General features: G+C 41.0%; 3 protein-coding genes and 2 long non-coding RNA genes across 5 annotated transcripts in view; all 5 read left to right on the forward strand.

Annotated features, from left to right (window-relative positions):
• The first annotated feature begins 8,706 nt into the window (after positions 1–8,706).
• Positions 8,707–60,458, forward strand: LOC133474124 (collagen and calcium-binding EGF domain-containing protein 1-like). The gene is made up of 11 exons (XM_061765474.1): positions 8,707–9,022; positions 12,048–12,125; positions 49,395–49,447; positions 51,909–52,043; positions 53,039–53,176; positions 54,672–54,793; positions 54,867–54,981; positions 55,374–55,513; positions 55,658–55,693; positions 56,231–56,266; positions 59,710–60,458. The coding sequence occupies exons 1-11, from the start codon at positions 8,907–8,909 to the stop codon at positions 59,893–59,895; spliced, it is 1,155 nt and encodes a 384-aa protein (XP_061621458.1). The 5' UTR covers positions 8,707–8,906; the 3' UTR covers positions 59,896–60,458.
• Positions 60,459–65,434: 4,976 nt separating this feature from the next.
• LOC133466087 (uncharacterized) lies at positions 65,435–72,195 on the forward strand. The gene is made up of 3 exons (XR_009784842.1): positions 65,435–65,604; positions 66,018–66,095; positions 70,041–72,195. It is a non-coding gene; the product is annotated as an uncharacterized LOC133466087 (long non-coding RNA).
• An 8,491-nt stretch (positions 72,196–80,686) lies between these two features.
• LOC133466093 (uncharacterized) lies at positions 80,687–82,045 on the forward strand. The gene is made up of 2 exons (XR_009784843.1): positions 80,687–81,026; positions 81,588–82,045. It is a non-coding gene; the product is annotated as an uncharacterized LOC133466093 (long non-coding RNA).
• A 22,611-nt stretch (positions 82,046–104,656) lies between these two features.
• Positions 104,657–109,315, forward strand: LOC133474125 (cytochrome P450 1A1). Its single transcript, XM_061765476.1, has 7 exons — positions 104,657–104,815; positions 105,069–105,938; positions 106,563–106,689; positions 107,212–107,301; positions 107,373–107,496; positions 107,580–107,666; positions 107,747–109,315. The coding sequence occupies exons 2-7, from the start codon at positions 105,099–105,101 to the stop codon at positions 108,042–108,044; spliced, it is 1,566 nt and encodes a 521-aa protein (XP_061621460.1). The 5' UTR covers positions 104,657–104,815; positions 105,069–105,098; the 3' UTR covers positions 108,045–109,315.
• Positions 109,316–142,751: 33,436 nt separating this feature from the next.
• Positions 142,752–144,179, forward strand: part of LOC133474127 (tyrosine-protein kinase CSK) — an 89,996-nt gene continuing 88,568 nt past the window's right edge. Inside the window, exon 1 of the mRNA XM_061765478.1 lies at positions 142,752–142,999. The gene's annotated coding sequence lies outside the window, so the exon portion shown is untranslated. The remainder of the gene's footprint in view (positions 143,000–144,179) is intronic.

Here is a 144,179-nt window from a genome sequence, read left to right on the forward strand (position 1 = left end):
GCGACCATGGGAACAATGCAGGCCTGTCTCGTACATAACGTTTTAATGTGTATTCTTTGAACAAAGTTAGTAAGTTTGTCATAAAAACAACAGGTAGTCCGAAAGCAAAGGACCCCAATTGGTGCGAGACGTGTTCGGATTATTCCTGGTGAATGCAGCTGCTTTTTAAAGAGAACTCTTGCGGCAAGCAGGAAATTGTTTTTGATTTCACCGTGTCTTGTTAAACTCATTTTAGAAATTTCGGTGTAGGTAACAGGCTTTTTGTCAACGTCGGCTTCACGGTTCACAAAGCCATTACTTAAAATCACAAAAATAACCTAGAGGCTTGCTATCGGCCAAAAAAGATCTCTATTTTTTAGCAATTAATTTTTGTGTCACATTCATTGTTAGCTTATACTTTTATTTCTGCGGAAACATTTTTTCTCCATAAAATTATGTTTTCTCGTAATATTCTGTTTACATTCTTGTAAAATATATATAGTATTCTAAATTTTTGTTTGGTAAAGTTCAAACTATTTCCTCATTAAGTAAAATTTTGTCTAAAATTAAGAGTGTCGAACAAAAATGTGATTAATTTCTTTTAAGATAAATTTTTTTTCTCATGAAATTTGAAATTATTTTGCAAAAATTATAGCTATTTTCTTGCAATATTCTGTCTTCATTCTTGTAAAACTATCACTTTATCATTATGTCATTAATATTCCTTTTCTAGAAAAAGTACAACCATACATTAAGAAGATTTATGACTTTTTTTGGAATTCAAATGTTTCATCTCATAAAATTTAGCGTTTTATTTTATTTTCTTAACCATTTATTTCCCATACTATTTAAATTGTATTCCGGTAAAATTAAAAGATTATATATACATACAACCTTATTCTCGTAAGATTGTGACTTTTTTTCTGACTTTTCTTGTACAATGACAACCTTTTCTAGGGATATTACAATATTGCATATTGTTCTTTTTCTTATTCTTCTTTTTCTGCAAACTGATGATTTTTTTCTCTCCTAATATTTGGACTTTTCCCTGTAAAAACAGAAAAAGGAAAAGTCGGAAGCCACTTTCTTATGTCGGAGATGATTGAGCAACATTTGTGTTGTGTAATGAACCATTCAAAACCGGTAACCCAACATGACTTGTTGGGGGTGTGCACTGTTAGAAAGCCCTCCACTACCACTTTGTATAATCCCAGTGTTTTAGGTGAGAGGGTCTCCCTTCTCCCACATCCTTGTAATCTCTCGTGTCCGAGGTCAAGCAGCATTCCTGACTGTTAGCACACTTTCTTGCTCATTATATGTATCGGTGAGCACGTACGCACACGCACATATGCGCGCACACATGCACACATGCACACACACACACATTCATACAGCTGGATGAAGACCTGCAGGAAGAAGAGTAGGAAGAGCCAGAAATCCCAAGCAAGAGAAGGGAAGTGGGGAAGACATAAAGGAAGACACACATACAGGTGAATTTAAGGGCCTACTTACTTTTTGACCAAACAAACAACCGTTCGCACCCATGGGCAATTTAGAGTCTTCAATTAACCTACCATGCATGTTTTTGGGATGGGGGAGGAAACCGGAGTGCCCGGAGAAAATCCAGGCAGGCACGGGGAGAACATGCAAACGCCGCACAGGAGAGGCCGATTTGAACCCGGGTCCTCAGAGCTGTGAGGCAGACGTGCTAACCAGTCGTGCACCGTGCTGCCCACCACTGTACATGTTTTGATAAATTCAAAGACAATTTTTATTCATTGAACCTTAACTACTGAACTAAAAACTGTGCTACCTAAACTACTGTACATGTATTTGTTAACATTCAAGGTTATAAAATTTTTTTTCATAAACATCTTCATTGATCCGAAAGAATGTTTTTGTCAATATTGAAAACAATTAACAAACTCGTCATCTTTAAGATTAAAGACAATATTCCTTATTGAACTGGTCGCCAGCCAATCGCAGGGCACATAGAAATAAACAACCATTCGGACACACAATCATACCTATGGACAATTTAGAGTCTTCAATCAACCTACCATGCATGTTTTTGGGATGTGGGAGGAAACCCACGCAGGCACGGGGAGAACATGCAAACTTCACACCGGCGAGGCCTGATTTGAACCCCGGTCCTCAGAACTGTGAGGCAGATGTGCTAACCAGTCCTTCACCATGCTGCCACAATTTTCTTCATTGAACATATTGTGTTTTGTTCACATTGAAGACAATTTAGACCTGTGAACTAACAACTTGTCAATTTGTTTTTGTAAACATAGAATACAAGTCTGAGTCTTCGGTGACTCAAACAAATGTGTTTTTTGTAAGCATGGAACACAATTTAGAATCTTCATTACATTGTGGTGCCTCACAGCTGACACACATTTGAGCACAAGGGGAGGGTTTGGCTGGGAACGGCTGACATGTTTTTAGGTCAATGTTTCCAGCTGCGTAAATGCTCCCTGCACCTGTAACTTGAAATAGAGTAAATCACTACAACTTGTGGCCTATATAAACCATACAAAAGACAATTTTCAGTTGACTAAAAAGTGATATTTCGAGTAATACTTGTTCCTCCTGGCTGACCTCCATCTACAGTATTTTTTCCCCTCCTCCCTGGGGTTTAACATTTCATGGAACAGTAAGTAGTGATGCTCTTATGTTTTTACAAATCCTTACCTTGTTCGCCTGGAGCAAACGAAGGCCCCCCTTGTGTGTGAAAGTAAGGCCAAGGAAGGAGCTGAGCCTACCCTGTCAAAACCATAACAATGGGAGCCGATTATAGAGACATTTATAATTAGTGGTTAAAGAGCAACGTCTGCTCAATCCATTGCCATCACAGTCTAAACATTCCAGGGGTCACTTTCAGTTTATGAACTCTGTATCTAAGAATACAAGCATCACCACAAAGACACGGATTGTATTTTCTCTGGTGGAGGAAGCACTTCGTCACCAAGCCACCAGATTACATTTGTTGTGTGCGGATCCATGCATGTGGTGCATGCAATGGACATATTGCAAAACATTAATATCCCCCTGCCTCCACGTCGACTGCCAAATGATTCGAGGATGTGCTAATGGTGAAAACGCTGTTAGCTAATCTAATGCATCCAACAACAATGCAGCTCTGCTTAGCCTTTGGCTTGAATGGGATAGAGTTGTATAGGGAGTAGTCCATCCGCGGTTTGTAACTGGTGAATTGCCGGTTTGTCATGGGCGGAGAAACTCAGTGCGGGTTTATGTGAATGAGCCCCAATATTATGTGGAGTTCCCATAGACTTGAACTATGTAAATAATATAGATGTCCCACTAGAAGTGAAGCCAATAACGCTGTCTTAGCCTGAAATTTCTGCCCCAACAGTGAACCTCTTCCAAAGCCACTTCTTCACAAGTCCTGATGAATTGAGGCTGTCACTCCACATGCCACAGAGCTGGACTGACCTCTTTATACTCCCTTTAATTTGTCATTATAAGAATATTCATGATGGCAAAAGGTGAGACGCGCTCAATTTTCAAAAAGCCTGCGGCTCCTTTTGGGAAAGGTTCTGGAGGAATTCTTAGCATTTCTAATTGGGGAGGTTTGATCTTGGTGAATGACGAGAAGTCAAATGAAATGGAAAGCAGATAAATGGGAAACACACAGGGAAAAGTGAACCCGTGTGGTGGGAATAATGAAGACCAGTCTGCCAGTTCAGCAGCAGCTGTGCTCCTCAAACAAGCGGCTTTTTTCCTCTTCTTTATACATTATAAATGTATTTCATTCTGTGCGGAGCGTGAAGCCAAAATATAATTGGTCGCATTAGAGCTGGGTTAGTCTTCATTTGAGTCCGAATAAAAATCATGTGTTAGTGTTGAGCGCTGGCCAAGATCCCCCTTGAGTGGCAAGGAGGCAGAATCCGCTCAGCACGCAGAGGCGACTTCTAAAACATCAGAATAACCCCATCATGGTCACACAAGGCAAAAGCTTTTACCTTTGTTATTTAACAACATTTTATGGCGTCTTTCTGGTTTATTTGAGAGAAAAATAAACGTTGAACCAGTAGCTCCTCCCGTCCCCAGAAGGCTGCTGTCTACATGTCTTCTGGAAAATAACGCGTCAGATTCGAGGATTGAATACCAAACCCACCTCGCCTGTGTGGAGTTTGCATGTTCTCCCCATGCCTGTGTGGGTTTTTTTCCGGGTACACCGGTTTTCCTTTGTCTATATGTGCCGTGCGATTGGCTGGCGACCAGTTCTGGGTGTACCTCGCGTCTTGCCCAGAGTTAGCTGGGATAGGCACAGAGATAGTATATGGCTATCGTTACACTCACCATCGTAATTTGCCAGAATGTCTCCTCCACTACCAGCAGTCATCGATCAGTATCCATGTCAATCATTACACAAGGCATAGTAATTGGTCGGAATGCCTCTTCCACTTACTGGAGTCATTGTCCAGTCAACATGTCATTCACAACACATAGCATAGTAATTGGCCAGAATGTCTCTTTGATTTTCTGAAGTCATTGGCACAGACTAGTTCTATTTGCATTGTTAACTATGAGAAAACAAACACACAAACTCATCTTTTTGCTAACTCAAACAGCAGCACCTGGCAAATGGTGTAAACAGCCAATATCAATGAATTGAAGTATCGAGTCTTTTTTAAAGCCTCTGCTACCACCCAACAAGAACAGTGCCTTTTGTTTCTCACCTTTTATTAAAAAAAAACAAAAAAACATGAACGCCAACTTTTCTGGTCATAAAAAAAATTGTTGGAGGCTGTACAGAGTTAATAACTTGCAGCTTGTTTCCAGCAACAAAGGAAACCTTGAAGAAGGATCCAATAATTCCTTCTCGTTTTTGGTGTTGTTGAGGGGCTCACAAGCCATCTGTCTGCAGAAAAGCTCCAATGCGTTACCGCAGCTATATTTCACCACGATGTACAACATGTATGTATGAGTGTGCGTGTGTGTGTGTGTGTGCATGTGTGTGTGTGTCTGTGTGTCAGTGTGTTTGTGTGTGCGTGTGTCCATATGTGTTCCTTTAAGGGTTTCTTTTGAATACCAAATATCTTTTTTCATTCATTCTTCTGGTTTGTTTTAATCACGACGTCAGCATTGTTTATAGTTATTTGCCCCGGCTGAACTGCTAAAAATATTTTTAAAAAAGATGAAAATTAAAGCGCTTTAAACTGTTTGTCCCTGTGGTTATTTGTAATATTTACAGCTATATTTTATTTGATGTCAGACTTTTAATGCTGGAAATGTTGAGCAGGACATTGTGTTTTTTGGCTCCCATTCTGTTCCCATTTTAGATGACTTGTGATAGGTTGACATGCCTCTCCCACTTCATGCAGTTATTGATCTGTCTACATATCAATTATTACACAGAGCACAGTGATTGGTCATCATGTATCTTCCACTACATCCTGTCATTGGTCAGTCTACATGACAATTGCATTCAGTGCTTCCGTCATTGGTCAATTTATACGCCATTATATGTCAGATGTCATTGTCATGTCATTATATATCATTACGCTCAGCAGACTAATTGGATTTATGTCTCTTCCACATATCTAGTCATTGGTCAGTCTACATGTCAATGGTTACATGCATCACTCAGTGCATGCAGTCATTGGTCAGTGTACATGTCGATCAGTACAAGGCAGCATGTATCTTCAACTTGATGCAGTTTATGTTCAATCTACATGTCAATCATTACGACAGCCCAGTGATTGGACAGAATTTCTCTGGCTGTCATTTAGTCATCAGTCAGTCTATACAGTACATCAATCATGCATGGAAAAGTGACTGGTCAGCACATTTCTTCCTCTTCATATGGTCATTTTGTGCTGTATGTAACAATCATTACTCTTTGCCCCAGGGCTTGACATTAACATCCGGCAACCCGCCATTTGCGGGTCAGTTGCCACTGTGGTGCGTAACACAGCTATTCCCACTAGCTACTTTGGCGGGTTGATTCATTTTCTTTTTTTTTTTTTTTTTTACTGCATGCAGTGCTTATTGTTTTAAAATTGTGTAAGGTGCGTCTTTGTGACATAACGATAATATATATGCAACTATTAACTGTTAAAGCTACAAGACACAAATGACTGCAGGAGTTGCTGTTTCACATCTGCTTTATTTCTATAGCCAAAACATTTCTGTACGGCCTTTCAAAGGGCTATAATTAACTTTGCCTGGGTTGGGGTTCGACTCGTGTATTCGATTCAAGAAACACACAAGAAAATCAGAGAATCAATGATGCCTTCAGTTACAATCAGTAACATCATTATTAGACAATAGAACATGAAACCTAGTAAAAATAAAGTATTCGGGGTGTCTGTGAACAAATAGTAATACAGTAAAAACTCATTTTATAAACAATACGACCACAATAATTCCTGAACGGTCATGGTCCTCACATAACGCTCATGTCCACATTGATATACGATTACTATACAGCATCCCACTTTACTTCATACTACCGTGTAGGCTTTAACAGGGCCTTAAGTTAACTTAAGTTATTGCCTTCATTAAAAAAATGAAAAGATGATTCCAACTAGCAGCACGGAGGCCGACTGGTTAGAGCGTCAGCCTCACAGTTCTGAGGACCCGGGTTCAATCCCCAGCCCCGCCTGTGTGGAGTTTGCATGTTCTCCCCATGCCTGCGTGGGTTTTCTCCGGGCACTCCGGTTTCCTCCCACATCCCAAAAAACATGCATTAATTGGAGACTCTAAATTGCCCGTAGGGGTGACTGTGAGTGTGAATGGTTGTTTGTTTGTATGTGCCCTACGATTGACTGGCAACCTGTTCAGGCTGTACCCCGCCTCCTGCCCGATGACAGCTGGGATAGGCTCCAGCACGCCCGCGACCCTAGTGAGGAGAAGCGGCTCAGAAAATGGATGGATGGATGATTCTCACTAATGTATTGTTATTAGATTTAATGTATTTAGTTCTAATTTGATATATTGCAAATTTTGAAAGCATTGTTACCTCAAATCTAGATTAGTCCTTTGCATTATGTCAAATAAATGGAATGCATGTCTGGATTATTTTAAAAAAAAATAATTTTTGGTAACCCTTTTTTTTCACTTTTTAAAGTGGCTACAAATAGAACTTACAAACAACTGGCAAATATTTCTTTAATCTGTCTTCAATCATATTAAACATAAGTATCCCCCAAAAAATTGTGGCTTGTTAGAATGCTGAGTGGCAAGTAACTCTGGGAAACCAGTATAGCCACAATGGCTGGTGAGCAAAAAAAAAATGTCAAGCCCTGCTTGTTTCTTCCACATCGTGCAGTCATTGGTCAGTAGACATGTCAGGCATTCCACACAGCATAGTAATTCATAGGTTGGAGAATAGCGAGGTCTCAAACTTTGTCCAGTGGTTTACTTTTAGTCTTCACCTCATATTTTGTATTTTATTTTCCTGTGAGATCTTCATGCTGGATGAATGGATGTTGACCAATACATTGTATTGTACTTTGGCTTAGGTTCCATTAAGTTACTCATTTTAGATGACTGATTTCATCCTGATCTCACAACTTTTTGGCATTTATTCCATATGAGGTGTCCACAAGAGGATGAAGAAATATGAAGTGTCATCTGTAGGCAAAAACAGTCAATTCTTTATTTTCAGTTAATTTCTCATAAATTTAATCTGACTGCTTCCAGTAAATCATCCTCCCTCGCACAGATGGACTATATCTTGGAATGTGTTCCTGTGTTGCTATGGCCATGATGGCTTTGTGAAGATTATATTTAATACAGCAATACAATACAATATAATACTATCAAAAAAAGATAAGAATGCCCCCCCCCCCAAATCTGCTCTTTGTGTTGTCATTTCCTTAGTGACTAACCAAGGTCATTGGTCAGTCCAAATGCAAATCAATACAAGCAATTGGGCGGCATGCCTCGCCCACTTCATGGGACCATTGGACAGGATAGATGTCAATCATTACGTTTGGCACACTGATTAGTCGGCATGTCTCCCCTGGTTCATTTAGACATTGGTCAGTGTCGATTGATTGACGTGCCCATCATATTCAATGCAGTCATTTGCCAGTCTAGATGCCAATAAGTACAGGTAGCACCCTAATTGGTTGGCACGTCTTTCCAACGTCATGCAGTCATTAGTCAGTCTACATATTCATCATTATGTGTAGAATAATGATTGGTCCGCATGCCTCCCCCACTTCATGCCGTCATTTGTCTACGTCAGTCTGTAATTGGGTCAGAGTGTCTCACCCACTTCATGCCGTCATTGGTCAGTCTCCATCTTAATCACCCTGCACCAGTTTACACTAGTTCATGAAGTGCAGTTCATGCTTATAGGACCTAATGTTGATTAGAAATGATATTTGTCAGAGTCAGCATCAGAATCAGAATCATCTTTATTTGCCAAGTATGTCCAAAAAACACACAAGGAATTTGTCTCCGGGAATTGGAGCCGCTCTAGTACGACAACAGACAACAGAGGCATTTGTGGGGTAAATGGCTCTGGAAAAACCTCACAAGGACTTAAATTAAATTGAGTTAGTAATTTAATTACTAATTACTATTAATTTAATGCATTATCTGTCATGAGCCAAGTTAGTTAGTTGTCTTTTGTGGTGAAAAGCAACAGGAACGTGCCTCTGCAACAAGTCTCCTCTTTTAAGGAGGCATGGGGGCGGGCTGGGGGCAGGAATGTAAATCTAAGGGGGAGATTAGAGGCAGCACACTGTGATGTAAAGTCCTCCTTCTCCGCCTCAGTTGGTCGAGTCGGGGTGGACTGCACAGCGCAGGAGGGACTGCTGCTCACATGCGCGTCACCTCGGTGCGGTACTGCAAGAGGACGATACCTTCTTCTTCTTCTTGTTTTTGGAGGTGGCACGCTCATGTGAAGAGGTGACGGAGCTTCAGGAGCATCGGTCACGGACATGGGTCACATTGATGGTGCCACTCTACTAGCGTTTGGCGCCGCCGTGTGTGCGGCTCTGCTGTGCAACTCTGGTGCCAGCTTCATCAGGACCGCACACGGGATGGACGCATCACAGTAGGTTCTTCTTAGCTTACCCACTTGGTTGGTATTCAAATAATGTGCATTATTGATAGGTGGGTAGACAGACTGTTGGATGGATAGGTACTGTAGATAGCTAGACTGATAAGTAGATGAATAGATAACTGGATAGACACTGTGGGTAGATGCATAATAGATTGAGAGGTAAATAGATAGATGGCAGATCGATAGGTGGATAGATAGATGATAGATAGGTAAATTGATAGTTACAGTCGGTGGATGGTGTGGATAAGTGGATCAGTCGATGGATAGACTGATAGAGTGATGAATAAGTAGATGGTGTGGATAGGTGCATAAATGGATAGATATCCTGATATATAGGTGGATGAATGGATGGATGATGTATAGATGGATGGATGAATGGACGGACGACGGATGGATGACTGGACAGATGGATGATGGATGGATTGATTGATAGGTTGGAAGGTAGGTGATAGGTAGCGTCTGTCTAATGATTGATAGATGGATAGGTAGGTACACAGGTAGCTAGGTAAGTGTTGATAAGTGGATACATGGATGATAGATACTGCAAGTGACTAGACACATTGATTGATTGATTGATTGATTGATTGATTGATTGATTGGAGTATGTATAGCTGGACAGTTAGGTGGATAGGTAGATGAATAGGTAGGTAGATACAGTAAATAGATAAATGGCCAGGTAGATATGTAGATTGGTAGAAAGACTGATAAATATACTATATTGCCAAAAGTATTTGCTCACTTGCCTTGACTCACATACGATCTGAAGTGACATCCCCTTCTTCATAGATAGGGTTTAATATGACATCGGTCCACCTTTTACAGCTATAAATGCTTTTGCTCTTGTGAAAAGGCTTTCCACAAAGTTCACGAATGTGTGTAGGGAATGTTTGACCATTCTTCCAGTAGCGCATTTATGAGGTCACACAGTGATGTTGGACGACGAGAAGGCCTGGCTTTCAGTCTCTGCTCTAATACCTCCAAAAGTGTTCTGTAGGGTTGAGGTGGGGACTCTGTGCAGGACAGTCAAGTTTATCCGGACCATAGTCTCTCATCCATGTCTATGGAACTTGTTTTGTGGATTGGTGCACAGTCATGTTGGAAGAGTAAGGGACTATCCCCAAACTGTTCCCACAAAGTTGGGAGCAATGAATTGTCCAAAAGCTCTTGGTAAGTTGAATGCTTCAGAGTTCCTTTCCCTGGAACTAAGGAGCCAATATTTTGGACAATTCCAAAATATTCTTTGTAATATTCTTTGACAACCAGTTCAGGGTGTACCCTGCCTCCTGCCCAATGACAGCTGGGATAGGCTCCAGCAGGCCCGCGACCCTAGTGAGGAGAAGCGGCTCAGAAAATGGATGGATGGATATTTTTTGTGGAACAGTTCTTCCATTTCTAATATGGCTGTGCACCAGTGCACAAAGCGAGGCCTATAACGACATGGATGAAAGAGTTTTGTGGGGATGAACTTGACTGGCCTGCACAGAGTCCTGAAATGAAATGAAAAGCCCCACCTTTGAAATAAATTAGAGCGGAGACTGAAAGCCAGGCTTTCTCGTCCAACATCAGTTTGTGACCTCACAAATGTGCTTCTGAATGGTAAAAAAATTCCCATAAATTGTATTGATTATATGTAGCCAATAGTTGGGGCATTACATGCTTTTTTGTCCTGTTCGGCTGTTAGGTCAAGTAGAATGGAGGATCTGTATCCCTTTTATGCCGGAACAGTTTTACTGCGTCACAGTGGAGTTGTTAAGCTTCCGCTGTGGTGTATTAGTATTATAATTGAAGTTTATTGAGAATCAGTCGGCGGCACGGTGGCCGACTGGTTAGAGCGTCAGCCTCACAGTTCAATCCCCGGCCCCGCCTGTGTGGAGTTTGCATGTTCTCCCCGTGCCTGCGTGGGTTTTCTCCGGGCACTCCGGTTTCCTCCCACATCCCAAAAACATGCATTAATTGGGGACTCTAAATTGCCTGTATGTGTGAATGTGAGTGCGGATGTTTTTTTGTTTGTATGTGCCCTGCGATTGGCTGGCAACCAGTTCAGGGTGTACCCCGTCTCCTGCCCGATGACAGCTGGGATAGGCTCCAGCACGCCCGCGACCCTAGTGAGGAGAAGTGGCTCAGAAAATGGATGGATGGATGGATGAGAATCAGTCAAACAAAACAAAGTTTCTAGAGGGGAGAGAGAAACAAAGACAAAAGACAAGGCACTAATTGTAAACAGGATGAGAAAATTAAATCATTACATTATCTACAACATTGAAACATTAAATATGAGTGTTGCATGGGGCTGTAGTGCTACAGCCTATGAGGGAAGGACAGGACAAGATAGAACAGGACAAGGACAGGAGAAGAAGCATGCAGGACAAGGGTCGTGAACCCGGCTGTACCACTGAAGTGTGGTGGGCTTGACTATGTAAATTATAAAAGTCTATAGGAAGAGAGTATGAATGAGGTGATACACCATCAATTTGCATATTCATGAGTTATTTGTCACAATAAGTGAGTGGCCAGTGAAAGAGTCCCAGAGGTGTGTGCCTGCGGACACACGCAAGTGAATTGACACCGTTTTACATGCAAAAAGACTGAGAGAAGTGTCCTGTAATTGCTGTGCTCGCACCGCGGAGGCTGAGAACCCCACCCAATCAATCGAGGGGCGGGATCGGCCCAGGGGTCCAGCCGAGACCGGCCCGGTGGATGGGACGGGACACCCAGGGCGGTCCGAGGCGCCCCGACAACTGGCCACCCGTTGGGGTCTGCAGGGACCCAATGCCAACCCCCCCCGGCCAACCACTCCCCAGGCCCAGACGCCCCACCCCCCCAACATGCAGGGCCCGCCTGTTCAATTAAACAGAATAGACTTTTTAGTATGTATCAATAAAAGAGTTTAGTTTATCTTGACAGGCTTTCAAGTTGCTTTGAACAGCGCATGATGCAAGCCATTTAAATCATGAACAGATCATACAGTGTGTTCAGGAACATCATGTAAATGATCTAAATGTTTTTGTTTCCTCAGCGAGTGTCCCGACAACAAAATCCTAACCGTGGAGTATCCCTGCGTCCGAGCTGGAGGGAAGAGCAGTAAATGCTTCAGGTAAGATATCCTAGTGATATTCCTTTAAAGCACCCTGGCCAAGAATTTTTAGGTTCGCCGTACCCCCACCCCCAAATAGTGCATTCCCACAAAGGCTAAAAAAAGAACAAAAAGAAATCATCTTTAAAAGCATAGCGGCTTTGAAGAAGTCCACTTACGAGACATTAACATGATCATAATTCATGCTTCTGCGTTCCAGGATGCATTATGTAACCTCACTATCATGTCCATTTGATATTTGACAGCAGAGGATGTGATTTGTTGCTTTTATTGCTCTCGTCTCACACAGGAAGAAGTGGGAAAATTAAACCAACTCGTCGTTTTGAGGGCATATCCACCCGCACTTTACATTAGTAGATATCAAAGGACTCACTTTAGCTTCTTCTGTTAGCTGTGTGCTAATGAATTAGAGCTACATTAGTTGTGTGAAAGCCACTGTTAGCTGTGTTTATTTTCTTTTAGCTCTACAAACATTTTAGCTGTGTGCTAGGCTTTGTTAGCTTTCTGCTAATGATTTAGCTCTCTATTAGTGTTGTGAAAGCCTCAACTAATTGTGTGTTAGACACCAATAGACATTTTAGATTTTCTTCTAGCTGTTGGCTAACTATGTAGCTGTGTGATAGGCTGTTTTAGTTGTGTGCTAAGGATTTAGCCTTGCTTTAGCTGAGTGACTGTTCTGTTTCCTGTGTGTTAGCTACTAAAATGAAACTAAAAATGTCATATTTTTTAGTTGTTTTTTTTTTAGCAGGTTTCCAACTCTCTAGCTCTGTGACAGCGCTGTTGTAATGATTTAGCTGCTAACCAAGTAGCTGTGTGATAGCCTCTGGTAGCTAAGCGCTAATAATTTAGCACTATGATCAGAAAATGGATGGATGGATGGATGGATGGATGGATAACTTTATCTCAAAAGTGAGTAAAGATAATGTACAAGTAATTGACATTTGACAGTATAAGTTCCATTAACTGCTCTGTGGTTATCATCACACCTCCTCCTGGTTGTTGAATTCAATGCAGATTTATGTCGGAATGACAAGCGCACGGAGCTTCCCACACGCCAGGGGAACACGTCAGTGAGTCCTTTTATTGTTTAGATAAGTTCCCCTTGAAAGCAAAACTGGCTGGCGTTTAGTCAGGATGCTCTCACAGTCGCGGTCGGACTGCATCTTGTTTGCTTTCTTGGCCTGTTGAAAGACGTATGACTCCGCGGGAGGCGCTTTTACATGAAGATGAATGTCATCTTGTTATTTTTTTCCCTCTTGGATCAAATTGTTCATTTTTTTTTTCAAATAATAGCTCACGTCTGATGGGTTGAGATGGGTTTATTTGGGGCCTGGTTGAACTGGCTGAAACCAGGAGCATACAGCTGGTAGACCAATGATGCAAAAGCAGGAGAAACATCTGTTTTATAATATAAAATATTACACTTTTTACCGTGATTTTGTTGGCACTTGCCACTTAAATCAGTTATCTTATCAATCTAGTATTATTCCATTTTCTAGCTCATGATATTCAAATCTTGTTCCATGAAAAGACAGGTTGTCGAGGGCATTCTGAAGCAGCAGGTGGCGCTGTAACCCATAGCCATTAGGCTGTTTGAGCCAAGTCATTGACTAAAAAGTTGCTATAACAACAAGAGAAACATGAAAAAATATGTGTCAGTCGGCTTATTTCTTTCACTTCATGCAGACATTTGTGTCAATAATAATAATAATAATCTAGTCTAGTCTACACACCAATCTTTACGCTCAACTCCCTGATTGCTTGGCATGTCTCTAAATGCATACACTCATTGGTCAGTCTACATGTCAATCAATATGATCCAACAGCAGTGTTGCCACAGTTACCTTGAAAAAGTAACTTTGTTACTTTACTGATTACTTGGTTTTAATGTAGCCAAATTGGATTACAAGTTGTACTTTCTTAGTTACATTCAACAGCTGCAGACAACACCGCCTCAACATAACAATGAGAACCGCGTTTGCCAATACGTAATTGGTTCATAATTGTATATTTAGCCTTCAACTAAAGAGGGCTATTGATTGTGAGGAGCTGATTATTAGTCAACAATAGCCAGTCTCAGAATATGAGAAAATGGTTTATTTCTATTGTTTCTATTATAGTCAATATCTTGTTTCTAGTCATTACCTCTTTTATTATGTTTTTCATTTGTTAATTTCTGCTCATTCCTTTTTTTTGACCAGGGAAAAAAGGTTGTATTTAATTTTCTATTTAATTAAGTATTTAAATTCAAATAACTACTATTTTTTTGTGGCTTAAGTGCATGTATTCTTGATTTTTTTTTTTACTATGGTAGAGTTTATTGCACTTGCAGCAACGCATAATACTGTAGTTGTAGTGTAGCTGTCACCTGCTTCACTGTCTCTGTGTGACAGAGCTCTTTAAAACAGAGCATAATGATAGTATTCACGCATTAAACGGACTGTCTGAGTGCATAAAGGGAAAATGCAATGAGTAGTGACAAACAGCAGCAGAGGCTAAGGTTAGCTGCTTCACACACACCCAAATGCCAAATTTTCATGAAACTTGAGAGGTTTGATTCAAACCATGGTATTTTGTCAATCATTCAGAAAAGCTTAGTAATCATTTGGCTGCCTAAATTTAGTTTTCTTTTCCTGTCCTGTCGCTCCTTTCTCTTCTGACAGACCTATGTTCCTCCAAGACTGTGGAGCTACAAATGAGTCGCTGAGTTAGTTAGTTTGTGAATACTACCAGGTGAACTGAACCATTTTGTAATTTAGCAAGGTGGGTGTAGGTAGTCTCAGACAGTTTTAATTTGATTAAAGCAACATTATTAATGAACTTTCATAGAAGATTTCTTTTAGTTTAACATTTATGGCATTAGTTTTTAAAACTGACACCTTGAAATAAAAGAAAATATCTGCAAAACTTAACAAAAGCCCGTCCACCCCACGTGTTTGGGGCCCAGGTAAACATTTCAATTTCAAATACTTCAACGCCCTGGATCAGGGGTGTCAAAACAATTTTTGTTGCGGGCCACACTGTAGTTACGGTTTGTCTCAGAAGGCCATTATGACTGTGAAACCATAAAAATCTTTAATCGCCTCATCATATTTACACACGAAATGTATGAACTAGTTTTGGAATCAGAAATCAAGGGTAATGGGTTTTTCAACTATTATTAATGTTTGGTAACACAAAAATGCTTACAATATCTCAACGTTATCATTTATGATATATGACAATTAGAAATTTTGGAACAGATTTTAACAAGAATCATGGAAGTTGACACACATGATTTTGCCTTTGCGGGCCACATAAAATCATGTGACGGGCCGGATCTGACCCCTGGGCCTTGAGTTTGACACCTGTGCCCTAGATGGAAGAAGAAAGCAAAATCTGTTGACAAAAATTGTAACGCACTGTGACTTGGTTAAGTAACTTTAATCCGATAACCGGTCTGGGAAAAAAAAAAAAAAAAAAAAGGTTGTCATTTTAGACTAAGTAACGCATTACTGGCATCACCGTCTAACACATTATGTTAAGCAGTGTAAGTAGGAACCCCTCATAGTGTAAACAAGGCCTTAGCTAGATCCTACTATTCACTAGGATGTGCTAACGCAACACACATGTCAGTAGAACATACACAAATGTAAATGTTACAGTGGCGACATGTTTCAGAGTTGCGAGGGGTCCACTCAACACTTTCACATAAGTCATCCCAGGAGCGCCTCCAGAGAGAAAGAGAGAGCATGTGAGTGATGCTGTTAAACTGCATTTGACTCGGAACCGGTGAGTCCAGTCATCGCCCGAAGCGCCGGATCTATTTTTCTGTGTGATTGGCATTGACGTGTTAAGCGTTTAGAAGCGGCTGGCCCTGGCCTCTGTCCAAACGGCCTGGCTAATTACGCCACTTATGGCGCTTCAATTACCCTCACCTACGAGCTCTCTTGACTCGGGACGATTACTCGACACCTTCTGTCATGTTGTACGGCTGCTGTGTTGCTCCACATGGCCAAGTTCGACCTAAAATTATTCAAATAATTCCACTAAACTATGTTGCTATTAATAACACTTACTTGTATTTCATCTTTCTGCTCTCAACTATGGTGGCACTTATTTACTCAAGTGTAAATACTCACCCATTTGCAGCTTTCAGTCTCGTTTCTGCAACTACCTAAGACACAAACACAACAAACAATGTTTCTTCTTCTACGGTTTTATGAGATCACGTGTGATCACGCAAGATATGCTCCAGCATAGTGAGGATAAGCGATACGGAAAATGAATGAATGAAATAATCTGTAAACCATTTATGATTTTATTATATTATTATTATTATTTTATTTTACGATGTAAATGAGTTTGAAATATATTACAGTATTTGGGCATTATAGTATCCCCCGTGAATAGCAGCTGATTACTGTATCATGGAAGAAATGCAGAGAAACGGCAATAACCAATGAAGCAAATCAAAAACATGGTCGCACATGACATGTGTCGTGACCACATGTCAGAGTCTACCTGAGTCGATGTCACATGTATGATCATGTTAATTCTGAACGTTAGCGTCTATGCGGAGAGCTATGTACACTTACTGTTTGTTTTCCTGACGAGCAAAAAACAAGTGTGCATTTAAGGGAGCCATTTATTTATCTTAAGTGGATGATGCGCAACAGGACTAATTGGGTCACAGGACACTCAGTATATGAGGCAATACGCTATAGAGTATTTAAAGTTATGGTGTCAAAAAAACCTTTATTCTGACTGTTTAAATCAGGCCAAGGTGGCTGACGGGTTAGCACGTCTGCCTCACAGTTCTGAGGACCCGGATTCAAATCCAGCCTCGCCTGTGTGGAGTTTGCATGTTCTCCCCGTGCCTGTGTGGGTTTTCTCCGGGTTCTCCGGTTTCCTCCCACATCCCAAAAAGATGCATGGTATGTTAATTGAAGACCCTAAATTGCCCATAGGTGTGCATGTGAGTGTGAATGGTTGTTTGTTCATATGTGCCTTGCGATTGGCTGACGACCAGTTCAAGGTGTACCTCAGCTCTCACCCAGGGATCGCTGGGATAGGCTCCGGCATGCCCGTGACTCTAGTGAGAATAAGCGGTACGGAAAATGGATGGATGGATGGATGGCTGTTTTGTATGATATATTCAGCTTTTGCAAGTGACAGAACCCCCCCCCGAAATCCGAGTGATTCAGAACCAGAGTGTGGATGTTAAATATGTTATATTTCTTTATCCTTTGAGTATTTTGTAGTTAATTTGATACCCTGTTTTAGGGAACTTGATTCTCATGCTCTCTTGCTGTCAAGGTCCTTCTTTGCAGCACTCATTGTTTTGATGGTTTCCTAAATCAAAATGCAATGTTTTTGTCTCCAAGGACTTTTGCAGCGTCAAAACGGAGTGAACCCCCTTGCCACCCGTTGACAAAACAACCACTTTAGTTCGCATTCTGTGGTTTTCTCAGCAATGAGGCCAAAAATCGACTTTTTTAACATTCTCATTGTTGTGGTCTTTTCTTGCTCGTATTACTTGGTGTTGGCAGGAGGCCACGAGTGTGCATGTTGCGTCTGCCTCCAAATGTTTTGTATTGTCAGGATGATGATGGTAGTTTTTTTTTTTTGCGTGCATATGTGTGGCTAAACAGTCTCAGCTGTGGAAGGCTCTCACATTTGGAGAGAACATCAAGACAACAAGCTTGGCTTTGTTTTGAGTGACGCATCCTAAAACTAGACCCCACACAAAAACAGTAATTGAAGGCAGTGCCAACACGTTAAGATTTTAATATTCAGACTACTGGAGTCGGACGTCTCAATGGAAGAGTTAATGTGACGACAGCACGACGCTGTAACAAATATAATAAACAAAACAAAAAAAACGGAGGAAAATGTGCAAAGGAACAAGATTAGTTGAAAGAAGTCAAGGGCCGACAATAATGAGATAATGGTAGAGTTAGTGGAAAACAGGTTGTTTTGGCCACCGTTCACACAATAAAAGCATTTTGTAGATACTGTATAATGATTTGGTTCTGTATAAATAGAGGACAAAATTAAACAGGCAATTTTCCACCTTCGGAAGTAGTACAGTATAAGAGGTGTGACAGAGGCGGGATGCCATCTGTGTGTAAGGGAACTCCAAAATGCCAGGAGAAGGGAATGAAGTTTAACATTCCTGCCCTGTTCCGTTGAAAGCAATATCGCTCCTTGATGGGGATGTCCAGTTGGGATTGTCCACCTTTGGAGGTCGCAAAAGGGAATTGTGCAATAGTCCATCTTTGCTTGGTTCCATGTTAAAGGCAAAGGTGGATAAATAAGTCTTCAGTATTTTTGCGGGATCTCTGGGTGAAAGAGGCACCCCAACGTTGGGGTATTGAAAGATGGTTCGGCTTGGATATTTTGTGACCGTTTCCACTGGAAAGGCAATGAAATACATACTCAACTGCATCGTACCATTGGGGGAAACTTTGCTTTTGTTTTATAAATTGGGGTGGTGCGCAAAGCATGGCTCACAGGACACATGAAGTATACTTTTGTCTTTAAACGGGTCCACTGAGCATTTACATAATCCAGAATCCTATTGAATTAATGTTGAATTTTTTTTGCCAAAATTGGTTGCTCAAAAATGTATTCATTAAATTTTTATGGAAATTGTTTTAATATAACTTATTAAATAATTAGTTAATTGATTTATTGCACCTAATACAATATTAGTAAGCAAAAACTCATTCATTTAGCTGTTTCTTTCCTAAAATTGGTAAAATAAAAATTGTTCATTCATGTTTTTTGTATTCCTTTATCTCATTTAATGATTGCTTATTTAATTTGATTTTAAAAATAATTGTACCAAAGTAGAACACAATTAATAACTGGCCAACTAATTATAATTAAATGACATTCCTGAACAGGATAAGTGGACTAGAAAATGTATGGATGGAGGAATAAATATATAATGATAATGAAATAATGGGCGAGAATGGGATATTATTTTATTATTAAAAGAAACTTATTTTACGTAGACATTTTTTAACCTCATCGATGAGTGACCTGGCAGATGTGTCATACTTAACGTGGGTGTTGAACACAAAAGCTTGCCCACCCCTGTTCTCGATGGTTCTTTTCTGGAAGTCCATTACCTTCTACCAAATAATGGAGAGAGAAAAAAGGAACACGTACACCTTTCTGGATGATGGCTGGTGAATAGTGTGGTATCTTGACTCACAGGTTTAATTTGTATGGTGACCAAGGTTGGAATTCAATTTACTCATTCGTATATATCAAATTTCCAGAAAAAAGAAGAAAAAAGTAGCACTTTATTGTATAAAAACATAATAGAACTTAATAAAAGAGTATGTAAAGAAAGAAAGTGTCATTAATGTACCGTACGTACTGTAGTATTAGTGTTTGATGTGCGCCTTTAAGGGGCATGGACCAGTGAGGTTCAAGAGCGGGAATCTGGTTGCAGCTCCTTGCGAGTGCTTTCAATTTGTATTTGTGTCTTTTAGTGTTTTTTCTGAGAGTGTAGCAGTGACTGTGGCTGTCGTTACCCACATGCGAGGGCTTTACAGTCCCTTAAGTGTGTGCTTCATTTTTTTCTCACTTCCCACCAGTGGTGGCGGATCTGAAGCTCGCTTGTAACTAAAAATGTTGGCCTGCAATACAAAAATTACCAAAAATTGACCAAGCGTCGGGTCGTAACTTCGAAAAACTCTTAAGTTGAGCCACTCGTAAGTCAAAGTATCACTGTCTGTGAATGCTGAGTCACACAGAATTCACTAATTTATTTACTTGTTGTTTGAAAGCTCTGACATCAGAATGGCCGAGCTAACAAGTCACTAAGGATGAGAAAAAGCAGATATTTTGGGCTCTTAATGACCTCAAAAGAGCTCTTCTGGTTCGGGACTATGGCGATGTGAGGTCGACCTTACACTTTAACCGCAATCGCTTCCTGTCTTGACTCATTAGGGCGCCCGTGCAGGGTTTCCCCCCTCTGAACATGCCCAGGAAGCGTTCCCATGCACGTCAAGTCTGGACTATGTCGCCATCAGGGATACTTTAGATGCATTCATATCCTCACTGGTGTATGAATGTCTGCCAGGAGTTTCCATCCTGTATCCCTAAAGGAAAGATTCTGGATTTTATGCGTGTGTGCTTTGCATGAGTGTGTGTTGGCGTATCCAAACACTTACATGTGTCGTTTAAGAGTTTTGATGTGCAGTCAGCAAACAATTTGTAGGAATCTGGGAATAATGCACTTTGTTCTCTGTGGCTCATTTGATACCTAAACCTCAATCTGATATTCCTCTAAACATATCATATTATACTCAAATATGTTAGCGTTCTCTCATTCGTGTCTATTTCCACTCATAAATGACCAAAAAAACAACCTCTCTTCGATCCTACCAGTTTTCTTTCCCACGTGTCAAAATGTCAAATTAGAACCTGGCATGCCATGTTTGTTTTGCTGTCCATTCGGCACTTGAGCAATCACCATTCTGATGTGTTCACACATGACCAAACAATCTACACAGTGGGGGGGCGGGGGGGGGGGGGGGGGGGGGGGGCAAACTAGTGTTTGATTAAAACAGACTAAAGGGTTGTAAAAGCTCCTTTGTCTTGGTTTTTATTCCGCACTCGCTCAATCACAATTCTGCTGTGTTCACAAGTGACCAAAAGTCACACAGTTTGATGAAAAAGGTCTAAAAGGTGCGAGTACACTATGTCAGTATCTTTGTCTTGTTTTCTCTTCGGCACACAAGAAATCTCAATTCTGCCGTGTTCACACATGACAGAACAAAAACTAAATAAATAAAAAAATTAATAAATAAAAATTGCACTGAGGGAGAAAGAAAATAACACTAACTAAACCAAACTAAACAATGCTGGTATGAAAGCATCTTTATCTCGCTTTCTATTTGGCACTTGAGCGATCATGATTCTGCTGTGTTCAAACATGACCAAACAAACCAGTCCAAGTGTGATAATGAACTGGAGTTTGATTAAAACACACGAAACGGTTGTAGTACGAAATCATCTTCGTCTTGCTTTCGATTCAGCACTCGAGCAATTGCTTTTCAGGGAGTGAAAGAGACGGAAACAAAAAATTGTTGACAACTATAACAATGATCGGTACAATAGCAAATAACTGAGTGTACTTAAAGGGAATATCTTGATCAAATTATCCTCCAGCGAAAAGATGTGCTGCCACATGATGACATGCTAACTGCATACAAGTTAACCACACACAAGCTATACATAAATAAATGCTACACTGGCGGTCTTATATTATTGAACGACAGCTGTACTTTCACTTCCACTTCGCTGTTTTAGGTTGAACCCAGTTTGTCATCAAAACACACCAAGGGGGAACATCTAAGGTTGAATAAATACAGTACTTTCAATCTGGGACTTGTCAAACATTCAGGGATTATTGTTTGCTAGCTCAGAATGTGTGAGACTGAAACAGTGCGAACAAATACGACACGGAACCTTTGTTGACAACTTGGTTTCTCTTCAGCACTTGAGCAATCACCACTCTCGACCGACAGTTTCAAATGTTCAGGGATTGTTGTTTGACATCTAAGATAGAAACTTAAAACAGCTGTGTGGAATATACAGTATTGTGGTTGTTTATTACCATCCATCTCTTGTTGTTGTCTTTCATTGGAAAAACCCTGTTGAATTTAGATCATATCAATTTCAAAGTGGTTGAGTTAGCTCTGGCCACAGTTCTTCGCTTAGACTTATTGTCTTATTGCCTTTAAACCCTCCTTGGCAGAGGTGATAAATAGCACAAAACCCAACTAAAGCAAACCAAAGAGAATTTTATTGTCCGCTATCTGTGTGTCAACAGTGGTCTTTTCCAAACACTTAGTTCATGATTGACTTACCGTACAACCTATTATTGTGACCACTTGCTTACTCATTGTTTTCTGCGGAAAGTACCCTGGGGAATACCAGTGCGGTCAGTGAATGTTGTTATCGTTGGCTCAGTTTTAAGAATTCCAGTGCACTGTGGATTTTGACTCTTTTTGTGTTTAAGTAACCTGGAGGAGGTTAGCATTTTCTCAAAAGTAAATATTTTAAAGGTAAAAGTAACTTTTTTTAATAGCTTGTGTACAAATAGTTTGGTTCCTGGAATGGCTGCACTCCCATAAAGTGTGAAATTACACAACAAAATAAGTCTTTTGTGAGCTTCCTAGCTCCCAAAATTGTGTCTGTGATTGAGCCTCAATTTAGTCAAATTGTAATATCCCATTTAAATTTTCACTATGGACGAACATCTGCCAGTCTCAGTCTAACCTGTCTCAGTCTAACCTGTCTGAAATCACGCTAAAGGCAAAAGCTAAGCAGAGCCGCATTGAGTTTTGTTGGACGCACAGATTAGCGTTAGCTGACCGCATTAGCTCCTGATGAACTGGGCCAGGGGTGGGGGTGGTATTTGTGTTTGACTAATATCACACTTTGACAACCACTGATAGAGTGGAAGAGCATTTAATTGTACTGCATGTCACTGTACGTCACATAGAAGAACAAAGATACATTATTTTTAGTCAATAAATACAAATATTCGGAATAATTAAGATAAACTAGATAATGCCCCTTGGCAGACCTGATGATTGGGAATAACGTCCCGACACTAATTGACAAGTGCAATTTGGCGGCATGGTAATGAAGCGCTATCTCCACCAATACAAAACAATCCATGCTTTTACTGTGCTTCTCGAGAACAAGTAGCCATGCGACTTGTTGCAACACCCAGCTCCTTCTCTGGTTGTCATGGTAGCGGAAGTCCTACTCAGTGTTGGCCCAGCTACAGTGCCTCATTTGCAAAAGACAGGGCAGTGCCCTTAAAACAGGCTAATTTCAGTGACACTAGAAAAATAGAGTGGCGAGTGTGTAATGTAATTCTTGATCCTTGGGGTATTTTGACGAAAGCATGTCACGGACGTGTTCTAAAGACACCTGGGAAACTGAAAAAAAAACATAGTAGGTCTTGTTAAGGTGGTTCGTCATGTGTAACCACAAACGTTTTTCTCATGCCTTGCGAGTGAGTCGTTTTTTGGTTAGTGGTGGTCAATGTCAAATGTTCCTCAGCGACTGGGACAAAGTGTGCACCTGGTCGACATCTCCAGCTCTATGACTTCCTGTCCCCACACACTCTGATTTGTCAGGAAAGAGACACAAGCCAGAAGTCCGTCTAGTAACTGGAGTGTTAATGTCGGGTCGTGGGGTAAACAATGTGTTTCACAAGTGTGACACTCGCGGCAAGCAGATGAGGTCATCAGAGGTTGTCGGTCAGGCGTAAATCTCGTCTTTTGAGACTGAAATGTCAAGGCCTGCGGGCAAAGTATATGTCCTGCTGACTCTAGTCCCCAGTAATAACACTGAGGGAAAGCATAACCAGAGTAGCACGAAGACTTCTGGCAAGGCCAAATCATAGTTCTTTGGATCAGTAACAAAGTAAAAAACCTTAACAGATAAGCTGCCTCTTATATATAAATGTATTTTACCTTTAAGATTCATACACTTTCAATTCATAGTTAGCTGTAGCTGATCCCAGCTAACTTTGGGTGAAAGGCGGGGTGCAACCTAGACTGGTAGCCAACTAATCGCACGGACATATAGACAGTCACACCATTCACACTTATATTCACACCTAAGGACAATTTTGAGAAACCTAACATGCATGTTTTTGGAATGTGGAAGGAAGCCGGAAAATCTGGAGAAAACCGACACAACATTAATCAAACATGCTGCCAAGATTCATGCACTATCCATTGAGAAATGTTAACAAAAAGGAAAGTTCCCAGCAATTTTTCACATTTGGCAGCCGATAAAAAAAAAAGAAAAGAAATTGCAGTTCTTTCGACGCTCAACTGACATGGAAGGGGGGATACAGTTTACCTGGGGTTTTTTTTTTTTTTTTTTTTTACTCCAGGGGCAGCGTCAGAAGCCACTTCCGAACTGCCTTAAAAAAGTTTTCTTCTGACTTTTTTCAAGTCGTGGTTTTGTATTAACAGGAGTATGAAGATGACGCAGCATTTTTCTGCCATCGGAGGTTATGTGAAGCCACTTTCATAGTTTTTTTTTGTCTTTTTATTAGGTCACTGTTTTGTATAAATTGCACTGACATGGAATGGTGAATGAATGTTACTAGACATTTTGGCATCTTTGGAAGTACTATAGTATCAATGGTCAATTTTACACTGACCGTAAAAGCTGGTGTTTTCACCTTTTTATTTATTTATTTATTTATTTTATATTCTATTTTGGCTGCTTCTCTGTATAAATGGCACCAACATGGAACGGTGAGGGACAAAGTTGACCCAGCATCTTTCTGTCTTTGGAGGTAGTATCAGAAGCATTGTTTACAATGCCTGTAAAAACGTTTTCTTCCGCTTTTTTTCAGGTCGTTGATTTGTATAAACTGCACCATAGGAGAAACAAAGTCGACCCAGAAAGGAATCTTTGGCTTTAGTATCAGTAGCCCCTTTTACGCTTCCTGTAAAATACCTTTTTTTTTTTTTTTTTTTACCTTATTCCACGCCAATCTCGCAATTTTCCACCTCTTGTAGTATGAGAATCCCCCTTCAGACTGACTGTCAAAGAAGGCTTATTTTCACCTTATTTTGAGTCACTGTTCTGTATAAATGGCACCGACACAGAACGGTGGGATAAACGTGACCTGGCAATTTTCTGGCTCCGAAGGTGGTACCAAAAGGCAGTTTAAACCTGCCTTTAAAAGTTCTTCTTTTTTTTCTGTGTCTTTGCCATTCATGTAGATCACTGACATGAAATAGGGAACGCAAGGTTGACCCAGCAATTTTCTATCTTCAGCGGTAGTATCAGCCCCTTTCACACTGCCTGCAAAAGCTATGTTTCTGCCTTTTTTTATCGGGTCTTTGTTACATACGTTATTAAATGGCACAGACACAGAAGATACATTTTCCGCCATTCAGTATCAATGCCGAAACAGAGGCGGAACACAAAATGCTCACGTTGTCACCCATCTAACAACCTGATAACAAGATGCTGTGTTGCTGTGTGAAAGCTTAGACTCACAGTTGCAGAGATGGATTCTGTGTAAAAGACAAGAACAAGTTAATGCCCTATCTTCCGTTATGGCTCTGACGCTCCGGTTTTGAGATGATCCCTGGAATACCTCCAACCCACTTTCCTCATCTCCTTTGTTTTACGGCATTACACTTGGCTTTCACTTCGACTCTCACTTAAAAAAAGGTTGCTAACCTTGCCCTCATAAGCACACATCAGCATCTGCAGTAGCAAAATTAGAGCAATTGTAATGAGGCCATGCAGGTCTTCTGGAGAAAAAAAGTGGCTCCACGGCGGATTAGATTGAAAACAAACAGAACTAATGAGTTGTCCAGCTAAGCAAACAGTGCTGGGGGCAAGACACGCTAACAAGACAGTTGAAGAGTAAACGGAAAAAAAAGAGACACGAAGACCAGAGACGAGTGTTACAGGCTGACTGGATCCATAATGAATAATGAAGGATAAGTCAGGAAAGTTAAACCACAAAACTTGGAGTTGCCGCGCCTCCCCTGTCCCCCAAATACAACAACAACAAAACTTTTTAAGCCACCCACTACCTTCAACATGCGAACAAAGAGGTGCACCCTCTTTTAAGGCCATGCACCCACTTCAACATCTTGACTCAGGTAGTGCACCACTTTTTTAGGCCACTCAGCCCCTACAAATACCCAAATGAGGAGGTGTATCCGCTTTTTAAGCCATGAACACCTTTTAACATCCCAGTTGAATTGGCAGAGGCAATTTTTAAAACACACACCTTTCCAACACAGTTGGGGAACCCTCTTTTTAACCCATGCACCCCCTTTAGTATGCCAACTGAATTGTATCAATCAATTAATCCACGCACGACCGTCAACATCCTGGCAGGGTTGGCATAGCCCCTCAACTCGAACACATACCCTGAAAAAGTCAGAAAATATTTTATTGCAAACTCATTAAGCCACACACCCACACCATTAATATCCTGACCGGCTTAGCGTACCCCCCCAAAAAAGGTTGGACAGTTTTTTTATTCCAAACTTTTTAAGCATCGTAGCACTTCAACCAACTGATGGAGTTGGTACACACTGTCTCCCTCCCCCCCAAAAAGTCAGAAAAGCTTTTATTGCAGCCTTTTGAGCCCAGCACCACCTTCAACATTCTGACTGATTTAGCGCACCCCTAACAGCCCACCTTCATCATCACAACTGAGTTGGCGCACACTCTCTCCCTCTCACACTCCACACCAAAGAAGTCACACTAGCTTTTATACTGTAGCTAACTTTTTAATCCACGCACCACATCCCGTTTTGCCATTTAGTAAATGGCTGTTTAGGAGAGAAGACAATGCGTGCAACAGAATGATGAAGATGAGTGATGCAGTAAAAAACGAAGTAAAAGGGAAGCAACAGAAAACTGGGGAGGTGAAGTCATATAAATGTCTGGCGCTGAAACCCAAAGACAAGGCCAGAGAAAGTGCATTCAAATCAAATATTGACAGCATAAGAGAAGATTCAAGAGAATTGTTGTGTCGGACTGCCGTCGTTTATCGGATTGGCCAACCTCTGCAATTCCCCCCATGGGTGAGTGTCTTTGTTTCATCTGGATGGAAAAATCCTGCATGCTTCCAGAGTACTTTCATTCTTGTATTCCCAAAGTACACAGTTCATCCATTGCATGTCTATCCACTTGTCTTTTTTTGCTGCGTTTCCTCCTCATTGTTTCTTAATGGGCCCTCTGCTTATCCCTGGATTGGCTTATTTGCTGCAATCAGTGCAAATAAAGAAGAAGCCAAGCCCTTTTTGTGCATTTGTTGACACTTCTTTACTCTGATTGGGTTACAGTGCTCGATCAGGATTGAATATCATATTCTCGACTTTGCGTGTGTGTGCAGGTGCACACCAATGACATCATGAGTGCCAAAGACGAGGCGGTGCGTCATGTTTCCCGCAAATGTCCACTCCTATTGAGTCTGACAAGAGACGCGCACACGCTTACCCACCAAAAATCCCCCAAAAAGCTTTTATTACAAACCTTTATGTCTAAACTACACATCACCTTCAACATCCCGACATAGTTGGCCCACCCCATTTTTTAAGCCCCACACCACCATCAACATCTTGACTGAGTTAGTGCACCAGCCTCAAAAATGTCAGAAAAGCTTTTATTGCAAAATGCACCACCTTAAACAGCCCAACTGAGTTGGCGCACCACTTTCCCCTGCATAACCTCCAATAAGACATTAGTATTTATTGCCAACTTATTGAGTCACGCACCACCGTCAACATCCAAATTGAGTTGGAGCACCCTCTCTTTCCCTCCACATAAAAGTCATTAAGTTTGACATTGCAAACATTTTAGGCATGCACCACCTTCAACATCCCCACAGAGTCGGCGAAGCCCCTCTTCAACACAATGATGGTTTGCAGTGCTTTTACATGCCAACAGGGGGCGTAGGTATAGCTGTGAGAACAGTAACCTGATCATTTTTCTCACACTTGCTCGATTTTCCTTGAACAGCTCTATCATTATCCTAATCATTTTACAACGCCTTTTGAGTCGAGCTTCCTGTCTTTAATGGAGGCCTAATTGTCTTGGTAGGGGCTGTGGACCAAAGGAGTCAGACCCCCAACACCACAACAAAAGACACATACAAAAACTCCAGTCATCTTTTTCTGATTAGCGTGCACCTGAACGCCCCTATAGAAAGCCACCGTGACAGCTTTTTTTCTTCTTTTTTTTCATACAATGTGGTCTTCATTAGCTGTGTTCAGGCTGTCAGTGTGAATGCCTCAACACAACAAATCAGCAGGCTAATATAACACCATGCTATTGTTTGCCTTTGGCAAGCAAAGTCGGGTGGTGTATGTATACCCACTTGTGTCAAACTGTCATCTATCACAACTGCACAAACTGGGCTAAAATTGGAGAATATGTACTTAATACTTAATATGACAAAAATAAAACACACATTATCTCACCCTGTTGCTGTATCGGTAATATTGTAGGCCTACTCCACAGTCTCCACTTTGCTGCAGCGCAGTTTCCGTTTGTATAAAATTCCTGCCACACTAAGACTATACAGCTATTAATGACAACAATAAACATTCGTGCTAATATCAGCTGTTGTTGTGCCTTAGCTCTGAACTGTCTCTACTTTACTGTGCCGCTCCGTTTTCTCACAATCTCCTCTTGATTACAATTGTTGCGAAGTTGTAAAATTTGAGGATACACAATGAGAAATTACAAAAAAATACATGCATGCTACTGTTAGCTGTTGTTGGAGGCTGCAGTATTATACTCCACTGTCTCCACTTTGCTGCGCCACGGCGGCAGTCTCCTCTTGAATAAAATCCTTGCGACGTTGTAATGTTTGAGGATACACTACAATAATATATAAACATAAATACACATGGTGACTTCAGCTTATCTTGACTGTGCCTTCTCTCTGATAAAATTGCTGCGATGTTGAGGGTTAACATTTGAGGATACAGTACATGACTAGAAATGACCAAAATGAATTAAAATGCTAACGTTATTGTGTGTGTGTGTGTGTGTGTGTGTGATAGTAAGACACTGAGAGGGTCACTGATGCCAAATTCTTGTGGTGACACTGATCCCTTAGTGGGGTCAGGGGCACATTCCAAATGCTCATCATCTCTGAGGAAGTCACACTCGGTAGTTCTCAACTCTTCTCTTGTATACTGCTTTTGTGGGGGCTTACTTTTTTTCTTCACGTGATATCTGCTGCATGCGCCACATGCACAGATCTGTTACACTAATTGACAAGCTTAATTTGGTGAAAATTTAATACACCTTTTTGCAGCTTTGAATGGGGACTCAATGTTCTCTTCACATGATGTCCACTGCGGGCAGCACAGTGACTTGTGGTTAGCATGTCTGCCTCACAGTCCTGAGGTCCGGCGTTCTATTTTTTGGCGGCTTGGTGATGAAGTGATGCCTCCATCGATGAAATACAATCCAAGCTTTCACTGTCTTTATGAAAGCTCACTTTTTTCTTTATCTGATCTAATAAGTAAATGTTATTCATATAGAGCTTTCAAGAAGAGGACTCACGCTGTGCTTTACATAGCATAAGAGTACAGGCTGTCCCAAAAATCACAACACACTTCCTGTTTTTGATTTTGTTTCAGGCATCATTTGACAATTTACAGCTTGGGTTTTGGATTGTTTATAAGCTTATGATTCCCTTGCCCGTGGCTCGCCAATTGACATTGGTGCACTGTTGCAAATTGTCGCCTAGCAAGATGTTTTTCTGTCTCCAACTGCAGTTCATACCAGTTTGAGAACCTTTACGGCCGGCACGTTGCTCCAATGCATAGTACAATTTAAGCTATCAATAGCAAGTTGGCCGAACTTGGTTCTTGGCTAACCACACAGCGGAAGGTCTCCCTCCTACTACCACTACTGATGAAAACACCAACTTCTAGAGCAGGCGTTTGCGCAAAGCCAGGGAAGGTCTACCTGGAAGACTGCACTTGAACTCAGCATTAATAAAAACTCAATTCAACGAAGCGAGTGATAAATCTTTACCCGTACTAGGTTATTCAAAGACTGCAAGCGGAAGATTATGATGCTCGTGCGGAAATGTGTGGATCACTCCTCCACAATCACCAAAACAACCTTCAACTCTTGGAAGACTAGTCACTAGTCTTTAGTTATGAGTCTAGCTTTTATCTCTCTGGTCAAGTAATGCGCACCCATGTATAATACGCACGCCCAAAGTTGACCTAAAAATTCCGTAATATTTTTTACAATGCATGACTTTGCTTCTACCCATAGGATCAAAACATAAAGTATTATCTGTATTTTGTTAGTTTTTTCAAAGAATTATTCTAAAGTTAAGCAATTTATTTGAACACGTAATCCAGTTTTTAATTTACTGGCTCTTATTTTGAAATTCACAGCCCTACTTTTATTTAGTGAATTAGAAAACACACAGTTGCACTCATATGTTTGATTACCCAGGCAGAATTTGTAAGATGGGTACAATTCGTTAAAGAAAACACATTTAATTTAATTTTAATTTAGCGGCACGGTGGCCGACTGGTTAGAGCGTCAGCCTCACAGTTCTGAGGTGCGGGGTTCAATCCCCGTCCCCGCCTGTGTGGAGTTTGCATGTTCTCCCTGTGCCTGCATGGGTTTTCTCCGGGCACTCCGGTTTCCTCCCACATCCCAAAAACATGCATTAATTGGAGACTCTAAATTGCCCGTAGGCATGACTGTGAGTGCGAATGGTTGTTTGTTTCTATGTGCCCTGCGATTGGCTGGCAACCAGTTCAGGGTGTACCCCGCCTCCTGCCCGATGACAGCTGGGATAGGCTCCAGCACGCCCGCGACCCTAGTGAGGAGAAGCGGCTCAGAAAATGGATGGATGGATGGATGGGATTCAAATTAAACGGTCAAGCATTTCAGAAAAGAATTATCATTAAAACAAAACATAACCACAAATAAATTAATGATGGTTGTTGTTCATTCATCAGTCATATTTCACAAATTCTGCCAGGGTATGTAAATGAGAATAACTGTACATATATGCAGTCATACATCCCCCCTGTCATATTGGAATGAAAGTGTAGGCTACACATTCTTTTATAACCACTAGGTGGCGGTGGCATTTTGGAATGAAAGTGTACAGTTTTTTATAACCACTAGATGGCGGCATACATTTATAAAATGTGATTTTTTTTTTTCCATTTGCCCCTTTACCTATGTATAATGTGCACTATTGACTTATGACAATTTTTTGGGGGGCTGGGGGGATGCGCATTATACACGAGAAATTATGGTAAATCAAATGTTGGGAAAATCAAAGGCAGTAGAAATTCTTCAGCATGAATGAGACTCTCTGAAGCTAGTGGTTTGGTGTTCAATTTTATTCAACTGGGATGATTGGACCATTTTTCTTCCACAGTGCATCAGGTGACAACGACCACTGACACCTTTGATGACACTTTTCAAACTGGGGTTGAACTACAGTCGGGGACAGAAAATATTCTTGCCAGAGGGCAATATTGTAATGTTGCTCTAATGTTGATTGGTGAGCCATGGGCAAACAACCAATATTCTTACTAAATTTCAAAGCTTAAGCTGTTAAATGCTGCTCTGAACTATACCTGAAATGAAATGAAAAAAGGTATAGTGACTTTTGGGCATATGAGGCATTACCCAATTTAGGGGAATGCACTGCAAGGCTTTATGTCCGTTGCATTCGCCACGTTATTCGTCAACTTGGTTATGAAGTGCTGCATCCACCATTATTATTTTGTCTTTAGGGGCTCACTGTTCTCTTCATACTATGGGCCGGGCCACTTGAGAATATGTAGCCGCTCACCTTGCTGCAACGTCCTAGCTCCTGAGGGGTTTGGTGACCAGTGATTTTTATGCATGAGGCAGGACCTCAAAACACGGTCATTTCCTATGGACAAGAACTTTGGGGTAAAAGGTGTTCTGTAATTCTTGGTCCTTTGGGCATTTGGATGAAAGCGCGCTACAGACAAGTTATGAAGACACCTAGGATCTGTTTTAAGAAGATGGGAACGTAACGGACAGGTGACGCCATGGCCAAGAGCGAGGCGAAGCATAACACGGGAAGTGAAGCAGGAACTGCAGGTCAAACGTGTTTGGTGGTGGAAGCCCCTCCGGACCTCCTGCTTGGCTCGCTCTAGTCAAAGCTTCCTCTGTGAGGCCAAGCTCTGATGTTTCCCCAGAGGCCGGCGCCCTGGAAGAGTGTGGTGGACTGGCAGGGCAAATAAACAGCCAAGGAGAAGGTGTTGGAGGAGGTCTTGGTGTGTAACAACTTCACACAAGAATAGCACACACGCGCATCTAATTATGAAGCAATACCAGAGAGGATGTAACACACTGCTCTTGGGGGAAAAAAGATTTGATAAAAATCATGTTGGTTGGCTTTCATGTGTAAATAATCATGGTTGGAAAAATACACAAATACAAATCAGATGTCCAATACAATAAATTATTTTCAAACAAATCTGTAGTGAAGATATGGAGTTAACCATGTGTAGTGAAATGCAATCAAATTTAAAAATTTTATTAAAAAAAACCACAGAAATAATAAGATAAAATAACAATTGTAAAAATGTATGACATTTATGTAGTCAAATTATATATAGCTGATTTTGGCTGCTTGTATCCAGGATCTTCTCCTTTCTTGATGACCCACAGCTCGTGACCATAGGAGTGGGTAGAAACGTAGATCACTCAGTAAATCAAGAGCTTCACTGCAGACGCTGCACTGATCCGCAAGTTGATCTTCTGCTCCATTCTTTCCTCACTTGTGAACAAGACCCCAAGATACTTGATCTCCTCCACTTGGTGCAGGATCTCTTCCTCGACCTGGAGAGGGCACTCCACCCTTTTCCGACTGAGGACCACGGCCTGAGATTTGGAGGTGCTGATTTTCGTCCCAGCCGCTTCAAAATCAGCTGGGAACTGTTCCAGTGAGGGTTGGAGATCACGGCTTGATGAAGCCGTCAGAACCACACCATCTGCAAAAGCAGCCATGTGATACAAATATCATCAAACCAGACCCCCTCAACAACCCGGCTGCGCCTAGAAATTCTGTCCATAAAGGTAAGGAACAGAATCGGTGACGAAGGGCAGCCTTGGGGGAGTCCAACCCTCACTAGAGACGAATCCGACTTACGGCTGGCAATGCGCACCAGACTCTCACACCGGTTGTACAGGAACCGAACAACCCTTATTAAGAGTTACAATATTCCATACTCACAGAGCAACCCCCACATGATCCCCCGAGGGACACGGTCAAACGCTTTCTCCAAGTTCTCCAAGTCCAAAAAGCACATATAGACTGGCTGGGCGAACTCCCATGCACCCTCGTGATCCCTGGAACATACCCCTCCTGTCCCCCTTATTCTTCTCTTTCACCACCCCGGTCTGCCAATCTAGAGGCACTGTCTCTGATGTCCACGTGATGTTGCAGAGGCGTGTCAGCCAAGTCAGCCTCACCACATCCAGAGCCTTTAGGAACATCCACCCCTGGGGCTGTGCTACCGAGGAGCTTTTAAACCACGTCAGTGACTTCAACCCAAAAAAATGGGACAACCCGCCTCAGAGTTCCCAGACTCTTCTTCCTCATACGAAGGGGTGTCGATGGAATTGAGGAGGTCTTTTCGGCCCACCCACTCACAATGTCCTGAGCTAAGATCACAAGCAGCCCGTCCCCACTATACACAGTGTTGATGGTGCACTGCACGCCGGATGGTGGACCAAAATTTCCTCGAAACGGTCCGGAAGGTGTTCTCCAGGGCCTCCCCGACCTCCTCCTCCCATGCCCGAGTTTTTGCCTCAGCGACCTGCAAAGCTGCATTCCGCTTGGCCACCCGGTACCCATCAGATGCCTACAGGCCAAAAAGGCCTCCTTCTTCAGCTTGATGGCATCCCTTACCGCTGGTGGTCACCAACATGTTAGGGGATTTCTGCCACGACAGGCAGCGACCACCTTACAGCCACAGCTCCGGCCGCCTCAACAATGGAGAGCCCATGGGAAGGGGAACCCACATTGCCTCCTTGGCCCTTGCCTGGCTGGGCCCCATTGCTGCAGGACCGGCCACAAGGGGCTTGCCATCGAGCTCCACCTCCAGGCCTGGCTCCAGAGGGGGGCCCTGGTGACACATGTCTGGGAGAGTAAAAAACGGTGTCCATTTATTGTCATCGACATAGAGGGTCTTTGAGCGTGCTTTGTCTGGTCCCTCACCTCGGACGTCTTTGTCATGGGTGTCATGGGTGACCCTACCAACTTAGGTCCTAGGATCATTGGGAAGCACAAACCCCTCCATCACAATAAGGTGAAGGCTCAAGGAAAATATAATAATATATTTATTTGCAAAATAAATATAAAAAAATATATCCCCAAAAATATTTCATGAGGAGAATTAAGTGTACTGTACCCTTGAGAAATTTTTTTATATTTTCATAATACAATACAATTTTATGTTTTTGTATGTTTAATTGTTTGTTGAATTGTATATAATATGTTAACTATAGGCGGCACGGTGGATGACTGGTTAAAGCGTCAGCCTCACAGTTCTGAGGACCCGGGTTCAATCCCCGGCCCCGCCTGTGTGGAGTTTGCATGTTCTCCCCGTGCCTGCGTGGGTTTTCTCCGGGCACTCCGGTTTCCTCCCACATCCCAAAAAACATGCATGAATTGGAGACTCTAAATTGCCCGTAGGCATGACTGTGAGTGTGAATGGTTGTTTGTTCCTATGTGCCCTGCAATTGGCTAGCAACCAGTTCAGGGTGTACCCTGCCTCCTGCCCGATGACAGCTGGGATAGGCTCCAGCACGCCCGCGACCCTAGTGAGGAGAAGCGGCTCAGAAAATGGATGGATGGATGTTAATTATAGGCGGCACGGTGGACGACTGGTTAGAACGTCAGCCTCACAGTTCTGAGGACCCGGGTTCAATCCCCGGCCCCGCCTGTGTGAAGTTTGCATGTTCTCCCCGTGCCTGCGTGGGTTTTCTCCGGGTACTCCTGTTTCCTCCCACATCCCAAAAACATGCATTAATTGGAGACTCTAAATTGCCCGTAGGCATGACTGTGAGTGAGAATGGCTCTTTGTTTCTATGTGCCCTGCGATTGGCTGTACCCCGCCTCCTACCCGATGACAGCTGGGATAGGCTCCAGCGCGCCCGCGACCCTAGTGAGGAGAAGCGGCTCAGAAAATGGATGGATGTTAACTATAGCTGGGATCGGCTCCAGCATGCCCGCGACCCTTGTGAAGAGAAGTGGTACAGAAAATGGATGGATGGATGAAATATGAAATTACAAATTAGAATCAAGAAATTGTGCAGATATTAATGAAATCAAATTAAATACATATTGTATTTAAGAGAGATGTAATAAGCAGAATAAAGTAATTAATTGCATCCTTGAGAAATGTGCAATTTCAATGTAACAAAATAAATCAATAAAATAGATAATAAACTAAATAAAGACAATCAATAAATGTTGTTTCTACACAAACAAATGGATATAATAAACTGAATAATGACAAGTGATAAATGTACTTGTCACATTACACATTAAATTAAATTAAATACACATTAAAGTATAAATAAAATATAATAGAACAAAGCAAATTGATAATCTTTGACAGCATGATTAAAAAAATGCTTAATCTTGTATTTTCATTTATATATATATTTTAACACCATCATCATGTATGGATTTAACAGAGACATCTTTGAAGGGACAGCTGTAGTGTTGCAACTACAGGGGGATCACACTCCTCAGCCTCCCTGGTAAGGTCTATTCAAGGGTGCTGGAGAGGAGGGTCCGTCGGGAAGTCAAATCTCAGATTCAGGAGGAGCAGTGTGGTTTTTGTCCTGGCCGTGGAACAGTGGACCAGCTCTACACCCTTGGCAGGGTCCTCAAGGGTGCATGGGAGTTCGCCCAACCAGTCTACATGTGTTTTGTGGACTTGGGGAAGGGGTTCGACCGTGTCCCTCGGGGAGTGCTGTGGGGGGTGCTTCAGGAGAATGGGGTACTGAACCCCCTGATACAGGCTGTTCGATCCCTGTACGACCGGAGTCAGAGTTTGGTCCGCATATCCAACAGTAAGTCGGACTCGTTCCCGGTGAGGGTTGGACTCCGCCAAGGCTGCCCTTTGTCACCGATTCTGTTCATAACCTTTATGGACAGAATTTCAAGGTGCAGCTGAGGCGTAGAGGGGTCCGGTTTGATGGCCTCAGTATTGCATCTCTGCTTTTTGCAGATGATGTGGTTCTGCTGGCTTCATCAAGCCGTGATCTCGAACTCTCACTGGAGCAGTTCGCAGCTGAGTGTGAAGCGGCTGGGATGAAGATCAGCACCTCCAAATGTGAGACCATGGTCCTCAGTCGGAAAAGGGTGGCGTGCCCTCTCCAGGTTGGGGATGAGATCCTGCCCCAAGTGGAGGAGTTCAAGTATCTTGGGGTCTTGTTCACAAGTGAGGGAAGAATGGAACGGGAGATCAACAGGCGGATCGGTCCAGCGTCTGCAGTGATGCAGACTTTGTATCGGTCCGTTGTGGTAAAGAAGGAGCTAAGCCAAAAGGCGAAGCTCTCGATTTACCGGTGGATCTTCGTTCCTACCCTCACCTATGGTCACGAGCTGTGGGTCGTGACCGAAAGAACGATCCCGGACACAAGCGGCCGAAATGAGTTTCCTCCGAAGGGTGACCAGGCTCTCCTTTAGAGATCGGGTGAGAAGCTCGGTCATCCGGGAGGATTTCAGAGTAGAGTCGCTGCTCCTCCACATCGAGAGGAGCCAGATGAGGTGGCTGGGGCATCTGCTTCGGATGCCTCCCGGACGCCTCCCCGGTGAGGTGTTCCGGGCATGTCCCACCGGGAGGAGACCCCGGGGACGACCCAGGACACTATATATATATATATATATATATATAGTATAAATAAACCTACCGTTTATTCAACATTTTAATATTTGATCCATCTTTTTAAGGGTCAGAGAGGCCTGTTGAGCTATCACATCTTTTGCAGCACACACACAAACACGGACCGACATGTATGCAGAGATTTTTCCGACTTTTTTGACCGACTGGTTAGCACGTCTGCCTCACAGTTCTGGGGACCGGGGTTCAAATTCCGGCCCCACCTGTGTGGAGTTTGCATGTTCTCCCTGTGCTTGTGTGGGTTTTCTCCGGGCACTCCAGTTTCCTCCCACATCCCAAAAACATGCGTGGTCGGTTGATTGAAGACTCTAAATTGCCCATAGGTGTGAATGTGAGTGCGAATGGTTGTTTGTTTATATATGCCCTGCGATTGGCTGGCGACCGGTTCAGGGTGTACCCCGACTCTCGCCCAAAGTTAGCTGGGATAGGCTCCAGCACGCCCGCGAGGATAAGCGGTAAAGAAAATGGATGGATGGATTTCTGTTTCACAAAATGGCCAACTTCCTGTTAAATTTTAAATGCTTTTCTTGCGTCCTGTTACTATTGAGATATACATACTATTTTGTGTCAGTTGGGGAAACTGGTCTCGGTGGCAGAATTTTTTAAATCACTTTCTAGGGGACACTACTATTTGGGGGGTGGTATTGAAAATCCCTAAAATGTATTTATTATTTTCACCAGGATACTCATGTTTCCAAACATTGATGATTTTTTTTGGGCATGTTAAGGCTGCCCAAAAGGCAACTTAAAAAATGGAAAGAAAAGGAAGAAAAAGCGCAACAACTCAGTAAAGTTGTAATATTAAGAGGAGTAAAAGGTTGGAATAAGCATATGCAAGTCATAAGTATGTCTCAAGTCCAAACCTTGAAGTTTCAAGCAAGTCCCAATTTATCCTGGCAAAAGTCTCTCTCACTCTACTACTCGCTGTTGTATTCTCCACGCCATGTGAGATTAGTCACCTTTAGAATAAACGAGGCATTGCGTGGCTCAAACAAATCTGCTGTCTGTTCCCGGCAACACATCACGCTAGCTGGCCGAGGAGCGAAAAGGAAGATTTAAAATCGTTCAACAAACAAGCAGCACAAATCCCTTTCTGTGATGGATGTCAAGGGGGCAAGAGTTGCCGTTTGTGAGTGATGACAACGACTGTCTACACGCTAAACTGACCTTTCGGGGGGGTGTTGCATGGGGGGGTCTTGAACATCTCATCGCTAACCTTTAACGCCGCCATCACTCCGGGGTCCAGGTGCCAAAACCAGCAGAGCACCGCTGCAGGAGACGGGTTCCAGAGCTTGAACTGGATCACTTTATGCTGAAGATGAGGGCTAAAAGGCTCACAGTTATGTGTTTTTGTGATTTATACAGGCAGGGAATGTGTTACAAAGAAAATTTGTTATCGCATCCTGAAAAGAAGCCAAGAAGCTCCAATATTTCCAAAAGTAGACATCAGGAGCAAAATACATATATAGAAACGTTTGCAGCTCTTCATGGGGTATAGGTACTGAGCCCAACCATGAATAGCAAAATGTTCATAATTGTCCATATTAATAGTTTCAATGAACGCTGGGCTACCCGTGACCCTAGTGAGGATAAGCGGTGTAGAAAATGGATGGATGGATGGATTGATTTCAGTGCTCTGATATCAATTAAGTAGAAATACACAAATAATTAAAGGTAAATTTTGATAATTTAGAAATATTTATTTTTGATGCCAAGTAAACATGTCAGATGTCACATCACATTTTTAAGCAATACAATATCTGAAAACAAAAATGTTCACATAACTTATTTGTGCACCTTGAATACAAAGTAAAACCAAAACAAAACATGACAGCTGTGTATGAACACTGAAATGTAAAATTCATCTAAACTTAAATCATGTTTATTTTATATATACTTTAAGTGTTATAGAGAGCAGCAAACAGGAATAGGTGAGTTTTTCAGCAAGTAACAGTGGATAGGTTAAAAAATATGACTGGGTGAAATTGTAAATAGCAGGGGATTCACTGTACTGATGTGGTGAAGAATGTAGTCCTTCTTGTGCTATTGTCGACACTACAGAATAAGATCAGGTTTATGCTCTGTTTGGGAAGTAAGATAAGATAAGATAACCTTTATTAGTCCCACATTTGGGAAATCTTCAGCATTTCAGCAGCAATAGTGGATACACGAAATAAAAAATAGCATGCAAGGAGGACACAGGACATATACCTATTGTACAGTATGTGGTCAAGCAGCTTAACGTAGCATACATTCTACACCTGTACACAGTGCAGAGAAAAGAGAGGGTCATGTAGTGTTTTTTTTATACAAAGGTTATACACTTCCATGAATTTCCAGAAGACAGAGAAGATGTTGGTGCAAAAAAGAAGCACATTGCACAAAATAAAAAAAACTCAAACTATTGTCTGTGCCTAAACTATCTAATGTTTTTGGTAGTATACTCGAAGGAGCGGCAGAATCTCTCCTTCACACAGTGCAGATGTAAAACTTTGTCACTCACACTATGTAGCTGTGCAGTGCTGTCATAATGTCCTGGAGCGGGCGGGCAGAGTTGCCCAGCATACAGTAGATGACAGTTTAGCCACTATCTTCCTGTCGCCCACTTTGTCCATCGAGTCCAGGGAGCAGCCCGGGACAGAGATGGCCCTCTTCACCTGTTTGTTCAGCTTCTTTTTAATATACCACCTGTCCAGCAGACCACTCCATAAAAGATAACCGAGTCATCTTTCTTTGCCATTGCCTTCTTTTTCTTGAAAATTCTGACTTAGTAGACCAGTTCAAGTTACAAAAGTCCCCTGTCGTCTGTTCAATTCAAAGTAAGATTGTCTTTGAGCATCCTACTCAGAGGTTCTGCTTTTGGGCATATACCTCTACTTTTTTTGGGGTCCTTGGAGTACAATAACGCAGTATGTCGTCGTGTTGATTGTATATGTAGGGATAGAATTGGGCTCCCACAGTATGCAGTCTAGAATGGATGGATGGATGGTACTAATAGGCCCTTTTGTCCTAAGAAAAAGAAAACCTCATTCATGCTGGGATCTCATATTTATGTGATACTACATCAGAATCATATCCAAGCCTTTAATGGCCCAAAGGCAAGATAGGGAGGAATAATTGGTTTAAGTACATTTGTTTTATTAAGGTGTCAGTCCCAATATGTATGTATGGGCTTTTTTAAAAGACACAAAATAATTGTTTGCAAATGTATTTTTGCAGACCCCCAAGCTACGCCTGGCGGCCCCAGTTTGGGCACCACTGGTGTAGATTTGACCTTGAGAGATACAATTGGACGATCTGTTCGCACCCAAAAAGTGTGTAGGAACATCAGTCCATAAGACCAACTGGAAGTCCTTAAGACCAGATGGTAGTCCATGCTCAAGGCGGTTGACAATGTAAAGATTTAGCGTTGACAGTTCTGAGTTGACCGTAACCAGAAGCAGGCATTAGCACTCCATTAAGCAATCTTGTCAAATAAGCACCAAGGAGAGAATGACCGTCGGACTGGGGTGGAAGTGGAGGCTAAATACTCTGTGGTATAAGGACCGTCAATTCTGAATTGGATGAGGGTCTGCAGCATGTTCCAGGAATTATGCCAAAGCAGAAATCCGAAGAAGCGCAAACGTACTCCGCGGAACCCTCAAACATGAAGACACACTTCCTACACACTTACACGCACACACACACACACACACACACACAGACACACACACACACATACACTCGTCAGTGTGTTCTGGGGGCCTGCTTCCTGTCTATTCAACATACTTTCACACAGCAAAACAAAAACACACGGGTCAGAGTCTCCTGCTGCCCTCATCTGCTCGTCCAGACACTCCGGCTTCCTCTGTGCTCTCCACCAGGTGCACCCATGGGACATGTGCAGATGTTGATGCAGAATTGCTAGCTGACAGGCTGCCGGTTCGCTACGTATACAGCGTTGCCACGCTATGTCATCGTTTACGCTTTCGCTACTCTATATCGTGGAAAGCAAGACAAAGGTGATTCCATATCAGCACCCTTTTGTCCATTTCATTCAAATTGTACTTTATTTTCCCCTTCCATTTGGTTAGGTTTTTGGCTTTGACATGATAGGGTTATCGCTTCAGAAGCAGAGGTGGGTAGTAACACATTACATCTCAAGTCCCTTAAATGCAACCTTCCTAGCTCCTCGATCCTTTGATCAACTAGGTTAAATCGAGGGATGTCTGATTTACCCTCCGCGGATGTCCCGTAGCTCCTCGATGGTGACGTTTAAAATGGACGCGCACCAGCTGGATTGTAAACGGAGCAGAACTTCAAAATAAATAGTTCATCTTCTGTTTTCGTCATTCCTTCATTACTGTAGGGGTGGCAGAGGACAAGCCGCGTTTGGGATCACGATCACGATCGTCTTTGCATCTGCAAAGTTGTAAAGAGTAACTGTGTTGATTATATTTGACTTTAATCTAACCACACTTAATATACTGTATGAAGCATAAAGTGGACATTTGCGGTGATAGTAATAATTTAGCCACGCTGACGATTCATATGTGGCATATGTCAATGACGTGACATCATCTTTAGTAGACGTCTCCATGAAATGACGTCATCGTGGAACGACTGTCTTATTTCTCCCAAACATTCGTACCTCCTCCTGCCTCGCTCCTCTTTCAATATTCTGCTTCCGTGATAGAATTTCTGGGGGGGAGGAACTAGCATGTAAACAGAGGAGCTAGGACCTAGGAAGTTCCAAATATAGAAATGAGATGCCCCCAATTTCCTCAGCCTCACACAGAAAGTTTTCAAAATGACTAATTTCCGTGAAACCTGGTAAAAACTACAGAAAAGAAAAGCTATGTAATCTCTGCCTGCTGGGCCTATTGTGCTGTTTCATAAGTGTAAACAAAGAACGTTCATTTAAGAACATTTCTTGGAACAGAATTAGCAATTTATGTTATTTTATCAATACTGAATGTATTTTGTTTCAGTTAAAGTGAGATTGATGGGCAATATCTGAATTTGCATATTCCCATTTATTTGACATCTTTGTCTCCTTGATGTTCATGCTTTGATTATTTAAAAAATAAATCAGAAGTTACTCAGAAATTGAGCAGTTTTTTTTCCACGGCATACTTACTCAAGTAATTATTTGGAGGACTACATTTAACTCGCAGTTTACTTGAGTAATATTACTCTTAAGTAACTGTACTCTTACTTGAGTACAATTTGTGGCTACTCTTGTCAAGTCATGGGCAGAGCAACTCAGTGAGGGGGAAGTGTTATGTAAACAAGCCATCACCCATCCATCCATCCATTTTCTGAGCCGCTTCTCCTCACTAGGTTCGCGGGCGTGCTGGAGCCTATCCCAGCTGTCATCGGGCAGGAGGCGGGGTACACCCTGAACTGGTTGCCAGCCAATCGCAGGGCACATACAAACAAACAACCAGTCGCACTCACAGTCATGCCTACGGGCAATTTAGAGTCTCCAATTCATGCATGTTTTTGGGATGTGGGAGGAAACCGGAGTGCCCGGAGAAAACCCACGCAGGCACGGGGAGAACATGCAAACTCCACACTGGCGGGGCCGGGGATTGAACCCGGGTCCTCAGAACTGTGAGGCTGACGCTCTAACCAGTCGGCCACCGTGCCGCCACAAGCCATCACAATCTGTCAAATTTCAGAATGACATTTTAGGACATAGGTGTCAAACTCAAGGCCCGGGGACCAGATGTGGCCCCGCCACATCATTTTCTGCGGCCTGTGAAAGCAAATCATATGCATCTACTTCGTGTTTTTTGCTAAAATCTGCTCCAAAATTAATAATGTTGAAATTACAAGCATTTTTTTTATGACCAAACCACTTTTTACAATAAATTAAACAAAAGTTGAACAAATTGTTTTCCTTGGCTCCATGTTTCAAAACTAGTTATTGATAATGAAAAAAAAATTATGTAATAATATGATGAGGTCATTACACTTTTACTGTATTTGGTTTCATGGTCATAACGGCCCTCTAAGAGGAACCATAACTACAGTGTGGCCTGTGACAAAATGAGTTTGACACCCCTGGTTTAGGAGATGGACAGCTCACGAAAGATTTGCTTGGTTAAGTGATTTCACAACTGATGGGTGAGCAGACACTCCAGAGACACAACTATTTGTTTGAAAGCTATCAAAAAGTCACTTTCACATAATATGTTCCTTTTTCAACGGTTCTGGAGCAAATTATTTACAATACTCCCAAAAGTACATCTTTTCTTGCAACGATCTGATATTTTAGGATGTTGAACAGTTCTTGACTGGGCCTCACAGCAACAAAGGTTTAACATGATTGTGTCTTCACTTGAAAATGGCAGATCTGCCCCCAAACTAGCAAAATTGAGACGAGCTCACTCACAGACACATTTTGGGAAATAGGCAGCACACCAGAAAAACAATTACTTTGTTATTTAATTGGACACTTGATGGGTGTGAAGACCTAACTATCTGTAAATATAATTGTGTGTGATTCTTCCTCAAAGGCTCAGCTTTTAGGATCATACCTGTAACTTTTTTAGTCCTGGAAACGATTTAAACCGTTACTTTGGAGACCAAAAGAGGGGTCCTCAGTTTACAAAAGAGTTCCCTTCCTGCGGTGTCGACGTAAACCAAATTTGAACGTAAGTCGTAGCACTTTGTAGTCTATCACAAACCTAAGATAGCGCAGTAATAAAGTTATAATTACGGTAAATATTTGAATGACAAAAACTTTAAGGCCATCAGTGGAAAACAAACAAATGAAAAACCTACAGATGTTCTATGAGGAGCCGGAACTATGTAAATGAACACAATTGTGACATCACAATACAGCAAAATTTTGAACGGCTTGCTCACAGAGACTTTTAGAGAAATAGGCAGCACACAAAAGATTTACTTGGTTTTGGCATTTAACACTTGATGGGTAGGCAGGCACTCAAGAGATCTAACTCTTTTTATACAAGCTATTAAAAAGTCCCTTTTACATAAAGCAACCCTTTTAAAGGGTTCTGGAGCAAATTCTCTCCCCCCAAAAGTAGTTATTTCCTCGCAATAATCTCTATTTTAGGATGTTGAACAGTTCCTGACTTGGCCTCACAGCGCGCATGTCTTGTAGAAGTGAGCTCATCCGTAATAAAGAGCAATTTCGGTCTGTCTTAATGTCGCTTGTAACATCAGAATCACACCGACTGGAATCTTCATGTCACGTAACCTTGCGTTCACTTTAATCCAAGCGTCGTAAAAGGTATGAGTTTCTCCCGCGGGACCTGGCTCCCATCTGCAAGTCATTACCTCCGCTGACTGATTTGTCGACGGACTCAATGAAGTAGTGACAATTTTCATCTTAACTTTCACCCACCTGTCTCCACCTCGGTTTGGGATTAAAGCGGCCGAATCATCTGGATCTCATCAGTTCAGGCCTGTCTCAGAGGTTTATGGGTGATTATTCACTCTGGGGGGAGAGATGGGGGGAGGGGGGGTTGGGGGGGGGGGGGGGTTGGTCTGTGTTGATGATTTAGAGTGACGCTGCATAGAGCCTGCAGATGAATAAAAAGTGACTTGTGGAACCACGCAGACCGCTAAGTTGCACACTTTTGTTAGCCGTTTCCTCCCCTCTTGTGTGGTATTTGTTGTGTGGTCATGCCCCTTCAGTCATTTCCTCTTATGATGTGCGTAACACATGTTGGGCCACATGTGACAAATGCCGTAAATCACGATAAGGGGATAATGGCTTCCATGAATGAATTAAAATGGCGCTGAAGGAAAGTATTTTTAAAAGCAATATACTATAGACGTTTACAAGCGTTTGTATTATTTGTGGTGTACAAAAAAAGAGCATTAGCGCCACACTCAAAAAGTGGGACACAAACTACATTTCCAAAAAAAATTATGAAAGTAAAGTCATGTTCCCAGCTGACTTCGGGCGAAAGGCGGACTACACCCTGTATTGGTCACCAGTCAGTCGCAGGGCACATATAGACACGGACAACCATTCGCACTCACATTCACACCGTCACTGAATGGGAACGGAACCCACGCTGCCAAGTCAGGCGACTGTACCACCACACCATCAGCAATTGCCACTTCCTTATTGATAATTACTTGGCCCATTTCTACCACTGCAGTGTGCCATCAAGCCATCAAGCTACTTTATGGTTACAACTAAACTAAACTAAAAAAAAAAAAAAAAAAAACATCTTCCCTGGAGTATTATGTGTTGTGTGTTAATTGGACATCAGTATCAGTGGCGTGTGCATGTCCATGCAGCGTAAGTAGCGAGGCAGCAGCAAAGCGGATGGCTCCGCCGCCCCACGCCAATCCGCCGGCGGCTAGAGTGACCGGCGATGGTGCACCCGAGGCGGCCACGACAGCTCGCCACTGGCCGGTTGAATTTCAACAGAGGCAAAGGAGGGGAAAATTGTCCCAATGCCATTACGCCAGGGCTCAGAGATTGCCTGGCCGCCACAGAGTGCTTCTCTGCGGCCCGAAGGCATGTATTTGATTGACAGCTGAATGTTCTGGGAGGTGGGGTTTTCAGATAATTCAGCGACACGCCCACAACGCCTGACGGCTGAGAGAACCTCTCAATTCTTAAACATTTTGAAGCCTCATTTTACATACTTGCCGATTTGTTTATGCATTCAAAATTGGCAGGCTTTTTAACAATACTTTTTCTGTTGAGTTTCAAATTTACAAGGTATTTTTTGGATCAGTTTACTGGGCCTTTAAAAGTATAAAGTGAAGGGGAAGTCATAATATTTGTTTTTAAATGTTTTATGTACATAAGATTATTTATTTATTTATTTATTTTCTGGTAAAATAGTTTTGTATTAATTAATCTTACAAAAATATTGTCACTAAAAAAAACTGCCATGCTCAAAATTATTATTCTTTTTTAACTAAGAGAAAAAAGTAATGGGAATTAAGTTATATTATGTTATTTTTTTTCTTTAATTTATTATAGATTGCTATGTTTTTACGTATGAAATTTACAAATGCATTTTATTAAAAGAAAGTAAAAATCTAATTATTATGACTTCATTCTCATTTTTAAATCATAATTTGATGACTTTACTCTTGTATAATGCTTTATAAAGGTAAATGTATATATATATATATATATATATATATATATATATATATATATATATATATATATACATGTAAATGTTTTTCTGGTAATATTATAGCTTTATTCGCTAAAGAAAAATTCTCCTGATATTGCTACTTTAGATAGCATGGTGGAAGTGTTAACCCATCCACCTTTACAGCTTCATAAAAGTACAAGAAGTGAAATAAAATCATTCCATAAAACAAGGCAATAATCATTATTAAATTAAAAGCAAAGACTGCAGATAAAATATTTTCAGTTTTCATACTGTATATACAACGAACTGTTTTCAAGCTGCATTTAAATATTGTCACCAGGCCTCTCACATCTGGAAAAGTGTTCAAGATTTTAGCACTTCCTGAGGTTCTCACAGCCCAAGAAGCTTCAGATGACTCGAACATGTCAGAGATGTACTTTGGCACTAGAAGGGGTGGGCAAACTGGGGCCCGCGGGCCACATCCGGCCTGATGATCATTTCAATCTGGCCCGCCAAAGACTGGTACAAAATTGCCCAAATCATATCAAAATCATGACTACATTCATTCAACCTTGTCCTGTAATACCGAGTGGCTCCACCAGGTTGTGCTGTAATGCCCAGTGGTTCCACCAGGTAGCGCAGTAGGTATAGTGATACATTGACTTGACTTTGGCTGTTCTGTTTTTACTCTGCTAATGCTCTGAACCCTTCTTCAACCATGAGTGGGCCAAAGAAAAGAAAAGTTGACAGTGGGAGCCGAGTGTTTAATATAGAACGGACTACTAAAATACTTTTTCACTGAAGTCTGGTCAAAGGCAGTAATTTGTTAATTAATTTGTTAAGAAACCATTGCGGTTTTAGAGGAATACAACATCAGGCGTCACTTTTCTACCAAGCATGTTGATTATGCTAACAGCCAATCAACGCAGGAACTGATGGCTACGGCTCAGCGGTTAAAATTAAGCTTGCAGGCGCAGCAAAACACCTTTATCTGACAAACTGCCATCCAAGATTCAGTGATACAAGACCCTGAAACAGCGCCACGGGAGCTGCAGATGGAACTGATTGATCTCCAATGTGATAATGTTCAACTCTCAAACTGGATGACTTTTATGCTTTATTAAGCGCAGACAAAAGTTCCGAAAATGCGGAAGATGGCACAGAGGATGGTGGTGGTGTTTGGCTCTACATATGTGTGTGAACAGACTTTTAGTGTGATGAACACCAACAAAACATCCTACAGATCCCAGCTGAGTGATGAACACTTCAGATGTGCTCTGAGAATTGCCTCAACAAAACGAAAATCGGACTTTGATGCACTGGCAAAAAAAAAGGTCATCAACAAAAGAACACTGTTCCCATTCAAAGTAAATCTAAGTATTAACACTACAATGCCTTTGTGTGTGTGTGTGTGTGTGTTTATTTTTGATATGTAAGCATCTGGTCCTGGCTTGGCCCACCTGTCAAATTTTAAAAGTCAATGTGGCCCCTGAGCCAAAAGGTTTGCCCACGCCTGGCTAGACCATGAAGAGACGTGTACACAAGCAGAGCTGTTTTAAAGTCTATTCTCTGAGAGACAGGATGTCAGTGCAGCAACCTGAGTACTGGGCTATTTCCTGGTTTTAGTCAGGACTAGAGCAGCAGCATTCTGGATGTAGAGCTCATTCAGAGAGCCCAGTGAGCAGGCCGCTCCAGTCGCCTAACCTGCTGGAGACAAAAGCTTTCAACTCTTAAGTCAGGTTTAGACCCGATTCATTTGATTTTGGAAATGTGTTTTAATTTAAATGGTAAAATGCTGACGGTGTTCTTGATTTAGTCTGGCTGTAAAAATTCCGGTCTGAGTCCAATATTTATCAAAATGTTTTCTCCTAATATTATGACATTACTGCTGTATAATGTCAATATTTTTTTCTTGTAATTTCTTGAAATGTCATGACTTAATAATTGTATTTTTTATTTCATGAATATTATGACTTTGTTCTTGTAAATTAGTTTTTACTTATAATGTTGACTTCATTCTCGTATTCATTCTCTGTTTTTGCAACAATATTACAACTTTTTTATCATGACAAAATTGACGCATTGAAAAAGAAACAAGTGTACATCCATCCATATTTTGTTTATCCTCACTAGGGTCACGGGTGAGCTAGAGCCTATCCCAGCTGAGTTTGGGCGAGAGGCAGAGTAAACCCTGGAGTGTTCACCAGCCAACACATTTCGACAAACATCCATTCAAACTCACAGCAAACTCTAATCTAACATTAGGAGCATGTTTTTTGGAAAGCCAAACACAGAGAGAACATGGAAACCACACAACCTCAGAAGTGTGAAGCGGAAATGCTAACCAATCTTTCACCGTGCCACCATAAATGTACACTTATGTAAAAAAGGCAGTGACTTTATACCGGTGGAACGGTGGACGACTGGTTAGAGCGTCAGCCTCACAGTTCTGAGGACTGGGGTTCAATCCCCGGCCCCGCCTGTGTGGAGTTTGCACGTTCTCCCCGTGCCTGCGTGGGTTTTCTCCAGGCACTCCGGTTTCCTCCCACATCCCAAAAACATGCATGAATTGGAGACTCTAAATTGCCCGGAGGTGTGTATGTGAGTGCGAATGGTTGTTTGTTTGTATGTGCCCTGCGATTGGCTGGCAACCAGTTCAGGGTGTACCCCGCCTCCTGCCCGATGATGGCTGGGATGGGCTCCGGCACGCCCGCGACCCAGAAAATGAATGGATGGATGGATGGATGGATGGACTTTATACCCATACAATAAAATGCTTTTTCATCATACTATAATAATAATGTAATATGAATCCAATGATAATAATATGATTGTGTTTCATCATAATATTAAGCAAAGCAAAGCAAATTTATTTATATAGCCCATTTCATACACAAGGTAACTCAATGCGCTTTACATGATTAAAAACATTTAAAAACTAAGACAAAAAGTACAACAGAGAAAAAAGTACAATTAAAAGAGCGTACAGTGCAAGAAATATAATTTAAACGTGGAAATGCTCTAAAAAGCATGACAAAAAAGAAGAGTTTTTAGCCTGGACTTAAAAACATGCACAATTGGTGCGGACGTCACTTCTGTTGGCAACTTATTCCATTTGTGTGCAGCATAATAGCTAAATGCTGCTTCACCATGTTTGCTTTGGACTCTGTGCTCCACTGACCTGAGTGTCGATCTCAGAGCCCTACTGGGTTTATATTCCCTTAGCATTTATTTCATGTATTCAGGACCTAAACCATTTAGTGATTTATAGACCAGTAGCAGAACTTTAAAATATATTCTAAAGCTGACCCAGTGTAAAGAACTTAGAATTGGAGTAATATGCTCTGACCTCTTTGTTCTGGTCAGAACCCGAGCTGCAGCATTCTGAATGAGTTGCAGCTGTTTAATGCTCATTTTGGGGAGTCCAGTCAGAAGACCATTGCAATAGTCAAGTCTACTTGAGATAAAAGCATGGATGAGCTTCTCCTGGTCTGCTTGGCACATGCAAGCCTTCACTCTGGATATTTTCTTCAGATGGTAAAAGGCAGTTTTAGTAATTGATTTGATATGACTGTTGAAAGTCAGGTCGGAATCTATCAGTACACCAAGGTTTCGGACTTGGTCTTGGTATTACAATAATATTTTTTTAAAATACTGTTTTATTATGGCAATGGCTAATCTAAGTTGTTCTTCTTGTTTTCTCTCCCCAGGAGGAAATGCTGTGAAGGCTTCAGGTTTGTTATGGGCCAATGCATACCTGAAAGTAGGTAAAACACTCTTTCTTTTAAAGTTTTTTTTTGTTCTCACACACACAGAGACACACAGAATTCCCATTCTCCAATCTAGTCCTGCCATTCCGCCGCCTCTATAGCTGGGAAACATCCTGCCTCAAAACAAGGTCTGCAGACCACATTGATGTGCGTGGCGCGCCTTGAATTCCACATCACTGCCTTTTTGTCACATTGGAACGATGACCTAAGTCAAATTAGCTCATTGCTGGCATCAACACCAAAGCGGCCAAGGCCGATGAACATTTGTGCTTCATTGTTGATCTTCATATGGAATGTGTCATCAATCATTATGTATTTGGTCGCATTATAAAGGAGATTGACATTGAATACACTGAATGACAGAAAAAAGAGTAAAATAAGACAAGAAGTGGCTCTTGTCCACCTGGCTTCCACTTTGAGAGAAACATGCCGAATTTACAGTAAATCCCATAAAACATAATGTAACAAAAATATTAAAAGTTATGTAAAAAATAAAGCAATATACATACAGTACATATTGATGTTATAAAACAAATATTTACATACAAATACAACCCCAATTCCAATGAAGTTGGGACGTTGTGTTAAACATAAATAAAAACAGAATACAATGATTTTCAAATCATGTTCAACCTATATTTAATTGAATACACTACAAAGACAAGATATTTAATGTTCAAACTGATAAACTCGATTGTTTTTAGCAAATAATCATTAACTTAGAATTTGATGGCTGCAACACGTTCCAAAAAAGATGGGACAGGGTCATGTTTACCACTGTGTTACATCACCTTTTCTTTTAAAAACATTCAATAAACATTTGGGAACTGAGGACACTAATTGTTGAAGCTTTGTAGGTGGAATTCTACCCCATTCTTGCTTGATGTACAGCTTCAGCTGTTCTACAGTGTGGGGTCTCCATTGTCGTATTTTACGCCTCATAACGGGCCACACATTTTCAATGGGAGACAGGTCTAGACTGCAGGCAGGCCAGTCTAGTGCACGCACTCTTTTACTATGAAGCCACGCTGTTGTAACATGTGGAGATTGTGGTTTGGCATTGTCTTGCTGAAATAAGCAGGGGCATCCATGAAAAAGATGTTGCTTGGATGCTAGTATATGTTTCTCCAAAACCTGTATGTACCTTTCAGCATTAATGGTGCTTTCACAGATGTGTATGTTGCCCATGCCATTGGCACTAACACAGCCCCATACCATCACAGATGCTGGCTTTTGAACTTTGCGTCCATAACAGTCCGGATGGTTCTTTTCCTCTTTGGCCCAGAGGACAGGATGTCCACAGTTTCCAAAAACAATTTGAAATGTGGACTCGTCGGACCACAGAACACTTTTCCACTTTGCATCAGTTCATCTTAGATGAGCTCGGGCCCAGAGAAGCCGGCGGCGTTTCTGGGTGTTGTTGATAAATGGCTTTTGCTTTCCATAGTCGAGTTTCAAGTTGCACTTACGGATGTAATGTACTGACATTGGTTTTCTGAGGTGTTCCTGAGCCCATGTGGTGATATCCTTTACACATTTTTTATGCAGTGCCGCCTGAGGGATCGAAGGTCACGGGCATTCAATGTTGGTTTTAGGCCCATCTTTGCTTGAGCAATTCAGGGAAGCTCCTTTTATACCCAATCATGGCACTCACCTGTTCCTAAGTTGCCTGGTCACCTGTGGGATGTTCCAAACAGGTGTTTGATGAGCATTCCTCAACTTTCTCGGTCTTTTTTGCCACCGGTCCCAGCTTTTTTGGAATGTGTTGCAGCCATAAAATTCTAGGTTAATGATTATTTGCTAAAAACAATGAAGTTTATCAGTTTGAACATTATATATCTTGTCTTTGTGGTGTATTCAATTAAATATAGGTTGAACATGATTTGTAAATCATTGTATTCTGTATTTATTTATGATTAACACAACGTCTCAACTTCATTGGAATTGGGATTGTATATAGATGAGATAAAAACAAAATAGAGCCACCACCTACAGCATATAAACTGCATGTTTACATTGTTTATCATGTACATAAAAATGAAGATGGAGATTAACATGTATAAACTATATACAGTGTACCTGCAAAGTATTCGCAGCGCTTCACTTTTCCACATTTTGTTTTGTGAACATAATAATGCAAAATTGATTGTATTGATTTTTTTCCCAAGAAAATCTACACGCAACACCCCATAATGACAAAAAGCATTTTTCGGCAACGTTTTCTAAATTATTGGAACTAAAAACCTAAGTATGTTTGAATATGATGCCACCAGCTTGGCACACTTGTCTTTGCGCAATTTTGTCCATTTGTCTTTGTAGCACCTCTAAAGCTGAAGGATAAACTGTCACCCGTCACAGAGTGTCGTGTGTAGACCTCAGAACTGTGAGGCGGATGTGCTGTTCCAATAATACATTTTTCACAGCCTTCTTCCATATATTTTTTCTTCTACGCAGGCGTGGACGTGTGCGCCGCGTCACCATGCGAGCAGCAGTGCACCGACAACTTCGGACGGGTGGTGTGCACGTGCTATCCGGGTTATCGCTTCGACCGAGAGAGACACCGCAACCACAAATCACCTTATTGTCTGGGTCAGTTATCACTAAAAGCCTCCGTTCCCACAGAGACCCAGCAAAGATGGTATATTCCTACGTTCTCGAAGTTACAGCCCAGATACAGCTATTTTGCAGGCTCTCTGGGCATGTGAAAGAGGCTTTTTCATTTCATTTGTTTACTCTTTTACATCTTTATTTACTGCATGTTTGCATTAAAGCAAAATGTAAACAAAAGACTTTTTTTTGTTTTTTATTTTAATAAGTTTTAATTCTACTAATTAATTTTTTTACTTTGTGTTATGTTTATTTTTGTTTCTAATTTTGTATTTATTATTTATTTTATTGCAATTTTTATTATTTATTTGTATTTATCTTTTTCATATTTCATTTGTTTACTAGTTCATTTTTTCTGTTTTTGCATTTCTTTATTGAGTTTACTTACTGTTTCTTTTATGAATATTTATTTTATTTTTGTTTCCAATTTCATTTGATTAATATTTTACAATTTCTGTCTGACTTATATTTTTTCGAATTATTCATTTTGTTTAATTTGTTTGTTTCTTCTTTATTTACTTTTGACATTATTTAATTACTTTCATTTCCTATTTTATCTGTTTGATATTTTGTATTTTATTTATATGTACATATCCAGTATATTTTTTATATATTTGTCATTTACTTTTTTATTTAGTTTTAAATTTAAATATTGCATTTATTTATTTTTTACATTCATTTTGTATTTAATTCGTGCACATTTTTTTTCTTCTTTGAAATTTTTTTTCCTGGTCAAGTGACATTTTAGTGTGGTCATTTGCTGCTTGGTAAATTTCCAAAATGGGAGGAAGAGAAAGGAAAACAATTGTAAGGTTTCCGAGAACTATTTATTTATAAGTATACATCGTGAAATTGAATCCCTTCTCTGTATTTCACATACAGGATATCAGGCTATATATACTACAGTATATGGTGGGCTACTATTTGTCTTTAACTAACTACTGTTAGCAGTTTTGATTTTGATTTTTTTTTTCCAGACATTGACGAGTGCGAGGAGTCAGGCGGTGACGTGTGCGAGCACGAGTGCATCAACACGGGCGGCAGCTTCCTGTGTCGATGCCACAGTGGATACATTCTGTCTCCAGACCGGCATTCCTGCATCGCTGTGCACAACTGTAAGATGCAAAGCTAATACCTACACTTTTTTCTTCTTGTGTTGCTATGGTGATATCCAGGCATCGATTTATGTGGGTGTGACAGAATGATAACATCTAAATTATAATTTATTATATATAATGAAATATAATATCTATGTTTAACCTACCATGCATGTTGTTTTTTTGAGAGAGAGAGAGAGAGAGAGAGAGAGAGAGAGGAAATAAATTCTGGGAGCAATCACTGCCTCGTAGTGAGGCTTGTGGTGTCAATTTTGCCTTTCTGAAATGACCATATATGGTTGTTTGCCCTATAAATTGCTTGTGTGCGTGTGTATGAAATGGGCTACATAAATAAAATAAAAAGTACATGTAGACTTCCTTTATTGCAGGTGCACCTTGTGCATGTGAAACACATTTTGTGCTATAAAGATATAAAAAGCTAGTCCATGTGCAGTAGACATATACCGTTATTCTATATATTATATTGCGCTTATGTGGAGCAGCTGAAGGTTTTTAATGTTCTTGCTCCAAAGCGTGAAACACAGCAATAAATCTACGCCATGTGCGCAGCTTGCCAAAGGCGCAGCAACATGTCGCACGAGAAGTTTATCATATATTATGGGGGGGTACAAAAATAAATAAATCACCCTAAATCACTTCGTGTTGCTCATTTGTCAATGCAGATGTGTTGGATTTAAAGCAACAGCATGGAATTTGCATTTATTTTATATTTTTTGTAATTTCTTTTTTAAACCCCTCCTAAACTAAGAGGACCTGCCACACAATGTAGTGAAAATCATTGTTGTTATAGGAGCAATATGTAATAATTTGATCTGCTTCCTTCTAGCCTCAAAATCATGTATAATGCTATTAGACATGGTCTAATCAACAAGTTTGTGCAAAGCTAAACCAAATGCTAGCACTATCATAACCAAAGCGGTATCCTGGCTGGTTCACTTATGTTATCTGGTCCACTAAAATTGGAAGTGATCTGGAGACTAACGTCAATAACACGCTAATAAACATTTTGTGATTATTTAATTACAGAAACAAATCAATATGTAGTAAGTCGACAACCTTCAATATACTGTAATGTTGATTGCTAATACACTGAAGTTGAAGTCTATCTAAACCCCTACCTGGTTGTACCTACCTTCCTAATCCACCTAACTAGACTACCAACCTACCTACCTAGTTATTAATTTATTTACCTACATGTCTACCTACCTGCCTAGCTACTCTAACTACCATCCTACATAAACTACCTACCTATGTTATCTACCTCCCTTATTAATCTTCCTACCTACCAAAGCTGCTACCCTACCTACCTACCTGCATGTACCTAATCTACCTACCCATACCATATGTACATAATCTGAGGTGGTCATAGCACTAGCTTCGTTGTCATGTTAATTCCTAAACAAATTGCTAGGTTGTTATAATGTGCACCTTAATTAAAGCAGAAATATGTAATGGTTTTATTTTGTTTATCGAGTGTTGTTCTGTTTTTCAGTGAGTTCAACAGGGAAGTCTGACACGCTGATGAGTGCAGGCACCTGCTCCTTTACCTGCCAGGACTTCGTCAACATGAAAAGCAGTCTGCTGCAAATAAAACTGCGGCTGGCCAATCCGCAGGTAGCCTTGGCGGCGGTTTTATGACGGTTGGAGTTTCGTGCTAATCCACTAATAGCGGTTGCTATGCTGGCAGGTTCCTGACCTCCTGGCCAGCCGCAATGACAAACCTCTTGGGAGGCCGGGAAAAATACCTGACAGCTCGTGTCGTCCTGGTTTACCCGGACCTCCAGGACCTCCTGGGGTCCCAGGTAATGCCTTCTACATAGTTTATTATCCGCAATCTACCTACAGTACATGTAGAGTACCTAATCTGCCTACCTAATCTATCAATTTAGCTACCAAACCTACATACTGTACCTATACTCTACCTAATCTAAATCCCTAATCAAGCCCCCTACGCATCTAACCGACCAACCTAATCCACCAACCTAATGTAAGGACCTACCTTATATACCTTCTTAATATAGCAAAACACCAACCTAAATCCACCTACCTATCTGCCGCCTACCTAATTTCCCCAGTGTGTCTATATCTACCTAATCTACCAAAATATATACCTAGTCTACCTATCTATTAACACAACCTACCTTCCTACCTACCTACCTACTCCACCTAAATTACCAAGATACCTACTCCACAGGTCACCCAGGGGAGCCAGGAGCTAGAGGGGAACCAGGCGGGGGAGGCCCCCCAGGGCCTCGGGGGCTCCGGGGGGACATTGGGCCCATGGCCCCGGAGCCTGATCTGAGGCACATCAAAAGAGGCCGCAGAGGACCAGTGGTAAACAAAAGAAAACAAAAAAAATGACATAAATACATAATACAGTACTGCATGTATGTGTAATACTAGGCATGTGTATTGAAAGCAACCATTTTGCATTGACTTGTATAACATTTTGAAACTTGTGTTTTATCCTCCATGCAGGGACCACCCGGGGCCCCCGGAAGAGACGGCTCAAAGGTCAATTCAATATCATGGCGCATTAATAAAAGTTTCTCATATTTACGTTTGTCTCTGAGATGGTGTCTCTAAATTGCCCGTAGGTGTGAACGTGAGTGTGAATGGTTGTTTGTTTGTATGTGCCCTGCTCAGATATGTATGGATGGATGGATGGATGTCTGTGAGATGCACTGCTCCCCTCTAGTGGCCAAACTGACAGCTACAACAACTACAACACACACACACACAAACCTTTACTCCTTAGTCATTATCCATCCATCCATTTTCTGAGCCGCTTCTCCTCACTAGGGTCGCAGGCGTGCCTGAGCCTATCCCAGCTATCATCGGGCAGGAGGCGGGGTACACCCTGAACTGGTTGCCAGCCAATCGCAGGGCACCCTTAGTCATTAATGTTATCTTATTTTATGGAATATGTAATATGACTTTTTTAGTGTGATTTTGCCCGCGACCCTAGTGAAGAGAAGCGGCTCAGAAAATGGATGGATGGATGGATGTGATTTTGTTGTATTAACAATATATACAATTTTCTATTTTCAGGGTGCTAGAGGAGCCGATGGTCCCAGTGGTCCCCCTGTAAGTTTATTGTACATTTTAAAGGGACAAATGTTACACAAATGTATGTGTACAACTGTATCTTTTTTAGTTGAAATAAGGTTATATTGTTGTTTAATCATGTCTTAATTTTAGAGGTTTTTTTTTTTGTTTTTTTTTTACAAGCAAGAAATAAAAAAAAAAAGGGGGGGGGGGGGGCTGAAACTCCTCAAACATTATTCCAAAAAATATATATATTTTCTTCATGTTGTAGTGGTGTAGTGGTACACTCGCCTGACTTTGGTGCGGGCAGCATGGGTTCAGTCCCCACTCAGTGACGGTGTGAATGTGAGTGCGAATGGTTGTCTGTGTGTATATGTGCCCTGCGACTGACTGGCGACCAATACAGGGTGCAGTCCGCCTGTCGCCCAAAGCCAGCTGGGATAGGCTCCAGCGCCCTGTGACCCTAACCAGGATAAGCGGTGTTGAAAAGGAATGGATGGATGGCATTTTAGCGTGACAGCACAACATTTTACTCATGTATATTCAATATCCAATTTGAATTTTAAATTAAAAAATGAAGGTGAGAAAATACAATTAAGTGTTTTTACACTTAAAATACATATGAATGCAAAAAAATAACAAAATATATATTTTCAATGAAACATAATTCAGGCGGCACGTCGCGAAAAGGGTTGGCATGTCTGCCTCACAGTTATGAGAACCGGGTTTCAAATCCCGACCGTGCCTGTGTGGAGTTTGCATGTTCTTCCTATGCCTGGGTGAGGTTTTTCCAGGTACTCCGGTTTCCTCCCACATCTCAAAAACATGAATGGTAGGTTAATTAAACTCTAAATTTCCTGTATGTGTGAATGTGAGCGCAAATGTTTGTTTGTTTATATGTGCCCTGCGACTGGCTGGCGGCGAGTTCAGGGTGTACCCCCCCCCCCTCTCGCCCGAAGATAGCTGGGTTAGGGGTATTTTTGATAGTACAACATACAGAGCCTTTCTCCCAAAAAATTTGAATATCGTGGAAAAGTTGATTTATTTCCATAATTCCATTCAAAAAGTTAGAGTTTCATTGATTATAGATTCAGGGCCCACAATTTAAGAAAACAAATCAGTATTTATTTGTTTACTTTGGCATAATTTGGGCTTCCAGCTCATAAAACCCAAGAAATCAGGAATTCCAAAAAATGTTATACTGTGAAGAAATCATCCCAAATTTTGAAGGCCATAAATGTTTTGAACTGAGTGTCACACACTAATTAATCATCTCCTAAACTCAAAGCATCTGCACAGGTTTGGTTCAATTGTCTCAGTTGGGCTCAATATGGCGAAGACTGCAGACTTGACAACTGGCCAGAAGACCATCATTGATACCCTCCATAGGATGGGTAAGCCCCAAAGGTTCATAGTGAAGCCTCATGAAGCACTGAGGCTTTCCTAACAATTGTGCCGAAAAAGATTAAAAGCTTCAAGGCTTCAGTGACGGTGACATCGGGTGGACAACTGAAGCCATAGCAACCTCTAAAGAGCACGATGAAGCACTGGCCCTGGTTCCCTTGACAACAATACAAGTTCAGAAAAGTTTGTATGGTCATTCAAGTGTTTTGTCCATTCGTACCAAATAATGATGATATCGTCATTACAATAAAATATGCAGATGCTCTCCCCCATACTCTAAAACACAACAAATGTGGTTAAATGTTGGTTAAGGGTTTATTTAAAGCTTTGATCTTTGTTTAAAAACTGTACTAAAAGTCCCTACCAGGATTAGAGATCCTTTCAGAAACATTGTTTGTGTGCGTGTGTGTGTGTGTGTGCGTGTATGTGTGTGTGTGGTGTTTTTAAGGAAAACCTTTTAAGATAATTGTTTGTCCTTTGGGGACTTGTATGGTTGACTTGCCAAAATACTCTCACTCTCCAAATCTCTATCTCCTCACAACCCCATTTTGAAGCATAATGAGGCATCTTATGTAGATATTATGGCGCAAAACCCTCAAATCTGTCAAACATGTCAAGCTGTCATTGGCTCAGAATGCGTCGAAACGCCATGAGCCAATGAAAAGCTTCGAAACATTTTGAAGGAATGACGCGTGAAGCGAAACAGCGATGACGTTCAAAGCTTCAAACGTCATTGGTCACGTGACCCTGGTGTTTTGATACAAGCCCCGACACGGCGTTTCAAATCACTCCGCTTCAGGAAGGGTGACACAAGCTCCAAAGCCTCGATATCATTTACCCATCACTAGTTCATAGCTAACGCTAAGGCTAAGGCACAGAGAGTGCTGTGTCCAATCATATCAATGGAAAGTCTAGTGGAAGGACAAAAATGTGGCAGGAGAAGATGCACCAGTAAAAGAGATGAACGTGGGATTATCAGACAGAAAAGATTCAAGAATCTAGCAGAGATCCAGAAAGAGTGAAATGAGGCAGGAGTCACAGCTTAAAAAACCACCACATTCAGACGCACCCAGGAGATGGGCTACAACTGTTGGGTTCCTTGGGTCAAGTCACTTCTGAGCCTGAGCCGACGTACGGCTGGGCCAAGGAGAAGAAGGACTGGACTGTTGGCCAGTGGTCCAATGTCTACTTTTCCGATGATAGTAAAGTGTGCCTTTCATTCGGGAATCAAGGTCCAAGGGTTTGGAGGAAGACGGGTGAAGAACGGAACCCAAGCTGCTTGAGGTCCAGTGTGAAATATCCACAGTCAGTCATGATTTGGGGTGCAATGTCCAGTGCAGGTGTTGGTAAACTCTGCTTTCTTAAATCCAAGGTCACCGCAACAGTCTACCAGAATGTTTTAGAGGACTTCATGATTCCTTCTGCTGAGGATCTGTATGGAGGTGGAATGCCCGGAGAAAACCCACCCAGGCACGGGGGGAACATGCGAACTCCACACAGGCGGGGCTGGGATTTGAACTCCGGTCCCCGGAACTGTGAGGCAGATGTGCTAACCAGTCGTCCACCGTGCCGATGATTTCATCACAGTATTCTAATTTTGTCTGTGAATTCCTGATTCCGTGGGTTTAAGTGCTGGAAGCCCAAATTATGTCAAAATAAACAAATAAATACTTGAAATTGTTCAAATTGTGTGCCCTGATATTAACTTTTTGAATGGAATTATGGAAATAAACTTTTCCATGATATTCCAATTTTTTTGAAAGTGTCTGTACAGTATAAGTGCTGTTCAAAGTTGGATGTTTTTTTGTGCCCCATTCTAAAAATACTAAAAACACTGCCCATAATTGACATTTACAGAGGTTTTGATGTTGATTAAGTGGACAAAAGTATTGAGACACCCCCTTAATTAATCAATTTATTCATCAGAGGTCGGACTTGACCTTCTCGATATTCATTGTCCGTCTCATCAAGACATTTTGGACAATTGTTTACAAGTGTGAGGGAACAACCTTTTCTGCTGGGATGAGTTTGCCGTGGAAGAATAAGCTTGTCATTGATCATACCGATGTGTCCTTCAGGGACCTCCCGGCTCTTTCGACTTCCTGCTGCTGATGATGGCCGACATCCGCAACGACATCATCGAGCTGCAGGAGAAGGTGTTCGGAGAGAAGAGGGGCATCTCGCTGGACTCTTCTCCCTCCAGCGGGGAGCCCGACGTTGCCGAGTGGGGGTCCGGCCAGGGGGACCTCATGTTCAGCACCTGAACCTTTTGGAACACTTCTGGTGACATTCGTTAAAAAACACACAAAAACATTTCGGAAGGACACAAAGGACTTGAAAGGACAAGCATGTCTTCCTCTTCCTGATCTCCTCTTCACCTGCTGCAGGCAATCATGGAAACAAGGAAGCTCCCTTGGAATTAGAATTGTTTATTGTCATTGCACAGTGGTATGTGTGTGTGTGTGTGTGCGTGTGAGTGTGTGTGGGCGGGGGAGAATAAAGTCATATTTTCAGTATCTGATTTGTTCAATTAAAAAAAAAAAGCCATAATGTTACGAGCAAAATATGTAACTGAGAAAAGAGCAGGTCTCTTTTTCAAGAACAACAAATAAACAAAAAAAGGTTCCTTGTACTAGGAAAAAAATAAAAGTCACTGTTTCGTGTGAAAACTCATTTTAAAAAGAAAAACAATATTAGGAGACTCAAATCATATTAAAAAATAAAGTGTTAATACAAAAGTAAAATTATTTTTTAGAGAAAAAAAAGTTAAAGACATAATTATATGTGAAGGAAATAGTATTTCTACAGGAATAAAGTATTTTTACAGGAAACAAAAGCGGTGGTGTTATGTGTGGCCATTTCCTCTCTCTCTCTCTCTCTCTCTCTCTTTCTTTTTTTTAACTCATAACGTAGTTAGAGAGCGAATGTATTTTCCCAAAAAGTAATTTGAAGTAATGAAAAAAGTAGTTTGGAAAAAATATGTGTAATATATGAGTATGAATATTGTAATACATATCTAAGATTATTACATAAAATATGTAAGATTTACAGGATTTTGTTTTCCCCAGAATCTTTAATTTTTTTTATTTTTTGTTGTTGTTTTTAATAGTGTTGCACCAAGTACCAGTACCAGTATCGTACCGAGGTAATTTGCCATCAGAAATAGCACGGTACCATTTCCTTTTTAAAAAATATGATTATGATTTTATTTAATTAATTATTTTTTTTTCAGTACCAGTAGTTTTAAGAAATAAACAAATAAAGCAGACAGCGCTGAGCTTCTGCCTGCTGCGGACACGTTAGCGTAACCTCAAAGACTCACGAGGTTCTGTGAGCAAAGTCAGTGTTATATGCGGTGGATTTTCCTGTGCTGTTAGGCAAACTTGGCATGCACACAAGTCAGCGTTAACAGCAGGAGATTGATAACATCGATAGCACGGGACGTCTTAGCGCGGGTCCACGCCGCACGGAAGCACAGCTTGGAGCGCGCCAACCGGATGCAGGCTGCACTTGTCGTCCGAGACCACTCCGGAAATCGGAGGGTTCGAGAAGAATAAATATCCCTATGAATGCCGAATGAACCGGAAGGTCCACTTTTTGAGTGTCATGGTTCCGTACGCAATGAAAAACAGCCCTGCACTGAGTGGGTGCACATGTATTGTTTACAAAGAGAGATATCAAATGCAGTCAAATGCAAGAATACAGCACACTAAAAGCTTCTACAGTATTACGGATGAGTAAAGTCAATTATGTATGAAAAAATCATTATTATAGCCATGGGAAAAAATATCAGACCCATTGTTAGTTTCTGGTTCATTTTTAATGTCTGGTGCAACTAAATGTACATTTGTTCGATATTTTTATTGTAAAAAAAAAACAAAAAAAACATATATATATATATATATAGTATACAAATATATTATTTTATTATTATATTCATTTTTATTTTTATCATATTTTTTTGGAATTCATAAAAATATAAAAGTATTTGAAGTTGTTTTGTCAGTTTTCATTCCACTGCTTTTACTGATGTTTTAGATTTTGGCCTTGGTATCATTTCAGTACCGGGATTGAGGTACAGCTATAGTATCGAAGTCAAAATTATATATATATATATATATATATATATATAAAATCCCCCAGATTTATTGCAGTAGTAAAACTTTAGATGACTCTCCTGCAAAATCAGAAAAAAGGAAATATCCCACTCTTGTTCTCAGTGGCCAAAATGTTTTGCTCCTTTGCATCAGCAACCATCAGGAAGGCTTACTAAAAACAACTTGTTTTCTAACCCAAACAACAAATGTACTGTATACAGTATACAAACTGAAGGGCTGAAGCAGGAAATGCTTTGCGATACTTGGTTTGTTTTTGTCAGGATGAATGAAATAACAAACAAGCGTGGTGTACTATGTTAATCACGATGTTCATCAGATAATAGGGAAAAAGCGGTTATGAAGCTGATTAGAGTGGGACGAGAAGTTTTTCAGATAAAAATTCCAAAGCTCTCTGAGACGTTAAACAAATGACCTGCTCATTATACAGTAAATATAATGACAGTCAAGACCAAATAGCTCAACATATTTCAGGTATACTGCACATATACAGTATAGTGCAATTTTGACACCTAAAGGACCACCTAAAAAAATTACCTCACTCTCCAAGTACCACCGTCATGACCAACATTGACCACGTATTAATCAGACTCGACAGAGGTTTTATTCCTAAAAATGTTTATTTAATATTACTGTAAGCTATTGTAACAATATGCGCAGTTGAAATATTAACATTACGCTAGGATTTGGGAAAATGAAAAAAAAAAACAACTGTACAGTACATAAATAATGATTCATTTAAAATGTATTGTACAGAAAAATGTAAATACTTGAAAAAAAAACAGTTTTTAAAAGGATAAATTTTACATCAAAGTTAAATACAACTGAATTGTAATAAGGGAGTGATTCTTTTGCATAGCAGTACCACACTTTGAAAATCAATGCAGTATAATGTCATTTACGTTTGTGTGTTGTGGCAGTACATTTTCCAAGAACTAATGATTTGTCAAAATTCAATGCTTATGTTAATATTTCAATGTAATATTAACATTGATCTCATGTTTCATCATTTCACACCCCACCCAAATTAACAGCTATTCTATTTAATATTTTTCTTACATAATTATAACGTTTCTCTTTAAAAATACCATTTTATTCTGGTAAAATTACAACTTTTTGTCATGTAGCATTACATTTATGGCCTTTTTCTCTTTCAATTAATTTCAAAATGCACATTTATTCTTGGAATATTTTGTCTTTTTTCCCTCATAGAATTACAATATTTTTCCTGAAATAAAATAAGACTTTTTTTTACTGGTAAAATTACAGCAGTACAACATTTTCCTCAACATTTTCTAACTTTTTTTCCCCTTTGTAAATTTGTAGGATCATTCAGATAAAACTTTTTTCTATCATTACATTGTTTTTCACAACATCTTATAACTTTTCTGCATGTGAAAATAATTTTTAAATGCACATTTATTCTACTGATCTTCACTCTTTTTTGTCATACAATTACAACATCTCATGAAAAATATGACTTCATTCCAATAAAATTATGACTTTTTTTCTCATAAAAAAAACAATAAACATTTAATAAACAATAAACAAACCCAATAAAACCCAATAAACAATAAACCCAATAAAAACCCTAAACATTTTACAAATTGTATTCCTTTTTATCCTTGGAAAATAGTAATTTTTTTAAATTGGGGAACAAGGTGCCTTTATTCTGGTCAAATTTACCATTTCTCGACATTGCAATGTTTTTCTCAATATTTTTGAACAAAATTAGACTTTTTTTTGTAAAATGATGGCTTTTACTTGTTACTGAATAATGTTTGCTTGAACATTTAAATTGTATCTACTTTGAAAATTGTGTCTTTATCTTTTAAGAAAATGACCATTATGGTTGAATTCAGATTTTTTTGGTCATATGTTTTTCGTCAACATTTTATTACTTTTTTCCTAAAAAGTATTTGTTTTAACTTAGGCTGTACATTATACATTTATTCTTAAATAGATGCGTGAATGAGATATTTTTTTTCCAGAATTGTGACTTTGTCTCAGACCAAATATGACCACATTTTCAGAAATGTATGGCTTTTTCCAACATAGAACTTAGTTTTAATTTTTACGTGTTTCTTCGGTCCCTTATGTAATTGTGTTGACCAGAGGATGGCGCTCAGGAGCACTCCCACCGGACCATATGTGTGTACGATATTTTTTAATTATAACATAGTATAAAAGGATGTTTGTTTGTTTTAAAAATAATTTTTTAAAAAAGGTTTAATGCTCGGAAATGGCATCTTTTATCCTTTTTTTGGGGGGGGGGGGTGAATAATATTCTTCTGAAATGATGACTTTTTTTCCTCCTAAAATTTTGACTTTTATAACATGAAATATTCTCATAACATTGTAACTATATATGTCATTTATTGTCTTTTTTACAGAACACGTATGACTTTATTTTTTTTAACTCATTGTTTTTTTCCGTAAAATTAAAAAAAAATTATTGTCGAAGGTATTATAACATTAGAAAAACAATTTCTCTTATAATTACAACTTTTTCTCATCATGTTTTTCTGAGAAAAAAATAAGTATAATTTTTCTCTGAATATTCCTCACCTTTTCCCTCAAACTCAACTTTATATCAGCTTTTAATAAATTGGGGTGAAAAAAATCTTTATTGTTTTTAAATAATGACATTTTCCTCTCGTAACTACATGACTTTATTGTCAACATTTTTCTGAGTCAACTTTTTTTTCCATATCTTTTTTAATGAAAAAAGTATGGCTTCATTTTTGTAAAAGTTACCTTTAACAACAACAACAAAAAAACTCAAATCTTTGTTCTCATAAATTTTCACCTATTATCATACTTTTTTTTATCATAACATAAAATAACTTTTTAAATAGCATCTGTTTTCCATACATTGTATAATTTTTTTTTCTTATTAATGAAGCTCTAATTGTCCAAAGGAGGATCCTTGGGTGAACTCCCACCCTGCCATATGTGTGTGTTTTCCAATACGTCATCACTAATGACTGGCCATAAATACTCATGCTTTCTCACACACTCACGTACACAAATGCATACTCGCTTGCCTGTAAATCTTCATACACTGTTGAACCCTCGCGTGGCTGGGTGTCATTATGAGAATTTTAGGTAGCAGAGGTCAGAGGTAAAAACAGCTGGGAGGGATAATTGCAGAGTGAAGCGGGGGGGGGCTTGCCTGGACTTGCACCCACCACAACTACTCAACACACACACACACACACACGCACGCAGGCACACACACACACGCACACACACACACACACACACACACACACGCACGCACACGCTCACTGTCTGATGTCTGATGTGTGGTGGTCTGTCTGGGTTGTTTATGTTACTCGTGTGTGTGTGTGTGTGTGTGTGTGTGTGTGTGCGTGTGTGTGTTAATCCATATATTGACATACATAAATCTAAAACTCATAACTGCCAGCCCTTCCACTTACCATGCATATTTGATTTACTGTATAGCTGTCAATGGCATTGAATCAGTTTTGATGTGTGTGCGTGCGTGCCTCGCATGACATCCGTCTCCGCACGGGTTGCCAAGGTGACCGACAGTCAGGGCCCCAAAACAGCAAGAAACAATTCGCTCAATAAGTAAGAATTAAGAAAGCGTGTGTGTTATGTGCCAGAAAGAACAGAAGCCATGAGCTCACTTCCATGGGCCGCTTGTCATGCGATCGGAAGCGCGCCCCAGGGCCTGCGGGGGGCGCCGGACGGGAGCGCGACGGAAGGGGCTGAGAGAGCAAGAAGACCCCCAAAAAATGTTAACAGTTAGTCAAAAATTAATTTTCATCCTTTGCATTTACGGCGGAACCTCAATGTAATGGACCCCGATTTAACAGACTTTGGATTCTGGTGAATTCTTTATTTTTGCTTTAATGTACTTTTTATGGTGGTTAAAGAGACACTACGCAGATATCCGTATTTTATTTCAAAATACATTAAATATGTTTGAAAATAAGTGCTGAAGACATATGCAAAGAATTATAACAATAGAGTGCTTTTTGTGGGCGGGGCTAACATACAGCCCCAGGATGTTACGAGGCTGGGGCGTATACTTTCGAGTGCGAGTTCCCGCCGCCACTATATGAGCACAGGACTTATTAACCACGTTTTAATTCATTGACGTACAAGCGCTACCTAAGCTAGTGATACAGAAACTTTCCGTTTCTCTGGCAAAAACGTGTTATGGCACGTCACAATCATTCAACATTCCTGTTATATTAACCCATATATTATCAGTCCTTTTTTTTTTTTAAACGTTGCAGTTGCAGCCACATGGCCCACACCGGCTATATCGCGCAGCTGACCATCTTGCCTGACACACCACGTTTTGATTCTGACAGGTAAGAATTGTATGTGATTTTCAATGAGAATAAAATACTACTGTACCTTTCATACAGAGTTGTGAGTGGGAGCTGCCATCAAAATCAGTTCACAGGCGATATCATAGTGGTGCAACTGTTGCACTGGGGTCGACCAGTCCAGTACACGTGAACATGAGTAACCATTGAGCAGATCACAGCTGAAACCTTCCTCCACCTGTTCCAACCTGCTTGGACCCGTTTCTTCACTTCCTGACCACACTCACCATTGCTCTGGACTGTTGACCCCAAGTATTTAAAGTCCTCCACCCTCGCTATCTCTTCTGCCTGTAGCCTCATTCTTTCCCCTCCACCCCTCTGATTTATTCTTTTTATTATTTTATTATATATGTTCGGTCTTACTTCGGCTTATCTTCATTTCTTCATCTTCTACTTTCCAGTGCATGCCTCCACCTTTCTAACTGTTCCTCCACCTGCTCGCTGCTTTCACTGCAGATCACAATGTCATCTGCGAACATCATGGTCCACGGGGACTCCAGTCTAACCTCATCTGTCAGCCTCTTTCCCATAACTTAATTGTGTGGCTCATCAACTTTATTCTTCTATAGTTCCCACAGCTCTGCACATGACCCTTGTTCTGAGAAATGGGCACCAGCACACTTTTCCTCCCACATCACCCTTGTTCTGAGAAATAGGTACCAGCTCACTTTTCCTCCATTCCTCAGGCCTCTTCTCACCCGCTAGAATTCAGTTGAACAAGCTGGTCAAAGACTCCACAGCCACCTTTCCTCGATGCTTCCATACCTCCACAGGAATGTCGTCAGGACCAACTGTCTTTCCATTTTTCATCCTCTTTAGTGCCTTACTAACTTCCCTCTTACTAATCATTGCTACTTCCTGGTCCACCACACTTGCCTCTTCTACTCTTCTTTCTCTCTGATTTTCCTCATTCATCAACTCATCAAAGTATGCTTTCCATCTATCCAGCACACTACTGGCACCAGTCAACACATTTCCATCTCTATCCTTAATCACCGTAATCTGCTGCACATACTTCCCATCTCTATTCCTCTGTCTGGCCAACCTGTATAGATCTTTTCTCCTTCTTTAGTGTCCAACTTGGCATACATGTAATCATATGCCTCTTGTTTGGCCTTTGCCACCTCTACCTTCGCCCTACATTGCATCTCCAAGTATTCCTTTCCCCTCTCCTCAGTCCTCAGTCTCCCACTTCTTCTTAGCTAACCTCTTTCCTAATTTCCTGAACTTTGAGATTCCACCTCCAAGTCTCCTTCTCCATTTACCGATCAGAAGATACACCAAGTACTCTCTTGACTGTTTCTTTAATCCCCTTAGCTGTAGTGGTCCAGTCTTCTGGAAGCTCCTCCTGTCCACCGAGAGCCTGTCTCAGCTCTTCTCGAAAAGCTGCACAACAAATTTCCTTTCTCAGCTTCCACCACATGGTTCTCTGCTCTGCCTTTGTCTTCCTAATCTTCCTCCCCATCATCAGAGTCATCTTACACACCACCATCCTATGCTGTCTAGCCACACTCTCCCCTACCACTACCTTACAGTCAGTAACCTCCTTCAGATTACATCGTCTGTACAAAATGTAATCCACTTGCGTGCTTCTACTTCCGCTCTTGTAGGTCATCCTATGTTCCTGCCTCTTCTGGAAGAATGTGTCCACTACAGTCATTTCCATCCTTTTTGCAAAGTCTACCACCATCTGTTCCATTCCTGGATGCCGTACTTACCCATCACTTCTTCATCACCCCTATTTCCTTCACCAACATGTCCATTACAATCTGCACCAATCACGACTCTCTCTCTGTCTGGGATGCTCAGAACTACTTCGTCTAGGTCCTTCCAGAATTTCTCTTTCACCTCTAGGTCACATCCTACCTGTGGGGCATAGCCACTAATCACAATATACACACCCTTAATTTCAAGTTTCAGCCTCATCACATGAACTGATAATCTTTTCACCTCCAAGACATTCTTAGCTAACTCTTCCTTTAAAAATCACCCCTACTCCATTTCTCTTCCCATCTACACCATAGTAAAATAATTTGAACCTTGCCCCTAAACGTCTAGCCTTACTGCATTTCCACCTGCTTTCCTGGACACACAATATGTCAACCTTTCTCCTAATCATCATGTCAAACAACTCCCAAGCTTTTCCTGTCATAGTCCCAACATTCAAAGTCCCCACATTCCGTTCTAGGCTCTATGTTTTCCTCTTCTCTTTCTGCCGAAGAACCCAGTTTCCACCTCTCCTTCATCTTCGACCCACAGTAGCCGAATCTCCACCGACACCCTGTAGGTTAACGGCACCGGTGGCGGAGGTTGTTAACCTGGGCCATGATCGATCCGGGATGGAATTCTTTGGATGAACAGTCATATTTGTTTGGCAAAGTTTTAAGCCGGATGTCCTTCCTGACGCAACCCTCTGCATTTATCCAGGCTTGGGACCGGCCTACAGTTTGCACTGGCTTGTACCCCCCGTACGGTCGCATTTTGTGCTGTTGTCCTACTAAAACTTTAATCTTCAGTGTCAGTAAGGTGCAGCTTGCATGCTGGAATTTATCCATAAGTAAGAACTATTCCACATTCCGTAATTTCTCAAGTTTACCGTAATTTCTCAAATTACCATCGCAATGTACGTCTGCAATAGTCACATTTCAGGTCCTGCAATGTTCCATGGTATATTGCATTCAATACATGTCTTTTTTGTACGTTTTTTTTTTCCCTAAGTGGATGTGAGCAGTTTGACAGATAGTGAACCATTCTCCAAATGAGAGGCAAAATGTGCTTCCTTTAAGTTGTTTGTCCAGTTGTAGTATAGTGTAAAACTTGAAACGTTAAACAAATAATTTAATAACGAACATCAGATACCTTAATGCTAACATACAGTAATGCAAAACTCAATAGACATGCTAACAGTAATGAACGCTGATTTTACGGTAATTATAAACCCAAACGGAGCATTCCAGAGTGTGTGTTAAAATCTGTTTTTAACCTTTATTGATACAGATTGATTGATAAACAGATTCTCATGTGCAATGCCACCCTGGCTGCAGACAGCAGAGTAAAACAAAGCAAAATAAAAGAAGAAAGTAAGATTATAAAAGAAGATTTTAACTTTAATCTGGCAGGACCATTAACCTACTATTTAAATATAGGTAGACATTAGTATACCTCTGTGCTCAACTGAGCTTAGTTTATTTTCTGCTGAAGCTATTATAAACTGTCAGAACAATAAATCTGAGGGGAAAAGAGAAATATGTTCTGGTTTTCACACGTCTATGTTTTATTTTTTCCTGTATTTTTTTTATACCACAATATACAGTGGGAGGAACAAGTAAATGAACCCTTACGAAATTTTGGTCTGATCTTCACCTAAATCACAAGAATAAATCAAGTCTGCTTAAACTAATGCCACACAAACAATTATAGTGGAACCTCAATTTACGAATGACCCGGCTTCCGAACGATTTTTTAAAACAAAAATGATCTCAGATTATATTATTTTTTGTTTATGAACAGTCTTGGCTTGGCAGTGAAATGGTCAGAACTTTGTGCTTTTTTTGGCGCCGCAAAACATCATTGGCTCTGTTACACAATGACTGGCCATCATGATGGTAACAGCAGGCGGTGGTTGTCCTTAGGGAGTGAGTACAGTACATATCAGACCAACTGTCAACTCAACTCTATGCAATGGCCGTCCAAAAATTGTATTCGTATATAATGTGTTATTAAACACATGTTGACTGGCCTTATTTGGCATATTTTGAATGTTGCCCTTCGAACTGTTAGACATATTTAGACAAATAAATGTCTCACTACCAACAACAACTCAGTGTTAACATCATGGCCATTCAGTCTGTATACTGTATTAATAGCCTGTCACCTAAAAGACTTTTGTTGTTGATTTTTGTTGTTGTTTTACTTTGTTTTTTCTAGAAGCTGCGCTGACATAAATCCAGAGAGTTGGAGTCAAAGCTGCGAATGACAAGGCATCAAGCAAGAAGAGTGGCAGGATGGTGCAAAACAAGGCAGCATTGGTGAATCCACGTCAGTACGCTCATCAAGAAGCTTGGTGATTTCAAGTGGGACTTTGTGTGATTTTACACACGCACAGAAACACATGTTAAAGTCACTAGTGTTAAGCCTGTCCAATGCTGTTAGACTTTCAATAAAAAAAAAAAAAATTTAAAGTTTGAAAAAGAATTACTACTTCTTACTAGAATTAAAAAAATTGAATATCATGGAAATGTCATGAACAGAACAGAGGATAGGACCAAAAAAATACACGACTCCAAAACAAATGGACAGTTTTAAAAAAGAAAGGTTCAATATACGGGCAGAGGTCGGTACACAGGCAGGCAATCCAAAAAAGGCAACAGTATCCAAAAACGTGAGGCAAAAAGGCAAGGTCGATAATCGGAACAGGGTCTAGTCTTACTGTGAGTCGGTGACGTGGAAACAAGGTATGCTGGAACGCGACGACAAGGTACAACGAACTGGCGACGAGAAAGAATGAGACACGAGGTTAAATGCAAGGGGTAATTAGGGTGAATGAGGCACAGGTGGTGAAGATGCTCACAGGAGCAGGTGTGTGTGAAACAGGGGGGAAGACAAAACCCGGAACACACACCTATGACAGGAAAAGTTTATTTATTTCTATAATTCCATTGAAAAAGTTACACTTTCATAGATTATAGATTCAGGGCCCACAATTTAAACAATTTCAAGTATTTATTTGTTTATTTTTGCATAATTTGGACGTCCAGGTCATGAAACCCACAAAATCAGGAATTCAAAAAATTTTAATACACTGAAGAAATAAGCCCAAATTTTGTAGGCCATAATTTTTTTAAACTGAGTGTCACACACTAATCATCTACTAAACTCAAAGAACCTGCACAGGTTTCCCCAGGTGTCATTAAATTACTTCAGATGGGTTCAATATGGGGAAGACTGCACACTTGACAACTGGCCAGAAGACCATCATTGAGACCTTCCATAGGATGGGTAAGACACAAACGTTCATACCTAAGGAGGCTGGCTGTTCACAGAGTGCTGTGTCCAATCATATCAATGGAAAGTCTAGTGGAAGGACAAAAATGTGGCAGGAGAAGATGCACCAGCAAAAGAGATGACTGTGGGCTTCAGCGGATTATCAAACAGAGAAGATTCAATAATCTAACAGAGATTCAGAAAGAGTGTAATGAGGCGCGAGTCACAGCTTCAAACCCCACCACATTCAGACGCATTCGGGAGATAGGCGACAACTGTCGGATTCCTCGGGTCAAGCCACTTCTGATCCTGAGCCAACGTAGGAAGTGTCTCACCTGGGCCAAAGAGAAGAAGGACTGGACTCTTGGCCAGTGGTCCAAGGTCCTCTTTTCCGATGAAAGTAAAATGTGCCTTTCATTCGGGAATCAAGATCCAAGGGTTTGGAGGAAGACGGGTGAAGAACAGAACCCAAGCTGCTTGAGGTCCAGTGTGAAATATCCACAGTCAGTCATTATTTGGTGCAATGTCCAGTGCAGGTGTTGGTAAATTCTGCTTTCTTAAATCCAAGGTCACCGCAACAATCTACCAGAATGTTTTTGAGGATTTCATGATTCCTTCTGCTGAGGATCTGTTTGGAGATGCAGATTTCATCTTCCAGCAGGACCTGGCCGCTGCCCATACCGCCAGAAGCACCAAAACCTACTTTGATGCCCATGCCATCACAGTGCTTGACTGGCTGGCCAACTCGTCGGCTCTAAACCCCATTGAGAATCTATGGGGTATTATCAAGAGGAAAATGATGGGCACCAGACCCAAAAACAAAGAACTGACAGCATCAAGGAAATCTGGGCTTCCATAACTCCTGGTTGTTTGTTTGTATGTGCCCTGCGATTGGCTGGCAACCAGTTCAGGGTGTACCCCGCCTGCTGCCCGGTGATAGCTGGGATAGGCTCCAGCACGCCCGCGACCCTAGTGAGGAGAAGCGGCTCAGAAAATGGACGGATGATTTCTTCACAGTATTCTAATTTTTTGAATTCCTGGTTTTGTGGGTTTTATGAGATGGAAGCCCAAATTATGTAAAAATAAACAAATAAATACTTGAATTTTTTTAAATTGTGGGCCCTTAATCTATAATTTATGAAAGTTTAACTTTTTGAATGGAATTATGGAAATAAAACTTTTCCATGATATTAAAATTTTTTGGAAAGGGTCTATTCTTTTGTCTTTATCAGTGATGATGATGATGATGATGTGGTAGTGATGATCATATTAATAATATGATATAAAAATATAATTGTTTTCATCAATATTTATAACAATGGTGATAACAATAAATATTGATGGATAAAAAATAACATACTGTAAATATTCATTTGTTACTGGAAAGAAAAAAATTACAGTATATTACTGGATCACTAAAAATTACAGTATTTTACTGGCAGCTGTGATCCTGTAAAGTACTGTAAATTTCTTCAGTATGTTGTTGTAATTAGTCATCTAAATAAATAAATAAATACAGTATTTTACTGGATATTAATTCACAGTATTAGATAGTAACAGTATTATGCTGGATTAATTTACAGTATTTTACAGGATCACTGCTGCTAGTAAAATACTGTAATTTTTACAGTAAGAAGTTCTACAGTTCAATAGCTGTTTCAACCCCATGTCAATCTCAAAGCAGCGAGTAATATCGTACCCCTGCGTTTGCGTGAGTGCAAACCCCATCTTGTCGTGTCAGTCCATAATAAAAGGAATGTTCTCTTGATGAAGATTTTGTTGTGTGTGATTACATTCCCCTGGGAAAAAAAATACAAGTTGTAACAATTCTTACAGCAAGCCGCAGAGTACTTCTTGTTGATGTTTGGGAGCCAAACCACAGTGGCTGTGGCACGCACACCAACAACCATTGAACCACACATTCTTTTTTATGATGTCACGACAGAAGTGAGGAGATTTGATGTTAACCCTAGAACGGGAAATTTTTACCAAAATTGTGAAAAAAAAAAGCCTTTGAAGTCACTAGACACCAGTTCAGCAAGCATACAAACTACAGAAGGGTACCAGCAATTGAAAATGGGGAAATGTGTGATGATAACTATAGGACAGGACATTGACATCTTCAGCTGTTGAGAAAAATAGTCCTGTCACTGGACCTCAGTTCAGAGAAGCATTAAATCATTAAGGCCTTTTCACACTGCACTTACTCAGTGTAAAAGCGGCTCAGAAAAGGGATGGATGGATATTCATTCATTCATCTTCCGTTCCGCTTATCCTCACTAGGGTTGCGGGGGTGCTGGAGCATATCCCAGCTATCCTCCGGCAGGAGGCGGGGTACACCCTGAACTGGTCGCCAGCCAATCGCAGGGCACATAGAAACCAACAACCATTCGCACTCACATTCACACCTATGGGCAATTTAGAGTCCTCAATTCACCTACCAGGCATGTTTTGGGGATGTGGGAGTGCCCGGAGAAAACCCACGCGGGCACGGGGAGAACATGCAAACTCCACACAGGCGGGGCCGGGATTTGAACTCCGGTCCTCAGAACTGAGAGGCAGATGTGCTAACCAGTCCGTAATCGTGCCACCTATTTATATTATAATAGATAAAAAATAAATAAATAAATAAATTAATTAAAACTACATTGTGTTTGAAACAAAACATGTCTTCGAATTTAATTTAGACAAGCCTCAAGGCAAGTAACGGAAATGAATGATTGAATCACAGAAGGGTAATCTACAATCTGTATCCGGATGCATGGATATGACTGGAAGAACAGGTTTTTGATATTAAGATTTTATACTTGGTTTATAGTGACATAACATGGGGACGTAATGGCATAATATGTTGGCAGTTTTTCTCGTCTTTTTACAGTGTGACAATTACCGTCATTTCTTGTGTATAATGCGCATTTTTTTCCACAAAAATATTTGTCAACAGTCAATAGTGCACATTACACATTGGTACAGAGGAAAATGAAAAAAAACTCACATTTTATAAATGTATGGCGCCCTCTAGAAGTTATGAAAAAGCTGTACACTTTAATTCCAATATGCCACCGCCACCTAGAGGTTATGCAAAAGGTGTACACTTTCATTCTAGTATTCCACCACCACCTGGAGTTTTATGAAAAAGGTGTAGCCTACATTTTCATTAGAATATGACAGGGGTACGTATGACTACATATATGTACAGTTGTGCTCATAAGTTTACATACCTTGGCAGAAATATATATATATATATATTTTTTTTTACATACGACTGATGATTGAACAACAACCATCATTAATTTCTTTATTGTTATAGTTTTTAATGATGATTTTCTAAAATGCTGGATAGTTGAATTTGAATCCCAGTGAAATAAAATTAAATGTGTTTTGCCTGGTCCTTTATGTTTTCTTTAAAGAATTGTACCCATCTTACAAATTCTGCCTGGGTAATCAAACATATGAGCACAACTGTGTGTTTTCTCATTTATTAAATAAAAGTAGGGCTGTGAATTTGAAAATAAGAGCAAGTAAATAAAAAAAAGTATTACATGTTCAAATAAAGTTCTTAACTTCAGAATAATTATTTGAAAAAAAAAAAGATAATACTTCATGTTTTGATCATATGGGTAGAAGCGAAGTCATGCATTTTAAAAATGCATTATACATAGGTTGAAAGGTTTTCCAGAATGTTGTTGTCAACTTTAGGGGTGTGTATTATACATGGGTGCGCATAATACACGAGAAAGTACGGTAAGAATGTGAGTATAATAGTAATAGTAATTTGCATAATTGTCCATGTGATATGATGCTATTGCCACCATCATACTTCACTGTAGGGTTGGTATTTGCGAGGTGAGAACTTTTCTATACTTATTATGTACGTCTGTTTTGTTTTTTGTTTGTTTTTAGTTTGCAAAAATGTTGTCATTATGGTGTGCTGTGTGTTTTGAGGAGAAAATGAGCTTAATCCATTTTGTAATAAGGCTGTGACCCAAAAAAAAGTGGAATAAGTGAAGCACTGTTAAAACTTTCCGGATGCACTTGTACGTTATGTAACTCGGCTTCGGTCAAACGACATCACATCAGGTTGCCGTGTTGGATTATGTAAGAAATAATAACTACATTATGTTCCACTGTATTTCACAGGTGGTTGGATTTGTTTTTAAAGCGTTTGTTCTGCACCTTTGTCTCATAAATGTGAATATTTAACATCACCTTCCAGGCACACGTTTTTTTTTTGTATTAAAGAAAACCATCTTGCACTGACTTGCCTGTGTAATCAGACACTCAAGTGGATATGCTGTCTTGGATTTGGTCGAGATTAACCCTGTCAAAGGTAAAAATGTGCCAAAAATCATCATTGTGTGACAAAAAAATACATCACCAATAACAACAACAACAAGAATAATAAGTGCAGTATAGTACAAGTATAGTACACTGCAAAGTCAGTTGCAATGTCATGAGACTAACCTCCAAGAATGTGCAGTAACTAGCTGTACTAGTTTAAACTTGACTGTTTTGTTTAAATATTTTTTTAATTTTACACTTGTGTGATATTTACAGATGTTTACTGTAGCTTGGTGCGTTGCATTTTCTTTGCTTTTTTGTATAAGAAAGACTCCATTTGTTGGCTTCCGACGTAGGCCACCAGTGAAAAAGTGGTGTCAAATTTAACACCCACCACTCAACACCCTTCGCCCCTTTGTGTCCGAAGCAGTCGGACACATCTAATTATCTGAATGCGGGAAACCGCAAAAGCCGTGTGGAAGGACCCTTCACACAATGTCCTTCTTCAATGAGTTCTGTTTGAAAAAATGTCTCGACCATTGTGAAGGTAGGGTGAAAAACAGTTTGTCTTCCCCACAATTGGCCTGTGGGGCTGTTTTGATGGAGCCTTATAAACTCTGCTCAGCAACATGTGACCATGGAAACTTGTGACCAGGAACAAGGTACATTTGTGTGTAAATGTAGCCCATTAATGTGATGTTTACCATGATTTTTACTACTTCTTATGTATGGCTACCTAGTCTGTCTTGTCTGTCGAGTTGTGGTGTTGTCGCGTGCGTATGTTTGCGTGTGTGAAAAAAATGAACAGGTTGTAACTTTCATGGTGTGAGCGTGCCATCTTTTAAGTGCTGGAATGTGTGCGTGTGAGCCTTGCACCAGGTGTGTGCAGTGTCTTTCACGCAGGGCGAGGAATCCGGCAGGAAACTTTTCCGCCCATAGAAAAGTCTTTGACGGACACTTGAAAGGGATTTTTGGGGGTGGGAAGTCAGTCGGCTGTTTTATCTCATCACTTTCATCCTGCTGTAAAGGGACGTACAACGTGTTAAACGTGCTATGCTAAAGGACTTCACACCTGTCATAATGGGTATTTGCAAAATAACACACCGTGCTCATAAATCCTAATGTTGCGTTCAGGGTTATGAAAATAAACTAGGAAAAGTTATGTACACACTCTAGCCAAAATATTAAGGACACCTTTACATGGATAATAATGCTCAACTTTGATATGACTAACCAAACTGTGACAACCTGTCATAATTGGCATCCCATATAGCCGATTCACCATTACATTTAAGCACTTTTCTTTTTGATGACATATACACCAATATTACTGCACGGTAAAACATTATTGTCCATCCATCCATCCATTTTCTACCGCTTATTCGAGGTCGGGTCGCGGCGGCAGTAGCTTTAGCAGGGACGCCCAGACTTCCCTCTCCCCATCAACTTCGTCCAGCTCTTCCGGGGGGATCCCGAGGCGTTCCCAGGCCAGCCGAAGGACGTAGTCTCTCCAGCGTGTCCTGGGTCGTCCCCGGGGTCTCCTCCCGGTGGGACGTGCCTGGAAGACCTCACCAGGGAGGCGTCAGGGATGCATCCAAATCAGATGCCCCAGCCACCTCATCTGACTCCTCTCGAGGTGGAGGACAACATTATTGTTTTGTAGGTTTTTTCATGGCCTTAAATGCTCAGTTCAGTATAAAGTTAAATAAATGAAAGTTTCACATTTCATCCAAACGAACCACGCCGGTGCTCTTGGTCATGGTGACATTGTTGAAGTACAGTACTTATCATAGGTGAGTCGCTTTCATGAGCACCAAGGAATTTGTGTGCTTCCTAGTTCCAAATCTGTTGCCAAACGTGAACAGCTTGACACAAAGAAAATGTTACTCGTCTATGCACAAAAGACAATAGATATAACCATCATGACATGGACATCACGTAAATGCCTCACATTCAACATGGCCGCCACGTAGGTACGGGAGGATCAAGTATTATTGTGTATCTGTGAACCAGAAATATGTGAGTCCCATTCTCTCCCAGCAGCCACAGCACCAGTCAACAACAGCGGCCAATTCTGGAACTAACAGACTTAGTTAATGGTATTTTCAGTGACAAATGGAAACTATTTTTGGACACATTGGTCAGTCCCGACGGTCCATTTTATCCGATATCCATTATATCGTGGTCCGATTTATCGAGGTTCCACTGTATTTTTAAAAATGAATACACATTTGAAATGCATATTTAAATGTGATTATCTCTTTGTTATTTACAATGAATTATTAAACTTTAATCCATTCATCCATCTTTCGTTTATCCAGGGTCGGGTCGTGGGTTTAGCAGATTAAGCAGGAAAGCCCACATTTCCCTCTCCTTAGCCACTTCATTGAGTCCTTCCAGGGCAATCCTGAGGCTTTCCCAGGCCAGCTGAGAGACAAAGTCTCTCCAGTATGTCCTGGGTCTTCCCTCACTCAGGTTCCATCCCTGCCAGAGAGGTGACATTACACACACCTAGAGCGAGCTTCTGTAGCTGGGAATCGGACTGCCAATGTCCGCGCATTCGGTCGCCACCCAGGTGACCCAACCTCCTTGGCCACTGCCACTGGTAGTGAACCCATGGGAAGAGAGACACGTGCCCCGGTGACCAGCGTCCGAGCGATGGAAAACGTGTTTCAATGTTTTTGTTTGTCATGGGGGTCCTGAGCCTTGCTTTGTCTTGTTCCTCACCTAGGACCTGTTTGCCCTGGTTGACCCTACCAGGGGCATCACGCCCCCATTAATGTAGCTCCTAAGATCATTCAAACACAAAACCCCTCTCATAGTTTCCCTTGCCCAGATGCGGGTCAGAGGAGCCCCTCCTCTGGAGCCAGGCCTGAAGGTGGGGCTCGATGGCGAGCGCTTGGTGGCCGGGCCAGCACCCATTGGGCCAGTCCCGGCACAGCCTGAAGAGGCAACATGGTCCCACTTCCCATGGGCTCACCACCTATAGGAAGGGCCAAGGTGGTCAGGTGCAGAGTGAGCTGGATGGCGGCCGAAGACAGGGACCTTGGCGGTCCGATCCCCGGCTACAGAAAATGGCTCTTTGGAAGTGTAATTTCACCTTCCGGGCAGGGAAGGAGCCCGAGTTGGTGTGTGAGGTTGTGAAGTTTTGTCGGTCTAGCCTCAACACACAGCTCTGGCTCTGGTTCCAGTCCTTTTGAGAGGGGTTGAACTCTCTTCCAATCTGGAGTTGCCCACGGTAAGAGGCGCCAAGCAGGTGTGGGCATATTTATTGCCTGTCTATTGGACGTGAAGGTAGCCTCCCTCAGCCTTCCGGTGGGGGGACAGGACGTGACTGTTGTTTGTGCCTAAGCACCAAACAGCAGTTCAAATTACCCACCCTTTTTGGAGTCCTCGTAAGGGGTGTTGAAAAGCTCGCCCGCTGGGAACTTCCTCGTTCTGCTGGGGGACTTCAATGCTCATGTGGGCATGGAAGTGTGTGATTCGGAGCAGTACCTGGCAGAGTACCCTGTCAGAAGGGGTTTCATTTCCCAACTCCGGCAGAATTTCGACCACGTCCCAGGGGAAGCTGGGGACATTGAGTCCAAATGGACCATGATCTGCACCTCCATTGGTGAGGCGGCCAACTGAAACTGTGTCTGTAATGTGGTCAGTGCCTGTCTTAGCAACAATCCTCGAACCAGTGGACACCGTTATGAAAAAGGTGTAGCCTACACTTTCATTCCAATATGACAGGGGCACGTATGACTACATATACTGTGTGTGTGGTTGTGCTCTTAGGTTTACATAGTCTAGCACAATTTGTGAAATATTGTTGTTGTTTCTTTAAATATGACTGAACAACGCCGGCACGGTGGTCGACTGCTTAGCACATCTATCTCACAGTTCTGAGGACCGGGGTTCAAATCCTGCCTCCGCCTGTGTGGGGTTGGCCGTAGGAAAAATAGTTGGCACCGCAGCTGGTTTCAGACTCTGCGTAACTACACCTGTGTATCCAATGCTTTCTGCTAAGTGTTTCTCAAAACACGCCGGTTCAAAGTGATCAGCACAGAGTTTGGAATGCTTGGTAGGCACCCATAGCTGACCATGTTTCTTCCCATGTTGATTGACTTTCCCTATCCACTGGTCACGTATTCCTTTTTCACTTGGAAAACCAAAGAAACTTGCCACTGCCTGAACCATTTGTACAACCAAATGCCACACAATAAACCATCGTGAATTCGTTAAATCATACGACAACAAATATACAAGGACGGGAACAACAGCATGGAACAATAGCATACAACGCCAAATGAACAAGGCTGTTTGGCTAATGTTTCGTCACAGTGCTAGACAGAGCCGAAGACCGGAAGGTCGCTAGATGCAAAAAGCAGCAGGTGCGTTTCGAAGCATATTTATCGATTTAACTTCTGTATATCTGCTATATAATCACTTCACTGACCTGCAGGGATCAGAGTTTATTTAAGGCTGGTTACACCCATTGGCATGAAACGCACACAGCTTGTTTACACCCGCAGTAGAGCACACACATGCACACACACGCACACACACGCGCACACACAGCAGTGAGAATTGCGACACAGTGCATATGCCAAGTGTGTGACTCCTGCCTTCTTCTGCAGTCTGTCTTCACCAGTCACAACCACTGCGTTTAATCTCCTGCGAGTAACAAGCTGCTTATCACACACACACACACACACACACACACACACACACACACACACACACACTCCCATGATGCATTGCTCACTTTCCAGTTCATGTTCGACTGTGTCCATAAGTCTTGAATATTGCCATTCAAGCTAAGAAAAACTATTTCAAGATTAAAAATTTTGTTTTAGGGTGCTGTTAGCAAACGTACTGAGAGTGTGATTGAAATGTAGCCTGACCAATTATTTGGATGAAGATCAGTGTCATGATTGACAACTAATCTTACCAATATTTGCATGAGGGCCTAGTCACATGCTTGAACAATCACTGGAGCTGCATATAGATTCACCAACACTTGCCTGAAGATGGGCTCACATGGACCGACCAACCACACTGTGTCTGTGTGTCATAATTTAAATATAGAATGACCAATATCTGCCTGATGATGTAGGCACTGGCCAATAACGTGCTGAGTGTAATTGACATGTAGACCAACCAATGTTTGTATGAAGAATGAGAAACAAGACCGACCAATCACTAGTACTGCTATAAATCATTTAAATCTGACAGCATTCAAAGGCCGCAAAGGGGACCCACCAAAAAAAATAAAAAAGCAAAATGAGCAAGGTAATGAAGAAAAAGATTTTTTCTGAATGTGAAGTTGCTCAATGAAGTGGAAGTGCGCAAAAAAATTCTTTTTGGCACGCTGTCCTCCGGCGTTAACAACACGTGAAAGAGGAACGAATGGGACAGCGTGTGTGTGGCTGTCAATGCTGTGGAGTCAGAACAGCGCACACACGCTGAACTATAAAAGAAGTGGTCAGACATTAAGGTGGATGTGAAGCAGGGGACAGCTGCCCACCGCTACCGTGTGGCCAAAACAGGCGGAAGAACCGACGCGAAGGGCCTTACCCCGTTCGAGGAGAGAGTCGCTGCAATCATGGGTGACACTACTCTTTCGGGAGCTGGGAGCACGTGGCTGACTGATCACTCCACAAGGTAAATACCATTTATTTTTATAACTCACAACAAATGTGTTCATACAGTAACCTACACTCAGCCCTATGAGATTAAGGTTCATGCATAAGTGTTGTATGTATGGTATTTGTCCATCCATCCATTTTCTGAGACACTTCTCCTCACGTTCTGGAGTCTATCCCAGCTATCATCGGCCAGGAGGCGGGGTACACCCTGAACTGGTTGCCAGTCAATCGCAGGGCACATACAAACAAACAACCATTCACACCTACGGGCAATTTAGTTGTCAATTAACCTACCATGCATGTTTTAGGGATGTAGGAGGAAAATGGAGTGCCCGGGGAAAACCCACGCAGGCACGGGGAGAACATGCAAACTCCCCACAGGCGGGGCCGGGGATTGAACCCCGGTCCCCAGAACTGTGAGGCAGACGCTCTAACCAGTCATTCACCGTGCCGCCCTGTATGGCTTTTGTAATAAATATTTTTTATTCAAATAGAAGTATGTCAGCATATACAATAGGATATCAAAAACTTTGACTCCTGTTTTATTACTCAATTTATTATTTGAATACACGTACAGGAGAGGTCACGCAGTCGCAGCCACGCGCTACATGTTCAGGGGATTCGTCAACATTCCCCAGTCGTCCACCGTTCTGCCGTCTCCTCCGGCATGCCCTCCAACAACTGGCTGCTGCTGCCCGCCCGACTGGTCGTGTCCTCACCCGTGCGCACTGATAAAGAGTCCTTCAAATTATCTTAATTTGAACATGTACATCAGTTGTGCATGATCAAAATGTGTTAAAATTACATAATTTACCCCTGCCCTCCTAAAAAAAAATTTTTTTAACACATTTGAATAATGTGCAAATGATGTACATGTTCAAATTTTGTAAATTCAAAGGACTCTTTTTTTCAGTGCATGTGCTGGAGTCACAAGAAGAGATTGTGAGGGCAATAGGCGGCATATGATCGCCTTGATCAATTAATAGGTATCCTTACAAATGTGTGATTCATTTAATAAACTGGTAAACAAGTGAATTCCGAGTCCTTGCATCTTTTACATTGTTGAAATCAAATGTTGTCGGGCATGAATTGTTCATCATTGCTAATTGTTCATGTGTCTTTGATGTGCAGATTTATGATAACAGTTTCCCAGCATCACCTCTAAGTGTTGCCAAAGCACTAACAGCTGCAGAAACGTGTGTACGCCAGCCATGCAGTTGACGTGAGGCACCGCACATTTCCAAGATCATTTTCACTCTTGATACATCTGAAAAAGAACGTATGCCAAGTTTTTGTGCGTGCACACCTTTTGTACATGAGGCCCCCTGGTCACTGGATTTTATTATGGCGTCATCCTACTGACGTTTGAGGAATGCACATAACGTGATTAAGTATGAGCCTCCTCATGCCAGGAAACTGCTCGTCACACTCCATCATCAAGTTGAAACAATGCTCTGAAAAGGACACGCACTTCTTATTGATCTATTGGTGCAATTACAAATTCCTGCAATTCCAATTTAAAAATTAGAAATACATTTATACAATTTAGAAATTGTGTGATCTTAATCAGAAAAATCCCTAAAATCACATGTTTATCTTGTGGAGGTATTATATCTTTTCTTTCAATTTGCAATTGTTTTTATATGTGGTGAAATTTTGGTCACACCAATTGCAGTGGAGCCTCAAAATTCAAACCCCTTAATGGTCATATAATTTAGAGAATTTTGGGAAAACAAAATGCCTTGAGTCAAATGCAACTTCAGCATTTGTTGTCATTTTAACCTAATTTTACACTTAGATTAACAGATGTGATTTATCTGTCAAAGATTGTGTACACCAAATTACAGTGGAACGTCCAAATTGGTTGCTTTTTAATTTCGAACTCTTTTTGAATAACAATGGAACCACTAAATGGGTTTACTTCCTTTTACATCTCTATGAAAATATAATTCAAAACAGAATAGAATGATTTTTGAACCTATATACAAGTGAATACACTATTTGTTTCTGCAAATATTCAATCATTGTGAGTTTGATGCCCACAACATGCTCTATAAAAGCTGGGACAGGGTCATGTTTACCACGATGTTATAGCTCCTTTCCTTTAACAACAACTAATAAGCGTTTGGGAACTGAGGACACTAAATTGTTTCAAGCTTTGTGGGTGTAATTCTTTCCCATTCTTGCGTGGTGTACAACTGCTGTTGCTCAACAGTCCAGGGTCTCCATTGTCGTATTTTGCACTTCATAATGCGGCACATATTTTCAATGGGAGACATGTCTGGAGTGCTAGCAGGCCCGTCTATTATTCCCACACTTTTACTATGAAGTTACGCTGTTGTAACACGTACTGAATGTGGCTTGGCATTGTCTTGCTGAAATAAGCAGGGACATCCCTGAAAAAGATGATGCTTGGATGGCAGCATATGTTGCTCCAAAACCTGTAGGTACCTTTCAGCATTAAAGGACCTAGCTAATGATGTGAACAGTGGCAACCTGTTCCAGAGTTCTGGACTTGCGAATGATGAAAAAAAATTCACCCCAAAATAGACTCAGTAGTATTTCGGTTTCTGATGAAATATTTGATTTTCAGCCAGATTTTGACCCGCCCACATTTTCGGTATGTCAGCCTGTCACAGCCTGATACATAACAAGCAGGAGCCGATAACATTTCTTCATTGAGCTACTATGCATTCTGCGGTGTAATTTTTACCTACATTGAAAGTCTGGATGGTTTTTTGTTTTAGTCATAAATCATAGTGTAACATGTTGGAAGGCTTGTTGTTCAATCTTTGAAATGCCTCCTTGAGGAAAGAAGACAGCCACGTCATCCCACTAGACGTAATTCTTGCAAATTAATTCCCACATATATAAACTTGTTTCGTCAGCTTAATTTTGTATTGATTGCATCAAAAATGCCTCTAAGATGTTTGAAAAGAGTCCCTGTTGACGACAAAGATGTTTTTGTACGTGGCATTGTGTGACAGATGCGGACTTTGGCTTGCTGTCATAACGTCGGATGATGAGGGTCTACTGGCCAAAAGCTTTATGTGGCTTAATGTCCCAAAACTGCGATCAATCATCACCAAACTGCATGTGGACATCTCTATTTATGCGCACTTACACCTGTGAAAATCTCAGAACAACATTTTCCTCTCCAAAGATGCTCACTAGAGGAAAATGAATATGGTTTAGGTTATTTAGGTTCATAAAATTCCAAATATTGGGGCAATTCTTCTGATATTTTTAGATGTTGAAGTGGGCATAAGCAAAGATGTTTGCATAAATTTTGGTGACGATTGATCTCAGTTTTCACCTGCCGCGATGCATGAGAGTCGCTGGCCGGCGGGACTGGAAAGAGAAAAGGAACCAGCTGTTCCAGTCGTGCTGGCCGTGCACAGTGCTACATTGCCGGTCGCAACTCTAGGAAGAAAGAAAAACAGGAACCAGTCAGGGGAGGCGGGGTCTGGCTGTTCATTGGGGTCTACCCGCCTAACGCACTAGTTGAGTGCCAGAGTGCTTTGGCTACACCACATGGAGTAGGTTCCTGGGCTCCTCGTAATTCCTTTGCTTCTGTGTCCTTGGGGGAAAGGGATAAGTTGAGCACCTTAACACACTGATTGGTTAATCAATTAAAAATTATTAAGTATAAATAGCGGCACAGGGAGCCACTGGTTAGTACATTTGCCTCACAGTTCTGAGGCCCGGGTTCAAATCCAAACTCCCCTGTGTGGAGTTTGCATGTTCTCCCCGTGCCTGCGTGGGTTTTCTCCGGGTACTCCGGTTTCTTTCCACATTCCAAAAACATGCATGGTAAGTTTACTGAAGACTAAATTGCCCATAGGTGTAAATGTGAGTGCGAATGGTTGTTTGTCTATATGTTCCCTGCGATTGGCTGGCGACCACTTCAGGGTGTACCCCGCTTCTCGCCCGAAGTCAGCTGAGATAGGTGCCAGCACATCCGCGACCCTAGTGAGGATAAGAGGTACGGAAAATGGATGAATAATTTTAAATAATACAATTACAAATTTTAAATGAACTATTTCATTTTTTTACATATTGTGTAAACACCTCATCTACAAATGACCTGGCCCATTTGTAAATGGGAAATGGGATTTCAGTTATTTGTGATACTCAGTGTTGGTGAGTGTAACAAGATTATGTAATTTAATTACAAAATGTATTTAATTGTAATCCATTACATTCCTGGGAGAAAATGTGTACTTAAATTACAATTGCTTTTGGAAATTTCCATAATTAGAATTTTAGTTACAGTTGAAAAATAGCAGGAAAAACTTTTGTTTTTCCCATCAGCCAACACTTGTGATTGGCCACCTCTGATCTTGTGCCAAACATGACAGTTTTCCTTATATGATCTTGAAGAACCAGCTGGTGGTGCAATCTAGATGTTTTGAAAGATTAGTTTCACTTTCAATCACATAAACCATCATCTTTCATCTTTGTAATTTTGGACTTTTTTATTTCCTTATCTGAGTTGTCATATGAAGCGATATTGTCTAAATGGTGCACATTTGTTATCAGGTCAACATGGTATCATCTTTTCCACATGCTGTAACCATCATGTTTTGTTATCAGTTTATTACTTGTGTAAAGAATAAATAAATGGTAAATTCCCAAATTATGATCGATGGTTTTAATCCACTTTTTTAAAAAGGAAACATCCAAGTGTCATGTAGATGCGTTCTTTCAAAATTAAGAAAAGTAATCAAAATATAATCAAATGTAATTAGTCATCTGCCCAACACTGGTCGTATTATGTGACACAATTAATCGGTTACACAAAGTGCAGATTTGAATTAAAATGGCAAGCAATGTGTGATTATGCAGATACAATTGTCACATAGACTATCAAGTCCAAATTGTTGCTAGCACAAAGCCTCTATGAATTTTTCCTCTTTTTTTCTTGTGCTGAACTTGGCGTGCCGTCTAAAACAGCGGCCGCCCGATTGTTGTGATAGGAAAAAAAAGGGCAAGCGATACATCCCTTTGCTCTTTCTGTACACAGCCTGGCGACCCTTGGCTCTGTCAGAGCAAACACAGTCTGCACGCAACGCTCAATGATTAACCCCCGAGATCCTCTATTCAAGGAGGGATCACTGGGAAACACGAAAGGATGAACCTCTTTGACTTGGAAAAACCACAGGCTCCTCCATTGCTGTTATGTCAACATGACGCTCAAAGGACTTGGAAATGAGAAAAAATATATACATTTTATAATACTGGCCAAAGCTTAACTACATTTTTATTTTATTTTTGGATTTCAGATTTTATGCTATTATTTTTAAAAGCAAATTTGCATGTACAATACAATACAAAATGGCGGCACGGTGGGCGACTGGTTAGAGCGTCAACCTCACAGTTCACCGGCCCCGCCTGTGTGGAGTTTGCATGTTCTCCCCGTGCCTGCGTGGGTTTTCTCCGGGCACTCCGGTTTCCTCCCACATCCCAAAAACATGCATTAATTGGAGACTCTAAATTGCCCGTAGGCATGACTGTGAGTGCGAATGCTTGTTTGTTTCTATGTGCCTTGCGATTGGCTGGCAACCAGTTCAAGGTGTACCCCGCCTCTCCTGCCCGATGACAGCTGGGATAGGCTATAGCACGCCCGCGACCCTAGTGAGGAGAAGCAGCTCAGAAAATGGATGGATGGATGGATGGATACAATACAAAATTTATGGCATACACCACAGTCCAAACGTGGGTCTTTTCAATATTGGACCATATACTGATGATAGGATGCTGATGGCCTACAAAAAGATCTCATTTGCAAGGCACGAGTCAAGACACATCTCATGATGGGTAACAGCGGAGAGCTGTCTCAAGACCATCGCAAAGTAAAATTGCAAAACGGAACGTTGGCATTGGTTACAGGGGCATATCTAAGCTTCTAAACGTTCCAGTGAGCACAGTTGGGGCCATAATACGCAAGTGGAAAGCCAATCATACCACCATAAATTTGCCTCGATCAGGTGCTCCTCACAAGATTTCTGACAGAGGAGTGCAAAGAATAATCAGAAGAGTTGTTCAAGAGCCAAGGACCACCTGTGGAGAGCTTCAAAAAGACCTGAATTAGCAGGTACTGTTGTCACAAGGAAAACAGTGAGTAATGTACTCCGCCGCCATGACCTGTATGCACGCTCACCATGCAAGACCCCATTGCTGGGGGAAAAAAACATGTCAAAGCTTGGTTAAATTTTGCTGAACAACATTTGGACAAGCTAGTTAAATACTTGGAGAATATAGTCTGGTCTCATGAGAGCAAAATTTAATTGTTTGGATGCCATAATGCACACCATACTTGGAGGAGAAATGGCACTGCATATCACCTTAAAAACACCATACCAACAATGAAGTTCGGAGGTGGGAACATGATGGTGTGGGGCTGCTTTCAGCAAATGGTACTGATAAACTTAACATTATCGAAGGAAGGATGAATGTGCAAATGTACAGAGACATTCTTGACAAAAATCTGCTGCCATCTACTTCGACGATGAAAATGAAATGATGGTGGACATTTCAGCAGGATAATGGTCCAAAACATACTGCCAAGGAAAAGAAAAAAAATTAAAGTTGCTAGAATGGCCCAGCCAATCACCTGACTTGAATCAATTTGAAAATCTATGGAAAGAACTGAAACTCAAGGTCCATAAAAGAAGCCCACGTAACCTTCAAGATTTGAAGACTGCTTGTGTGGAGAAATGGGCCAAAATCACACCACACCAAGTCATCTGACTAATTTCTCCAGAGAGGAGGTGTCTTGAAGTTGTCTTTGCAAACAAAGGCTTTTGTACAAAGTATTAAATAAATACCAGTTGGCGTGTTCAATACTTTCTCCCTGTGTCATTTCACATTGTTACACACAACTTAATTTCCGAGCTAATTTGTTCTACTTTCTTTGTGTGTATGGATTACTTGGGTTGTTCCCAACATCTGGTGAAATTATCATGTCAACAGCACCTTTGGAAATATATTTATTGAGAAAAATGGTAACATGTTAAATACTTATTACAGCCGCTGTGTATGTATACTGTATATATATATATATATATATATATATATATATATATATATATATATATATATATATATATCCCCATCCATTTTCTTCCGCTTATCTGGGGTCGGGTCGCGGGGGCAGTAGTTTTAGCAGCAAACCCCAGAGTTCCCTTTCTCCAGCCACTTCCTCTTGTTCTTTCGAGGGGATCCCGAGGCGTTCCCAGGGCAGCCAAGAGACGTAGTCTCTCCAACGTGTCCTGGGTCGTCCACGGGATCTCCTCCCAGTGGGACGTGCCCAGAACACCTCACCAGGGAAGCATCCAGGAGGTATCCTAATCAAATGCCTGAGCCTCCTCATCTGGCTCCTCTCAATGTGGAGGAGCAGCGGCTCTACTCTGAGCCCTTCCCAGATGATCAAGCTTCTCACTCTCTCTCTAAGGGAGAGCCCAGACAACCTTCGGAGGAAACACATTTCGGCCTCTTGTATCCGGGATCTTGTTCTTTTGGTCACGACCCACAGCTCGTGACGATAAGTGAGGGGAGGAACGTAGATCGACTGGTAAATTGAGAGCCTCACCTTTCGGCTTAGCTCCTTCTTCACCACAATGGACCAATACAAAGTCCGCATCTCTGCAGACACTGCACCGATCCGCCTGTCGATCTCCCGTTCCATTCTTCCTTCACTCGTGAACAAGACCCGAAGATACTTGAATTCCTCCACTTGGGGCAGAATCTCACCCGGAGAGGGCACTCCACCCTTTTCCGACTGAGGACTATGGTCTCAGATTTGGAGGTGCAGATTCTCATCCAGCCGCTTCACACTCAGCTGCAAACTGCTCCAGTGAGAGTTGGAGATCACGCCTTGATGAAGCCAACAGAACCACATAATCTGCAAAAAGCAAAGATGCAATACTGACGCCACCAATCCGGACCCCTCTACACCTCTACGCCTGGGAGTTATGGAAGCCCAGATTTCCTTGATGCTTGCTGTCAGTTCTTTTTTGTTTTTGGCTCTGGTGCCCCTCATTTTCCTCTTGGTAATACCCCATAAATTCTCAATAGGGTTTAGATCCGGCGAGTTGGCCAGCCAGTCAAGCATTGTGATGGCATGGGCATCAAAGCAGGTTTTGGTGCTTCTGGTGGTATGGGTAGGGGCCAGGTCCTGATGGAAGATGAAATCTGCATCTACATACAGATCCACAGCAGATGGAATCATGAAGTCCTCGAAAACATTCTGGTAGACTTTTGCGGTGACCTTGGATTTCAGAGAGCAGAGTTTACCAACACCTACACTGGACATTGCACCCCAAATCATAACTGTCTGTGGATATTTCACACTGGACCTTAAGCACCTAATGTTCTGTTCTTCAGCAGTCTTCCACCACACCATTGGACCTTGATTCCTGAATGAAAGCCACACTTTCAGACTACTGACCAACAGTCTAGTCCTTCTTCTCCTTGGTTCAGTTGAGACGCTTCCTACGTTGGCTCAGTCTCAGAAGTGGCTTGACCCGAGGAACCCAAGAGTTGAAGCCCATCTCCCGGGTACATCTGAATGTGGTGGTTTTTTAAGCTCTGACTCCTGCCTCATTCCACTCTTTCTGGATCACTGTTAGATTCTTGAATCTTCTGCTGAAGCCCACGGTCATCTCTTTTGCAGGTGCACCTTCTCCTGCCACATTTTTGTCCTTCCACTTGACTCTTCCATTGATATGCTTGGACACAGCACTCTTTGAACAGCTACCCTCCTTTGCTATGAACCTTTGTGGCTTACCCATCCTATGGAGGCTATCAATGATGGTCATCTGGCCAGTGGTCAAGTCTGCAGTCTTCCCCATATTGAACCCAACTGAGACATTTTAACCAAACTGATACAATTTAAAGACACTTAGGGAAACCTGTGCAGATGCTTTGAGTTTAGTAGATGATTAGTGTGTGAAATTCAGTTTAAAACATTTATAGCCTGCAAAATTTGGGCTGATTTCTTCACAATATTAAAATTTTTTGAATTCCTGATTTCGTGGGTTTTATGAGCTGGAAGCCCAAATTATTTAAAAATAAACAAATAAATACTTGAAATTGTTTACATTGTGGGCCCTGAATCTATAATCTATGAAAGTTTAACTTTTTGAATGGAATTATGGAAATACATTTTTTTTTCCATGATATAAAAATTGTGTGCGTGTGTGTGTGTGTGTGTGTGTATATATATATATATATATATATATATATATATATATATATATATATATATATATATACATATATATATGTATATATATATATATATATCAATATCAATATATATATATATATATGTATATATATATATATATATATATATATATATATATATATATATATATATATATATATATATATATGTATATATATATATATATATATATATATATATATGTGTGTGTGTGTGTGCGTGTGTGTGTTTATTATTCATTTCATACTGTTCAAACTGAATAAAAAAGACTGGAGTTCCCAGAAACTAAAACAGAGTGAGACCTCTTTGCCGAGGTCATTCAGCGGGTAATTCATAGAATGTGTGTGCGTGTGTGCGTGGGTGCATGCGCGCGTGTATACGTGTGTGTGCTTGGGTGCGTGCAAAGGAGGGTAGAAGACATTAATTTGAGTCACTCATGACATGATTTGCGTGCTGCTTTGCTCCATATGATTCCCCCTATAGAATAGAATGGAAATAGCTGACTGCATGCGGGGGACAGTGTTATAAATAAAACCATCCCACAGGGCAGTGAATGGGACATTCAGGAGGCCTCAATCAATCCTCTGTACCGGCAATATACTACTTACTCATACCACCCATTTGAGATATACATACTGTAAATTCAATACACAGGATTTAAATTTTCATGATGTTTATTTTACTATTCTTCCCGTGCCTGCGTGGGTTTTCTCTGGGTACTCCGGTTTCCTCCCACATCCCAAAAACATACATGGTAGGTTGATTGAAGATTCTAAATGGCCCGTAGGTGTGAATGTGAGTGTGAATGGTTGTTTGTTTCTATGTGCCCTGCAATTGGCTGGTGACCAGTTCAGGGTGTACCCCACACCCTCCCCTCGCCTAAAGTCAGCTGGGATAAGCACCAGCACACCCACCACTCAACTGAGGGTAAGCAGTTCAGAGAATTGATAGCTAGATTTGTGATTATTTTATTTTGTAGTTCACGATAGTTTGTCGCTGAGCTGACAGCAGGCCAATTATTCCCCGGTCCAGGGTCATAACTCTCCTAAAACATGCAACTTTAAAACACTTTGCTCTCACGACACTTTCCCGCAACCTCCCTCCCCTGCTTCTCCACTTGCACGCCTCTTTTGCACTCACTTATGACACCTTAGCAGCACAGAGTCAGAGGTGACAGAAAGATGGATGACCGAGATACTTCCGCACGCAACTATTGTTACACGGCAGCTTGTATGAGGGCTGTAAAGGAGGGAGGAGAAGAGCAGGGTAGGTGGGGACCATTAGCTCAGTTACTAATCTGCTATTTGTGCCTCGTCAGGAAGGGAAGGTGATCCACTAGCACACATACACTCAGCATGGGAAAAGTATGTGTCCCAGTGGTGTTTACGTTGCATTCAGGGTTGCGTGTGAAGCGTGCTGCTCGCATGTGACCCCCGCTGACCCCCAGTGGCGGCTCCTGTCGCGACCCAACCCCCGGAAGGAAAAAAAAAAAAGGCACATCAATCAAGAGCAAGACCTTTTGCGACAAGCTGACACAAACTCCTGGAATGGAACAGTGCTGGGAACTGGTAGAAACTTCAGTGGTACGAACTGTATTTTTTTTTTTTTGCATTTGCAAAAAAAACATATATATTATCAATCAAATTTGACTGTAAAAAAACTGTTACAAAATTAACAAATACATTAAATTGCAAAATATTACCTGGTAAATAATTGTACATTTTTAAGAAGTACAAGAAAATGTTGCCTAAAACCTGACTAAAAATGTGGAAAATAAAAAAGATATAGTATGTAATTTTTAAATGACTTTAAACATTGTCTTAACTGCACATCCTCACTAGGATCGCGGGCTGTTGGATTCTATCCCAGCTATCATCGGGCAGGAGGCGGGGTACACCCTGAACCGGTCGCCAGCCAATCGCAGGGCACATAGAAACAAACAACCATTCGCACTCACATTCACACCTGCGGGCAATTTCGAGTCGTCAATCAACCTACCATGCATATTTTTGGGATGTGGGAGGAAACCGGAGTGCCCGGAGAAAACCCACGCAGGCACGGGGAGAACATGCAAACTCCACACAGGCGGGGCCGGGATTTGAACCCCAGTCCTCTGAACTGTGAGGCAGATGTGCTACCCAGTTAGCAACCGACTTTAAACATATTACCTAATAATATATGAAAAATTTACAAATAAAGTAACAGAATGATTTGCAAATCGTAAAATACAATTTAAAAAAAGCATGAAAACATATGACTGAAAGAATATTATCAAATTAGAATGTTTTTCCCCAAAAAAATTATTCAAACAGAAATAAAATACAATTATTTTCTAAAATTATTTCAAATTGGCTTAATTTTTTTTTAAATTAACTGAGGTAAAAATCAGTAGTACCTAAATTATAAAATGATGAAATTAAATGTAAATAAAGTGTAAAACTGTAAACAAATCATCCAATTAAAAATGAAAGTTAATAATTTATAGTCAATTACTATAATAACAGTAAGTGAAAAGGAATTACCTAAAAAATTAACAAAAAATTGTTATATATTTGGTATAAATTTGGCATAAATTTGTTATATAACAAAAACAAATTAGAAAATGACATTAAAAAAAATGCACATTCCAAAATTGACATGAGAGGTTTAAAAAAAATCTACAAATGTAGAAAAATAACAAAATAGTTATAAATAAAAAGTTTCCTAAAAAAATAGCCAATTAACATTTAATGGGCTGACACCCCTAGAATAAAATGTATGACAATCAAGCACAGGATTTAAGCTGTTACTATACTAACTGTATCTAAAATATTTCTTAGCAAATTGGAAAATGTACCCCAAAAGCAATGTAAAAATATGACTTAGAAAATTCACAATAATGTAATTTAAAACCATTATTTAAAAAAAATGTTTTGAAGAACATTTAATAAATAGTATTTTTTTTTAGATGACTTTAGCGATAAACACTCATTTAAATCACCTTATAAATTATTTTTTTGTCCTGTTCGGCAGTTAGGTCGAACAAAAAGAAGGATCTGTATCCCGTTTATACCAGAGCAGTTTTACAGTACCACAGTGGAGTTCTTCAATCTGCCACTGTGGTTCTTTATATTCTGATGGATTTTTATTGAACGATTCAGTCAGACAGAGCAAAGTTTTAAAGGGGAGTGACAGAAAAAAAGGGGGATAGACAATATAGGAAGAGAAGATAACAAAAGACAGGACATTAGCTGTAATAAAGATGAGGAAAGAAATTATTATATGCCGAGTACAATGACACAGATTTGAGTGTTGTATGGGGGAGTAGTGCTATATCCTGTGAAGGGAGGACAAGACAATATAGAACAGGACTGGACAGGAGGGGAAGCATGCAGAACAGAGGTGGTGGACCCGGCTGTACAACTGAAGTGTGGTGGGAGTGGCTATGTAAATTCTAAATATCTTTAGAAATAGAGTGCAAGTGAGGGGATATCCAGGAAGTTCGCAGTTAGGAGTTATTTATCACAATGAATGAGTGGCCCACACCAAGCGAATAAGTCCCAGAGGTGAATTTCTGCGGACACATGCAAGTGAATTGACACCGTCTTGCATGCACAATAACCTTCAGAAGTGACCTGTAATTGCTGTGCCTGTACTGCGGGGGCTGAAGACCCCACCCCACCTAGCCGAGAGGCCGGGGCGGGCCCAGGAGCCCACCGGAGAGCGGCCCGGTGGACGTGACACCGCTCACACCCAGGGACCCATGTCTTCTTCCCTTTTAGTGATTTGCAAATGCATGGATTTTGTACATGAGATTCATTTGTACATGAGATTCATTTATAATCTTTTTTTTTTTTCTTTTGTGGGTGGAACTTCACTATTTGCTTAACAAACACTGGTGGTTGAAGGGTGCTCTGAAGTGTTGGGATTCTTTTTTGATTGCTGCTTTTTATTTATTGTATTGCTTTTTATTTGAAATTCTTGGAACAATTCACATAGGCACGGTGGCCGGCTGGTCCTCACAGTTCTGAGGACTGGGGTTCAATCCCCGGCCCCGCCTGTGTGGAGTTTGCATGTTCTCCCCGTGCCTGCGTGGGTTTTCTCCAGGCACTCCGGTTTCCTCCCACATCCCAAAAACATGCGTGGTAGGTTAATTGACAACTCTAAATTGCCTGTAGGTGTGAATGTGAGTGCAAATGGTTGTTTGTTTGTATGTGCCCTACGATTGGCTGGCAACCAGTTCAGGGTGTACCCCGCCTCCTGCCCGATGATAGGTGGGATAGGCTCCGGCACGCCCGCAACCCTAGTGAGGAGAAGCGGCTCAGAAAATGGATGGATGGATGGATGGAACAATTCATCACGTGTCATAAAAATCCATCCATTCCTTTTCTGTACCGCTTATCCTCACTAAAGTCACGGGAGTGCTGGAGCTGTCATGAACGGAACAGAGGATAGGACCCAAAAATGCACGACTCCAAAACAAATGGACAATTTCCAAAAAAAGAGAGGTTTAATAGACGGGCATAGGTCGGTACACAGGCAGGCAATCCAAGAAAGGCAACAGTATCCAAAAACATGAGGCAAAGAGGCAAGGTCGATAATCGGAACAGGCTCAAGTCTTACTGTGAGTCTGTGACGTGGAAACAAGCAATGCTGGAACGCGACAACAAGGTACAACGAACTGGCAACGAGAGGGAATGAGACACGAGGTTAAATACAAGGGGTAATTAGGGTGAACGAGGCACAGGTGGTGAAGATGCTCACAGGAGCAGGTGTGTGAGGACAAAATCCGGAACACACACACATGACAGGAGCCTAATTGGTCATAAAAATATTATTGTTAAATAGTTTGTAGGTTGTCAATTCCAAATTGTTCCCTAGTGCTAAAATAAAGAGGTATGTTATTAATTTTGAAATCTGTATTGTGACAGATTGGGGCAAGCATACAAGGAGCTAATGGAGATTCTGTAGTTTATAGACTTTTCCACCAAGCTGTTAAGGTAGATGCGATTATTGCATTCTTGAAACAGTTATGGCATTTGAGAAATAAATGAGAGTTGAGAGTTTGATGTTGTTGCAGTCTATCTGTTCCAATTCTAGCCAAGAATTGGCCAATGATGCTCCTCGTTGTGATGCATCCATTTGATGAGGTATTGTAATTGGTTAGCTTTATAATAGTGTTTAAAGTTGGCATCATTTAGGCCTCCCTCCTGTTTACTTTTCTGAAGATTGGATAAACTAATTCTATTTTTCTTGTTCTTAGAGTAAAAATGTATTATAGAAAAATCAAAGGTGCCGGCACGGTGAGCGACTGGTTAGCACTTACGCCTCACAGTTCTAGGGAACGTGGTTCAAATCGGGACCCCGCCTGTGTGGAGTTTGCATGATCTCCCTGTGCCTGCGTGGGTTTTCTCCGGGCACTCCGGTTTCCTCCCACATCCCAAAAACATGCGTGGTAGGTTGATTGGAGACTCTAAATTGCCCATAAGTATGATTGTGAGTAGGACTGGTTGTTTGTTTGTATGTTTAAGGTAAGTTGAAATTTAAAATATTTTTTTTTCATTATAAAATTAACAAAAACTGTACTTTAAAAATGATCTAATTCCAATGTAATTAATTAAAAAGTACCCTGATAGAAATTGTATGACAGAAGAAAAATTGGATATTTTTTTTAAAAAAGCAATTAAAAAAATACCTATAAAATTAGCAGTCAAAATTTAACCCAAGAATATATTTTTTAAACAAATTCAAGCCTAACATTGTGAAACTAAATAAAATGAAGTTGCCTTAAAACAAATCTAAAATTAAAAATCTTTTTTTTTAAATGGCAAATTTGAAACTCAACAAAACAGTACATTTCAAATGACCTAAAACCCTAGCACATCAACACAAAATAAAATAAGCAATTTTAAAAACAAAAAATGTTTTTTGTAATGCTCATTTACAAATGAGCAAAAATGTAATTTTAAAAAAGTACCTAAAATCCGCTGATTAGAAAAGGTATTACGAATGCAATTTTAAATTCGAACAGAACAGAGAATTTCTTTTGCTGTGGTGTTTTGCCGCGACATGTCTGAGCCCTCGGCCCTTATACTGTAAGTAACTGTGGTTAGTTGTGCAAAGCTATTTCTGAGTGTGTGTTTTTGTGTTAAAGAACTTGTTTAACAACACGCAACTGCATCCACACGTACTGATCTTAGATGGAAAGTCAGACTTTTAAACAGAAAAGCGTTGATTTCACATCAAATTTATCCAGCCATCCATTAGCGATTAAGCAGATTGCTCCAAAATTTTACAACAAATTATTATAAAAGTGTAAAGAGAAATTCACCACTATAAAAACAACAAAACAGTCGACTTTGAAAAAAACTTCTTGAACAAAAAATGCCCAAGAAATACGGCCAAACACAGTGACTGTGCATGAGGTCACCGGCAACATTCATGTGTGGTGTCATGACCTGCAGGCCAAAATAATCCTATTAAGGTTTGCCTGATGTGGCACACGCAAGGCCTGAGAAGCTGCTTACTGATGTTCTATGGAAGTACAATCAACATCTGCATTATCTTCCAAAACAAAACAAAATCAGCCCCCAAAGCTACTTTCCCTAACCAACATGACTTTTGGTAGGCATGTTTACCATTCCTAGACTCACACAAAAAAATTCAAGAAGCCATGCGCAAAAATACACAGGAAGTATGCCGTTTTGCTTTCAAGCCCCCGAAAAGTAGCACTTTGTGGGAATTTTTTCAGATTTCAGCCCCTGAGACCAGTTTCACTCGACAATATGAAATATGATAGGCATGTCTATAAAGAATAGACCGACCCAAAAATTCCCATGAAGCCGTGCCTGAAAATACATTGCTAGTCAGCAATTTTGGGTTCAAGCACTCCAGAATTCACACAGTAAGTAGCGCCTGTCAGAATTGTTTGAAAATTCAGTCCCCAAAGCTGGTTTCACTTAGCAACATAACATTTGGTATGAATGTCTATTACGAGCAGACCCACAAAAGTCTCAAGAATTCATGTCCAAAAATACACAGGAAATATGCCATTTTGGTTTCAAGCCTACCACACTAAGTAGCACCCCCTGGAAATATTTCAAAATTCAGTTTGCAGTTTCACTTAGCAACATGAAATTTGATAGGCATGTCTACCATAAGTAGACTCACAAAAAAAAGTCACAAGAATCCAGGCCTGAAAAGACACATTGATTTCCATGCATTCTGCCCAATGTGCACTGAACGAGTTCAAAGGACGAAAGTTCACGAACTAGTTCATATTTTGGCCGAACGTGAACTGAACTTAGTTGATTTCTGCCTGATGAATGTTATTGAAAATGCGCCAATTCCGGTGTCTGTGAACGGTTTTCGAATGAAAGTTCATTTTCATTCAAGAGTGTCAGGTTTGGTTTGGGGCTTAATGGGACGAAACCCAGCTGAACACACTATTTACGAGCCTTCATATGTCGGGGTAAAAACGTCGTATTTGGCAACGCATTCAGTGCAGCTGTGGCCGCCATTCATGTTTACATCGCAGCTGTGTGAGTGGGCGAGGTGTGTTCAGGGGCACTGCGTAAATGCGAGTGAAGGTGTTCTTTGGTACATCCATCCATCCATTTTCTGAGCCGCTTCTCCTCACTAGGGTCACGGGCGTGCTGGAGCCTTGTGAGGATAAGCGGTACATAAAATGGATGGATAGATAATTGATAATAGATTATGTTTATATAGTCAGCCAAAGCTTCGAGAAATGCAGTTATTAATGTCCTTTCTCCATCGTTCCTGTCATGTTATGTTCCGTGTTTTTGTTTGCTCATTGTTTTTGAGATTCCGGGGCGAAAGCTGTAGCTGGCTACTTGTGTGGACTGAATGGGTGGCAACAATGAGGAAATAAATTGACAATATTTTGAGGGTAGTAGCCTGTCAGCAACATATTGAAAAAGAAGTAGAACTATGAACATGTTAGTTTTTGGACCGGTGAAATTAGTTCAAAATGTTGAATTATGAACTGAAGTAGTTCATTTATGCAACGCTGAACTGAACTTTGAAGGTGTTCGCGTAGAAAGGGAATTTTCCCAACACTGCCGTATTCCGGCTCATCCTGCTGATGTTCTGTGTGTCCTGATGCTCACCCTGCTGGCTAACTTGCTAACAGTAGCGGGGCCTGCTTGCTTCCTGCAGGGGAGCATGTGATCACTTTAATCTGTTTAAGGAGCTTCTACCAGTCATTCCTGAACTGCGGACATGCTTCTGCTATGTGAACCTACTGTCCAGCTGTGTGGCCTTTCCTGCTACACGTGTGCACACACGCACACACACACTTACACACACACACACACACACACACACACGCTCGTTGTGTGTGCTAATGTTGAGGGTCGGGGTTGCTAAAAAAATAATAATAATAAAAGCCAATAAATAAATTGAGCAGTATGATTCTTGTTAACCTATCAGATTCCAAATTATTTCTCTTCAATATTGTTCACAAATCCCTCTAAATCTCTGTTCTTGAGCACTTCTCCTTTGGCGAAAAAAATCCATCCACCTCACAGGTGTGGCATATCAAGATGCTGATTCGACAGGATGAATTTTGCACAGGTGTGTCCTGAGGAGTCGGAGAGGTTGGATGGGACCGAAAACCAGTCAGTATCTGGTGTGACCACCATCTGCTTTGCATAGAGTTGATCAGGGAGTTGATTGTGGCCTGTGGAATGTTGGTCCACTCCTCTTCAATGGCTTTGTAAAGTTTGCCGGATATTATTCTGTAACTCCATATTATACAGTGACCTTTTATTGTGGGCAGCCTAAGGCACACCTTTGCAATAAATGTGTCACACTGGTTTCTGACTGAAATGTTTGTACTTTTTCCTCAAAATATACAATTTCTCCAAAAATACACAAACATCCCAAAAACATTTTTAAAATCAAAAAGTCAGACTTTTCCCAACTTTATTCAAAATATGACTTTGTTTCTTGAAATATGCAAATTTACTTAATTAAACAAAAAAATGTTTTTTTCTCAAAAATAGAAAAAAACAACTTTTTTTTCTTCTCACACAACCTTCCCATCCGAAAATATACTGTAAAAGCAAATTTCACAAAAAATACATTAATTTATTGATTATTTTTTTCTTTAAAATATGAGTTTTTATCTTCAAAATATATTATTCTTTCCTTGTACATAGAAGAATATCTATATTGTAACATATATTGTATTATACTCCCCACCCCTCCACACACAAAAATGAGAGAAAATATTATAAATTTCTTGAAAATATATATTTATTCCTTAAAAATATGCAATTATTTTTTTCAAGAAGAAAAATAAGGAAAGAAAGAAAGAAAATAAATACAGCAACAAAATATTTGTTTCTTAAAATATACACTATCTGGGGGAAAAATACACATCGTTTTTTCTCAGACGTACACAACTTTTGTTCCTGAAAATCTTTTTTTTTCTCAAACATTGAAAGTTTTTTTTTTTTTTCTCAACCATATCCAGATTCCTTTCAAATACACAAGTTAAAAAGTTCTTTGCTCGGAAATGTATTGCTCGTTTCTAGAAAATGCAGCCGAGTGTTTCTTTTGGCTGTGTCCCTGGAAAATGAAAGTAAAGCCACTGTGTCTGTCACACTTGTGACAGCATCTTAATCCTGATTTGTTCAACTTGTTTTGAAAGAGCACTGTTCCTCGCTCTCGTGTTGCATGAGTACGATGAGTGAGAGCTGAGTGGCACATTGCATGACTCCAAAGCCGCCAGATCCTCGCCTCCTCCACACTCATAAGAGCTACAGCGCGCAAATATGTGCGCAAAGGGGAGGGAAAACGCACTCACGCACGCACGCACACGCACACGCACAGATCGGAGTGGTGGTCGTGCGTTGTTCTTTGTTCTGCCAGTTTAAGAGCCTTGTGTGTCTTTTCCAGTGGGTGCCGCCTTCGCGTGACTTGAGCCGGCAGATTTAGGATTGTCCGCGAGTCCGAGACCCTCCCCTCCTCTGGACCCAGCCTCCGCTTCTCACGCAAGCACAGTCGCACGCACGCATAAACGCACGCGCACACACAAACTCGACCTCTCAGCTTTTCAGCATGCGCTGACCCGCCGGACCAGGACCCAACAAGCCATCTTAATAATACTGGAACACTTTAACTAATAAATGGCGCGTTATGTTTTCATGAGCTTGACTGTTTATTGCTGGACACGCATTATCAGGCAATGCCATCAAATTCGGCTGCAGTCATTTTGGGCATGGAATCTCACTGACATATACATAGAAATATCATGTATATATATATAATTCGTCACAATTTTTTGTTCTTTACATGTCCTGTATACGTTAAGTTTTAAGTTTAAAGTTTCAAATGTTCCTTTTTTTTTTTTTTTTTACCAGTTTTCATTTTAATTATTTATTTGAAAAAACACATTTGAAAATCACTTGGAAAAATGTTTATTTGTAATTGATTTCATTTATATAATAACTTTTGGTTTTTAAAAAATATTCACTATTTTGAATGCTATGAAATTTTATTTGAGCAATTTTTGTACTTTCACTAGTTTTTTTACTTTGTATTACTAATCAAGCATGTCATTAATTTTAACATTTCAGCATTTTATTTGGTTTTTATATAATGTTTATTTTGTATTAATTTTACCAATATTACAGTTATTTTAATCAACTATCTTTGTCAATTCTTTTTCTCTATATTACCTTTTGAGTAATTATATTTCTAATTATATTTTTTGCATTTTATTTGAATTTCTACTTTTTTTCAATAATTGTTTAATACAGGGAAATATTTCATTTTCTATTACCTATTAAAATCTATTTTTTTATTTCCTTTTTATTCAAACTTTCACTTTTTAGATTGGATTTTATTAGACTTTACTGCAATTTAATGTAACTCCAGTTAAATTATTTTGTAATAGTTTGTATGTTTACTTTATATTGCTGTTTCAATTAAGTATATTTCTAATTCAAAATAAGTCAAACCCTTGTAAATATAGTTTGGCTAAGATAAAGCAGGATTTGCACATAAGCCAATAAGAACAAGCTATGCATGTACCTATTAATATTAACACTACAGCACGAAAAAGAAAGAAAGCAGATTAGAATATAACAATTCACAGTTTACGCTTTGTTTTTTGTGTGTGTTTTATTTGTTTGTTTCATAACGCTGGCTGTTGCACAATTCTGGCGTGGAGAGCTTGTTTTTGCAGAAAAACGCCACATGGGCAACTTTAATCCTTCGAAACATGAACATTAATCATTAACTGTTTCATCAAACTTTTTGACATTGAACCCCATCAATTCAGCTGCAAGGAGTGGTAAAGAAGAAATTTAGGTGGCGGGAATCATAAAGCTAAGAAAATAAAGGTGCAATTTTATCCTAATATCATTGGGGGAAAGATAAAAGAATAAAGTTGCATTGTTACGAAAAGTAAGCGTCACAACTTTTAAACAACAACAACAACAAAACTTTATTCTTTTAACATTACGACTTTTTTTCCTTGTAACATCGCGACGTTATAACACATCATAACATTGCACCTTTTGCTCTTGTAACATGAAAACCTTATTCTGGTGACACGAGGACTTGTCGTAACATTAGGTTTGCTTTTTCTCAATTAAGACTATTCCTCATGACATTGCAACATTTGGACTTGTTTCATTCTTGTAACATTTACGCCTTCACTTCTGCAACATTACGACTTTTTACGCAACTACTTTTGTCCTTCACATTTCAAATTTTTGTCTCATATGCCAACTTTTTTTCTTCTCGTAACATTATGCCTCTAATCTCGCAATATTACAATGTTTTTGTATGACATAACTACAACTTTATATTCGCAACATTGTACCATTTTTTGTAATACCGGTATGATAACTTTCATTTCAAAACAACATAAAAAAATGATTGTAACCTTCTCGTTATGTTAGTTTAGATAGATACTTTACTGCGCCTGAAGTAAAAGATAACTTTATGCTTCTATTACAAATCATTTTTGGATCATATTGTAACTTTATTCTCAGAATGTTGCAACCATTATCATTATCATTATTACCATTAGTAACATTAGACCTTTATTCTCTTAACATTACGACTTTATTCTCGTAACGTGATCTATTTTTTCTGTTTTTCGTAACATTTTTGGTAACTATACATTTTTTTATATTTCTTCTTAAATCTCGGAACATTCTGTATGTTTTCCTTGACAACTATGTTCTCGTATCATTATGACTTCCATCTTGTAACGCTGTGACTTCTTTTTGTAACGTTACATGTTTTTTCATGTAGCATTACAAGTTTATTCTCGTAAGATTCTGACGCAAATCTTATAACATTGCATTTTTCTCAACCAACTACTTAATGCTGAAAACATTCTGACTTCAAACTTGTAACATACCCACTTTTTTTGGCAACTTTTTTTAAACAATATTACTATTACTAGTAATTACATTAAAACTATGTTCATGTAACGTTGCATATTTTTCCCTTAATATGACTGATCTGGTAACATTGCGACTTTTTCTCGTAAGATTGTCCTTTTTCATGTGGCATTCCAACTTTATTCTCGTAAAAATTACTTTAACGTCAATACTTCCTTTGTAACATTATGTGTAGGTTAGGTATATACTTTATTAATGCCAAAGAGCGTTACGACCTAATTCTATTAACATTGCAACTTTTGTCTTGTAACATTAAAACTTAAACCTTGTAATATTTTGACTTTTTTTTCTGTACTGTTACATCTTTAAATAATAAAAAACAGTTCCACTTTCCTCTTTCTGACAAACAGCCCTGTACAGGAAACTTCATGTTTTATTAACCCAATAAATTCTATTGATATGATGATATTCCTAACACGTAAACTTGCACATTTACTTAAAGTGATTGTTTCCTTGCTGCAAAGAAAACATTTTTAAAAAAACGATCGTATTAAACTGGTCAGCCTGTACAGCTCCTCGTAACCCCCCACCACCACACGCACACACACGCACGCACACAGACACACGCACACACACACACACACCTCGACATCGCCACCTCAAAGGGGAGGTGAAGGTTTGATCGCTCCGCTCTCACGCAAGTGGTCAATGTTTAACTCCTGCTAACAGGTACTAGCACGCAATGGCATTCGACCTGAGTGCTTTATCAGGACTTAGCGCAGCCTGGGTGGTAGATGTTGACAGTGACGCCCTTTCCCACCCAGAGCCCCCCCCCCCACACACACACACACACACTCATAAATGCCACGTGCATGAGTAGTTTTCGATCAGCTTGACCCCCCCCCACATTCTGGCTTTATTCTCGTCACATTACGTTGATTGTCTCCTAACATTAAAATATTTTCATAACAGTTCAAGTTTTTCTCGCTATATTACAAACTTTTTATCATAACATCCATCCATCCATTTTCTGAGCCGCTTCTCCTCACTAGGGTCGCGGGCGTGCTGGAGCCTATCCCAGCTGTCATCGGGCAGGAGGCGGGGTACACTTTGAACTGGTTGCCAGCCAATCGCAGGGCACATACAATCAAACAGCCATTCGCACTCACATTCATACCTACGGGCAATTTAAAGTTGTCAATTAACCTAGCATGCATGTTTTTGGGATGCGGGAGGAAACCGGTGTGCCCAGAGAAAACCCACGCAGGCACGGGGAGAACATGCAAACTCCACACAGGCGGGACCGGGGATCGAACCCCGGACCTCAGAACTGTGAGGCAGACGCTCTAACCGTGCCGCCTTTTACAATTAAAAACGTTACAATTAAATTCTCATAACATTGCAACCCTTTTTTCATACCATTACATTTTTATTCTCATGACATTGCAACTATAATGTTGTAGCATTATGACTTCTTTTTGTCACATTAATATTAGGTTAGGTAGATTTTATATAAGCTTAACCAGACCAAAGGAAATTATGATTGTATTCTAGTAACATTGTGACTTTTTTGTCATAACATTACAACTTTATTTTTGTAACATTACAACATTTTGTCATAAGATTAAAAGTCTATTCTTGTAACTTTTTTGTGAAATACAACTTTATTTTTGTAATATTCCAACTTTTATCTTGTCACATTATCCCTTTATTCTTGTGACTTTACAACATTTTTCTTATAACATTTCAACTTGCTGGCAGTTGCAGGTTGTTATCACAGGCTGTTTACAGTCGTAGAAATTGGACCAATGACGGTCCATTATGACTTTATCAACAACATAGTAATCGAGCATAATAAAGCAATGAAGGGCCGTCGCTTTGTTGCACGCTGCTTTGCACATGCATAAGAGAGCATTTCAAATCATGCAATCACACATGCAATGAAACATGCGCGCGCACGCACACACACACCTCCATACACACACACACACACACACACACACCTTTTCAGTGCACTAGACTTCATTCATGACAAACAGAAGGAGGGATGATTACATCACGGGCTGCAGCCAATGGAGTGGAGCAGCACGCTATAAAGCAAGAGCCCATTCTCTCTTTTGGGGACACGAGGAGTAAACTTGGGGCTGAGCTGTATTTTGACATCTTTGAACTCCTCTTGGATTTCATTGCTCATCTGTTTGCTTGAAGGTAAGCTCGACTTCGGCATAACAAGCCTCATTAGTGTCTAACTCCTACTATGGTAAGATAGAGATTGTTTTGTTAGAGTACATTTGCAGATGTTTGGCTGCTTCTCCAGTCCTAAATTTGTGTTCCTTTATGCAAAAAGTGCAGCACGTGCAGGGTGAAATAACGCAAAGTCCTCACTCACTCTCTGCAGCAGGTAGTCGACGCGTTGCACAACCTGCCTGCCCTAACACTCCTCCGCTTCTTCTTTTTCCAGGAGCAGCCAGAAAATTATAAGGACATTGCCATGGTGCTAATGATACTCCCGTTGGTCGGGGCCGTGTCTGTGTCGGAGAGCCTGGTGGCTGTGACCACACTGTGTCTGGTCTACCTGTTGCTCAAGTTCTTCCGTGGCGACATTCCCGAGAGGCTCCGGCGGCTCCCGGGGCCCAAGCCGCTGCCCATCATCGGCAATGTGCTACAAGTGGGCACCAGGCCTTACCTGAGCCTTACCGCCATGAGCAAGCGCTACGGCCCCGTGTTCAAGATCCAGATCGGCATGCGTCCCGTAGTGGTGCTTAGTGGCAGCGAAACGGTGCGACAGGCACTCATCAAACAAGGCGAAGACTTCTCGGGCAGGCCCGACCTGTACACCTTCCGCTTTATCAATGACGGCCAAAGTCTGGCCTTCAGCACGGACCAGGCAGGTGTGTGGCGGGCCCGCCGCAAGCTGGCCTACAGCGCCCTGCGCTCCTTTGCCACCCTGGATGGCACTTCGTCACAGTACTCATGCATGCTGGAGGAGCACATCTGCAAGGAGGGCGAGTATCTCGTAAAGCGTCTCAATAACGTCATGAAGGCCGACGGCAGCTTTGACCCCTTTCGTCACATCGTCGTCTCCGTGGCCAACGTCATCTGCGGGATGTGCTTTGGCCGCCGCTACGACCATGATGACCAGGAGCTCCTGGGCCTGGTGAACTTAAGCAACGAGTTCAGCCAGGTGGTAGGCAGTGGCAACCCCGCCGACTTTATTCCGGCTCTTCAGTTCCTGCCGAGCACCACCATGAGGAAGTTTGTGAGCCTCAACGCCCGCTTCAACGACTTTGTGCGGAAGATTGTGACTGACCACTATGCCACCTTCAACAAGGTATCGCCCACACATCTTAAACCACTGTTTCTTCCATTTTAGTCATACAGTGTTGCCCTGGCATATCGTGGTTCTTTGTTCGCAGCCCTGCTATATCGTAAGATTTTTATTGTTTTTAAAAAAAAAAAAATGTAAATAGGTTTTTACAATAAATGTACATACCGTAATGCTCTCGCATGTGATACAAGAGAGCCACAGTCATTGATGCGCTTGTCAGTCATTTTTTTTAATGCCTTAAGAACAGTAAAACGCAATAAGCACACACGCAGAAGCTGCTTTTGGCCACATCTTGCCCAGACACTCACACGCAGCCTCAACCGACGTCACACCACTGGGCCTTACCTCTAAAAAGCATGTGCATGTATCCAACACACAAATACAACACACTATTCATTTGATGCTTCTTTGTGTTTAAATATGTTTACAGTGTGTTTAAAAAATGTAAAGTTTGAATGTGTTAAAAGTGTGTGGGAGGGGTCAAACTGTGTATACATTATTTATTTTATTTTTTAAAATATCATCTATATATCAGATTTTCACCTATCACGGGTGTTCTGGAACATATCCTCCGCAATAAACGGGTTGACTGTAGTCGTCAAAGTTGTCTGATTGATTCACTTTCAGGACAACATTCGGGACATCACTGACTCTCTCATCGACCACTGCGAGGACAGGAAGCTGGACGAGAACTCCAACATCCAGGTGTCGGATGGCAAGATCGTAGGGATCGTCAATGACCTCTTTGGAGCTGGTTGGTTGGAGCGCTTGTTTTACTTTTCTTTCTGCTTGTCCCGTGAGCATTCCACCCACTTATCCGGGCCTGGGGTCGGTCACCAGTGGCTAGAGTGTTGAGGCTACAGGAGATATCTGGTGGCTAGGATATTGGAAATCTCTGGTAGTGAGGTTACTGGAACTTTCCAGTGGCTAGGATTTTGGAGTTCTCCAGTGGCGAGGGTGTTGAGGCAACTGGAGATCTTTGGGGACCAGTGTATCAAGAATTCTGGAGATTTGGAGGTGGATAGAGGTAGCTAACATCCTAGCCACCGGAGATTTCCAGTACCCTAGCCACCTGAGACATTAAATTACTTCCACACTCCAGTCACTGGAGAGCTCTGATGGCCAGAGTACTAGAGATCCGCAGTGGTTATGGTGTTGAGGCTACTAGAGATCTCTGGTGGCTTCAGTGATGTTGAGCCATTGTTCTATTATACTACCAATGCCATGTGATCAAGTCACCTCTGAACAAATAAAACAATGTTCAATTCTCATCTAGGCTTCGACACCATCTCGACCGCCTTGTCCTGGTCAGTCATGTACTTGGTGGCTTATCCGGAGATTCAGGAGAGGCTTTATCAGGAGCTGAGTAAGTACCTGACAGTGGAATTCCCCCTCACGCATCCCGGGAAAATATTCACCAATGCTTTTCATTTCCAGAGAAAAAAGTGGGACTTCACCGCACTCCTCTTTTATCCGACAAAGCCATCCTGCCCTTCCTGGAGGCCTTCATCCTGGAAGTCCTTCGTCACTCATCATTCCTGCCCTTCACCATCCCCCACTGGTAAGGTTCATTTTCGTTGCAGGTGTACAATGCTATCACCGGGGAAACGTAACATAAGATGAATGACATTGCTGTCTTTCCAGCACCACAAAGGACACATCTCTGAACGGCTTCTTTATTCCTAAAGACACCTGCGTCTTCATCAATCAGTGGCAAATCAATCACGACCCGTAAGTCTGACACTAACTCTTTTACCGGCTAGCATGGAGGGAAGGAAGACTGATCATGATGTTTCCTCTGCACCTTTCAGTGAGATCTGGAAGGATCCATCATCCTTCAACCCAGAGCGCTTCCTGAGCCCCGACGGCACTGAGCTCAACAAGCAGGAGGGCGAAAAGGTGATGATTTTCGGCCTGGGCAAGCGTCGCTGCATTGGAGAGGTCATTGCGCGGCACGAGGTTTTCCTTTTCCTGGCCATCATTGTGCAAAGGCTGTGTTTCCATGGCACGCCCGGCGAGCCCGTGGACATGACGCCCGAGTACGGCCTCACTATGAAGCACAAGCGCTGCCAGCTGAGAGCTACCATGCGGCCACTTGACGTGCAGTGAAGACCGAGCGAGAAGTGCCCATGAACAATATGCAGTGCTGGGATTAACGCAACCACAATAACTATCACAGTGATGTACAATGTGCGTTACACTGCATTTGAATTCATATCACTGAATTTCAATTCATCGACATGTCCACCTTAACCATCTGCAACTATTCCAGTTGCCACATATTACAGTAATAGGAACTGATCCCTGTCGCGAATTGCAAAAACAAATGCCATGAATTGATGACCCCACCCCAAATTTTATTAATTATTAATAATTATAATTAAATTATATTTTATTATACTTATTGGTGGAAGGGAAATTCGCCCTCCACCCCTATATATACTCTATGTTGTACACCACACATAGAACCAGCTCACACACAGGCAGTCATTTAAGGCATTTCAGAACGAGCACAAAAATGCGAATCGGTTAGTTTTTTAGCGAACAACTGGGGATAGGTTCCACAGCAAAAAAAACAAATAGGTGAATTTGTGAATTGTGAACAGCAAATATGCAGGGTTTTACTGTACTCCCCTCGCTGTGATTTGGTTTGTGTTTAAGTCCTGCCTCACCGTTTGATCCAGCTGTACTGCCATTGGCCAGCTTTTGATTGACTCTTGGACCAAATGGACGTCCACTATTATAGCAGCAACACTGATTGGTCGCGACGCCACTCTACTTTAGAATTCCGGAACAGTGATACTGTAATATAACAAATGACAGTATAAAAGTAATATATATGACATTTTTGTGGAACACTAAGGACATATGGCTCACAAACAGGGCCATATTGTCAGAATGTAATTTACAGGACGTCAAATTGAAGCCACTCAGCTAACGATGTTGTGAAGAAATGTTATTGCCAATGTCCTTGTTAGGGTTTTTGGTCCCGCTGCTATCTTTTGACTCTGAATGAAATGCAAATGACCTTATACTGTTCATATTTTAATAACCCAATATAATGTGGATGTTAGGACACTGAAGCTATATTTGTATCCTAAAATGTGATTTTTGTGCTTCTATCAAGTATTTTGTAAAGTTATTTTATGTGCCTAAAATTTTTATATATTTCAGGGGAAATTACTTTGCTGGGTGTATGTGCATATTCATGTGGGCATTTGTGTGTGTATTTGATTTGCTAGAACACCAAAAAAAGTGATTTTTGTTTCGTTTCATAATACAACAGTAAGCTAGACAATTTTACATTTCTATCATTATTATGATTATGTGTGTATAAGTGGACACATGATGGTTGACACGCAATAAAAATATTGAAAGCATTGTTTGCTTTATTTAAAATAATTGTTATTAAAAAAACTGAAAAAAAATGTCAACGTTTTGTGATGTTGTTTATATTTCTCGGCCCCTATACATACACATTCGCATGACGTGCTGAAATAATTGAGTCGTTAATGTAAAAAATTAATTATTTAAAATATCACATTATTTTTCATTGATTCATGTATTTTCTATCCTTTTATTTTATTGTATTGCCACGAGTGACAAGAGCAGCATAGTGGGTGACTGGATGCACACTACCCACCCTCAAGAATACCGACAGTATACTGGCAGACTACAAAGGAAAGCCAGTGGAATCATAAAGGATCCCTCCCACCCCAGAAACTCACTTTTTCCCCCGTTCCCTCTGGACCATGAGGCTTAAAACAGTTTCTACCACCAAGCTGTGAAATGCATTTGACCCCCCCCTCCCCTTGCACCTCCCCCACAGTAAGAACTAATGACATCACACACACACACACACACACACACACACACCCTTTTTAAGTACAATATAATGAACAAGAACTGTGCAATATAATCGGGACAAAAACAACAACTGTGTAATACCGTATGGAAATAATAGCATAACGTTCATATCATAATAGGGTCACAACCCAAAATGGGAACGATTGTTGTTTTACCTCAATGCTGCAAAAGATTTTCATTGTTCCTGTGACAGTGACAATAGAGTTATATTCTATTTATATTCTATTCTACAGCTTTCATCAAATATGTTATATTATTGCTGGAATAAATGAATAATATGTAAATCCCTTTTTTAAACACAGTAATCTTTTAAAACATAACTATCAGAAAAATGGCTCTCTCAAGTTACTCGGTACAGTTTCATAAATGTCACACAGAAATGTTAAAGTGTTAAAACATCCATCCATTTTCTGTACCGTTTTTCCTCATAAGGGTCACAGGCATGCTGGAGCCTATCCCAGCTGTCTTTGGGCGAGAGGCGGGGTACACCTTGAACTGGTTGCCAGCCAATCGCAGGGCACATAGAAACAAACAACAATTCGCCCTCACATTCACACCTACGGGCAATTTAGAGTCTTCAATCGACCTACCGTGCATGTTTTTGGGATGTGGGGGGAAACCGGAGTGCCCGGAGAAAACCCACCCAGGCACGGGGAGAACATGCAAACTCCACACAGGCGAGGCCGGGATTTGAACCCCGGTCCTCAAGAACTGTGAGGCAGATGTGCTAAGCAGTCGTCCACCGTGTCACCATGTTAAAACATATCTAACAAAAAATATTATTCCAGGCTACAGTATATGTCATGTTTGGAAAATCTTGTCTATTTACAGTAAATGACCTGAGTAGCTAACAATGAAAGCAAAGCTAATGAGGCTAGGCTAACCATTACATATGTCATGTACATTTGCTCAATTTCAATGTAATTTTTTATTAATAATATGGAAGGTAAATTTTTAAAAATGTTTTTTGTACCACCAGTAAGCAACATATTAATTAAGGTAGTAAACAATTTAATCTCTATTTAAGAACATAACCTCAGGAAGGTAAATTACACACTGGATTGTAAATGTCTCCTTGATGTCGTTAATTAGTGTCAAATTCATTGTTACAGTAGCACATTCTGTTTTATTATCCATGTTTTGTACATTTGAGGACACACCTTGCCCTAACAGTGATTCTCAGGGGGATTGTAATTAGCTGTGGTAAGGGGGAACTTCCCTCCTCTTCTCTGTGGTCTGCCAACCAGTTGGGCCAGACCAAACCCACAGGAGTCTAGCCTCTTACTTCACACACTCTGCAGATTTTTTAATACTCACACTGTACATAATCTGCACATTGAGCACACTTATATCTATTTCAGGGTCCCCTGGGGGCCTGGCACCAGGTATGGTGGGCTGGGCGCCGGGTCAGGGGCTGACACATCTGTGCTGGTTTCCTGTCTGGTCGCCCCACCCCCCTACCCCCCTCCCTGCTCTGCCGGTCCTCCAGTTTTAAAGCATTATACACCCATCTGTGGGGTGCCCTTCCTCTTGGGACTGGTCGAGGCACTTCGGTCGGGTTTGGGACCTCTCTGGGTCCTGGGGGTTGGTGGCGTCACACTGGATTGGTCGCTCGTTGACTCGGGGAGGGGGGGGGGGGGGGGGGGGGGGGGGTCCTCGATCACCGATGTGCCGGCTCAGCAACTCCATACACTAGTTGACTAACATGCATGTAATATTGTGTTCAATCACGAATAAGTTTGATAGAAACACTATAGACTTTAATTACTTGTGCTGTGATCACTAATATGTTACAAACATATCAACTCACAGGTTCTTACAGGTGGTTAGACACTAAAAAAGAAGCCCACCGCACCACTCGACAGTAGCACTGCCTTGCTCATTTTCCCACTTCCTGTCTTGCCCTTTTCTGTCCTCTTTTATCAGGTTCTCTTGATTCGTTATTGCATTGCATGTCCTCACCAGGTGTCTCTCTCCCCCCAATCTACCAGAGACTGTTGTAATGTTACTTATGTTCAAATATCTAGACTGTCTCACTATTGTTCTGCTGTGGTTTTCACCCCTAGTCCCCTTGTCCACTCCGTCCCTCTGTCTGTCCCCTAAAAGCCGTTTCTGTCTGGCTGCTTTTCAATAAACATCACAATAATAAAAATACATAAATAAATAAACAGAGGGAGTATTTCAAACACCCCTGTTGCACAGCAAATCTGTTCCAGCACAAAGGCATACAGATCCAGGCAGATGAAGAGGACAGGTATAAAAAAATTTAAATAAATGAATAAATAAAACAATTGGTGATTATGGTGGTACTTGGTGATCAAGTTATTTTTCAAGGTGGTACTTGCCGTATAAGGTTTGAGAAATATTGCACTAAAACACATTTCTTTCATAATTTTACCATAGTAAGTTATAAGTTATACTGTACGTACATGTATTTAATCATCATTCATCTTTTAAAGCTATAACACTGGGGAACACAATTTTTGTTGAGTTAAGTCTGACAGCTGTTTTTAATAAATTTTTGGCTGCGGAATCCAAAACTGTTCTCAGTTTTTCTCTATCATGTCAAATCTTTTAACTATAGGATACCCGTTTTCTTAAAAAATATGAAAAATGTATGTATTTATGTAAATAAAACACTAAGATGGAACAGTTACAAGCTGGAATAGTTACAAGCTTTTAAAACAAAAAAAACAACAGTATACAACGAAATAAAACTTAGAACGTTATGCCCATGGTTCCAAGGTTAAACGAAAAGACAGCACAAATCCTCTTAATCAGAATCAGAATCAGAATCATCTTTATTTGCCAAGTATGTCCAAAAACCACACAAGGAATTTGTCTCCGGTAGTTGGAGCCGTTCTAGTACGACAACAGACGGTCAATTGACAGAGAACACTTTTGAGACATAGACATTGACAAAAAACAAGTCACTGAGCAACAAAGGGTTGCTAGTTATCTGGTGCGGCACGGTGGCCGACTGGTTAGAAGAAGAAGAAGAATCATCTTTTATTGTCATGAACATGCATGCATGCACACGAAATTTGTTCTCTGCATTGAACCCATCACAGTGAACACATACACATGTTAGTGGAACACACTGGAGCAGGGGGCAGCTGAAGCGCCCGGGGTATCAGTGTCTTGCTCAAGCCGTGAGTCCGGGGGATGTTGGCGGATGGTCCAGTCGGGGTTTTGAACCTAGGTCCCCCACGGTGGCAGGCGATGATCTTAACCATTGGGCCACGGCTGCCCAATGAGCCTCAGCCTCACAGTTCTGAGGTGCGGGGTTCAATCCCCGTCCCCGCCTGTGTGGAGTTTGCATGTTCTCCCCGTGCCTGCATGGGTTTTCTCCGGGCACTCCGGTTTCCTCCCACATCCCAAAAACATGCATGAATTGGAGACTCTAAATTGCCCGTAGGCATGACTGTGAGTGCGAATGGGTGTTTGTTTCTATGTGCCCTGCGATTGGCTGGCAACCAGTTCAGGGTGTACCCCGCCTCCTGCCCGATGACAGCTGGGATAGGCTCCAGCACGCCCGCGACCCTAGTGAGGAGAAGCGGCTCAGAAAATGGATGGATGGATGGATAGTTATCTGGTAATGCCGGTACATTTTTTTATTTTTTTTTGATAATTGTGCAAAAGATGCAGAGTCCTCTAGCACTTAGAGCAGTTCGAATGACTAATATTGCAATAGTCCGGTGCAATGGCCATTGTGCAAAGGGCGCCGAGACTTCAAGGAGTGTATGCAGTTTAAAGTGACGAGTAGCGTGATAATCTGGAACAATGTTGACTGTGCAAATGTTGCAGATACTCCTCAATCAGTGTGCAAATGGAGCAGATGCTACTCTGGCATGAGTGGCCAGTATTGGTGAACAACAGATACGCAAATAGTGCAGTGTGGCGAGACTACTACAGTGATTGCATGAGTAATATATAATTGGCCCCACAGAAATCTGACAACAAACTCAAGTAAAAAAATTGCCAGCATGTTTTAATGGAATTGTATGTTAGGTGTTTAAAACGTTGCTCGCAAGAGGGAAGAAGCTGTTGTAATGTCTGCTAGTTCTAGTTTGCATTGATCGGTAGCGCCTACTTGAGGGAAGGAGCTGGAAGAGCCGGTGACCGGGATGTGGAGGGTCCGAGACAATTTTGCACACTCTTGTCTTAGTTCTGGCAACGTGCAAGTCCTCAAGGGTCGGTAGGGGGGTATGGTGGAGCGTTTGAAACAGGATGGTACTTCGCACAGTTCCAGAGATCTATTGAAGATCTGAGTGAAGACTGCCGTGAGCTGGTCCGCGAAGACTTTGAGGCAGGATGGGGACTCATGGTCTGGGCCGGCCGCTTTGTTAATCTTTTGTTGTTTGAAGATGCGTCTCACATCCTGTTCGTGGATGGTAAACGCAGAAGTCAGAGGTGTGATTATGGTCGGGGTGCGGCCGGATGGGTGTGGGGTGTGGAAGTGTCCTTTTCAAATCTGCAGTAAAAGGTATTCAAGTCGTTGGCTAGTGTGCTATTGTTCTCAGCTTGGGGGGATCGTCGCTTGTAATTAGTCAGCGATTGGAATGCATGCCAGACTGATTTAGAGTCGTTAGCGCTAAACTGTTTTTCCAACTTTGCTGCATAGTTTCACTTTGCAATGTTAATTTCTTTAGGCAGCAGGTTTCTAGCGCGATTATACACGGCCCTGTCCCCGCTCTGATATGCGTCCTCCTTAGCTTGGCGAAGCTGCTTAAGTTTGGCAGTGAACCACGCCATGTTGTTGTTAAAAGTGCGAAATGACTTTGTTGGTACACAAACCTCTTCACAGAAACTGATATAGGATGTGACAGTGTCCGTATATTCATCCAGGCTGCCAGCTGAATTTTCAAAGACACTCCAGTCTGTGCAGTCTAAACAGCTTTGAAGTTCCATCTTGGCTTCATTGGTCCACTTTTTCACTGTTTTCACTGTAGGCTTCGCGCATTTAAGTTCTTGCCTGTACGTCGGTATTAAGTGAATTAAGCAGTGATCAGATGAGCCCAGGGCTGCACGAGGAATAGCACGGTATGCGTTTTTTAGCATAGTATAGCAGTGGTCTAAAATGTTATTTTCCCTGGTGGGACAGTCGATGTGCTGCTTGTATTTAGGGAGTTTGTGGTTGAGTTTTGCTTTGTTACAGTCCCCGAGAATAATGAGGGGTGAGTCTGGGTGGTTTGTTTTCAATTTCGTTGACTTGTTCGGCGAGCATTAGCAGTGCGGCGTTCGTGTTAGCTTGAGGCGGGATGTACGCTCCAACGAGGATGAATGATGCGAACTCACGCAGCGAGTAGAATGGCTTACAGTTCAAAAACAGCGACTCCAAATGCGGGCTGCAGTGTGTGCTGAGCTCCGTGACGTCCGTACACCATTTTTCGTTGATATAGAAGTATATCCCGCCGCCTTTTGTTTTCCCCAATAACACACAGTACTCTGGCGCCCTCCTGCAGTCCAGAAACATTCATGTTAGGTTCATTGAAATTGCCCACAGGAATATGAGTGTTTATGGTTGTTTGTCTATATGTGTCCTGTGATTGACTGGCGGCAAGTCCACTGTGTACCCCTAAAACCAGCTCACAGGCGAACCTAATGAGGATACGTGATATAGAAAATGGATGGATGGACTTCTGTGCGTCTTATTTTCCATAAAACACAGCAAAATTGTTTATCTTGAGTAAAAACTCTGGTAAACAAAAAGAGTCATAGACTATTTTCTGGAGTATTCCGTCATAATAGCAAGTGGGTGTAACGTGTATTTATAAAAAGAATGTGTGAGCACGTTGATTAATGTTGTGTCTTTTACTGCGGCAATAGGAACAAGGAGCCAGCGGGGCCACGGACTGCCAGGCCGGTGTTGTGTCTATTCACTGCACGCTGAGGTTATCCGGGATGTCAACTGGAATGCTGCGTGCACTAAAGAGCACAATAATGGGGGTCAGCCTCAGTCCAGTTCCTAAAGTGGCGTTCAAGTGAGAAAGTGGGCAAATGTTCCTTTAGGATTGATTGAATATAATAATCTGTCACCCTGCGCTAACTGTACATGTGTTTTAAGTTCCGTTTTAACATTAGATATACCTAAAAATAATTAACTATATTTTGTCAAAGAGGGAATAATATGAAAATGTAATTTTTAATGACTTGTATACAAATACTTGAGTGCCTCTCCACCTATCTAGTGTGAAATTACCCAAGAAAGTAATTCTTCTTCACCTGCCTTTTTCTGAAAATTTGCATTTCTGCCCTCCTGTAACATAACAGTCGCTGGACTAAACTGTGTGAAACACTATCATGCAGAACCACACATCCCCCACAGCCACGACGACCCTGCTATCACATGAGGGCTGAGTAATATGGACTTCCTCAATAAAATCTCGCGATTTGTTTCACAAAAATTGGATTTCTGGCTTGAAACGATTTTTTAACTTCGCTAATAGAAAAAGAAAATCATGATGAGCCCAAGCGCCCCAACCCACCGCCATTTTTTTTCCACACTCTGGCTTTATCTCATGTAGAAGCTGGAACAACACAGTTCCGTGCCCGGCCTTCATAATTATCGAAGCTGGACTCTCCATTGGCCCACCAATAAGATATAATTAATTAATCGATATAATATATGAGGCGGCGGCACGGTGGCCGACTGGTTAGAGGGTCAGCCTCACAGTTCTGAGGACCTGGGTTCAATCCCCGGTCCCGCCTGTGTGGAGTTTGCATGTTCTCCCCGTGCCTGCGTGGGTTTTCTCCGGGCACTCCGGTTTCCTCCCACATCCCAAAAACATGCATTAATTGGAGACTCTAAATTGCCCGTAGGTGTGAATGTGAGTGCGAATGGTTGTTTGTTTCTCTGTGCCCTGCGATTGGCTGGCAACCAGTTCAGGGTGTACCCCGCCTCCTACCCGATGACAGCTGGGATAGGCTCCAGCACGGCCGCGACCCTAGTGAGGAGAAGCGGCTCAGAAAATGGATGGATGGATGGATGGAATATATGAGGCTGGATATACAGTACAGTACAGTCCCTTACTTACATGAGACAGGACCGACTCCTGAAAAAGAGACTGATTTTAGCAAAACAAGCAATAGAATATGTAACCTGTGCTATAATTCTTCTCTTGGAGATGTTTTTTTAAGAAAGCATGTGACATGTGGACAGAAATTGTGGAGAAAATGCATTGTATGTCTGAATTTTGGTTGCTTTTGATGTTTGCTTTTTGCTTATTCATTGTCAAAGTGGATTTCCTATTTTGACATTAAGGGAGTCATACACTCCGTGACAGTGATTTATTTTTGGGCTTGACGAACATAACGGAAGGAAACATGACACGCCTTTATCTCTTACATTGTGAAACTCGTTTTTTGTCATTCTCAAAAAGGATGACAAGCCAGAAATGTGCGGTGCCTTGCAGTTTTTGCCAATTAAGCAAGTAAAAATGACCTGCTAGTATATCTGCAAATTTAATCATGACTTTTCCATGGCATGTGAAGGATATGACTAATGAAGAGCGGGACAAAGTGAATGGAAACCAGCCAGAGTAAAACAATGTAAAGCGGGCAATGCACCGCATGACATTCTTACCAGTTTGACTGTCTATTGTTCTTTGTTTGCACAAGCAACAATTTGATATCACTACAAAACTGACAAACACAGACATAAACCTTTGTTTTTACTGGATTAAAAAGACAGTAATGGTCTGGGTCTCGTGTATTGCCTGGGTGATATAGCTGGAAAACAAAAATTTAAATAAGCATTGCATCCATAACAAAACTATCCTGGTGCTTTTTTTTTATTAGTTTCATCTTCTTCTTTGTTTCTTCTTTTGTTTCTTTTTGTTTCTAAATAAAAATAAAGAAAATACAGGCTTTACTGATTTGTCACACATAGAATGCATGGCTTGGCATTCCCTGATAGGCGTAGATAAGCGTTTTCCAAGGGTCAGCAGGAAGTGTGTGTGCACAACTCATCGGTTAAACTCACTTTCACGCACAATGGAGAAGGTCATTTGAGTTGACCGCTGATACTTCTAAAAATGGCATAGGAGCATGACACATGCGCTTAAGGAGTTATGTGGTAAAGAGGTTAGGGGTTATGGTTATATACAGAGTGGTAAGTTAGGGTAATGGTTAGGGTAGCATAAGAGAAGGGTAAGGGTTAGTTTTGGGTATGGGTGGAGTCAGTATAAACATTAGGGTGGATTAAGGCAGTGTTTCCCAACCTTCAGAGAGCCAAGGTACCCATTTTGCATAAGAAAAATGTCAAAGCACACCAGCAAACAAAAATGTCACACAAAGTATGAATACTGAAATAATGATAGTTTAAAAGGAAGTTTCAGTTTACGGTTAGTGTAAGGGATTTTTTTTTCTGTTGTGTCTGCAACACTTAACTACTACTAGAGTATTTGTTGAAATGTGGGTTAAGATTAGTGGTTAGGCTAGAGGAGGCAATCCAGGGTCGGTACACCACCTTTTCCACCTCTTTCTTTCTGGTAGGCGCTATCGAACAATGCACACTAAAACCAGGAGACATACCAATATGTTCTTTCCACTTGCCGTTAACTTTTTAACAGTTGACTCAGAATGTGATGGTGACACTGTAAATTTTGCTATTATTAACAACATTATTATTCATCTTTGTAGCTCTGTCACTTTGCATCATTTGTAAAACTGATCAGTATTAACCCAAAATTGGACACATAGTATTACTGTACAACAAATCACTTCATATTGCTTAATGACTCTCTATACTTTTGTGTTTATGACCTAAATGTATATCTTGTAATAGCAGATTGTTTGCTGTTGTACTAGAGTGGCTCCAACTACCAGAGACAAATACGTACCTTGTGAATTTGAACAAACTTGGCCAATAAATATGATTCTGATTCTGAGTAAGGGTTAAAGTTAGGGTTAGGGTCGGGTTAGAGATCAGCGCTATGGAAAGGGGTTAGGGTAGGGTATGGGTTAGGGTTAGAGTAGGTTAGTGTTTAGTGTTAGGGGAATTCTTCATGTTATGTTTGCAATTCTTAACTCATTCTCGTGTATTTGTTTAAATACAGGTTAGGGAGTTAGGGTTTTTAAGCTCAAGGTGGTCTTCACGTTGTTCCTGCATTACTTAACTACTGTTAGTGTATATTGCTATGATGCTTGAGCACGGCACCAAGGAAAGTCCTGCCGTGCTCACCACCCCCTCGGATTCCCATAGCGTGTTAGCGGCTCACAGCAAAGTTCCTCTTACAATATGTGTGTGACTAAGATCAATAAACACCCCCCCCCTCCCCTCCCCCCGCGCCAGCAGTCTGCCACTTAAGAGAAGTCCACTGCCTTTCATGCCCCCTTGTCCTCCTCTCCCAATCTACTCAGCACAGGAAACCTGCCCCCCCCCCCCCCCCCCCCCCGCACCCACACCAGACAGGAAGCTGTGTTGTCCCAGAGTACTCGGAAAAGGCCAGCACGATATCAATTGTGGAAGTTTATCTTGGGGAGTTTTTTATTTTAATCTGCCGCTCTCAGGCGTGTGGCTGGGTAACAGTGGCCAAATTGCACAGGGCCAGTGTGCCTAGGGGCCCGGGCGGAGCCGTCGCCTTTACACGCGATCCCATACCATCCCGAGAAGAACGAGGGAAAGCAGGGGGGGCCCTTAAGGAATGTTCTTGTGATATCTGCCATGGATCTGTGTGGGAGAATGCGATGGGGACTCGTCAGAGTTAAGTAAGAGAATGGTCTTCTCAAGGCCAAGTGAATTCCGTGAGAGTCAAACTGTCTTCACCAACGGGTACAGTTTGTCCACACTTCCCTGCATCAGAATATTATTAATAGATATACTTTATGGACAAATATAGAGCTACCTACATATTAAATTACACCTCAGCATTTCAGTTGTACTTCATTCTGATGCCCTCTTCCTACTGCACGTTACCTACGTATGCTGGGCTTCCACAGATGTACTGGCTTTCTAGGTACAGTACTAACAGGCACAACCAGGTAACCACTGCCTGAAAAAGCCACCATTTTCCACCTTTTTCAGTGATAATCTTCTGCATAAACACCGCCGTCATGAAAGAGTTTCACTGTTTCTGTTGTCGTACTAGAGCTGCTCCAACTACCGAAGACAAATTCTTTGTGAGTTTTTGACATACTTGGCAAATAAAGTTGATTATGATTCTTATTCTGATTCTGTTTTGCCCCTTGAAAAACATTTTACCTCTCTAGGGTATCTGGCCACCCCTGGCTCCCCTGTGATGGATCCTGGTTAAAGTAAGTCATTTTAAACTGCGTCAGCGTATTCTCTGTCCGGTGTTGTGACGAAAATCTGCAACCCAAAAAAAAGGACGTAACGAAGGGGATATAGATACTTTTCAACTAATCAAATTGGATTTTTCATTTGTTGGACAATTATGTGGAAGTCATTTTTTACTGTCAACCCAATAGCGAATGCGTCTTAGACGGCGAAGCCTTGCCCTAAATATCGCAAATAATTTTAAATAATCATATAAAGTGAGTAATGAGTAATAATTGTATAAAAGCAAAATGATGTATCATTATGTTTCGTAAAGATGAAAATAACATAAGTTTAGCTATAGTCATTGTGTATAAAAAGCATGTATCTCCAGATATTGCGTTTTTTTTAACCCCCCAAAAAGTAGAATGACTTTTGTGCTTTGGGGGAAAATTAAAAACTCAAATTTACAGATACATGCTATTCATTGGATATTAAACTTCCATCGCTGGAGCCTATCCTAGCTGACTACGGGCGAAAGGCGGACGACACCCTGAACTGGTCGCCAGTCAGTCGCAGGGCACATATAGACAAGGACAACCATTCGCACTCACATTCACACCGTCACTGAGTGGGAACTGAACCCACGCTGCCTGCACCAAAGTCAGGCGAGTGTACCACTACACCATCAGTGAGAGATATTAAACTTATTGTACAATCTTATTGCTGACCAAAAACCGTATTTCTCAGCCATCCATCCATCCATCCATTTTCTGTACCGCTTATCCTCACTAGGGTTGTGGGCGTGCTGGAGGCTATCCCAGCTATCTTCGGGCGAGAGGCGGGGTACACCCTGTACTGGTCACCAGCCAATTGCAGGGCCCTTATAAACAAACAACCATTCGCAATCACATTCACACCTATGGAAAATTTAGAGTCTTCAATTAACCTACGACGCATGTTTTTGGGATGTGGGAGGAAACCAGAGTCCCCGGAGAAAACCCACGTAGGCACGGGGAGAACATGCAAACGCCACACAGGCAGGGCCAGGATTTGAACCCCAGTCCTCAGAACTGTGAGGCTGACGCTCTAACCAGTCGGCCACCGTGCCGTCTGGCTCCAACTACCGGAGACAAATTCCTTGTGTGTTTTTTGGACATAATTGGCAAAATAAAGATGATTCTGATTCTGATTCTGATTCAAATAATTATTACTCTGTAATCGGTAATAAATTATTCTTATCCTCAGAAGTGTGAGGCAGATGTGCTAAACAGTCGCTCACCGTGCTGCCACATCTATCTAAATTTTTCAAAAGGTTTTTAACGAAAAACGAAAACAAGAAAAGTAATAAAACATTTTTATTGGACAGCAGTAATTGAAGTCTCCAATGACTGACTGAAAAAAAACAAAAATTGATATACATGCTTTTCGTTGACTAGAAATGTTATGTTTACACTAGTGATGCAGCGAAATGAAAAGTTTTGACCGAAACCGAAACTGGGGGACCCTAGGCTGAAAACCGAAAGCCGAAACACTGGGAGAAATTACTAATCAATCAATCAAACTTTATTTGTAAGTGCTTTTCATACCAACAATGAAACACAAAGAGCTTTACATGAATTAAAATATAAAAATGTATCAAATCTGCCAATTATTAATTATAAAACTATGCCAATTATTTGTAAAATTGCATTTATGGCTGTGATTTGCAGAGCTGCCAACCTATTGAAATTCACTTCCATAACAGTTTGTCTGAATTTTCTACACCGCTTATCCTCACTAGGGTCGCGGGTACGCCGGAGCCTATCCCAGCTAACTGCGGGCGAGAGGCAGGCTACACCCTGAACTGGTTGCCAGGAAATCGCAGGGCATATAAAAACAAAGAACCATTCGCACTGAGATTCACACCTACGGGGAATTTAGAGTCTTCAATTAACCAACCATGCATGTTTTGGGGATGATTGAGGAAACCGGAGTACCTGGAGAAAACCTACGAAGGGACGGGGAGAACATGCAAACTCCACACAGGCAAGGCCAGATTAGAATTACGGTCCTAAGAAATGTGAGTCAGATGTACTAACCAGTCGTCCGCAGTGCCGCCCCTGAATTTCCATATTTTAAAAATGATGTCAAGAACATTACCGCAGGACAGTCATTGCATGAGTATAATATTATTACCTCACGCTGTGTCAACCGTCAAGACCTTCAAATTCCTGGGAATTACAGTCTCTCAGGACCTGAAGTGACCGATCAACATCAACTCTGTCCTCAAAAAGACCCAGCAGAGGATGTACTTCCTCAGAAGCCGCAGGAGCTGTTGAGGCAGTTCTACACAGCGGTCATTGAATCAGTCCTGTGTTCTTCCATCACAGTCTGGTTTGGTGCTGCTACAAAAAAGGACAAACTCCGACTGCAACGGACAATCAAAAGTGCTGACAAGATTGTGGGTCCTTGAGGACCTGCATGCTGCCAGAACTAAGACAAGAGTGTGCAAAATCCTCTTGGACCCTCCACATTCTGGTCACCAGCTCTTTCAGCTCCTTCCCTCAGGTAGACGCTACGGATCAATGCAAATTAGAACTAGCAGACATTCCAACAGCTTCTTCCCTCTTGCCATCAACTTCTTAAACAGTTAACTTACAATTCCATTGCAACATGCTGCCATTTTTTTTGTCTTGAGTTTATTGTCACATTTCTGTCGGGCCAATTATACTCATGCCAGAGTAGCATCTGCACCACTTGCACACTGACTGAGGAGTATCTGCAACATTTGCACAATCGACATTGTCCCGGACTATCACGCTACTTGTCACTTTAAACTGCATACACTCCTTGAAGTCTCGGCGCCCTTTGCACAATGGTCATTGCACTGGACTATTGCAATATTAGTCATTCGAACTGCTTTAAGTCCTAGAGGACTCTTTTTGCACAATAGTCAAAAAAATTGAAAATAAATTGTACCGGCATTACAAGATAACTAGCAACCCTTTATTGCTCAGTGACTGTTTTTCTCAATGTCTTTATGTCTCAAAAGTGTTCTCTGTCAATTGACTGTCTGTTGTCATACTAGAGTGGGTCCAACTACCGGAGACAAATTCCTTCTGTGTTTTTTAGACATTCTTGGCAAAATAAAGATGATTTTGATTCTTATTCTGATTCTAATGATTATTACTCTGTAATCGGTAATAAATTATGGCTTCAATATAATAAATATTTTAAAGTATTTATTGCATCAACCTTGTAATGCCGGACACCTTTGCAGCCAAATGTCTTCTCTTACATGCTCTTTTTGTATTTCCTGTATCCACTCTTGCTGCTAAAATTATGCAGATTTCCCCATTATGGGACTAATGAAGTTTATATTACAAATATTTATTATATTAATGTACTTCAAAATTATAGGTTAATTTTCTCAAGTGACGTAGCAGAGGTGACGTACTAATTCATTTCCGGTTTCTGGTCCCTGTTATGGCTGCCTAGCATAAATATTCCAGTATTTTCCTCGATAAACTAATTTGCCTGCTATTTTGCTCTTTAAAGTTGGCTAATCACCTAAATTATCTAAAATCTGGAGTTACATATTTTTCATTGACCAGCAGTGATATGTTTATTGTACAATGTTGTTTTTATATTGATGTCTGAAAAAAAGAATTTACAGAGTGGTATGTTGACTTACGATTTTAAATTGTTCTGGCACCTAGCTCGTTACTTAGTTTAGTCATACATTAAATCATTTTTCCCCATTGAAATGAATTGAAATGCCATTACTGTTATATCCATTCCAGCCGCACAAAAACACCACCATTTTTTTTAGGTTTTTTATAAAGAAAAATGTATTGTTTAAAAGCATAATACAACATAATGAAAGAGAATGGAAAGAAATAAGCTGGTTCTATCAAGTGCAATTACTGTATGCACTGTAGTCTTCACGTGTTGGATGTGTGCCTTTAAGGGGCGTGGCCTAGTGAGTGACATCACAATCAGGGCTGGTCTTAACAGCAGCTCTTTGCAAATGTTCTCATCTTGTATTTGTGTGTTTGACTGTTTGTCCCGTTCAATAAATGGCTGAAAGCGCATCAGCGACTGTGGCTCTCCTTGCAAACCTGCGAGGGCATCAGCGGCATGACAGTACCTTAATTGCTCCATTATGTTTTTTTCAACGTCACTCAAGCAGCAGTTCTATCTAGAGCTAGATCGTAACTCAAATCTTGGCTTGCAACACTAAGCAAGAAAAATCAACCAAGCGTCTGCTCATAACTCAACAAACTCATAAGTTGGGGCGCTCGTAGGTCAAGGTACCACTGTATTTCCTAATTTTATAACATTTGTATTTGTTTTCCCCTAAAATAAACTAAAAATATTTTTGTTAGTTTTATAATAAATTTGTTTAATAAATATATTTTTTGCAATGATGCAAATCACAGTATTGTCATGAAAAATAACTTCTCTTTTAGATTTGGAGATACATGCTTTTCATCAGACAGTGACATTTGTTCAATTTTGTATTCTATTTTTACCTCAAGCACAATGAAAATAATGTTATTTTTCAAGAATATTTTTTTAAAAAATTGGAGATACATGCTTTTTGTGGGACAGCGACAATACCCACACCTAAATGAATGATGTTCCAGAACTTGTTTGTGCTCCTCTTTTGTGTGTGTGTGGTTTATTTTTTTATTTTTTTCTGGGCTGTGTCTAAACTGAAGCTGTCAGTTCGTCGGCGTGTTTAACTTGGACTGCCGTCCGCTTCCTTTTGCATGTATCAATGCATGGCGTGACAAAACATTTCCGAGCCAACGATGAGATTGTCGGTCGTGCTAATAACGCCTCTGGCTGCTCTGTTTACAGGTGAGCGCGCCAACTCACCACCTCCTCCCTCTTCCTTCCCACACTTGTCTGTGTTTGAAGGCACATTTGGGTCAATTTAAAAAAAAAAATTAATAATAAAATCACTGCTTACTTAAAAACAAAACAGGTCCTGTCCGTCACTCTTGTTCTGGTTTTAAGTTAGTGGGCGCTTCCTTTTTTTTTTTTTTCTTTTTTTTTTTTGCTTATCTCATCTTGCGTGACAGTCCAGAGCGTTTTAGCTATCACAGTGACAAGTAGCGTGCGACTTTACCTCCCAGCTCCTGGTTAGCGTGAGAGCTAAGGGCTGAAAGCCAGGTTTTTCCAGTTTTTCTATTCAGTTTTTTTTTTGTTCTCACTTCATTTCGCTTTGTTTGCATGCTTACATTTATGTAAACTAGTAGTAGGTCACATGGATTGACACGACGGTGGCAATCGTGGTAGAACCGGAAGCTAATTTTTTGTCTCTTTCAACTAGAACTGGGTAACATGGCTAGAAAATAAATCTCTGATTTATTTTACAAGAACACGATTTCCAATTTAATGTATTTTTCGATGAGGACACTGATATTACTTATAATAATGTTTTTTGATATAATGATATTATTCATGATAATGTGAAAATAAGTGAAAGTGAAAAGTGCTACCTCTTAAAATTGAACTCCCTCCATATCGCTCATGGTCTTGTCTTATGTAAAGTTGTACAAGTGAGGCAACGTGACCTTAGCAAAATACATTTGGACTGGAAGCACGTTCCTCGGGTCAAAGGTTTCCAGCATGTGTCTAAATCTCTGCTTTTGTAACGTATAAATAGGCACCATGTCTTTGGCAATGTGCAGTGCAAATGACTCCGAGATTGCCTCCATTCTTATCATGTGGAAGACAATGTGAAGATAATTTTTTCTCTTTCCTAGCGGGAATCAACCTCGCTCGCTCCTTTTTTTTTTAAAGTACCGGTAGTCGCTAGATGGGTCAATAAAGTCGCAACTTGGCATCACTGACTGTGCTTATGTAAACTATCTCTTCTCTGTCCGCAGCCAAGCTATTCGTGTAAGCAGTGAATGTCACCAGGAACGCGTTTTGGACTAGGGAAGTTGCAAAAAAAAAGTCTATTCTCTTAAGATTATGAACTTCCCCCCCCCAAAATATACCTATTTTTATATTACATACGAAAAATATAACTTCATTTTTGTGTGATTATGGCTTTTTTGATAACGGAATACAATTTATTCCTGCAAAATGATGGCTTTTTCCTCTTGGAAAAAAAATACATCCTTATTCCGCTAGAAATTCTGAAAAAAAAACAAAAAAACAAGTCTCTACTCTCGTAAGGTTATGATTTTTTCCAAGAATATGAGTTTGTTCCTAATATTGTCTGGGCTGCTCAGTGCAACATGACTAAAGAGACAAGTCGACACTGATAAGAAAGGAAGAACACAATGCTGTTAGCACTTTTTTTTCTCTGAATGTGAGGCTTGAAAGACCAAATTTGAAAAAAAACTTAACTGTGATTACTCCCATTTTGTATGAGTTGACTTATTTTTTTAGACTTTTACAACAGTTAATAATTTTAAAAGGTGAAGTAAAACAATGCCTTTCCTCTTAAAGATTTTATGATTGCCACAGTTAGACCCCGATTATTTTGGTTTCTGTTATTTTCTATGGCAGAATTTTATTCTAAAGCCAAACAACAGTTTCAACTGTGTATATATCAAACGCCATGACAACATGGACTCTATGAAGTAGGGTTACTTTGGTTACTATTTACCGCAAGGATGACTTTGGACTCTTTCTTTTGGAACCTGCGTGCCTTGGATAACCTAACACACATGCGCGAAAAGTGTGTGGCACGCCACCGCAGGTCCTAATTTTGCATGATGCATTTCAGTGTGAGAAAGGTGAAGAGGTGGCGAGGCGACGGATTGCATAACTGACACGCTCTGCCGATGTTTAGACACGCCCCCGTTCGCAACATGAATTCATATTTATACTGACTCGGTGGAACAAAATCACAGTACAAAACATTCAATGTGCTGCCATTAAATTATTCAAAGCAAATAGCTTAATAATAAATTTAATAAATACATTTTTTAAAATAAATTTTCCCGAACCACTTAAATAAAAGTTAAACCTAGCTATATTTCACCTTCAAAAACATTTGTCATCTTTTTCATATTGACAGACAGACATAAACAGTGAATGTAAAAAGTCTTCACACCCCTGTTCAAATGGCAGGATTTTGTGAGATAGAAAAATGAGATCAAGATAAATGTTTTCAAAAATTGTTCCACCATTAATATGACCTATAACATATAACCAAAAAAAATTAATCCTTTTGAGGGGGAAAGTTAAAACAATAATGTGGTTGCACAAGTGTGCACACCCTCGAATAACTGGCGATGGGACTGTGTATTCAGAATTAACCAATCACATTCAAACGCAGGTTAAATAGGAGTCAGCACACACCTGCCACCATTTAAAGTTCCTCTGATTAACCCCAAATACGTAATGTTCAGATTTTCTAGTATGCATTTGCATTTATTTTCAATAGGGTAAAATAACTGCAGGTACGAAAAGGAATTTAAAGACTAAATAAAGTACTCATCAAAATTAACTCAAACTGGAAAATTATATATTAAACATATATAAAATTAAATAATAATAATAATAAGTATTATTATTATTATTATTATATCATGACTATCAAGGCAACCTGAAGCAAAATGTGCTGCCAGTGTTAAAGAGCTTGGCCTTGGTTATAGTCTGGGACTGCTCTGTTACACCTGGCACAGGGTTATTTTTGAATACTGTACATGCTGGATACAATGAAATATCCCGACTATCAAGGCATTCTGGCGGGTAGTGTGCGGCCCGATGTCAAAAAAGCTTGGTCTCAGTTATGCTCTGGGGTTGCTTTGTTACATTGGTCACAGGCTGTCTTGAATAGGTGCTGGAGACAATAAAATATCCAGAATATCAAGGAAAACTGGAGTGAAATGTGCTGCCCAGTGTCAGAAAGACTGTTCTCAGAAACAGGTCATGGTTCCTCCAATGGGATAGTCTTAAAAACACGCAGCTCTGTACCATCTTTTTTCCAGGCCAGTTTCATTAATTGAATCAAATAATAATCAAATAATTCTATGAGATGCCTGTGTATATTGTCATTCATCCGCATCATTTCATTCTCAGGGCATTGAATCGATCGCAACTGGGCTGTTCTGGTTGTCTTAAAAGATGTTTTGCCTCTCATCCGAGCAGGCTTCATCAATTCATGCTCATAGGCTAAGATGGATAGCTTGAGCCTGCGTTTTTGAGACTATCCTGTTGGACGAACCATGACCTGTTGGCATGGAAACCCAATTTTGTTGGACCTAAAAAAATGTAGTGTCTGATTTTTATTAGTTCATTTTCAGCAAATTTGTATTTATTAATAATTTTGTCATTTGTGTCAGTTTGTCTGGCGTTTTCTTTTCAAACAAAAGGGTCTGAACAAAAAAGTGAAGTATTTACCCCATTTTCAAATTCTTCATGTGTATTTATTTATTTATTTAGTTTTGCAGTTTCCCCACTTTAATGATTAAGATCATCAAACGAATGTAAATATCAGACAAAGATAACCCAAGTAAAGAAAAAAATGCCATTTTTAAAAAGGGATTTTATTTATTGAGGGGAAACAAATATTCAAAGCTGTGTGAAAACGTAATGGCCCCCTAAACCTACTAACTGGTTACTGAAATCAAGCATTTTCTATAACTGGCAATGAGGCTTTCACATCACTGTGGAGATATTTTGGCCCTATCTTCCTTGCAGAATTGTTTTAATTCAGCAACATTGGAGGGTTTTCAAGCATGAACGGCCTATTTAAGGTCATGCCATTGCATTTCAATCAGATTTAAGTCCAGGCTACTCTAAATCCTTCATTTTCTTTCTTTTTAAGACATTCAGAAGTTGACTTGTGTTTTGGATCTATGTCCTGCTGCAGAACCCAATTGCACTTCAGCTTGAGGTCACAAACTGATGGATGAACATTCTCCTTCACAGGGTCCCGACACATTTGAGACTTTGTATTTCCATACTTTTCCCAGACCCTAATTTCCAGATTTCTTGGTAAAAAAAAAAAAAATATACAAATGATTTTTGACTTTTGAGTAAATAGATGTGTATCATTCTAATTCTTTATACGACATTTTGTCGTATTATGCTGGAGATGTCAAACGATTTCACACAGTCTGCATTTAGGCTTTCTTTTTACATTTGGAAGTTATGAGCCAGTTGTCAGCAAATTTACATCTACCCATTAGGAGTTATGTCCATGGTCATACACAATCGGACGCATATAAATCCGGGTTAATGCCCGATGAGGTGTACAATGTATCATATCGGGGATTAATGGATGATGTGGCGGCGTAAACCGACGCGCAGTGCAGTCCATTAATCCCTGATAATTGTACACCTCGAAGAGCATTAACCCGCTTAAACCATTGTCACTTGCCAATGAAAATAATTATATTATAATTAATATAAAAACAATTATATATAATTAATAAACAGTGGGGAAACTATGCCAAAAAATAAGAATTTGAGAAGGGGACAAATACCTTTTTATAATTTTATATTTTTATAGCTTCTGATGACACTGCATCAGTGCCGATCGAGTGTGCACGCAATCGTTGCTTCCCATGGCTGTCACCTTATTCTTCATCCTGTTTACTCTGTAATTAATGCACCGCCATATGTAAACAGCACCTCTCAAGAAGCAGGAACTTACTGCACTGACATCGAGCTGGAATCTTTGCCAGTAAATAGATACATCAACCATAAGAGTAGAGAAGTTTAGAAAAAAAGACACGTGAAATAGAAGTTTTACATTCACGCAATCTTTACCTCATTTGCACATAACATTTTTCATTCGGTTGTATTTCCAGTACTGCAATTGACGCAAAACAATTGCAATACAAACCAACATTTTACATTATATTACATATATTACATATTATATTATATTACTGCAAAAATCTAGGTTTTGCTGTTGTGTCTTAATTCCTAGGTGTGTAGCTATTCTTTAAGGATGTTCCCATTAAGATTTTGGTGAGAATACACTTGAAGGATGTCATCAAATGTAAAAAGAACAATAAAAATGCAACATGTAAATCAATCATTATGAACGGAAAAAAATAATCAGAAATTTACAAGAAATTACTAGAAAAAAAGCTTTTTAAAACAAAATAAAGTCATGAACAAGTGACACAAATGAAAACGCAGCTATTTTGTACAAGTAAAAAGTTGTTTTTTAATGTACATTACAGGAAAAGTATATATATAGTCTCAGTATAGTAGATGGCACACCAGAGAAGATGACAATTAAGTGTCCCCTGATAACCCAGTGCCATGTCCTGCTGGGTCTTCTTTACACTGGCTCCAGTGGCAGCGCCATATGCAATGCATGCCTGTGAAAGTCCATCTTGGCCCACATCCAACCATCACGTGTGAGCTGTCAGCTCCCGTTATGCTTGAGAGATTGCTTCCAAGATCAAGTTTATTTTAGCGCTGCTGCATACTCACGGCTACACGCTGCAGCTCGCTGATGGATATGTTTGTTTTCGAACATTTTGAATGCTGGGGTCAGCGTAAAAATCAAGGATGACTCATTGTCAGCTTCACTGTTATGGGTCTGATGTGACATATTGACAAAAGGAATGGGGAACTAATTTCAATGTCAGTGTCGTCCAACAATTATTTGATGCACCAGACGCTGGTACTGAGGTCATTCAATTATCTGATGGTGGAATGCCGTGTCACTGTGCGAAAATGCACACAGTTGTGGCAATATTTCGCCTTTTCTGAGTTGTGTGTAAAAGGCTTCGTTCTAGATCTACTGTTGTGGCTCTGATACATCCTTTTTTGCGGGTCCTCTGTATAAATGAGGTTAAAGACAATTGTTTTCAATAGCCCCTTCCACACAGGCTGCTAAAGGAACGACTTACAGTATTTGTGGGTTGGGGTGTCACACAAATGCCGAAATATCCCACCTTTGCTGGCTTCTGCGTGAAAGGCAAAGGCATCGTATTGCCAGAGCTGCTGTTATGGCTCTGATGTGGCTATTTAGTGGGATCACTTTGTGAGAGCCAATAAAAAAAACCAGGGCTTCCACTGCCGCCAAAATCACTACGGGGTCCGCGGCGTTGTTTTGTTGAGTTTACAGGAGCGTGATACACGCATTGCACTCGATAACGTGCTTCATCGTCAGGTGATTTTACATGGATATGCCTGTCTTTGTTCAAACATCTTTCATACATTTTTTGCAGACTACGGTTGTTTCCAATCGACACGTTACGTGCCTTTTTTGGGACGATTTCTGGCTCACTAGTCACTAGCATCTTCTCTTCTCCTCCATATTGTCTCCACGCAACAAAACGTTTCGTGGGGCAACGACATCTCGCGGGTAGCGAAAATTATATATATATATATATATATATATATATATATATATATATAATATCATCCCAAGCCTCTGTTCTGTATAAACAGCAAAGACATTGAATGGGACGAAGAATATTGGGTTCTGTGTAAAAGGCAAAGGGGGATACAGTAAACCCCCACATATTTATGGTTCACTATTCATGAATTCACCTATTCGCGTTTGTTTGTATATTTTTTTGTTTTTTTGTTCTCTCTGAAACGCCCTAAGATGCTTCCAAATGCCCTGTCTAAATAAGAAAGTAGAAGTGTAATATCTGTCAAGGAAGTACACTATGTTGAAGTGTTACATCTTGAATACCGCTGATATTAAAGCTGTACTTCAGTAGAACTTTTTAAAACTCAACTTATTTTTACACATTGGCATATAGTTCAAATGCATGCCGGCCTGTTTTACTTCCGCTTCTCCTCTCTTCTCCCCCCTTCTCTCCTGCTCAGAGAGGGGGCCAGGTGGCGATGACCAAATCAGAGGCTGTTGCTGTCTGGATTCTGCACTGCCCAACTGAGACATGATCTGAGGTGGACCACTTCCCCGGAGGGGTTGCTGTGGAGGACTCTGATCCCAACAACTTGGCCAGCCTAGTCATCCTGAAAGGGGTTCCTGCAATCTGCAGTGCCTTCTCAAGTGACATGTTTCAATCAACTCCTGACAAGTTCAAGTCTGCTTTGTGGAAATGGCTTGGCTGAAAGCTGGCCTCCCTTGTGTGGAGTTTGCATGTTCTCCCCATGCCTGTGTTGGTTTTCTCTGGGTACTCCAGTTTCCTCCCACATGCCAAAAACATGCATGGTGGGTTAATCGAAAACTCTAAATTGCCTGTAGGTGTGAACGTGAGTGTGAATGGTTATTTGTCTATATGTGCCCTGCAATTGGCTGGTGACCAGTTCAGGGTGTACCCCGCCTCTCACCCAGATTCAGCTGGGATAGGCTCCAGCACGGCCGCGACCCTTGTGAGGATAAGAGGTATAGAAAATGGATGGATGGATGGATAGAGTTTGAAATTATATTTAACTGTTTTGGGATTATTGTTTGTGGTATATTTAGTGTTTAAACTTTTAATAAAGGCAACTATAAATAGTTTTGGGGGGGGCTCAGTTAGTAGGGCACTTCTCTTGGGGCTCAGATGCACTTATTTTGTGAGATCTCTATGAAAATGGCAAAAAAACAACAACAACACTTTAATCCTCTAGTTTGGTGTTGAACTGTAAACAAAACATTGGTGTCATGACACCTGTCGTAATACTTGAGCAGCAAGTAGGGCACACAAGCACAACTCCCACTTCCTCCCAGCCTGACACTCCAGGCACCCGTTTGCATGACAAGAAGCACTTGACTCTTCCTGTCACGCCCTCAAATGTCTTTAAAACAATAGTGGCAGGGAACAGGGTCAAGACGAGGGGCCGCGTGTGCTCATGTAATTGTCTTGTGCGTGTTTGCGTGATGCTTGTGAGCATGACAATGGTGATGGTGTGCGCACACAATCGGCAAGGCCATCAGGTTCTTGGCGAGTGGGCTGAGAGGACCACGGGGGGCCATTAAGGACTCAACAGGCTCCCGGCAGCTTTAGTTATCAAAGACATCCTGAGCCAGGCAGTTCCCGCAGCTTGACTTTCATTACTCTGCTAATGTGCCACTAACAGGGCAGCACGGGGGATTAGTGGGGGGGCTCTTTAAAAGGTCGCCAGTTTAGAGAGAGATAAAATGGTGTCATTCATAAAACTCAGGGGTAGGTTCCTTGTGTAATATAATCTATTTTTGGAAGATGTGTGAGAACCAGGTAGGTGGATAATTGAAAACCGCAAGATAGATTGCATCTCAATTCTTTCCTCTAAAGTCAAAAGTGTGGGTCAACTGTTTTTTTAAAACCTTTCCATAGCCAGTATATACTCACAAAATTTTGGAATTGACTAGGGGTGGCAGGGGGAAAAGAGAAAATATACTGTACATGGCAATATTTGTTAGCACAAGTGTGCTTTAATAGTTCTGAAGCAAACCTCCTGTTGCAACAAGTGAACAGCCATCGTTGCTATTCAGTAGCATCACCTGGGAATAGAAAGAAAACCAAAAAACACTGTACCATGCAACTTTACATAAGGGGCCAAAGCTGATTTGATCTTAGGTTATAGGCTAAAAATATTATTTTCGAAAGGTATTCATTAAATTGCTATTGTGGTTGTAATTAGTTCACTAATATACGACCAGGATTTTGCTAAAACTAAACACAACAAAATAACAGTTGTTGTTGGCTTGCCGTTTGTTAGTTGGTCGGTCAGTTGGTTGGTAAGTTACTTCGCAGGTTTACGCAAAAACTATTACACCACCTAAAACCCGTTTCTGTTTTGGTCACCGTGAGTTAGGTATTTAGTTTGTCAGCAGGATTATGGAAAAACTACAACTATCAAAACATTTGGAAAACCTGTTTTAATCCCTGTTGTTATGTCAATCAGCCAGATAGTTAGCAAGATTATGACTGTAAATCTCCATAACAGTTGTTTTTTTATTTCCATTGGTTGGTTGGTCAACAGGATTACGCAAAAAATATAACACCACCAACAAGCTGTTTGCACTTTGATCGCAGTTTGTTAGCTGGATTATGCAAAAACAACAAGTATAAAAAATATGCAAAATGTGTTTTGATCAGTCATTCAGTTAGTTACATGGTTAGCAGGCTTACGGAAAAGCTGCATAACAATGATACTACATAAAAGTTGTTTTTATCATCCCTACTTAGTTAGCTAGTTCGTTCCTTCAGTTTTTACTTTTTAGTTATCAGATAAGTAGTAGAAAGTATACACTCCATATTATGACAATGAACAACTAGTTAGTTAACAGGATTATGCAAAAAAAAAAAAAAAAACCTCCATTGCTGTTAAAATGTTTTGATTGCTCTTGGTTGTTTTGTTATTAAGTTAGTTAAAACCACATAAAATTTGTGTTTTCATCATCCTTAGTTCATTAATTAGTTAGATAATTTGTTTATTCGTGTGTTAAATTTTGGCTGTTACAGAGTGCTTGTATCTGGGCCAAGTGGAGAGATGACTAAACTAAAATGTTAGTTAATTGGCAAGATTATGCTTAAAATAGATACAGTAACTACAGAAGTGCCTCACAGATATTGGTTAATTACTGACCTACCAGATCCAGCAGATGGAGCTGCGGTGGTTTAAAAAAAAAACAATAAAAAGGTTGCTGTGTGTGTAGCCACTTTGTATGTATTATTGCCACCGCGAACTGGAGTATCACATGGCATTCTACGAATTTTCAGTCATCAATGCTTGGCCCTGCCACAGGTCTGTGCTTGAAAGTGTGCCAATCTAGTTGTCTTTTTAAAAATATCTCAATAAAAAAGCTAAATAGGGGTCAATATCATAAGATAAATCCCTTGAAAGCCTTCCCTGTTCTGCTGCTTGAACCTTTGCTGCCACATCCCGCAGTCGCGGGGTCAAGCGCTGTGGTCAACGATACTTCAAGACATCGATGGGGAAACAGTTTGATCCCTCCCTGTTTGGGCAGCTGGAGTTCAGGATATACTGTAAGTCATTCATGAGCCTGCTGGGTCTCTGACATGCAAGCGGCTAACGTCTTGACATTAGCATCAAGCCTTATTTGGCTATTTGTGTCTGTACAAGCAGAAGCGTATTCGGATAGCACAGGTTGCTGCGGCTCTCGGCATTCTAGCCATTGCGTGACTTCTCAAGCACCTCAAAGCTGCACGGAGTAACAGTGGACCCCCGGAACGCGACCATAACTCTTTGACTTCCAATTCAATTTAATTTAATTTATTAATTAATTTAATTCAATCTAAATTTCCCTTGTCATTCAATTGTCATGAATGCATCCAAGCTATCCTTGGACCCTTGACTTGGTCTCAGCTCCCCAAAGTCTTGATTTTGACTAAGGGCCCATCCCAATTCTACTACTTAAGGCCTTTTTATACTCCTGCACTCGCGCGGCCGTCAATGCCCGCATTGCATCACGTGACAGACGAATTGGCCCGCGCGGCCCGTCTGCTTAGGTTGACGCGCACAAAAATTGTTGCTGCGCATAGAACGCCACGGCGATCATCTCTCGTGATTGGTCCGTTTTAATCGCATGCTGTGATGACTAAGAACCAAGGGGCACGCTGAGTACATCATCACAGCATGTGACTAAAACGGACCAATCACGAGAGATGATCTCTGCGGCGTTCGACACGCAGCAACAATTTTTGACGTGTGCACATCAAGCTACACAGAATGGCCGCGCGGGGCAATTCGTCGGTCACGTGATGCAATGCAGGCGTTGTCGGGCACGCGACCGCGGGAGTATAAAGAGGCCTTTACCCTTCATCTTACCCTTTCCCCTTAGCCCTTTGTTTAGAGGTCCAAGATGAAAGGATAAATGGCCGTAGGAATTTGGACGAAATGTAAACACCTCCTGCTGGCTGTGTCGTAGGCAACATGACAATTGTTTACATTTGCAAGATGCTATCTTGTGTCAAATAAATGTTACGATTTTAAATTACTTTTTTACTTAAATGTGTCTGTTTATGCAGTTTCTAAAGGTGAAAATTGTTTATAATAAATGTCTCCTACCACGTGACAGGGTGCATACATTTCTATATTTCATCTTTATCTACTCTAGAAACAAATTTTTATAGAAGGAACATATTTTGACTTTATGGCCTAACGTCAGCCAATAAATAACACCAATAACAACCATCACAAAATCCATAACCAACCAATTGTAAATGCATACAAAAAAGAAAATATCTTAAACAGAATTAAATACAAAATAACTTTATTGTGCGGCACGGTGGGCGACTGGTTAGAGCGTCTGCCTCACAGTTCTGAGGAGTGGGGTTCAATCCCTGGCCCCGCTTGTGTGGAATTTGCATGTTCTAGGCTCCAGCACCCCCTAGTGAAGAGAAGCGGCTCAGAAAATGGATGGATGGATGGATGGATGGATGGATAACTTTATTGTCACTTTAACAGGAACAATGTATGTCAGTTAGGCATGTAACAATTTGCAACATTGAGGTAAAACATAAGCATACAATTATCAAAAAGACACACTTATTTACAGAACATACAGTTAACGACATTTTTTTTATGCCTCGGTCTCATGGTTTTTGTTCATATTCCTCTAAACTGCTAACTGCGTCACGACAATGAACTGCTACATTACATGAGTGATTATAGGCTACAGCTTAACTATATGTACGTATATATATATATGTGACAGTATATTTAGAAGTGACATTACTAGCTGCGTAGCTTCTGAATGCGACTTAGCTGTTTAATAATTCTTTGTAATCGTTCATAAAATGCAGTACATTGTAGTAAAGTCCGTTTGTCAATTTGTCACCGTAGTCTGACGGTAGACTAACGATGTGTGAGCTCCTCATAACGAGACGTTTACCAACAATTCCCAAAACATATTTATGTTGATTAAAAACATGACTGTCATTAGTATGTATGTGAATAATTATCCTCCCTTACATTTATGTACTTCCTTGTCTGTTCCGCCATCTTGTCAGGAAACTCTTCACCTGTCAGTGGGGGTGGAGTCCTATAGCCATCGCTTTCAAGTGGCTATACAGCCCTTCGTCTTAGCCATTCCCATAGGAATTGGGATACCCCTTCATTCTCGCGCACGTGCAAAACCAAGGACGAAGACGAAGGGGAAGGGCTAAGGGATAGAATTGGGATTGGTCCGTATTCTCAACTCCTTAAAATCTTGACTTGGTCTTGACTCCACAAAGTCCTGAACTTGTCTTGGTCTAAGAAATTCAAAGTCTTAGTTGTAACTTGGTCCAAGCTCCTCAAAGTCTTGGTTTTGACTTGGTCTTTACGCCACAAATTATTGGTTTTGATTAGGTCTCAAATACTCAAAAGTCTTGGTCTTGACTTTGTCTCCACTCCTCAAAGTCTAAATTTTGACTTTTCAAAGTCTGGACCGTTACTTGGTCTCAACTCCTGAAAGTCTTGACTTGGTCTTGACTCTTCAAAATGTTGGTTTTGACTTCACCTCAAATTCTCAAAGTCTTGGTCTTGACTTGGCCTTAACTTCTCAAAGTCCTGCCCTGGACTTGGTCTTAAATCCTCAAAGTCTTGGTCTTGACTTTTCAAAGTTTCTGTTTTTATGATTTCCTTTCCACTTCACTTGGGTTTGTGGACAAAAGTAATACTTTTGGATAACATCACATCTGAAAATAAAGTTGAAGGGCTCTATTTTCCTAACTAGTGCAAGTCCGGCGCGGCGCATGCCGTAACTCTGCGAGGGGACAGGTTAGACAGCGTTATCGTAATCACGCAGATACGTGCAGTCGGCGCATTTAACAAAAGGGGCTGTCTGCGCTGGTGGGCGTGAACACAGCCGACTTTAGTCGCCACCAATCAAAGCAGCTTATTTAATTCATTCTCTTTAATAAGTGAGGCACAATCATAGGCTCACATGCATGGAGAGAGCGATCTGGAGCATTGTCACTTGGCAAAAGACAACATGAAATACAGTACGAGTTGGTTGCAGGCGACTTAAAAATGTTTGCGGCCCTCATGAATCCATCAATGTTCCCCCGCCCCTCCCACTGTGTGTCTGCGGACCTCATTGATCTGTACCCCCTCAACGATTGTTACTTTCCAGATCCCAACCCCCACCACCCCTCCCTCCACCCCACCCACCCCCATAGCGACATGCCGGCCGGTACGTGGATTTAAAAAATATTGATGATAATAATAAAAATCCATTCTATGAATTGATCTTTACAATTATTAAGAGGTTCGGATGCCCACTGTTGAAATAAATCTGTCATCCACCACACGTCCGAGGAGCTCGCGTGTCTGTCTGCAGGCATATAGACCAATCAGATTCACCAAAATCGCATTACATCCCCTGCGCCACAACTTAGACGTGGTAGGAGCAGGGATACGTTTAGATGGACTTTCTGTACACCAAAATCTTACTCAGCCAAGCGCATCTCCAAGGGCATACCCTCGCTGCGCCAACACCGTCCAACTTGTCGCAGACGTCTGGATGCCGAAGGATAAGCTTTCGCTGTGCCAACACTGCCCATCTTGATGCAGACTGGTCTGCAAAGACGCGCAGCAAGCCTTGCGCTTGCACGAAAATCAAGATGCACACCATTTGTGCTCTGGGGCACGATGCACAGCTTACAAATATAGAGCCCAAAGACCTCGTTTTTACTAAGCTGAGAGAACATTACCATTGAGGGAGTGCCCTGAGTCTGTGGGTCAGACCCGTGCCACTATGTTTCCCCAGTGTTTAGTCATCCATAAGCAGGTGTCTATTTGCTTTTCTTTTTTTAGCACTCTAACCTCAGCAAACATCCAGTGTGTGGGTACTGGGGGAGTTGGGTTCTGGCCATGTGAAGCCCCTTTGGAAGTGGTCAAGTGGCTTGACGTTGTGTGTGAGTCCTTCTAGCGAATGGGCGTCTCAATCAGGCCTAACTTGTGTGTGTTACATTTTTGTAAAAGCCGCCGAGCTTGCCTTTCGTTGAGCAGATTCCAATGACAAGCAGGAGAAGGAATAGTGGTCTTGACCTGGTCTCGTTTTGGTCGTGACTTGTTCTCGACTAGTCCAAGTCTTGGGCTTGATAGTCTAAACTCCTCAAAGACTCGGGGCTCTATTTTCGTGACTGGCGTAAATCTGGCACGACGCGTGGCTTAACACTGCGTGGAGGCAACTTAGATCCAATGTTGGTAATTTTGTGGGCCAGCACGTCGTAGCACATTTAAAAAAGGGACATCTGTGCTGCTGTGGGCATGATCACAGTCGACTTCAGTCCTGTCCAATTATGTCTCGTTCCCTTTAAATGCGATGCACTAGTAGCACACTGAGAGTCTTTGACATGGCGGAAGAAGAAACTGATTTGCTTGAGTCCAGAAGGTGGAAACATGCTAAGTGCACTTATACAGAACTGCAAGCAGACATCCACAGGCAGATGATAAAGGAGATCACGAATATATGGGCCTTGAAGTGACTCCCCCCACCCTTGATTGTTCGTGTGCCCCCTCCATGCCGACCGGGGGGATGAGTTAAAAAATAAAAAATAAATAATGATAATAATAATGCATTCAATGAATTAATTTTTACAATGATCACTGCTATTTCCATATTTATAAATACATTACATTTGACATCCACCACACATATCCAAGAAGCTCAGAACATGTCTGCCTGCACCCCAATCATATTCACCAGCAGTCTACCTTCTGTGCCGGACTTAGACGTGGCCCCAGCTGGTGTAACTTTAGACTGACTTTCTGCGAACCAAATTGTCACACCGCCGGGCGCATCTCCAAGGGCACACCCTCGCTATGCTGAAAGTCCAAACTTGGCGCAGACCGGTCTGCCAAATTGGCAAACACTCGCAGCGAGCCTTGCACTTGAACAAATATCAAGAAACGTCAGTTATTGCACTCCGCCACAGTTGAGCTATCTACGAAAATAGAGCCCTTTGGTCTTAACTTTGTCTTGAATCCTCCAAGACATCCTCACATCAACAGGCCAGACGTTTTATTGCTCCCAAAGTTGATAGAGTAGGTTGCTAAGCTTAACGGCAGGAACAGTGACAAATAAGTGGACAATGACGCAAGTGGCTTCCATCAACAAAAACAAAATAGACAGAAGATTGGACTACAAAAGCCAGAGGTGTACAGTCAGGGCCTGCAAGGCCTTCTTTGTTGGGCTAAACACTATGAGAAGCACGGACTTACATTTAAAACTTACAACTTTACAATTTACATTTACAATTTACAACTTGATTGTATTCCAGTGGAACCTCGATATAACGGACTAATAGGGATGGGGGGTGGGGGGTCGTCCGATATAGCCAATTGTCCATTACATTGAATTTTTGAGGCCATATGCACCCATATTACTGTACAGTACAAAATTATTGTTTTGTTGGGGTTTTTTGTGGCCAGTAGAGAACAAAGTTATTGTTAAAAAAAAAAAAAAAAAGCTTTTAAATGTTTTACAGTTTCACATTTTATACAAACTTCGCCGATGTGCTTGGTCATGGTGACATTATTGACGTACAGTACTCATCATAAGCGAGTCACTTTCATGAGACGCGGAGAATTAGTGGGCTTCTTAGTTCCAAATCCGTTACCAAAGGCGAACGGCTTGCCAAAAAAAACAAAAAAAACTGTTACTGTACCAAAAATAGCATGTTCCGGCAATGACTCCACAGACTTGTGTTTTGTATTCCTCAGAGTTAACACCGCAGTCATGCCGCTCTCTCTGCGCTGTGCTCTTTGTACAATAGACAAAAGATAAAACCATCGTCACATAGCCGACACGTCAATGCCCCACATTCAACATGCCCGCCACGTAACTGAGAAGATTGAGTTGTCTGTGACTTCATACATCAGTCCCATTCTCTGGCTGCATTATGCCACAGCGCCAGTAAACAACAGCGGCCAATTCTGGAACTAACAGTCTTTGTCAGCGCCAGTTTAAGTGACGAATGGAAATTATTTTTGGACACATTGTTCAGTCCCGACGGTCCGTTTTATCCAATATCCGTTATATCGGGGTCCATTTTATTGAGGTTCCACAGTATACTTTATTTCCAACTTTTTATTGTCTTCATTTCATAGCATGTGTCTTGGTTACCCAACTTCCAGTAGTGTATACGTGAGATTTTTTTCTCCAATCAGATTTCAGCTTCTATGTCTTGCCATGTCAATGTAATCTGCCGAGGGCCTTTACAATCCTGCGTGCTTGCATATGACGCATACACACTATTAGCAACGGCTGTTTTTCTTTTAACCAATCAGATTTCAGATTCACCACTCTTCGCCTTTGCAAAGGCTTACAGAGACCTTGGCCTTTTTCGTTCTCTGGTTGGTTGTTTAGAGATACAGTAACTAGTCTTGCGATGTGCAGGTGACCGCAGAGGACGAATATTCAACATTATTAAGAATTCATTTTCTGGTGAGTATGATGTATTTTAGTTCATGTTTTTTATGTTTTAGTCACGTTATTTTGACGTTTGGAGGTGATGTATTGGAAGATCAAGATTTAACTGTGGTTCTTGCTTTATTAATAATGGTATTCATTCTCAGATACGCAAAATGTCTCTTTCTCTCTGTAATGCCATGCATAGCCTATTGCATTTTTTAATATTATTTTGTAAAATTGTGATTTGATAGCGGTGGTATTAAGAGGTGCATTAGGTCACTAAGTTTTCATTGAAGGCCCAGATCAAAATGAACCACCTGCCACTGCTAAAGCACATAGACAAATGCTGTCCTCTAGTGGATAAACTATAACATAACCCCATTGACTGGAAATGCATGCTTTTGTGTCCCTGAAAATAGCGCTACTTTAAATAAAATGACTGTAATTTCTAAACGCCAAATGTCATATTTATGTGAAACCTTTTAAGTTAGAAGTCTATCCTATTGATGGTGTTATTTAAAATCCTTTTGGGTGGTGTTTTGAAGGTGGCATCTTTCATTCTTGACAAAGGTTGACTTATTGGCCACCTAAAATCCGAATAAATAAATGTTTATATGTTGGTGTGTATAACTCATCTTGACTATGGGACAGAAACGGTTCATATTAACATGAGAATGTTAACTAAAAGGCATGGACAGGTCTCAAATCTGAGACAAAAATAATTTGCCAAATCTCTTCTGCTGCACACAACGATGCGGCCAAAACCCGACGGAACTCTTGCGCAGTGTGCGGGGTTCCGCAACTATTTTCACGAGTGGCCCATCACTTGTATCGACGTCCCAGATTACAGCCAATCAAAATGCACACACCGTAAACTTCCACACATGCTAAAATTACGTTTCCGGGTTTTAAGAGAGCCACCCCGCCGGTGGTAGCCTACTGTAGTGTTTTTCAAAGCGGAAAGCCCCACTAAAGATTTTCTGGCTACGTCCCTGACAGTCCGGTCCAATCGGGTGTGCAGCGGGCCAGAACTGTCCACTTGCGATCGATTCAATGCCCTGAGAATGACATGACAATATTAAAAGGAACAAACATGAAAAAATAATAATAATTTGATTTATAACGTGGTCATCGAGGGTATAAACAAACAAGCAATTTTAGGGTGTGCTTAAGAGCTATTTAGTATTTTAAATAATATTTGGGAATCACTTTTACAGCAATAACATATTTTTACTCAGGACAAAAGTCATTTACGTAAGTAGGGCATATTTTAATGCATTTTGGACATGTGTTATTTGAAATTTCATGGGGGAGGGGAGCAGAACATGTTTTTCAATTCTGGAATGACCCCTATACCTGGCTGATTATTTGCAGTAGAAGTAAAGTAACAAGTCGAGCATCGGTTGATTGTGGCAGCTGTTGGCGTTGGCCGCCATTTTGGCCGCTGGGTTGTGCTCGCCGACCGTGAAGCCCATGCAGCCGCTACTCGTCCCGCTGCGCATGCGCGGAGACCATTTCCTCTCGGCAAGCAGAAGGCCCCTCTCTCTTGTTGCCTTGCCACACACACACACAACAAATAAACACACATGATCTACAGGGCGCACACTAGCGTCAAGTCCACGCAGCGATTTTGGGATTGTCGACAATTCAAACCGCAGCAGCCGAACCTGGATGCCCCCCGCCGCAGTCCCCCCCATGGACCACCGTCGCTAGTTGTCGCAGCCCGCTTGGTCGATGCTTTTTCTCGGGGTGAGTTAGCCTCGCTGTCCCTGTGCGTGTGTCACTGTTTTTGTCTCGTTGTGTTTGATTTCTCTCGTCGTATAATTGGCACTAACGGGACAGCAAGAAAACCACTAGCTGACGCTTAGTTTGTATAAAACATCGTAATGTTGTGCTTTAAATGTTTTTTTTTTAATTATTATTATTAGCCACACATTGCTAACGCGTAACCAGTGCCAGCACGTACGTTACCGTTAGCCGCTGACCCAACACTAAATGTAATTGCATTAGCGGATACACACTCTCTCACTCATACACTCCACATAACACTATTTCCTAAAAATAATGCACTAAAACGAGAAGATTTTTGCGTTGGCGTTTGCTAACAACGCCCACTGCTAGTTTCGACCCGGAGGACACCGACCTAGCTGCGACCCTGGTTCCATAATCGGACGCTTCGCTAGCGGAAGGCTTTTGTGGTTTCCCACTGGTGCGTTTGTATAGAATGACCAAATATGGGTAGAAGCTGGGGGATGTCGCATTGTTTGAGGGAAGGCATTGTGCATAATGCAACCATTAACTAATATAGACGGACGCTTTTTTATTATTTTTGTACTTGCAACCAAATATTTTTGCAATCCAAGGATTAAGTGGGTATACGAGCACAATGAGAGGGTCCTGTCCGATAATGGACCTCTAGATACTACACACCTTATGTCATTGCTGAAACGCTACCCCCGAAGAAACTGTTGCGTATTTCCCAACATGTACAAATGATCTGATTGTTATTTTTTTTTCCAAACCTGCCATTTCAGGTATACTGTAGATGGTTACATTCGATGCTGTTGAATGTTTAGAGAACTTGATTGGCCTTGCCTGTCAGTCACTTCCCGTCCTGCCTGCGCTTTAAAGCAATGATACGTACACATACCTTTGCAAGCCGGGGCACGAACACGAAGGGCTTCTGCAGCCTTCTTAGCTCTAACCACAAGCGAGGAGGGGCAGTTGCGCCTCGCTCAACTCATTTTTGTAGCGTTAACTGTAACAAGTACGATGGTACACGAATAAAACACTTTTTGGGGTCGCTTAACGGCCGCGGCAGGTCCAGGAAGTGAATGTTGCGGTCAACATCTTTGTTGGTGCTTCTTTTTGTCAAACTGCACGAACAGAAGATCCAAATCATTAGTCCTCTGATCAAGAAAAGCTGCCT

This window comes from Phyllopteryx taeniolatus, chromosome 2, assembly GCF_024500385.1.
Source record: "Phyllopteryx taeniolatus isolate TA_2022b chromosome 2, UOR_Ptae_1.2, whole genome shotgun sequence".
Taxonomy (NCBI): Eukaryota; Metazoa; Chordata; class Actinopteri; order Syngnathiformes; family Syngnathidae; genus Phyllopteryx; species Phyllopteryx taeniolatus.

Coding starts and splice junctions, on each gene's coding strand:
- LOC133474124 (XM_061765474.1), top strand. CDS start 8,907: ATGGGTCACATTGATGGTGCCACTCTACTAGCGTTTGGCGCCGCCGTG. Junction 55,514..55,657: donor GAGGCCGCAGAGGACCAGTG/GTAAACAAAAGA, acceptor TCCTCCATGCAG/GGACCACCCGGGGCCCCCGG. Junction 55,694..56,230: donor CCGGAAGAGACGGCTCAAAG/GTCAATTCAATA, acceptor TTCTATTTTCAG/GGTGCTAGAGGAGCCGATGG.
- LOC133474125 (XM_061765476.1), top strand. CDS start 105,099: ATGGTGCTAATGATACTCCCGTTGGTCGGGGCCGTGTCTGTGTCGGAG. Junction 106,690..107,211: donor CAATGACCTCTTTGGAGCTG/GTTGGTTGGAGC, acceptor ATTCTCATCTAG/GCTTCGACACCATCTCGACC. Junction 107,302..107,372: donor GAGGCTTTATCAGGAGCTGA/GTAAGTACCTGA, acceptor TTTCATTTCCAG/AGAAAAAAGTGGGACTTCAC.